This window comes from Candoia aspera, chromosome 1 (assembly GCF_035149785.1).
Source record: "Candoia aspera isolate rCanAsp1 chromosome 1, rCanAsp1.hap2, whole genome shotgun sequence".
Lineage (NCBI taxonomy): Eukaryota > Metazoa > Chordata > Lepidosauria > Squamata > Boidae > Candoia > Candoia aspera.
The window spans coordinates 62519020-62631357 of NC_086153.1; the positions used below are offsets into that span (position 1 = coordinate 62519020).

Here is a 112338-nt window from a genome sequence, read left to right on the forward strand (position 1 = left end):
CCGCCGACCTTTTATTAGAAATGTTCTGCAGTGCCCAGAGTGGGGAATGAAGTCTAAAATGGGGGCTTGCATGTTCTAAGAGCTCAAAAGGAGACGGAAGAGACTTCATTTCGCTCTTCAGTCACAACCTCTGACTTGAAAACCTGGCCCCAAGCACTTCCAAGCATGTCCGGGATCGCTGGAGAAAGCACTCTGTGCGCGTTCAGAGGCGTTCTCTTTTTCTTGCCTTTGGATTCCATGCAGACTTTCTCTGCGGAACGTCCGACTTGCTCGGCAACCACTTCCGATGGCGCGCTCCCTCCAGGAGGAGCTGCCCAAACGGCTTTGGTTGGCATGTCCCAGGGAAGCTGGGACGGACTATTTTCGGAGATCCTTCCCACGCTAGCGCAGGGAGACGGTGCCAGCGGGTGAAGAAGCTTTTTCCAGTAGTTTCTGCGCGAAGCCTCCCGCCTTGCTGGGTTTCGACGGCCGGTTCCCTTTCACTGCCCGCCCTTTTTCCCGCCCTTCCAATGAGAACCTGAAACTCGTGCTATTGTCCACCAGGAGGCGCTCTAACTTCATCTGTCTTCCTCCTTTTTTAAAAGTCAAGTTAGCTGCCTCCTGAATTGATGCTCCGGCGCATGCATCTGCTAGGGAGTCTCCCCTTTGCGTTGCTCCGTCCAGCTCGAACTGCAGAAGCCAGAGGGGCGTCAAGCGCCGGCAGGGCAAGAAGTGCCCCTACATCTCCGGGAGAGAGAAGGGCGTCTCATTTCTCCGCCTCCCCAGTCTTAGTGGTAGCTGTGAGGTTTAATGGGGCACTGTCCGTCTGCCCCCTCTTCAACCTGTGGACCCAGCAGGACAGCTGGATGTCAACCTGAGCCATAAAATAGAGAGGCAAAAGCAAGGAAGAATAACCCTACTTCTTGCTCCTGTCTCTTAAGCAGGGAATTGCACTGAGCTTGGAGCAGCTTACTAGGCAGGCTCTAGTAGTAGGCTGGCTCAGCAGGCCCCGAAGTGCGATGGAAAAGCGAGGCAGGAAATAACAGCACCCTGGCCTTTTCCTCTGCAACAGTGTTTCTCAACCTTAGCAACTTTAAGATGTGGGGACTTCAACTCCCAGATGTGTGAACTTCAACTCCCAGAATTCCCCAGCCAGCCATGCTGGCTAGGGAATTCTGGGAGTTGAAGTCCCCACACCTTAAGGTTACGAAGGTTGAGAAACACTGCTCTGTAAAAAGCAGAGGGTTGCTCTGCCTGCCCTGAGATGCTACCTGTCCTGGAAGTGAAAATATAGTGCCAGTGAAGTTCTGTTTCTAAGTGGTTGGCAACAGTTGTATGCCTATTGCTTAAGTATCCAGAATTATCCACACTGCATGCCTCAGTGTGGCCAGATGCCAAAAGGAATAGGGCTCTTTACTGCAATTTAACAATAGCAGGAAAAGCAACTTCAATAGGTAAATCAAGCTAGTCTGGTTGTGCTGCTGGGTTAAAAATTAAAGCTGGGTGAAATCTGGTCTCCTGCAGGCAAAGGCAGGAACATCTCACTGCTGACATTCTGGTGTTGAAGCAGTGGAAATAATTCCATTATAAAGGCAGTGGGAAAAGATACTCAGGACTAGAAGACAACAGATAGTAAAAGCTTTTGCGGGCATGCCTTTGTCTCCTCCTTCAGTAACTGCCTTCCATGGCTATCTTGTGTTGGTGCGGGGCCCCTTCAGGTGAAGCCTTTCCATGTTTTGCTTTGCAAGTCATGCCTTGGGCCTCACAGGGCCCCTAAAACCTGGTATTTCGGAAACTGGTTCCTACATGGGCATGGCATCAGAGTGACACTGAATAATTCCAAGAATTTCAGCTAGCATGAGCAGGTAACGTAGCAGCTTTCAGCTGCTTGTCCCATAAATGCAGTAAAGTTGTGGCATTTTGCCTACTCTGACACCATTTTGTTTACTCCATGAGATAATGCTGAGTGCTACAGCCACTTGGAACAGTTATGGTGGGGGTACAGCAAACCTATAAGCCCAGTAACGCTCTGTCCAAAATAGCCCAGCTGGCCAGTTGGTGGCTGGAGTGCCAGGAACTTCATCCCAATACTCCAAATTACAAATACTTTAGTTGGATAAACTAATAGGAAGCACTCAGGGTTAAACCAAACTCACTTAAGTTCACTATCACATAATAATGGGACTTTATGCATAAAAGGGTCAACATATCTACAACCAATTTTTTTTCACATGGATTTTGCATATTCAGGTACTGGAACTAAGTATGGAATAAAGAATCCCAGTATTTTCCAGGGTAGAATAACTCAAGAGCTGAGGTCTGCAATGTGTTGATCGAAGTAACCAAGTTTTAAGAAATGCACAGTAATGATTTGGAAATTGTGGAAAATTAAATCTGCCTTTCCAGAAGGCCATTATACTTTACAAAGGGAACATCACAAACAGCATCTCTGTAAGAAGTCACTTAATGGCTTGAAAGAATGTCAATAAATTTAAATAGAAATTTAAATTTAAAACATAAATCAGCCTTGGGTTAAAGTAATCTTAATTCCTCTCTTTATATCAAGATGCCCACTTCCAAATTAGGCCACTCTCTAAAAACTTGCATTAAAAAAAAGAAAAGAAAAAAATCATGGGGCTCCAGCTAGCTCGCTAATTTTCACAGGTATCACTCTGTCATTGCAGAGGTGGTGCCATATACAGGAAAAGCAGTAATGCTTGTGGCCAATAAAATCACCAAAGGAACAGTCATTATTTGAATACCTTTCATAAATTCCCCGAGATTATTTCCTCTGTAAGGCAAAAAAGTCTGCAAGGTGCAATGGCTTCCTAAATATTCCATTAACTGCTTTGAAGAAAGATGTGCGATTGTGTGCCAGCACTGAAGTAGAAAAGGCCTGTGATTAAGCTATCCTAACAATTGATGTAGTTCTATATTTTTAGTGTCATGTTTAAAAAAGGTGACTGTAAGCCTAACAGATATTCTGGCATTTTATTTGAAATCTCCAAATTTCTGCCTAGTGTAAACACTTCAGAACCAGTAATGATACTGCTGTCTTAATTCAAGAACAATTGGCGACTGAACAACAAATAAAGGTGGTGTATTATACTTCTTACTATTTGGGGCTTGTCAAACCATTTTAATGCTTTACGGCAGGCCTAATTTGCTTTGGATTTTATATATTTCATATATTGGCCAGGTACTGGCCAATCAACCAGACATCGTGGTAGTAGACAAGGATCAGAAGACAGCAGTGGTGATAGATGTAGCGGTGCCAAGTGACAGCAACATCAGGAAGAAGGAGTATGAGAAGCTGGAGAAGTACCGGGAGTACCTGAAGGAGGAACTAGAGGATGTGGAAAGTGAAGGCCAAAGTGGTCCCAGCGGTGGTAGGGGCACTTGGGGCTGTGACCCCCAAGCTGGGAGAGTGGCTCCAACAGATCCCAGGAAGAACATCAGAGCTCTGTCCAGAGGAGTGCAGTGCTAGGAACAGCCAAGATACTGCGCAGAACCCTCAAACTCTCAGACCTCTGGTAGAGGACCCGGGGTTGAGGATGACACACACCACTCGTAGGGGTGAGAAGGGAATTTTTAAAAATTATATATAACCAGTAGATGGCGCTTCAGGTCCACTTCTGCCTTCAGGGGGGAAAAAGTCAATACTGTATTAAGCATATGCAACTGATTATTTGTTTGTTTATATTTTTATTTTTATCCTGCCTTTATTATTTTTATAAATAACTCAAGGCAGTGAACATACCTAATACTCCTTAGGGTGTACATACCTAATACTTTTAGGGTGTTGAAAATGATCTGAGTGAAGAATTACTTTCTTTTAATATGATTGATCTTTGCTGTATTCCCATATGAAGTGGACCTTTATAATTAACAATATTAAATACTTTAAATACAAAGTAACTTTACAGCTTCAAACAATACAAAAAAAATTTACCCTTTATTTGTCACAACCTTTCTTAAAAAAAAAATTGCCATTTTTAAACAGAGTTCAAATACACAAATCCTGAGTTTCGTAAATTCATCAAGAAACACAGAAAACTGCCTGAAGATTGCAGGGGCTCTGAACAACCAGGTTTGGGAATGATCCATTCATCATTTGCATTATGCCGAAGATTTCATGAGCTCATTTATCAATGCTCCTAGAGCCAGATCATGCAAAACCTTGGAAAAGAAACATGGAGGGCCTTTAGAAGAGGGGGCATATACAGTCTGTATATAATACTCTTCAATTCGCAAAGTAACCAGTAATTCATGGCCCCAACTGGATGCCTTTGTTGTCCAGACTACTTATGTTGTGGGAATAGCCAAGGCCCACTTTCTATCACCTGTCTGCAAGTAATAGTTGTTGAGGTTCTGGCCTAATTCTGATGTCCACAAACCATGGATCTTGGAGGCTTGAACATGCAGCTGAAGAGAAGGACTGCTTTTCCATGGAGGGCATGTCATCTGATGAAGAACATTCTTGGGTGCAGCAGCTCTTTCAATGACTTGCCTTTGGAGGGTAGAGCAGACACTAATGAAGTGTGAAAACCCCAACAAATTCATAGGAGCAACTGGAAGGCTGGGAGGTTGGACTGGGAAGAATTCTCTTTTGCTAGACAGTGTGAAGCAGAACACATCAAATGAATGTAAGTTGTTCATAGCTGGTGCTGGTAAAGGGGTTTGTGTGTGACGGGGGGGATGTTATACCCAAGGAGAAGCTGGCCATTTGGATAGTAAGAGAAGCCCTGCTCCAAGCCAAGAGGTATTAAGGCAGCAAGGTCTCAGGAAGCAGGCAAGAAATCCTCCATGGTGCTATGAGTCTACTGCTCCTCTGCCCATAGATCCTACGGGGTATCTTCTTTAGATTGCATATTTGAGGGGAAAGGATAAGATGGCACCCAAAGCCAGACCCAAGGAGAGAAAGAAGGCCATGATGGCTCCAGCAGTTTCCGCCTCATGAGTTAGCACCATCCTAGAAGGAAAAACAAAAAACTTATCAGCTCAGTGCAGCATTCAGCCATCCAAGTATCAGTTGCTTTCCCTTCTTTAAAATTCATTCATCTCAAGCAATACTTACTTGGGTCCAAAGCACATGCAGAGGCTGGCCAAGTAACCATTGGAGATGGAGAATAACAACATGAAGACCAGGTACCAGGCATCATGAGCAAAGATGACCGGCAGGTTATGACGGGGCTGCACGTTACACAGCATGAAGAGGGGAATGAAAATCAGACGGATAATCACCATGAAGGGTAGCAGGCAACTCTCCTTTCCAGGCTGTGGGAGGTGAAGAACAATAATATATTATATCAACATTAGTAATTGCTGTGATAAAAAAGGGGACTGGAAAATTATAAACAGAACCCAAAATTTGTCCATATTGCTCAAAAGTCTTCTCTGCCCCAGTGTAATAAATAAATAAATAAATACTGGCAACATATATTAACAATTCACTGCTGTAGATTAAGTGTAGATTTCCCCTTCCAGTGTTACGTATTAATAATTTTGGCCCACTTCTATGCTCAAATAATCCACAATTCTTATTGTCTTGTTATGAGGTACAGCCAAAATTTTATCTTTAACACATAATGATAAAACCAGAGCCATACTAATGCTAACCAAGAATATGGCAATAATAGGACATATTTATATTCCAACTCCTGAATTGCACCTTCAAGAGCAAGACAACTGTAAGCAACTCTTTATACATTTTATGTGAAATATCCAGTATACACAAAATACTTTTTCTCCTCTATTAGCCTCTTTAAAGATCATAGGAGATTATTTTCACAAGATATAAAGCAACTCTCCACTAGCTAATCGGGACAGAACATTCAAGCTTGATATTCAGAGGATGCATAACTAACTACTTCCTATAAAAACAGATTCCCTTGGCAGGGAATTTTCACTGTACAAATTAAAATTACCTGTTGGGAAAGATTTATCACTTGGCATTTATTTTAGCTTCTGTTAGTGATGGGAATAAAAGACTTCAGAATTCAGTTGCTCTATATACTCAACTTAAGCATTATTACCCGATCCATTATTACTTGATCCAAATCCTTGCAAGTATTGGAATCACTTTGAACCCTGCATCTAATGCCACAAGAAGTATATGGAAAACACTGGGTTGCATATGTAATTTTAACACCTTTACCCATGAAAAGCTTACAGTATGAGAGGAGCACAGCTTAAAAATGGCAGATAAATGTTTTGTAAGTAAATTGGGCTTCTTGTAATATTACTTTGGAGCAATGCAATTCTGAGGAAACCATTTCTAGGTATTTTTCATAGCTGAAAAACCAGTTTGGTTTATCTCAGAGTGCTGGTTGGCAGTTCACTCAAGTCAGGCATTTGTTATTTAACGTGTTTTGTCTAAATGAAGGTTCAAGTGGTTGCAAAAATGAATTAGGGCTCTTAGGCCATAAAAGCCCTTGAGTAGTTGGATAATGCATTAATCTGGTTTTCACACCAACTGGAGGTTGTGTTTTTAATTTTGGAATTGTTCACTGGCAAGAAGAACTTCACATACTTCTTTGTCACAGCAATCTTAACTTTAGGAAATAACCAGGAGAGCGGAACCTAATATTATAAAATTGGGCATTTTTTTCACTAACTTCCATGCACCCAATATTTATTTATTTTGATCTCAATCCTTTTATATTTCTGGCTTGGGAATAACTTTTCTATCTGGAGCAGGGTGGGTCTATGTTTGCCTGTTTGTAGACAGGTAAGTGCAAATGGAGTTTTCTCAGGCAACAGCAGAATTGGAAATGAAGCATCCTGTGGATTACAGATGGTTGGTGGAGGCAACTTTTTTGAATGCTTCTCCAGATTTTATTCTGCAACTACATGCAAATCAAAATTGTGCATCAAGGAGAGAGGCTGTAGCTCAGTATGTTCCCTGTTATTTTGGTTTCTATTTACATGGAGTTCTTCCAAGTAGGTGGGCATTCAAATGAGTTCTAACACTGGAGATCAAGGTGCTGCAATCATTCTACCACCTCCTCCCTTTCCCAACTCACTGTGCTACATGCCTCAGCCAGAACTCAACCTTGTTACATGGAGGGCTTTTGATTAAAAAACCACAACAGTAAGTGCTTGAAAGTGGTGAGAGCTGCCGTTCCTTGATCAGAAAGGAAAAACAAGATAAATGGCCCATACAGTTTTGCTTGCTTCTCTAGGTATCAGGAACTAACAGTAAAGAAAAAATAACAGTGAAAATATGAGGGTTTTTTTCTGAAGAGAAACATGAAAGGACACATCTATTTATGTGATGTCATTTAAAATTTTTATTATTTTATTAACTAGATTTATAAGGCTGCCCAACAAACAATGGGACTCTGGGCAGTGTACAGCACATTGAGGGAAGAATTTTTTAAAAAAAATTCCTTCTCCTAAATTTTATCATTTTATTACTCTTTGTGAGAAATAATCTGACAGTTCTCTTTGCAAATACCTACTGTCTCCCTCTCTTTCTCAACTGTGTGCGTGAGTGTGTGATAGGTAATGTCTGAACAGTTTTTGCAAATACTAATATTTATTGTATTTAGTTTATTGATTTGTTTCTGCTGGCTTTATGTTTCAGGAACTACTTTTAGTACAGTATCTAATTCAAATTACACATCAGAAAACTGTGTTCCTCACACATTCTTGGGTTCTGGATGGCTACAGACCTGGGTCTGCCAGCCAAAATACCACTGGCCATACCCTATAATCATAGAAACCTGGTAGAAAGAGCTGTCCTGGCTGCTTTGTAGAGCTTAGACCAGGGAGCTGGATGTTGTGGCTTTCTCGACTTCTTCACTCATGAATATACTTCCTTCAAATCTACTTCCTCCACACCCACACTCCTCTATATTTGAGCAAAAACTACCAATTGAAAGGACAGCTGTTCCTCTGTCCTGGGTCACTGACAGAGAAAAAACACTGAGCAATCATTCCACAAACCCAGCAATGAACCAATAGGAAGGGGGGAAAAAATCCTAAAGAAAACAACTGTAAAACTCACCCAAACAAACAAGATACTCCAAAAAAACTTGTTCTTTCCTCAACTTTTGCGAGGGGACAGTGCAACCCTAGATCATTTCTCACTTAGCCCTTCAGAGGACTTGCTAGTCAGCCTTCTTGTTCCTATCTAGGTCACATTTCAGCTCATTCAGCCTGCCAAAGAATGTATTTCTAGCATGGCTAGCAGTTTAAATCTAAGCATTATCCCAGTTTAGCTGTTCAGAGATTTCTCTTCGGGATATGTCAGAACTGGAGCCCTTTCTGGATTCAGATCCCATGCTTTATCAGTAAGCTGTTGGGGAAGGTCACAGCTTACTGATAAAGCATGGGATCTGAATTCAGAAAGCTCCTGATTTACCTGAAATCTTGGAAACTTAACGGCTGGTCAAAGTAGATGTTACAACTGCTACGAGCCTCTAATAGCATAAAGCTATAATCTAACAGTCTTTGGGATAGCAGGGTTATAGAAGAGTGGAGTTGACCCCGTGGGACTAGGTGGTCTGACTCAGGTTAAAGGTAACTTCTTGTCAACAAAGCATTTATGCCAACCTCATCATTTCACACAAGATCGTAAGTAAACTTTATCTGATTTATTTTAACTAATCGAGTAGCTACCTCAGCCACACATATTTGCCCTCTAAACTGTGGAAATGTTTTGCCCTCTCCTGTAACATACTGTTTGGCTCTCTTACGATGGTCATCTATTAGGTCTAATGACATCTTTCTGCGGGGTGCAAACCTAATTATGTCACATTGACTTATATATGTTTATCTGAAGAATAATGACTTAAATTAGCTAGTTTGGAATAGGAATAAAGTAATTCTTATCATATCCTAACCTCCCCCCCCAAAAAGAAAAAAAAGTAGGCTCTGTTACAAAAATCAGAGTGGCATGGCCAAACATATTTCAGGCTGTTAGCTCCAATTTAACTCAGTATTTGTCACTGACTGGGCAATAAGACTCCTGAGAACAGAGACTTTCTGAGGTTTTACCTGATTAAAAATAAAAATAGCCCTATTCCTTCTTGGAGCTGGATAACCAGGGACTCACTTAGATGTTAACAAGTGGGTAAAATGCCCTATCTCTCCTTCGTCTCCCATGTGTGACAAACAAAACAAGCCTTTTTGCCAAATGAGAAGGCAGCAGGAAGAAGGGCGAGACCGCAGAAAGGAAGGATCTGTGTGGCTCACCAGCCTCAAACCTCCCACCCATCACCTCTGTGGAGTCAAACTTTCCACAGAACTCTTTGGCAAACATACTTTATGCAAGCCCATCCTTCTCTATGGGATAAGCCTGAAAGGCTGGGCAGGAGGGAGAGCAGCCAAGACAACTGATCCCAACACGAAGGGAGAAAGTGAAACTGCGTTTGGTTTCCTGCTGAAGTGTACTGACTTAAACAAGTTGCCCTATTGTTGTACACTGACAACTGCTTAAACAGTCTTATTAATATTATGCTGAAGTCATTAGCCTGAAAGCTAAGGGCTGACATACTGTTTCAAATGCTGAGCTGTGGGACCTTGTTTCCTGAAATGCATTTCTCTCAGCCCCCAGGAGCAAGGTTTTTGGCTTCTTTATACTCATCCAAGACCTTGGGTTGCTCTGTAACATTCCTTTTTCAGCCCCTCATCTGTATAGTATCCCTATGCTGCTAGACAAGCTGCTAACTGTGAGGTAGTGAGCGTGGGATTATTGACTGGAGGTGCCTTCACCCAAGTCAAATAGATGAGAGGAAAAAACAGCACATATTATTTGGGTCAAGCAAAATAAGTGATCCTTGCCTTTTTCCTTCTTCCACTGTTACTCATGTCTCTAGTTAATTAGACTACCAGACTTAATTTTCTCCTTTAATCATTTGTCTCCATTGCCTGCTTGAAGTATTTTCCTTCTCCCTCATTCCTTCTTATGACTCCTTTTTATGATTCCCAGAAATTTGTCTGCTTAAGACTTCTCTCTGCAGCTAAGATGACTTTCTGTGGCATCTTTACAGTAGAAAATCACACCCTTGGTAAAAAGGTAAAGGTTTCCCTTGACGTAAAGTCCAGTCGAATCCGACTCTAGGGGGCGGTGCTCATCTCCGTTTCTAAGCCTTGGAGCCGGCGTTGTCATACCCTTGGTATTCTTTCATTATTTGGATTTTCTTTCCATTTGCTAGTAAGCAACTTTAGGGTCTGTCTCATGCCTCTTCTTACTTCTTTCCTTTTTGCTGCTGTGAGTACAGTTTGAGAATATAATGGCCACTAGCATCTGTTATTCGGAGGTACGCTCAGAATATTCTACCATCTTTCTTCATGGAGCTTCTATGCAGCTCACCTGGCAATAAGCCACTGACAGATCTGTCTTCTTTTCTTTGTGCCTCATATTTGTGCTTCATATTTGCCTCATATCTGCAGTAAGCAACATGAAGCAACTTAAGCCAGGCTCATCTGAAATGGCTTCAACAGGGCCGCTGTCCTTAATAGAACCACTTTTCCTATTTTACCATATAGAGTTGTGACATCAACTGCCTCAGTTGGTGGAAAAATACTGAACAAATGTACCATCCCTCCTCAGATCCCTCCACATTTTTCCTCAGAATTCTGTTTCAAAAGAACATGTTTTTTTTTTCTTGATCTTGGCTCAGAAGACATGTCTGAACTTTAGGAAGGGTGGATTAGCTGAGTACTGCAAATGCCTGGCTTCCCTATACTCACCCAAACACAGACAGCTGTGAGGCTCCTTCCTGCCCAGTCAAAGATGTTAAACACCAGGAAACAAGCAACTGGGATGAAATAGGCAACTGAAGAAAGAGTAATAAAGAAGTGTGGTCAGTCCCAGGACTGGATCTCTGCCTGCTACAATGGGGCAATATTGAGATGACTTTAGCTAGGCTCAGGCAAACAGTATACTGTAGCTCACTCTCTTCCATCTTCCTCAAACAAGTAATATAATGATACAGAAAGGAATGAGTATTCTATAGCCAATATAGGGACTTTTATCAAGTCATTACTGTAGCACTTGTGAATAATATGAGGACAGACATGGGATTAAAAGAGCACCTTACATGTTAGTCTGGGTAGTCTAAGAATTCCTTTAAAATGTTCCCTTTTGGTTTGATCTGTTCTGGAAAGTCAAGCTGCAAAGCCTGCTCGGTCTTCAAAAGGATGTGTGATCCCATAACTTCTCAACATGGATTTTTTTCTAACAGACTTGTACCAATCCTGAATTCTTCTTCAATCCTACTCTGTATTATCATTACTTCTCTAGCCCATCCAACACCATCATAGCTATTTCTTACTGACTCTACTCACAATGCCCAATTAATATAGTGATTATGATGTTTTAATTCTTTATTAAATCCTTACAAGTACCAACCAGTATATTGTAAAACGTGTGGAGCTGGACAGTATAAAAATGCTTGTAACTTGATTAAATTAATAAATAAAATGCCTATAAAGTCTGTTGTGGGATAATAAATGACATAACTGTACATGAGTGTGGGCAGAGCAACCCTCCCCCGCAAACCAGGAAAACAAACAAATTGTGTCTAAATTAGATGTGGAAAATTAAATAGGAAGAGTCTATTTAGTTTTCAAACCTGTCTCCCTACTCTAGTTTCTGTATTTTCCTAACAACTTTGTGCCACAGCCTACCTTTCTCTTCCATGTCCTCCCACTTTCCAGACTAAACTTGCCCATACTTCATCATCATAGTGAGGCTCCTTCAAAAGCAGATGGCAAATAAAGTTACAGGCTAAGCAGACTGCCAGGAGACACTCTGTAAATTGATCTAGGCTTTCCAGAGGAAGTCTGAGTTACAAGAGAAACCATTTGTGAACTCTTTGCACATCTCTGTAATCTTGCAGTACTGTGACTTACAATGTGGTCTGAACTTTATATAGCTTCTATTAACAGATTCTAAGACTCTAGTTAAATTAAGAAAAAGTGGTATGCATAGACCACCTGGATGAGCCAGCAGGCTACTGGAACAATATTCTGTGAACAGATGAGATGGAAAGTGAAACTTTCATTATTTAGAAACATGTTATTTGGAGAAAACAAAACCCAACAAAAGAACTTCATCTCAACTGTGAAGGAAGGCAATGGGAATATCATGATTTGGGGCTACTATGCAGCCTCAGTCAGGACCTAGATGTATCACAATGATAGATAACAACAATGGATTCTGGATTATACAGGAAATATCAGAATACCTGTCCATGAGTTGAAGCTTAAATGAATGTGGGTCATGCAGCACAACATTAATCTTAAACACACAAATAAATCTATAGCAGAATGGCTGAAGCAGAAGAAATTTCATGTTTTGGAATGTATGAGTCAAAATCCTGACATTAACATAACTGAATTGTTGTGATACGAAATGTGAGAAGTTCAACCCAAAATGTCAATGAACTGAAGCAGTTTCATAAATGAACGGTTTTGCTTGTTCTTTGTTTAACCAATTTTTTATTAGTGGGACTTGGAGATCAGATTACACTGTCATACTACTGCAGGATTACAAATAGTTCTAAAGGTTCACAAACCTTGTCTCATCACTGTAGATCTTAATCACTTCCAAGAGCCAAGTTTAGCTTACCCCAAAGTGTATTTTCTCCAATAGTTGGCTTTACTGCAACAGTGATAGCTGGGAAGACTCCAATTGTAACAGTAAAAACTAAGCAGACAGAAATAGCCATAACCCATATCTAGGAGAAAGAACATATAAGCAAAGGCAAATACAACCACAGAATTCCAGGTAACATTTTTTGAAAAAACAAATACAGAACAGAATACTAGGGTGTGAAAAAGATCCATGCCCCAATCAAGTACCTTTTTGAAGATGCTGAGGACTGAAGATTTGTGGCTGGAGGAATGGAGATCTCCATTCAAAGAGTGGTTTCGTTCAACACCATTAACTTCATCTATGGACCGATGAAAAAGATAATTTTGACAAAATGAACTTTTAATACATATATTTTGCAGAAACTAGGACTGAACATTTATTATTGAGCCAGTATTGTCTTTATTTTTCACTAACCCCATTCCAGTCCTGGACCCAATTTAAAATGCTGATTTTAAGTTATAAAGCTTCATGATTCAGGGCCACAGTATCTGAAAAAGTGCCTCTTCCCCTATATGCCTACCCATGACTTAGGTGTCAGTGAGGTCTGTGCTCCAAGTGCTTTCACATACTGAACTGCAAGTAACTATGTCTGAATTGTCCTCAGTCATAAAATGTTGTTTCCAGAGAAGTTGGCCTGGAATCTGTTTGGTGAAAGGCCAAGATATTTTTTGCTTTCTTAAATGCTTCCAATTGCTATTTTAAAGTGGTTTTATCTGCATGAAGCCATTTTAGTCACTGCTGCCTGTTATATTTTAGTCTTTGCTGTTTCTTATGTGAGTATGATACTTGTACAAAAAAAATGTCTTGGATGGTTGACAGCAGAAATCAGAATGAAATGTTTGGTTCAGCGGAGAGCATGAGGGGAACTTAATGAGAATAGACAGATCGTAAAACCCATTACTGCATTTCAATAAATTATTTTTCTAAAAATGTGTTATTGAGAGATTGCCTAAATAAATAGTTCATTTTTTTTAACCACTGGCCTTCTAGTCTGGTTGTATTCAAAGGTCAGTACATCTCCTCTCACACATGACCTTTGAAGGGCAACAGCATGGGCTAGAAGAGAAAAATCCTACTATTCTTTATTGCTCACTAGGTCCTGGCAGCTGGTTATTCTGAAGAGCACTAGATGAAGGTATTACTGGTGGCACATCTTATAAGAAATCTTATGCTAGGTCATCAACATATGTGGATTTCACTGGATTTTATTTTATCTTGCTAACTTTAGAAAAAACTATAGGACAATTAATACATTGAATAAAGGGAATAAATGTATAATAAATTCAATGTATAAGGGAATAAAAATAGGCTACAGCTTTTGATTGCTTTGAGGTTCTGATGAGGACCCCACATGCATTAAACCAGAGATTTGGTACCTATGACCTTTGATTTATTGCTGATCTGCATCCCTTACCATTAGTCACAATATTACTTGTAATTCAGGAATACCTGACACGCCACTGCTTCTCCACCCTGTATTAATGAACATGAATACACTTCCCTTCTTTCCATACTCTCTTCTCTGGCTTTTACCTTTCTTAATGAGATCAACTTTTGTTTCCATCTCAGCCTGAGTCACAGAAGTTTGATACTCTCTCTTATTCTTCATGGAATAAAAGCAGAAGAAATCCTGTGGAAATAGTAAGATACTGAGCAGGTGGTATAAAAGGAAGATGAAACAGCAACCAAAAAACAGGTTGTGGCTGGACAGTGGGAACTCTTCTGAAACAAGCTGAACTATCTTCTGACTTATCCATACCTATCAGTGAGGACTGAATGAAGAGCCCAGCTACCTTTGCCAAAGGGTGCTTGCATGGCAGGAGACTTCCCAACTTGCCCACAACTTCAGCATATTCAGGTCTACTTTCAGGAAAAACGATCTTACCAGATGAGGCAACATGATATAGGAGCCAATAGCTATCATGATCACAACACAGGCTGTGATGAAGTAACCAAAGGCGCTTTCTTCTAGTTTGGAACCACCTGAAAAAGATTTAAAGAGGAGTGGCAGCCCTTTCCTTGGTGATGGGTGGCTTCTGAACAAACCTCTTGCTCTCTGAAATATCAGAGGCTGCCTGTAAGTGACATACAGTTGTACATCAGAGACAATTTACAGCCTGCCTTGGAAGCCTTATGGGTTGAAAGGTGTGGCGTAAACCAAAATAATCAATATGTAATACTCACTGGCAATAGCACAGATCATGGCTACAGCTGCGAATGTCCCTGCGAGGCCCTGCCCACTCATAATAGGTGCTGTGTAACTGGCAGGCAGGAGCCCTGCCAATCCAAAGAGGCTGCCTTGGAGAATGGCTCCAAAGGCTGTCCGAAAAAAAGACAGAAAAACATTTAAAAGGTAATGGGAAACAGATCTGATCCAGAGAAAGGAAGTACTATAACTGAACCCAATGCGGAAGGGCAGGAGATTGTCTGGATGTAGCTTATATCACCATAGCTAGCACACCACATTCAGCATTGATGGGAAACAATGCTTCTATCTGCTCTTGCACATTCTCCTACTGGCAAAAATTGAATCTGCAAGAATTATATTCTTCCCACTTCAACAGAATGCTCAATGCTAAAAATGTCTAGTTTCTCAGAACATTGGTAAAGGTGAAGTATTGCACATCAGAGACAGAATGTGTTTACCTATGTGTATACATGTATCTGTGAGCCTGAAAAAGGTGTGGCTGCTTTAATAATTCATATACATATGCGTGTGTGTACACATACATAAACACACAACAGAACTTCACTTACAATTGATTAGGACTATCTTGACCATGGTAATGATGAAAAAAGGCAAAGGCTCCATTGGGACCTTGACTAGGACAGCTGTAACCATGAAGACCAAGAAGATGGCAGCCAAACTAGATATGATCCGTACTTGCTGAGGAATCCTAACAAATGGGGAAAGATAGAGAAAAAAACTCATTGGCTTTCTAAAATCATAATGAAATCTAATTAGTTCTATTGAGATAAAACTTCAACCAACAGATAACCTGTTTTTACATATGTAAGCACAATCTGAAATAGCTTTTCCCAACCTGGACATCCTCCAGATGTGTGATCTTCAATTCTCAGAATGCTCAGCAATGGTCATGTTTCAGGGAGTTAAAGTACACACATCTGGAAGCACTCATGTTGGGGAGCTAATCTAGACAGACCCATCTTGAATTTGTGAATGTAAATGAAGAGAATTTTTTAATGTATCTATGAATTTTCTGTTGCATTCTGTTTCGGTTATGATATAAGCAATTGCTTCCATTTATGTAAAACTAAAATAACTCTTAGAAAAATTGAACTAACTATCTACTTCAAAAACCTAAAGACAATACAGCAAAGTAAAACAATTTATTTTTGTATTTAGATACTGTACTCCTACAACTGTTCTGGGTCACATATATGGAAATAAATCAAATGCTTAGAGTAGCCTCATAAATCAGGACAGAAAGTAAAGTTCTTTTCTCACTGAGAAGATCAAAACTGACCTAGTCTGAATGTTGCCACTGTGCTGGGAATCAAAGGACTCAGAGGGAGATAGGTCTGGAATTTTCATTTTGGAAAATCTATAAAGATCATACCTCTGGTGGAGAAAGGAGTTAAGGCAGGTGAAGATGAGTAGAGCCAACATGGAACACAGTGTCATCGCATTATTAAATATGGACTGCAAGTACGAGTGATGAACTTCATTCTTCCCTGTGACATTCATTTTAACATGATTGTATGAGTCCTGCAAGTGGTTAGAAAGGGGTCAGAATTTGCAAATTATTATTATTATTATTATTATTTAGATGTATATGTCCACCCATCTCACAAAGAGACTCTAGGAGGATAACACAATATGAACATCAAAATTGTCATGGCCAGCTCAGACTCAGAAGATGAAGAAGAGTTACAGGAGGGTCATCAGCCTGAGGGGGCTCAGCTGGAAGAGTCACAGGCAGGGAAAGCAGCATTGCCTAGCAACTAGGAGAGGCAGTTATCGCTGACCTGAGAAGATGAAGAGGCGGAGCTAACACCTCCCCCCAATGCAAGGGCTCATCACAAAGAGAGGTGGGCTGAGCAAAGGTGCTCAGCAAGACTATTGGCCAGAAAGAACCCCCTCCCCACCAGACGAACAAATCCAGGTCACCCCGTCCCTATATAAGTGGAGCCGTGTGCCTCGCAGATCTATTGGCAACAACTCTCCATTTACCTCACAACTGTGTTCTTCAACTCCTTAGCCTGCCTTCTCAAGTACTGACCCTGGACCCTCATACCTGACATGGATATACCAATATGCCCTAATTGCTTGCACTGCTACATTCTGGACCAACTGCAGATTCTGGATGTTCTTCAAGGTTAGCTCAATGTAAAGTGCATTGCAGTATCCACTGGGAGGTGGTAAGTGACCATGTAGAGTGCCTCCTGATTCAGGAAATGGTGCAATTGGTACACAACATGAAGTTGTGCAAAAGCCCTCCTGGCCATGGCTGCCAGCAGCTTCTTGAACAGCATCCATGAGTCCAGGAAGACCCCCAGATTACACACAGTTCTGTCTGGGATAATGCAATCCCACCCAGAACTAAAGATGGAAAATACCAGATCCAGGGTGCCCTAAAAACCAAAGCTATTCAGTCTTGCTAGGGTTTAGCTGAAACCTCTTCTTCCCCATCCAGACCCCACAGCTTCCAGACATGAGACAGATTCTCTACAGCATTGTTTGGCTGACCAGGGCAGAGATGTACAACTAGATATCATCGGCATGATAATGGCATCTCACCCTATACCACTGAATGATCTCACCCAGTAGTTTCATGTAGATGTTAAATAAGACTGAGGAGTGCATTGAGCCCTGAGGAATTGCACAAAGGAAGAGGAATGGGCTCAACCCCCCCAATCAACACCAATTGAAACTGACCCCAGAGGAAGGACGAGAACCAGCTCAAGATCATGCCCCCATCTCCCAACCCCAGAGCCAATCCAGGATACCATTATTGATGGCATCAAAAGTTGATGAAAGAGCAAGGAGATCAAAGATGTTATCTCCATTTTGCTCCTTCCCAGGTCATCCACAAACATGATCAATGCTGTTTTGGTTTCACACCCATACCTGAAACCTGACTGAAAGGATGCCAGATAATCCATTTCCTGTAGAGCTTTCTGAAGCTTCAGCATGACTACTGTGGAAAATATGTGCAAGCTAAAGAAAGATGCTTGTACCTCTCTGATGAGCAAAAGGGACTACAGCATTTAGAAAAGAAGACCAATTTAGGTCCTTGACTTTTACTCTAGACTTCAATGGAATCTTTCCCAAGTATTCTGGAATCTTTCCCAAGAATCTTGTGGCACACCTTTTTCCTAGTTAAAAATTAAAAGCACCTACTTACTTACTTACTTATTTATAAATTTATTCACCGCCCATCTCCACCTCATGGGGGACTCTGGGCGGTTTACAATAATTTTTTTTCTGTTATGTTCAAAACAGTTTTATGTCTATTTATTGACTTATACCTCCCTTTCATCAGCCTCATAGAAAGAAGCAAGCACCTTTTTCTGAGTGTCATGTTCATCGTTCCAATGGTTTGCATACATCGTAACGTTTTGCATGTCATGTTTCTGATCCGTGTCTATCACCTGCGGGGGGGGAATTCCAGCCCTGCCAGGCTGTTATCTTTGCGTTACCCTGAAGGAATGTGCGTTTGGGTTATGACATGTTTTCAAGGTTACTTTCCCAGGCAGATGTGTGACGCTTGCCGATGCTGGGAGGGGGTGGTTGAGATGTTGGGGTGGGGGCGGGATCGGTTTGGAGGCGAGGGTTTTTAGTTTGTATTTGGCGCGCTTTTGCTTATTCTCAGCTTTCTTCGTATTTGCATACTATCCTTTCAATAAATCAGTTTTATTCACTAAACTCTGGTGAGACTGACTTCGTTGGGATAAGGCAATCATTACATAAAGCTGAGAATCATCAAAGAAATCTATCCCGCTAGCCCCTAGCCAGGTTACCTGTGACAGGGAGCGCTAGCGATGTCTCTACTACGAGAAGCCAAGTGGATTGAAGAGGAACCGGACACCATGGCGGTGTGGGTGGCCCGGAGTGCCTGTGCGGAGAGGGCGGCCCGCCGAGAATAGCTGGGGCTACAACCCGGCGAGCAGGTGGTAACGTCGGAAACGGCGGGCACGTCAGGGGCCGAATATAGAACGGGGGACGAGGACGAGGACTCCGCTGTAGGGAACGCCCAAGAGGTCCGGAAACCAGGACCTCCGTTGTCACCTACAGTGGTAGTGGTAACCGGTGCGGCTGAAGAATTGGTCACCCCCGCGCGAATGAAGGCTTTGGAGGAGAAGTTGGAGTCTTTGGCGGTAATGCTAAGGGAAAACCGTGGGAAGTCGGGGTCGGCTGAGGGAAGACGAAAGGGCGCTAGGGATCAGAGCGCTAACCACCCCCATCTCCGCGGAGAAGAGGTCGGACTCGGTTCCGACAGTCAGCGACAGGGAGGAGGACCCTAGACGTGACTGAACAGCCGAATGGCTGGAGGCGGCGAGACCCCCCCCCCTTTCCTGTGAAGTTTGACGGCGATCCTACGAAGCTGTCTTTCTTCATTACCAATGCTAATAGCTACATGGAGGACTGGGAGCAGAGCTTCCGCTCCAAGAGGGGAAAAATCAATGCCATTGCAAATAGGCTGAAGGGGAGGGTGGTGGATTGGTACGTCCAGTGGTGTCAAGCAGAGGCCCCAGAGCTAGAGGACTTCGAGGAGTTCCTGTGGGTGCTAAAACAACACTTTGAGGACCCTCTGGCACAAGAAAGGGCGAAACGGGCTCTGAAGAATCTGGCCCAAGGGTCACTTTCAGTGGCAGACTACGCGTTAGAATTCAAAGCACTGGCCGGAAAAGTTGAGGATTGGTCCCAGTCCAACCTAGTAGAGCTGTTTAAAGATGGGCTGGAAACTGATGTCCTTCGGTGGGCTCTGGGGCGTGATGACCCAAAGACTTTGTATGGGTGGATTCAACTAGCGGGCAGCGCTGAAAACGCCCTGGAAACCTTTGCACATCGTAAGGCGGTGAAGCAAGGCAAAACCATCAAAAGCGCCCGCGCTCCGATCTCTTCGGGTCTACCCAGCCAGCGTGCGTGGGAAGAGGAGAGGGAGCGTCGCTTTGCTAAAGGGCAATGTCTGCGCTGCGGGAAGGAAGGCCACCGGGCGGTGGCGTGCCCAAAAAGACAAGGCGAGGATCGCCCAGCTAAACCGGCCGGGAAATCGCCATCCCTACCAAGGAAGATGAAAGCCGCCCTGGCTGAGGCGGAACCTGACGGCAGCCCCTTCTTTGGAGAGGAGAGGGGACAGGTGGGAAACGCCAGCCACCTGCTTTGAAGGGCGCCGTGGGGCAGGTGGAAGAAGAAGATGGGCGCGACCATGTTTCGGTGAGTGGGGATTTCCCGACCCTGACCATTAGAGTGAAGTTGGGGTCCAGCACCCGAACCATAGAACTGTGGGCCATGATTGATTCGGGGTGTTCACGGTCCTTAATGCACCCCGACGTGGTTACTGCGTTGGGGTTACCCACGTTCCCTTTAAAACGGCCGATGATCTTTACCCAGTTGGATGGGACAATGGCAGGGGGGAAACCAGTTACCCACTCTACCGGGATGGTTGCTTTGCAAATGGGCAGCCATTGGGAAAAATTACCGTTTATTGTGGCACCGGTAGGGGGACCTTTGGTCATCTTGGGGATGCCCTGGTTTGTACGGCAAAATCCCTCCATTAACTGGGTGCATCGAACGGTGACGTTCGCAGATGGATTTTATAAAGCCCCTGCGAAAGACCAACTAGACGACAACGAGGTGGGACGGGCAGCAACCACTTCTCTGCAAGTCCTCGAGCCGCTGGAAGGGCCGCCAGAGCATTACCAGGACTTTGCAGATGTGTTTGGCGAAAAAGAGGTGGACCGGCTGCCGCCTCATCGCAAAACTGACTGTGCCATAGAATTTGTTCCTAATGTAAAATTGCCTAGTCCAAAAATTTATTCTATGACCCAGAAGGAGCTGGCAACACTACGAGAGTTCATTGACAAAAATCTAGCTAAGGGTTTCATTGAACCGGCCAGCTCTCCAGTGGGCACACCTGTACTGTTTCGACCAAAGAAGGATGGCACTTTGAGACTGTGTACAGATTTCCGTGGGCTCAATGCAGTATCGATATTAAATAAATATCCTTTGCCCCTGATAAAGGACATGCTAACACATCTGGCAAAGGGGAAAATATTATCTAAACTGGACTTGAGGGAGGCATATTTCCGTATTTGCATACGGGACGGGGATGAATGGAAAACTGCGTTTAATTGTCCTTTGGGTGCTTTTCAATATAAAGTACTACCATTTGGGCTGGCGGGGGCGCCAGGGGTTTTTATGCAACTTATCAATGAGGTCTTGCATGACCACCTATTTAAAGGGGTATTGGTATATTTAGATGATGTTTTAACATATACTGAAACGATGGAGGAACATGTATATCTAGTCAGACAAGTTCTGAGCAAACTGAGAAAGGCAGAATTGTATGCTAAACTATCAAAATGTGCATTTCATAAGTCGCAAATTGATTACCTGGGCTATAGGATTTCCGATAAGGGAATTGAAATGGATCCCGCTAAAATTGAAGCCATTTTGGCATGGGAGCCACCACGCACGCGTAAGCAGCTCCAAAGTCTCCTTGGATTCGCGAATTTTTATCGGCCCTTCATCCAGGGGTTCGCGGAAATTGCGCTACCCCTCACTGAGTTACTCAAAACTAAAGGTTTGGGGGACACACGGAGGGTGAGAAATCCAGGAGCACTGCTGAAATGGACACCCGCATGCCAGAGGGCTTTTCAGACCCTTAAACAGCTATTTACGTCCGAACCCATTCTGCAGCATCCTGATCCTGACAAACCATTTGTGGTACAGGTGGACGCTTCTGATTTCTCAATTGGAGCTCTGTTAATGCAAAGGGACAACCTCGAACAGTTAAAGCCATGTGCTTACCTCTCCCGTAAATTTTCAGAGATGGAAAGGAGATGGCACGTTTGGGAGAAAGAGGCTTTTGCTGTCAAAGCTGCTTTGGAAAGCTGGCGTCACTTATTGGAGGGGGCTACCCACCCATTCAAAGTTTGGACTGATCATAAAAACCTGGAGGCACTGACAGCCTCTCGTAAACTGAGCCCAAAACAAATTAGGTGGGCTCAATTCTTTAGTCGTTTTGACTTTAAACTGAAATTTATACCTGGAAAAACCAACTTCCTGGCTGATGCACTTTCGCGCCAGCCTCAGGATGCCAGTACGGTGCCAGATCTAGTAGGAACTCTCTGGACAGAGCCCCAAATGAGTCTGGCAGCTGTGACTCACAGCCAAACCCGAGCGCAACGTTCAGACGCTTCAGTTTCACCTCGGTTGCCTGTTCCCTCAGACTTGCAACAACAGTTTCTTTCCGAGGTGAAAACTGACACTTGGTTGCAAGCAAACCTCAACGAAGTTACTTTTAAACAAGCTTTTGCATGGAAGCATGATCGTCTCTATGTACCTGAGACGTTGCACAAAACCATTCTGTCCCGATCCCATGATGACAGAATGGCTGGACATTTTGGGTTTGGAAAGACCCTTCATCTGGTTAGATGCCAATTCTGGTGGCCAACGCTCCGGCGCGACATCAAAGAATATGTCAATTCCTGCCCAGTATGTGCTGCTTCTAAACGAAAAGTGGGAAAGCCTCAGGGCTTGTTACAACCAGTGGCTAATCCTTCCCGCCCGTGGGAAGAGATCTCTATGGACTTCATTGTTGATTTACCTCCTAGCCAGAGGAAAACTGTCATTTGGGTGGTGAAAGATTTTTTCTCTAAACAAGCCCATTTCATCCCATGTACCTCCATCCCATCTGCACAACAGTTGGCCCGCCTCTTCATTGTACACGTGTACAAAATTCACGGATGCCCCGCCCGCCTGGTGACGGACAGAGGTACACAATTCACGTCCACGTTTTGACGGGAATTTATGAAATTACTGGGTACTAACCAAGCATTGTCCACTGCGTCGCATCCGGAGACTGACGGAAATACGGAGGCAGTCAATTCTACCCTTGAACAATATCTGCGTGTTGTCAATTATCAGCAAGATGATTGGGTCGACCTCCTACCATTTGCAGAAGTTGCCTACAACAATGCTGTTCATCAAAGCACTGGCCAGGTGCCATTCCATACCGTTTTTGGCCGTGACTTTGTCCCGATCCCAGAACTGCCTCAGCCAGCCTCCCCCCCATCTTCACCTGCTGATTGGGCTACACGTCTGGCAGCTGCCTGGCCAACAATACAACGGGCGCTTGCTGATGCTCAAGCCACTTACAAACGACATGCAGATTCCAAGCGATCCACCTCGCCACTTTTCCAAGTGGGGGATAAGGTGTATCTTTCCACCAAATTTATCAAGTCTACGCAACCGTCAAAAAAGTTGGCACCTAAGTTTATTGGTCCTTTTCCTATTATTGCTCAAATTAATCCTGTTACTTTTAAACTAGATTTGCCTGCCAATCTTAAACGTTTACACCCTGTCTTTCATTGCAGCCTGCTTAAGCCTTTCCACGAATCAGCCCGCTGGCATCCACAACCTCCATCCCCTGCACCTATCATGATTGATGGTCAACAACACTTTGAAGTCCGAGAAATCCTGGATTCCCGACGATGTCGTTCTGTCTTACAGTACCTGGTTCGCTGGAAACATTTCCCTCATCCTGAGTGGGTTGCTGCCCATGATGTTCACTCCCCTATTCTAGTTACCCATTTCCATGCTGCTTATCCCGCTAAGCCTGCTCTGTGAGGTCATTTCTTTGCTTTAAGGGGACGGTATGTCATGTTCATCGTTCCAATGGTTTGCATACATCGTAACGTTTCGCATGTCATGTTTCTGATCCGTGTCTATCACCTGCGGGGGGGAATTCCAGCCCTGCCAGGCTGTTATCTTTGCGTTACCCTGAAGGAATGTGCGTTTGGGTTATGACATGTTTTCAAGGTTACTTTCCCAGGCAGATGTGTGATGCTTGCCGATGCTGGGAGGGGGTGGTTGCGATGTTGGGGTGGGGGCGGGATCAGTTTGGAGGCGAGGGTTTTTAGTTTGTATTTGGCGCGCTTTTGCTTATTCTCAGCTTTCTTCGTATTTGCATACTATCCTTTCAATAAATTAGTTTTATTCACTAAACTCTGGTGAGACTGACTTCGTTGGGATAAGGCAATCATTACACTGAGACTATAGCACTGCACCTCAGCACCTTCTTTTTCTGTAGCTGGGCAGTGGTAAAATGTCTGTAAGACTTCCGTTTCTTGAATGCACTGCAGTACAGTAGCACCAGAAAATTCCAGAACAATTTTACTCCCAGCCTCAGGAAGAGGTCACTGATCATATATGGGCAAAAAAAAAAAAAAAAAAGAATCAAAGTTCCCTTATTAAATAGTTATATAATGCTGGATACATACATGATATTGCTTCACTTTTGAAAGCCTAGTCCCACTTGCAACATACCAAAGATCAGTTTGGAATCACTGATCTACTTCAATTACCTGCCCTAATGGAGGGATTCAGGTTCAAACCCATCTGTTCTCACAACTCACAAACAACCCCCTTGAATTCACCTAGTTGATTAGTGACAGCACATATGTGGGAGAAAGTACCTCTTTTCCTGTGGCATTCACATCAGCATGGGAATCAATGAATGATACATTGATGTGAGAATCCTGCAGACGGTTGGTAAAGTACTACAGAAAACGAACAAAGAATTGGTCAGACAACATGAAGCAAACCAATTCTGATATCAAGCAGTTTTCTCTATTTCCTAAGTAGCTCACACAGTAGAACTCTGCCTTTCCCATGCAAGTATAAAATAGCCACATTTCTTCAGTGCTTTCAATCTTTCAGAAACTAGAATATGGGCCATAAATGATCAGGATGCTGAACTGCAACAGAGTGCAAGTTAGCTGCACTGAACTCCCATTAAAATGAAAAGGACTACTGTGTTTTGAACAAAGGTCAGTCTAAGGCTCTGCATCTTTTAATTTCATCTTAATGGAATCATACAATCTGGGAATCAGTGGTATGGGCAATTCCTTGATTTAGTATCTGGTACAAATTATGCCTTCAGCAAAGGATTGTTTCCTTCAGCAAAGGATCATTACCTTGTGGTGCTTGAGTACCTCAATGATGCCATGAGCTAAACCGTGAAGGGCCACCCAAGACGGGAAGGTCATGACAGAGAGGTCAGACTAAATGCGATCCCTGGGGAAGGTAATGGCAACCCACCCCAGTATTCTTGCCGTGAAAACTCAGTGGATCAGTACAACCAGAGATATGTCGGTATACCATTGGAAGGTGAGACCCCCAGGTCAGAAGATGGTCAAAATGCTATTGGAGAGGAACAGAGGATGAGTTCAACTAGCCCCAGACGTGATGACGCAGCTAGCTCAAAGCCGAAAGGGCAGCTAGCGGCCGATGGTGCTGGTGGTGAACGGCGAATCCGATGTTCTAAGGATCAACACACCATTGGAACCCGGAATGTAAGATCTATGAGCCAGGGCAAATTGGATGTGGTTATTAGTGAGATGTCAAGATTAAAGATAGACATTTTGGGCGTCAGTGAACTGAAATGGACTGGAATGGGCTACTTCACATCAAATGACCACCAGATCTACTACTGTGGACAAGAGGACCACAGAAGAAATGGAGTAACCTTCATAAGTAATAGTAAAGTGGCTAAAGCAGTGCTTGGATACAATCCAAAAAACGATAGAATGATCTCAATTCGAATTCAAGGCAAGCCATCTAACATCACAGTGATCCAAATATATGCCCCAACCACAGATGCTGAAGAAGCTGAAGTAGAGCAGTTCTATGAGGATCTGCAGCACCTACTGGACAACACACCTAAAAGAGATGTTATTTTCATCACAGGAGACTGGAATGCTAAAGTGGGCAGTCAAATGACCCCTGGAATTACAGGTAAGCATGGCCTGGGAGAACAAAACGAAGCAGGACATAGGCTGATAGAATTTTGCCAAGACAACTCACTCTGCATAACAAACACTCTCTTCCAACAACCCAAGAGGCGGCTTTATGGATGGACTTCACCAGATGGACAACACCAAAATCAGGTTGACTACATCCTTTGCAGCCAAAGGTGGCAGACATCTATATAGTCGGTAAAAACAAGACCTGGAGCTGACTGTAGTTCAGATCACGAACTTCTTCTTGCACAATTTAGGATCAGACTAAAGAGATTAGGGAAGACCCACAGATCAGCTAGATATGAGCTCACTAATATTCCTAAGGAATATGCAGTGGAGGTGAAGAATAGATTTAAGGGACTGGATTTAGTAGATAGGGTCTCGGAAGACCTCTTCCAGAAAATTAGAAACATCGGAGGTAAATTCCAGGCCAAAATGGATATGATCAAAAACAAAGACAGCAAGGACCTAACAGAAGAAGAAGAGATCAAGAAAAGGTGGCAAGAATAGACAGAAGACCTGTATAGGAAGGATAACAATATCAGGGATAGCTTTGACGGTGTGGTCAGTGAGCTAGAGCCAGACATTCTGAAGAGTGAGGTTGAATGGGCCTTAAGAAGCATTGCTAATAATGAGGCGGCAGGAGACGACGGCATCCCAGCTGAACTGTTCAAAATCTTGCAAGATGATGCTGTCAAGGTAATGCATGCTATATGCCAGCAAATTTGGAAAACACAAGAATGGCCATCAGATTGGAAAAAATCAACTTATATCCCCATACCAAAAAAGGGAAACACTAAAGAATGTTCAAACTATTGAACAGTGGCACTCATTTCACATGCCAGTAAGGTAATGCTCAAGATCGTGCAAGGTAGACTTCAGTAATTCATGGAGCGAGAATTGCCAGATGTACAAGCTGGCTTTAGAAAAGGCAGAGGAACTCGGGACCAAATTGCCAATATCCGCTGGATAATGGAAAAAGCCAGGGAGTTTCAGAAAAACATCTATTTCTGTTTTATTGACTATTCTAAAGCCTTTGACTGTGTGGACCAGAACAAATTGTGGCAAGTTCTTAGTGGTATGGGGATACCAAGTCATCTTGTCTGCCTCCTGAAAAATCTGTATAACGACCAAGTAGCAACAGTAAGAACAGACCATGGAACAACGGACTGGTTTAAGATTGGGAAAGGAGTACGGCAGGGCTGTATCCTCTCACCCTACCTATTCAACTTGTACGCAGAACACATCATGCGGCATGCTGGGCTTGAGGAATCCAAGGCTGGAGTTAAAATCGCTGGAAGAAACATTAACAATCTCAGATATGCAGATGATACCACTTTGATGGCTGAAAGCGAAGAGGAACTGAGGAGCCTTATGATGAAGGTGAAAAAATAAAGTGCAAAAGCTGGCTTGCAGCTTAACCTCAAAAAAACCAAGATTATGGCAACCAGCTTGATTGATAACTGGCAAATAGAGGGAGAAAATGTAGAAGCAGTGAAAGACTTTGTATTCCTAGGTGCGAAGATTACTGCAGATGCTGACTGCAGTCAGGAAATCATTAAGATGCTTAATCCTTGGGAGAAGAGCAATGACAAATCTCGATAAAATAGTTAAGAGCAGAGACATCACAGTAACAACAAAGGTCCACATAGTTAAAGCAATGGTGTTCCCCGTAGTAACATATGGCTGCGAGAGCTGGACCATAAGGAAGGCTGAGAGAAGGAAGATCGATGCTTTTGAACTGTGGTGTTGGAGGAAAATTCTGAGAGTGCCTTGGACTGCAAGAAGATCAAACTAGTCCATCCTCCAGGAAATAAATCCAGACTGCTCACTTGAGGGAATGATATTAAAGGCAAAACTGAAATACTTTGGCCACATAATGAGAAGACAGGACACCCTGGAGAAGATGCTGATGCTAGGGAGAGTGGAGGGCAAAAGGAAGAGTGGCCGACCAAGGGCGAGGTGGATGGATGATATTCTAGAGGTGACGGACTCGTCCCTGGCAGAGCTGGGGGTGTTGACGACCAACAGGAAGCTCTGGCGTGGGCTGGTCCATGAAGTCACGAAGAGTCGGAAGCGACTAAACAAATAAACAACAAACAAATTATGCACATACACTCTTAACTTACCTCTGTAGCTGTCATGAAGAAATTCCATGGCAAGAGTGTCCCAAGACCAAGTATGAAAAAGATGAGCCAAACAGCCTTATATCTGTAAGAAACAGGGATGCTTAATGAACACTAAACATGATGCAGTGGGATGATCCATGTCTGTCTCCAGTAGAAGAGAATACATATAGCTCAGGGTTGAACTTCAGAGTTCTTGGTGCTCTCTGAGCTTGGTTCGTTGCTTGAACATGTTTCATTACCCAACTAGGTAACATCATCATCACTCACACTGATGATGTTATCTAACTGGGTAAGGAAATGTCTGCAAGCCAACAACCAAGCTTAGGGAGCACCAAGAACTCTACAATGTCTGTCTGTCTGTCTATAACGTTTACAAATATCCTTACATAATACATATCCCTGAGTAGTGTAAAATACAGGTTAAAAATAAAGGCATAACAAAGACAAAAGTAGTCTTAAAATACCATTTAAGCTATTAAACAAACAGCCTCAACTAAAAATATTTCACAATAATAATCACATAAGAAAACTACAAATGCTTAAAAGGGTTATGCAAGTTCACAAAAGCCTCAGATAATAACCATGTTTGGCTTTGTGCCTATAAGAAAGGAGAAACGATGCCATGTGCTTCTTCAGGAAAGTTCTAGTACAGAGTGCCAAGGTAAAAAAACTTCTCCCTGATTATCAAATATTTGCAAAATTTGCAGTAACTCCAAGATTTAGGTGTCTGGTTCTATCCAATGCTAGAAAAAAAATGTTCTAAAGGATGGCCCATAGCAGATGCCAAAAGTGAGCCTTGTCAGGACAACAGGGCACCAACAGATGCCCAAGACTGCAATTTAGTGACATCGTATTTAGCAAACAGTATGTACTGCATTTAGATGAAATATGTGCAGGTTTCCATTTGATCACAAGCAGAAAGAGCACCTCTGTGGCCTCACTGTAGAACTACTGTACCTGTCTTGGGGAGCACTGCCTGTCATATTGGCACTTCAGGCAAACTTGTAGAATTGTCTTATGGCACTGTTGGTCACCTGAAAAGGAAACAAAAGGGAAAATAGGAGAAAAAATAGTTAATTTAGGATGAAAAATAGGATAGTTCGTAGAGCCAAGAAACAAGATTAAGAAATAATCAGAACTGAAGCTATCTACAGAAGTTATGAATATAATTTGTGTGTTTAAAGAAAGAAAAAAAGCTCAGGGTTCCCCAGCTTAGTTGGGCCAGTAATACCCTAGATATTCTCTGCTCCTTCCTTTTTTTCCCCTTAGGTAGGTTGGCACACTTATAAACAAAGCTCAGGGCTATAGACATTTACCATTTTATTTCTAAGAAAGTTTCTGAGATCTAGGTCAGACTCTGAGGCCTTTTTGGAAAGAGAGGCTATGCTTGAAACTGATGCTTTGTATTAGATAACAAAGTTACAAAAAGTAATAATAAAATAAAATAAAATGAATCAGGTGGGTTCAAACCCTGACAAGTTCCAAGAGAGATCTAATATTTACGATCACAGACAAAGGCTTTAATATACTGACTGTTCATGTGTTAAGGAATTCTTTGGAAATACCTGCAATAATAAATAAAGATAAAGTAATTTAAGCACTGTAATTTTAGAAAATACATGCTTCCTTGCGCATATACTGACAATGCTTTCAGAAAAATTTACTATGGACCTAATTTTTGCTTAAACCTTCAGTGGCTAACACGTTGCTTACAATATATTTTCATTTATGCCATGAGATGGAGAAAAAACTTTCCATTTTAAGAAAATGAAGACTAATCTAAGTTTACCCTAAGTCAGTATAATTGCTCTGTTTCAATACCTGATTTAAATGTTCAGGAACTATCTGATTTTGGTACTGAGGAGGGTTTGCTGGTTTTATTAACTAGTTCAAAAGGCCTTAGTACTGCAACTCCAAATAGTTCTAGGCTATTCACATGGAAAAACATGGTATCAAAAGCAATTCTCCTTAGGATCTGGGACTTTGTAACATGGAACAACAAATATTGCCACAGCATCCAAGAAAAGGGAACATGTCAAAACGTACTGTGCAGAAAAATATCTATGCTATACTGCTTGTGTAACCAGGTTGGGGACCCATCATCCTGGGGACAATTTATCTATGTGGTTGCTAAGAGTCAACACCAACATGATGGCACATAATCAATCCTGCTTATATACTGGCTGGATGTAAACATAGTGCACTGAAGGAAGCAAATGTTAAATGTTCTTGGCAGTACACAGGTGACCATGCTTTAGGTCGCTGAGCTTAAGTCTTACGGAGAGGATCACCCATGAGACGGAAACAGAACAATATATTTGTCTTCCATGTTTCAGAATAGAGGTTAGATGCTGGAGAGTTACCTGGGGGCCTACCATCAGAGCAGTGTCTGAAATATCGTATCTGGTTAGTGGCTTGCAGTAAGGAAATAGCAGATTTCCCATTTCCCTGATAGGACTGAAAGTTCAGCACTATAAAAGACGCTGGGTCTGGCATTAGATGGGAATAGAAAATGCTAGTTAGTGTCAAGAACATATGAAACATTAGCAGGGTTACATGACTGTTTTGAGAAGCCTGTGTTGATTAAAAACCATTACTTTTGCTCTTTCTTCCTATTAGAAAGGACAGAAGCTACATTTCCTGATTAGAGTTCCTTTCCAGCAAAGCTTTCTAGAACAAAAAACAAAAGGAAGACATTAAAAATGCAGAAAAAAACACTGGTAGTACATTTCTAATCAGCAGCCACGCCAGATTTTCCAATCCTGAATCTATACATTTGATTGTTCCTACCCAGATGTAGTACTTCATACTCTTTTTCACTGAACATCATCTTCCTAAATCCGGAACTACTGAAGTAACTTTTAATTGTGGCTTTGTCCTCTAAGATGTTAGCCAATCCTCTTAAATTTGGTGTCACCTAGAAATTTTAAAAAACATCCCTTTCATTCCATCCTCCAGTCTAGATCATTTATAAAATGTTGAATAACACAGAGCCAAGGATGGAGCTCTGGAGGACTACACTAAATAATGCAGAATTATTTATGAGCAATCTTGGGAAGTACTTATTCAACTAGTTGCAGACCCATTCTACTGCAGTACCTTTTGGTCCACATTTATCCATGTTGTCCACAAGGATATTGTGGGAGACTATATCAAGATACATTACATCCACATTTCCTTGGTGGACCAAATTTTAGTCACACTGTCATTAAAAAAAATAGGCTAGTCTTGTATGATTTATTTTTGATAATCCCGTGCTGGCTCCTGATAACAGTAGCATTATTTTCTAAGAATTTGGAAACACATTGTTTGACAATCTGTTCTAGTGCTAGAATGGAAGCAAGCAAAAAAGTGGGACAGTTATTTAGGTCTGAAGGTGCAAGAATAAAGGGAGATAAAAGAGAGGCTAATCAAGAACAGATGGGTAAGAAACGTTTAATAGTTAAGAATATCTTTCCAATAAATCTTACCCAAATCTTGTTTTTCCTCTACAGTATTCTGACAATATCTCATCTTACACAACTTTTTTGGAATGGATTTTTAAAAGTGGCAAAAACAACCAGGAAATCCATTGTCACCAGTTTCCACAGGCATTCTTCCCTAACAGTGCTGGGTTCTGGGTACGTGCCCATAACAACCTGTCACTTTATATGATGGATAGTTTTAAATCTTTATTGTCTATTATGTAACTAAACTCTGCTTTAAACATTTGCTGGCACATTCCTGAATCAAATCATTATCTCATCTATTTCAGCAGAACTATGGCAGTTCCTGCGAAAACTGCTTCCAAGAATTACTGCCAACTATTATCTGTAAAGGAGAGTAGTTTTTATGCAAAAGCACCCTCAAAAACAGCTAACGTGCACCACATGGAATCCTTTTGTAAATGGAAGCTGACCCTTAGCTCTGGCATTCTGTCCCCTCCCTTATACATTTCAATGTGTTCCATGTTACAGCTCTCATCCCATACCCTTTTCCAAACATTGCTTCTTCCTCTATAGGTCATTTCAAAGAAGAAAAAATTAACCCACACCATGACCTATCCATTTGTGAATGTAACATCACTACAAAGGTGAATAATGCTTCTCCATTCTCTAACACTAACCCCACATCCATCAGAGAAATAGATCTCAAAAGCACGCAGGCCCAAAACAAACAGACGTCTTCCACAATGAAGCATGAGGGGATTCAAGCTAAGCAGTTTGGAAACAGAGAATTATAGAAATCTATGCTTTTCTATGCTTTTTCATGATCATGACAGGTAATGTGATCAACCCACTCAATCTAAGAACTCTTGCTTAGTACAGGGAGTGCTAATACATGTTTGTCTGGGAGATCAGTGAGGAACTTTCAGGAGAATCCTAAATTAATTTCCCCTCTAGGTGAAGGGTTTGTAGCTTGACTAAGGTGAAAGGCCAAGAAGGGAACAAGAAATGAAAGGCTTTTACTGGCATGCCCTAAGCAGCACAAGTGAAGATGAACAGGCAGGACTCTGCAGTTGTGACCTGCAATGCTTCTAGCATGTTCATCTTCCTGCCTGAAAACCATCTGGGAAATATTTGCAGCAAATGCAAGCTCATAACAGTCTTGAGAAAAAGAAAGGCATCTTTCAAAAAGGCATGAAGTTGTAGTGATAGGAGATTTCAATTGCCATAATATTTACGGGAAAAAATACTGCCAAGCATGGTCCTTCCAGGAAATGTCTGGTTTGTCCTACTGAAAACTTTCACGTCCAAAGCATGGGAGAAGGCACAAGAGGATCTGCTGTCCTTGACTTGATACTAGTTGATACTTAATAACGATTTCAGGCAGTATTACTACATACCACCAGGCGATCAGTTTTAATTACCTTTCTAAAATCAAGTATGAACTCTGCTAATAGAGTACTAAGTTCTAAGCAGGTAACAAAAATAAACACATCATGGAAGACTCATCAAAAACAAGATGGCATGCTATTCTCCACCTTAAAATTTTACATGAAAATGCTGAACATGGGGAGAAACAGAATAATGTCTACAAAGAAAATATTTTTGATATTTTACTGGAAAAAAAAAAAAGAAATTGACATCCAATACCATTGGGGATTTGGAGAAAGTTCCCTTATTATGCAACACCAATAATAAACACCCAGTGTGAGAACAGAAGTTGCTAGGTATAGTACAAACTTTATTTTGGTCATTGACCAATAAAATACATAAAACAGTGTTATCCCCTAGTATCAGTAACTGCTAACAACCATTTGTAGGCAAAGCTTACACAAAAGTAGAATTTTGCCACTTTCAGAGAGATACAGTACATTTATCTTTGCTGGATTGAGAAGCTGAAGAGCATTAGCAACTTCTCAATCCAACGAAGATAAATGTATCTCTCTGAAAGTCTTTGGACTTTGTATCTCTCTGAAAAGTCTTTGGACTTCAGCCTTTGGACTGAAGAGAGCCAAAGTTTGGGTGAAGATGGGGAACTACAGTTTGATGTAGTGGTTATGGTGCTGGTCTAGAAACCAGGAGACTGTGAGTTCTAGGCCTCCCTTAGACATGAAAGCTGGCTGGGTGACTTTGGGCCAATCGCTCTCTCTCAGCCCAACCCATCTCACAAGGTTGTTGCTGTGGGGAAAATAGGAGGCAGGAGGACTAGGTATGTTCTCTGCCTTGAGACAGACAGACAGACAGATAGATTAAAATAATAATAATAATAATAAATCTTGATTACTAAGATTACTTTTTACTCAGAAGATGGAACTGCCAATCACAAGACCAGACATGATATTCACTCCAGATATCCATTAGGTATATTTTAGCCTGGCAAAATTTATTAAAAATATTTATAGAATGTCCATGTACAGAAGAAGAGATGATTTTTGTATTCTGAATTTAAGATCCTACGGAAAAGATTAGTTTAAAATAATTTATGATGGTAATTAAAAATGATAGGGCACAATCCTTTTTACATATCCCATATTTGAGATAAGAATGCTAAACAATATCTACCTTATCTCACTTCTTAACCTTCTGTAAAATCACTCACTTTTATGAATCAGATAAATATTAAATATATCAATAATGGGAATCCAATTAGTTGTTTGGATTAAAAATCCTAAACCAAGAGATAAACCATAACTCAAACAAAACAAGTTATATATGGGCTGAATCCAAATATATCAATTTAAGCATTCAGTGCAATTCCATAATTTGTCTTAGTCTGAAACATCTACAGAACAGTTTGAATACATGAAATGCAAACTGTTTTGTATAACTACTTATTACTTATCATTACTTATCAACAGAGCCACATTATCCAAACACAATCATAGAGTGAAGTCTCATATAATTTACCTGGGATTAAGTTCCACTGAAAACAATTAGGACTTTCTTTCCTCAGACATGAGTAAGATTGTGTTATGACAAACTTTGTGCCATTATAGAACAGTTTAACCCTTGATAAACATTTATCTACTCCTAACACATTGCAAACCCCAACCAACTACATTAGACAAGCATTGCAATCAGCAGTTACATATTAAGGGGACTGTTTTTTCTTTGCTCTTTTGTACTTACGCTTTCTGCTTCACATTCATTTTAATAGTTTCCTGAGATAAGAAGATACCAGCATTTTGTCTGAAATTCAGAAGATGTCAAAAGATCTTTGAGCTTGTAGCCTTTCCTGTCTCTTTCTCCCTTCCTTCCTTTGCCTGTTCTTAAGCTGATAAATTCCCTGCTCCAGAGGTCAAGCATAGTTGCCTCCATTGATATCCCTCTACAGTTTCTTGGGAAAAAAACCACAATAGAAGTAAGGAAAAGTTGTACGGGAAGAATTTTCTAACAGCTTTGTTATAATTTATAGGCAAACAATTGCTTTGATTTGACAATCAGGGTTTTTCTTCAGTTAAGGTAAATTAATGTATTATATCTATTAGGTCCAGACATTCCCATGTGATTTGCTGATATTCAAAGAGTCACAACCTCACCACTGTATCAAAGAATATTTGCTTCATGAAGAACCTAACCGTGTACCCATCCAGCTCAAAGTTAGCCTTTGGTATCTATTGTCAGAGATGACTGAAATCCACACTAACCATCTGTAGTGTCACTGTACATAACACAGTCTATCTTTAAGATCATCGCAAATTTCCAGCTGGCATAGTAAATAGCTACGGTGCTACAGGTAATTGCTTTGTTGTCCAATGCATATGATGGGGAACTGTTTGGCTAAAGCTCAAACTGTATTAATCTCTCTCTTTTTCTTGATATCCTCCATATGCAGCTATCACCTTTTCAAATGTGAAGAATGGAGCAACCAATGAGAACAGCCTCTGAATGAAATGGGTGTGAAAGGAGGGTGCTGTTTTGTTACATCTTGATTCTGCATTACAACTGACACATGGACTTGGAGGGGAGTTGTCTGAAGCAAGACTCAAATGAGTCTTGCCTCCACATAATCGTCCAGAAAAATGGATTGAATGGTCATCCATTTACCACTGCAGAAAAAGTGATTAAAAGTATAGTGTTTTCGTTAGCCATGGAAATTGGCCCCATTACTGAAGTTTTCACTGCAAACTTTTTATAGTCAGCAAGGCTTAGATACTAGTAAAAGGAATTGGTGAAAGAGCAAATCAGAAACTCAGAACAGTTGTACTTAATGGTTCAGATTTAAGTATATTTAAAAGAAAAATATATACTGTACAGCAACATGAAATTTAGATTAATCAACTAATGCTCAGAGGGGAAGAGATTTGTTATATGAACTGCAGGCGCCACACTGAAAATACCACAGTGTTGCACCAAATGCCATGCTGGCTCATTTATCATTATACGTTATTCTTTGGAGGGCAAAGCTGGGTCAATTTACACAGGCTCATTACCTCCGCACCTACACATAAACATTCAGAATAGGCCTTCAGGCATCTCCATTCTTTTCCTTACAATGGTATAAACTTAAGAGCCACTGGACATTATATCCACGTTGACATCCAAGTCAACACCCAATTTTTCAGGAAGCAGCATGGAAAGCATAAGCCTAGTTCAGACTCTATTCCACAATCTCCAAAAGGTCTGTCACAGCAAATACCAGCTGGAGCCAGATTTTCCTTAGAAACCATCGCCAATATCCAAAAGACTAATTGGTTGGTTGTACCCTTCTCCCAGACCTGTAGTTCTGTATGCATTCATTCATCAGAGAAACAATTCTACCCAGGACAATTTTACACAAGATAATTCAGTGGCTGAAATTAATTACACCAGTAATTAGATCTTACTACCCAAGCAAATACTGAGGCCTTTCTTCTTTTTTTTTCACTTTGTCTGGCTTTTTCCCATCTAGAGTAATCCCATTTCTAGTTCTGCTTCTTTCAGGCCATAGGGAAATGGGCCAAATCATACCTTCAACTTTCAGAGGGAGGGCGGCAGGATTAGGCATAAATACTGGTAGGAACAACTCCACCCCTCTAACCTTAGCCCCCCCAATCTTAAAGTAACATTGAAATAAAACCTATGCAGAGCTCAGGGGAGCTTGTCAGCTCTGCCCAGCCTTCAGGTTTCATTTGGTAAGGGCTCCTGAGGAGGGCCTTTGAGGAATCAAGAGATTTGGTATATAAGCTGAACCACCTGCTTTTGACAGTTTCCACGGGATGGATAACTAACAAGACCCCCTTTGAGACGAAGGCACAACCTGGAAAAGCAGACAATGATAATTCTAGGTGTCCTGTAATACTTCCTCTGCTGAGTTGCCAAAAAGAAGCATGACAGAGAACAACTTAATGCAACTTGCTCAAAACTACCTAGTGCAGATCAGAAGTCCCCTTAATCACCCTGTAAAATCAGATTCAGTTAAGATCTGAAATGGAAGGATGTACATTCCTATATGTAGCAATTCTAAACCATGCTGGTACACCTGAATATATAGTCCTCCCCCAACATGGTACCCTCCACTCATTGGGACTACAAACTTTTCTTTATAGAAACAAAGAATAATAGATTTGGAAGGGACCTTTGAGGGGTTTTTTTCTTTTAATCGTATGGCATAGCAGTTTGGTGTTCATGCTGCTTTTTTTCTTGCTGGGAAATCCTTGTGAGGTCCAGCAGCCAGATGTGTAGACTATTTAGCCGTGACAAGTCACATTGCCCGGGGTGCACCACGAGGCGGCTAGTCTACATTGCACCGAGTTGGGCTAAGAGCGTGACTGGCCCAAGGTCACCCAGCCGGCTTTCATGCCTAAGGCGGGACTAGAACTCACAGACTCCTGGTTTCTAGCCCAGAACCTTAACCACTAGACCAAACTGGGTCATCTTTGAGGTCACCTAGTCCAACTCCCTGCTCAGTGCAGGGTCCGCTAGAACATCTCTCACAGAAGACTACCCAGTCTCTGAAGACCTCTACTGAGGAACTCATCACATCGTGTGGCAGCCTGCTCCACTGGCTCACAGCTCATACTGTCAGGTCATTCCTCCTGATGGTACTTCCTTGCAGTTTTAAGGCACTGATTCTGGTCTTGCCTCTGGGGCAATAGAGATTAAATCCATCCTTTCGTCTGTGTATCCCTTTGTCTGATATCTGAAGACTGCTATCATATTTCTCCCTAGACTGCTTTTCTGTAGAGGTGGGGTCATGTAAGATGGAGGTTATAAAAATAAAAGTTCAATCATTTTGGAGACTATCCAAAAGCTGGAGTAAGCTAAGAGGGTTTTTCTGGAACTATTAGCTCTATCTGGGGATTCACTTTTTATGCAGAAACATGAGGGCTTGAAAAGTGAAGATGAGCATGATAGGGTGATCTTTACATTATCACTTTCCATGAGCTGAAAAAATAACTTACATAGCAGAACTTTCTTTTTACCTATGTATTTTCTCTTTTCGAAGAAATCCTGATTTTCCAGAAGAACAACGGATGGGTGAAACTAGTATGCCGATCCTTGTTCTCACCCATGATGTGTTGATGTATGAAGAGTGAAATTCCTGAATGGAGCTAATTAATCTTTCTTCTCTCTCAGGTCCCAGCATATTTAAAAAAAACATGCACAAAAACCAGAAGGAGACAGGAAAAGAACCTATAACTAAATAATACATGTGGCTGCCCTTGAAGAGCATTTGGAAGCTTCAACTGATGCAGAATGCAGCGGTGCGGATAGTAAATGGTGTCGGATACTCAACACATGTAACACCATTGTTATGTGAGCTGCATTGGTTGCCGGTGTGCTTCCGGGTGCAATTCAAGGTGCTGGTTGTCACCTTTAAAGCCGTTCATGGCTTGGGGCCAGGTTACCTAAGGGACCATCTCCCAGTTGTTTCTACCTGTCCAGTTCGATCTAGCAGGTTGGGTATGTTACATGTCCCGTCAGCCAGGGAGTGTCAGTTGGCGGGAACTAGAAGACGTGCCTTCTCTTCCGTAGCGCCTGCCCTCTGGAACATCCTCCCTCCAGAAATTAGGATGTCCCCGACCCTGTTGGCCTTTCGTAAGGCCGTGAAGACCTGGATTTGTGCCCGGGCCATCGAGCGTGTGGATGGTCCCACCTCTTGGCTGTATTAACATCCATACATTGCTTACTTGGCAGCCATGTATATTTATTTTGTATTTATTATATGTTTTAATTGTAATTGTTTTAACTGTTTTTATAGTTTTATTGTCGTAAGCCACACAGAGACACTTGCTGAGATGGGCGGCTATAGAAATCAAATAAACAAACAAACAAACAAATCTTTTGGCAAGCAACACATATGCTCTATCACTGAACTATTACCCACTCTGTATGAGCATATGGCCTTGCTCTTAAAACCTCTTAAGAATGATAGAACAGTAACTACAAGGAGCAACATTGTCTTATGACAGCCTTGTGGTTAGGAAATAAGTCTCTCCAGTGACTTTAATTCTCAGTCCTGCTCAATGAGTTTTCTGCAAAATCAAACAAACTCAAATCACCTTTTCTTATTGGCATTTGGTGGCTAGAAAGGAAAAAGTGGTTGGCAATGCTGGATTTTTACCTATTTATTTTCCCCCCTCATTACAAGTAAATACTTTTAGCATCCAGTATTATTATCATTATCATATCATTGATATTATTAAACTTTAATAAAATGAGAGTAATGTTTAATTTTTAAATTTTTAAAAATAGGAAAGCTGTTATTTTAAGTTGTTGTCCTCTGACTGATCCACATTTTTAAATTAACACCTGGAAGAGAACTTGTTAGCTCTTATTTACTCTCGCATGTTGTGAGATAATAAACTTCCTGCTCTAACCCCAATTAGATAATTATTTCCCTCTTTTGCCTTAACAGGCACCCAATACCTGTTAGACACTTAAATCCTCATGCTAATCCAACTTAATATCTAAACTTCCTTTGCTGATGCCTAAACTAAACAACTCTTGGGGGTGGGGATGAAGGGCTATAAAACTTGCCCAACGAAAGCACCCTCTTTGCCTCACTGCAATCCAGACTCACCATGGTGTACTAAGGGGCTGAATCTCTGATGCTGTAAGTATATGGACCATTTTAATAAATATTTACTGATTGTAAGCATCCTGGTGTCTTTCCTAGTGTTCACCTTTTTTGATATCTGACCCACAATTGCACCAGTGGGCAACGATTGTGTAAAAGAGATTCACTGTCAAGATGATGTTATAGACCTAAGCAATTTGGAAATTAACACTGACTTGGTTAGAATGTCAGGTTTATCTACAAGCAGGGTTATTCTGTGTTTGACAATGAAAACTTGATAGGAGCTGGAAGTAGAATCTGAGTTCAGATCACATCCTTCTTGTAAACCTATGAAAGTAAATTAATTCTCCCCTCACCTAGGTTCTACCTACTGAAACCTATTACAATGCTCTATGAATTATAAAGGGTACAGAGTAACTCACTGGTTGCCCATCCATAACAGTAACCTGCTAGCCTGTGGCTAAATAAGGTCTGAGAAGCTACTCTTCCTAGTCCACCAAGCTTCTTCTCCAGGCTCTGCCTTCCTTCCCAGTCCCCACAAGTTTCCCTTATTCTAGCACTAGGAGAAGTTTCATCTGTGTTTCATCTAGCATCTGCTGGCTGGGGAATTCTGGGAGTTGAAGTCCACATGTCTTAAAGTTGCCAAGGTTGAAAAACATTGGTCTGTCTTATATCTCCGGCATCTCTTTCCCTTCCTGGTTCTCAGAGAGGCAAGCTCTCTACCATGCCAGCCTGATAAAAACTCTTTCCTGCATATCCAGAACTCTCTCAGGGAAAAGCAGTCCTTCTGGGCATAAGTGCACTTTTTTCTCCAGGTGCCTAAACTTTCCAGAAGAATTTACAAATTATAATTGCACCCCTAAATATACAAAACCTAGAAGTAAATTCCACTTGAGGACCAAGTTTAAAATGTTATAGAAATGACAAACAAAAATAGTCAAGCTCCACCTAATTCCATTCGCCAAACTGCCTTTCCCCTTGGCCTGTATTACTCCAATTCTTGCCAAAATATTCATATTTCTGCAAAATATATTTTGCAGGAAAAAAAGTGCAAAGTTCATTCTGAAAAGTTTAATCACTTTTGTACATGGATATAATTCAAAGGAACTCCTGAAATTCCAGCATACAGAATACCCTTTTTCTGGCTGCAGAGAGCCTGGCAGCCCCTTCATTTCTTCCTGAGATATAAATTCATACAGAGACTTGCTGTGTTTTATGCCAGACTGCCATTTTGTTTAAAGGCAAACATATATTTTGTGGAGGCATGTAAAACATAACAAGCTAGAAAGTGGATCCCAACAGATATAATGGTAAGTAATATGCCATTCTCCAAATTGCTGAAAATGAACCTTGTTGTCATATGTTGAAAGATTTTATTTTCATTTCCTCATGAATCTACCTTTAAAAAATGACTACTCATACTATTCTTGGGAGATAATAAATAGAACAGGGAGCTTGCTAGGAAAAAGCAGTAACAAATCAAACTATTTTATTTATATAGAGTGCCCTACATTATCCAGCTGTCATCCAGCATCAGGCTGCAGCAGAGATAAAAATGAAAAGCAGGCCAGCCTCTGGACTGTGCAGAAGATGATTCCATTATATTTTCTCCACAAGATTCACCAGCATCCATTCCAACAGACTGCAGCCAAGAGGAGGCAGCAAGCAGGGCTACAACTAGGGACAAATCGTCATTTGAGCTCTTACTTTGTATTATTTCCATTCCAGCTCATCATGATAAGATGACTAACAAATTTGGCTGCAAGGTAACCATCAGAACAGTACTGCCAAAATAAATTACAGCCATCTCCAAGTATGTGAAAATACCCCGACTCTAGGGATCAGGACTGAAAGAGGAGAAAAGGGCATGAATTTCTCTTGTCTTGTCAAACATTCTCTTGTTCTTTAAACAAGAAATAAGACTGTTTGCACTAGAGAACTCCTTGCATCCATGGAGGCTCTCAGGAAAGACTCCCCAGTACTCCCCTGATTTTCCTCTACAAGAGAAAAAATACAAAGAAGCAGAGAAACAATTTGAAAACAGTTACTGGAGTAGAATATGTGATATAGAGAAGAAGCTCCATAATTCCCCTGGAACTATTTTGACAGTTTAATAGGACCATTTATTTTGGTTTCAATATAAAGCCTTTTTGGTGACATCTACCTCGTCTCTGGATAACTTTAAAAAGAACCCCAAAACTTGTTTATCTTAGCTGTTTCCTCACAGTGGTTTTATGTTTAGTTACATCTGATCTTTTTACATGTTCCATTATATTGGCTATTTTTGTTTGGACTGTTGTTTTTTTATTGCTATGGGTGGGCTTCACTTGGAATGAACAGAATACAGATTTTGTAAATAATGAACAAACAAACATTTCCTTTCATTTTAAGCTTGGCCTCATTCTTTGGACTTACTTTCATTGTAAAATATGGTATGACAGCAACATTCCCACATTCCCAAAGTTGGTCACTAGCTTGTTAATCAAAGTTGTAAAGCTGAGCCAAGGCAGGCTTGAGGCATACTACTGGCTTTATTAAAGAATTAAAATAAACAAATTAAAGTATATCTTTGTTCCCTAGATTGAACGAAAGCTCCTATTAGGAAGGCACACATTGCTAATTTACTCCTAGTTCACAGGGCCTCTTCTATGCAATGAGCAATATGCTTTTGCACAATCCTCCTCCTTGTTCCAGGCCTGGGCTTGGCCAACACGGAAAGGTTGATGTGCAGTTGTGTTATCCCCAGGAGGCCCCAATTCCTGTCTTTCATACAGCTGTCTATGCTGATTGGATACTAAATTGCACAGAAACACTTATTACTTCACATTTGATTACTGAATACTTGGCATGGTCCAAAAACACAGAAGTCATGCTGTTCCTAATAGCAGATCATCTTTATCTGATGAGCAAACAGAGCAGTGGAGAGCCACTTTGGTGTAGTAGTTAAGGTAATGGGCTAGAAACTGGGAGATGGAGAGTTCTAGTCCTGCCTTAGGCATGAGGCCAGCTGGGTGACCTTGGAACAGTCCTGCTCTCTCAGCCCTGGGAGGAAGGCAAGGGCAAACCACTCCTGAAAAACTTTGCCAAGAAAACTGCAGGGACTAGGCAGTCGCCAGGAGTCAAGACTCACTTGAAGGCACCAAAAAAAAAAAAAAAAGCAGCATTACACAACAGTCAAATATAGTTAGGATATTTGTCAAGGTACTGTTTTGTCAAAGGCATCTTCAGCCAGTTTACCCTAACTGCTCTCCCCCCACAACACTGTCACAATTGCTTGTTCGCACAGTTCCCACCCATTCCCAATTCACCTCAGACTGTTGCTCTCTGTATATTCAATTTCCCCCCAAGGTATTTTTAAGATGACTTTTGCAAAGATTAAAATTTCCTAATCTATTCCGTTTTAAGTGCTCTACAGTAGTGATATAGCACCTTTATAATCCGTATCAGTGGGAATAGTTTTTAGAACCACAGTTACAGTGCAACTGTAGTAGCTCATGGCAAGTGCTCATACTAAACACACAATAAAGCACCTGTGATTTTTCCTACTCCATCTACTTCTCTGACCATTAGAACAGCAAGCAGTGTTTTGTGTCACCAGAGTATCTCATAAACATATTGTACTACATTCATTATTAGCACCCACTTTGACTCCCTTCTGGAAACAGCTCTTCCAGCGGGTGTTTGGGCCATGATACTATCTTAGTTGAGTTTATAGATTGGTTTTGATAATACAATTTCTACTCTGTGCTAATTTAATTGGCCTGTGGATGTTTCAGTTGTGTATTTTATCTTTGTGAACTGCCAAGAATCCCTTGGGATTGTGACAGTTTACAAATATATAAATGAAATTGTGTGTCCACTAAGCAACCCATACATTTAGAAACGAATGGCACAGTGGTGGCCCCCAATGTAGATGCTGTCTTTTCTACCATAGTGTGTACTTCATTGTATTGTTTAGTCAAAAGAAAAAACTGCTTATATGAAAGATTCAAACACCCTAGCACCTTTCTAAATGTACACTATTTCTGAATTTTTCTTGTATGAAAGTGAGAAACTCTGAGGGCATTTAAGAGCTTTCCTCAATGCTGTAGCTCTAGTTCTTAGACTCTGTAAGGCCCTAGGCTGGGGCTGGCTGCTGCATAGGACTGCACTCTAAATTACTAAAGTGAGCCATTTCTTAATACATTTCAGTTTGGAAATTATGGACTGATGAATGGTCTCATATTCAGCAAAACAATGAGCAAAGAAAGAACACCACTTGCTCTGGACGAAATTAGAGAAAATCATAATGAGAGGAAAGCATTTTTTAATTTTTTTATTTAGTCCTACATAGACATTGGTGCTGGAGCTTGAGCACCTCAATGATGCCATGAGCTAAACCGTGAAGGGCCACCCAAGACAGGAAGGTCATGACAGAGAGGTCAGACTAAATGCGATCCCTGGGGAAGGTAATGGCAACCCACCCCAGTATTCTTGCCGTGAAAACTCAATGGATCAGTACAACCAGAGATATGTCGGTATACCATCGGAAGATGAGACCCCCAGGTCGGAAGATGGTCAAAATGCTACTGGGGAGGAACAGAGGATGAGTTCAACTAGCCCCAGACGTGATGACGCAGCTAGCTCAAAGCCGAAAGGACGGCTAGCGGCCGACGGTGCTGGTGGTGAACGGCGAATCCGATGTTCTAAGGATAAACATGCCATTGGAACCTGGAATGTAAGATCTATGAGCCAGGGCAAATTGGATGTGGTTATTGGTGAGATGTCAAGATTAAAGATAGACATTTTGGGCGTCAGTGAACTGAAATGGACTGGAATGGGCCACTTCACATCAAATGACCACCAGATCTACTACTGTGGACAAGAGGACCACAGAAGAAATGGAGTAGCCTTCATAATTAATAGTAAAGTGGCTAAAGCAGTGCTCGGATGCAATCCAAAAAACGATAGAATGATCTCAATTTGAATTCAGGGCAAGCCATCTAACATCACAGTGATCCAAATATACGCCCGAACCACAGATGCTGAAGAAGCTGAAGTAGAGCAGTTCTATGAGGATCTGCAGCACCTACTGGACAACATGCCTAAAAGAGATGTTCTTTCCATCACAGGAGACTGGAATGCTAAGGTGGGCAGTCAAATGACCCCTGGAATTACAGGTAAGCATGGCGTGGGAGAACAAAACGAAGCAGGAAATAGGCTGATAGAATTTTGCCAAGACAACTCACTCCGCATCACAAACACTCTCTTCCAACAACCTAAGAGGCGGCTTTATGGATGGACTTCACCAGATGGACAACACCGAAATCAGACTGACTACATCCTTTGCAGCCAAAGGTGGCAGACATCTATACAGTCGGTAAAAACAAGACCTGGAGCTGACTGTAGTTCCGATCACGAACTTCTTCTTGCACAATTTAGGATCAGACTAAAGAGATTAGGGAAGACCCACAGATCAGCTAGATATGAGCTCACTAATATTCCTAAGGAATATGCAGTGGAGGTGAAGAATAGATTTAAGGGACTGGACTTAGTAGATAGGACCCCGGAAGAACTCTGGACAGAAGTTTGCAACATTGTTCAGGAGGTGGCAACAAAATACATCCAAAAGAAAGAGAAAACCAAGAAGGCAAAATGGCTGTCTGCTGAGACACTAGAAGTAGCCCAAGAAAGAAGGAAAGCAAAAGGCAACAGTGATAGGGGGAGATATGCCCAATTAAATGCAAAATTCCAGAGGTTAGCCAGAAGAGATAAGGAATTATTTTTAAACAAGCAATGTGCGGAAGTGGAAGAAGACAATAGAATAGGAAGGACAAGAGACCTCTTCCAGAAAATTAGAAACAGCGGAGGTAAATTCCAGGCCAAAATGGGTATGATCAAAAACAAAGATGGCAAGGACCTAACAGAAGAAGAAGAGATCAAGAAAAGGTGGCAAGAACATACAGAAGACCTGTATAGGAAGGATAACAATATCGGGGATAGCTTTGACGGTGTGGTCAGCGAGCTAGAGCCAGACATCCTGAAGAGTGAGGTTGAATGGGCCTTAAGAAACATTGCTAATTACAAGGCAGCAGGAGACGACGGCATCCCAGCTGAACTGTTCAAAAGCTTGCAAGATGATGCTGTCAAGGTAATGCTTGCTATATGCCAGCAAATTTGGAAAACACAAGAATGGCCATCAGATTGGAAAAAATCAACTTATATCCCCATACCAAAAAAGGGAAACACTAAAGAATGTTCAAACTATCGAACAGTGGCACTCATTTCATATGCCGGTAAGGTAATGCTCAAGATCGTGCAAGGTAGACTTCAGCAATTCATGGAGCGAGAATTGCCAGATGTACAAGCTGGCTTTAGAAAAGGCAGAGGAACTCGGGACCAAATTGCCAATATCCGCTGGATAATGGAAAAAGCCAGGGAGTTTCAGAAAAACATCTATTTCTGATTTATTGACTATTCTAAAGCCTTTGACTATGTGGACCAGAACAAATTGTGGCAAGTTCTTAGTGGTATGGGGATACCAAGTCATCTTGTCTGCCTCCTGAAAAATCTGTATAACGACCAAGTAACAACAGTAAGAACAGACCACGGAACAACAGACTGGTTTAAGATTGGGAAAGGAGTATGGCAGGGCTGTATCCTCTCACCCTACCTATTCAACTTGTACGCAGAACACATCATGCGACATGCTGGGCTTGAGGAATCCAAGGCTGGAGTTAAAATCGCTGGAAGAAACATTAACAATCTCAGATATGCAGATGATACCACTTTGATGGCTGAAAGCGAAGAGGAACTGAGGAGCCTTATGATGAAGGTGAAAGAAGAAAGTGCAAAAGCTGGCTTGCAGCTTAACCTCAAAAAAACCAAGATTATGGCAACCAGCTTGATTGATAACTGGCAAATAGAGGGAGAAAATGTAGAAGCAGTGAAAGACTTCGTATTTCTAGGTGCGAAGATCACTGCAGATGCTGACTGCAGTCAGGAAATCAGAAGACGCTTAACCCTTGGGAGAAGAGCAATGACAAATCTCGATAAAATAGTTAAGAGCAGAGACATCACACTGACAACAAAGGTCCACATAGTTAAAGCAATGGTGTTCCCCGTAGTAACATATGGCTGCGAGAGCTGGACCATAAGGAAGGCTGAGAGAAGGAAGATCGATGCTTTGGAACTGTGGTGTTGGAGGAAAATTCTGAGAGTGCCTTGGACTGCAAGAAGATCAAACCAGTCCATCCTCCAGGAAATAAAGCCAGACTGCTCACTTGAGGGAATGATATTAAAGGCAAAACGGAAAGACTTTGGCCACATAATGAGAAGACAGGACACCCTGGAGAAGATGCTGATGCTAGGGAGAGTGGAAGGCAAAAGGAAGAGTGGCCGACCAAGGGCGAGGTGGATGGATGATATTCTAGAGGTGACGGACTCGTCCCTGGGGGAGCTGGGGGTGTTGACGACCGACAGGAAGCTCTGGCGTGGGCTGGTCCATGAAGTCATGAAGAGTCGGAAGCGACTAAACAAATAAACAACAAAACATAGACATTAAAAAACAACAACACTACAGAATCATTAAAAGGACCTCAGAAGTCATCTAGTCTACCATCCTGCTCAGTGTGGGATCTGCTAAACCATTTCAGACAGAAAGCTATCTAGCCTCTATCTGAAGACCTCCAGTCAAAGGGAACACAGGTTTCATGATGCAACCTATTCCACTAGTTGAACAATTTTCACCATCAGGAAATTTCTTCTAATATTTTTCTTGTTAATTGTTGTATTCCTATCCACATGCCCATAAACATACTGTTTAATAATCTGTTCAAAGACCTTGTCCAGTGTATAATTCCCCTGTCCTCCTCCCTCCTTGTTGAAGGTAAGGACAATATTTTCTCCTCCAGTCTTCTGGGATCTTGCCATTCCTCCAGTTCTCAAAGACTAGTTGGTGGTTCTACTATTGCCTCTGCTAATTTCCCTAGGATAAGATTAATCTGGCCCTGAACACTGCAGCCCACAATACTTGTATTACAGTGAAGGGCCAGGATGCCCGAGTGCCATGCAGACCCAAAGGCAGGGCCATGAGAAGCATTTCAGGAAAGGGTGGCAGCCTGGCAGCTCACCTTAGTTCAACCCAGTGGGTCTCCCAGAAACCATGCAGCCTTGTTTTGCAGGCAGTACAGGTGGCACGCCAAGGTTTCTCATGCTGAACAGCACTCCCATCCAGAAACTATTGACTAATTTTTCACTCAGAACCATGTGACTGGCTGGAGTGGTGCGGAGATGCAGCAGAGAGGCTTATTGGGTGCTAATGTGAAGGAATGATAGTGACCAAACAGCTATGTGTCACACATGAACTGCACAGAAACAATCCTTTAGAAAACTCCATAATTCTGTTTTCTCCTATACTCACTTCCAGCCAAACTGATTTGGTAGATTTTCAATACAATAAAATAATCAACGCTGCTTGTCTGACAATGGTACTTTCAAAATAGTATTGCCTGCCTCATGTCCATGGCAGCTTCCAAATGTAGATTTTACTGTGCAGCTGTCCTGTCTCATCACAGGGTGATAAAATATCCAAATATCACCTTCCATTTGTAATCTTCCATGTTTTCTTATCACTTCCTCCATCCTTTTTTTTTAACAAAAGGAACAAGAATAACTATACTGTACAATGTCCTCGCTGGAAGTACACTAAACCATTTGTATGACACCATCTGTAATGGTTGCCTATCCCAAACACTCAGACTCACAAGAGGTTGCTAAATGAAATCTGATTTATTAAGGAAACTAAGGCAAATACAGAGAAAGCTGAGAATGACAGAAAGCGCGCCAAATACAAACTAAAAACCCTCGGCTGCAAACGTAATCCCTCCCCCCACCAGCCAGAGCCATCACCCCCCTCCCAGGGGCTAGTAACCGTCTTCCACCCAGCCTGGGAAAGCAACCTTGAATACATGAGATAACCCAAATACATTCCAAGCCAGCAGCCAACAGATAAGAACTCCCTGAACAGGAATCGTCCTCCCTCCAGAGATCAAACACGTATCAGGCTAATGACATGCGAAACGTTACGATGTACCAAGCACATTGAAACGGTGAACATGACACCATCCTAGTTTCTATTTGTTCCTCTTATATTTTTATATGAAAAGCACAGTTCTCTCCCTAGCAAGTGATTACATTAACTGTAATACAACTAGCAGAGTACAAGTAATGAAATATGGTATTTCAGGTGGAACCAGCCAGTTCTTAAGCTTTGATCCATATCTTTATGGCTACATTAACCACTGCCATCCATGCTAAAATGCCAGACATCTGTGCTATATAATTTCCTGCATTTTGCCATGGCTTTTCTTCTTCCTCAGCTATTATCTTAACTCTTGTAAAACTCTCACAATAGCAAACAGAATGATGCAAGGACATTTATGCAAAATCACACATGCACACTCTAGAAGCCTGCAAGTTTGCATAACACTCCATTTGATTAAATTCAAATCAGTACTGTGGCATATGGATAACCACTATTCTTTCATTCCATCACTGAAATTAATTCAGTCCAACCAAATAGCTGACCGATAACACAATCTGGGATGCACCACAGAACAAAAATAATTCTGAACCCCTAACGCTGGCAAACTTGGTACTAAGAAGCTTAAAGGTCTGCTTTGGTATGGAAAAAAAGACACCCCTCCATCTTCATAAAGGTCCAGGTTTTCACTCAGTTATTATTTATGCCTAGTTGTTCCCTTCCAAATTTATGAGGCATCTGGTCTTCTCCATTCAGCGTAAGGCCCACTTCAAAACCTTGCAGCTGTTTCTAATTCAGGTCTAATGTAGTTGAAACCAAAATCCAGGACAAAATGTCCTATGTGCTAAAAATATTTTTTTCCAAAGAAAAAAGAAATCCAAGCTGAGAGTGGCAGGCATAACTGTTGTGGTCATGATTGATCTCACAAAGAAGACTGCCACTTCATTTGGTACACAATTATTACTGGAGGAACATCAGATTTATGGCTTTGTTTCAGCTTCATGAGACAGCAAGGACTAAAAGTTGGGTCCATTTCAGGCCAAGCTTCCAGCCATCCGTTCACACATTAAACCAATATTCAAACTGTAAAAAGAGGTAGGATTAATGCAAAAGCAAATATTAGCTTGCATAGCATCATGAATTCTGATGCCAAACCCAGACAGAAATAGGAGTTATCAAGGGGAAAGAAAGGACAAAAGAGGAGCAAGCATGCACATGGATGCAGAAGAGCTGTCAAACATCTGACAATCACCCCTACAGGCTACCAATAATATCATTAATCAGTAAAAGCGGAGAGGGAAATGATAGAGCATAAAGAAAACCTCCACTATCACTGGAAATTGAAACTAACTGTTTAAGAAATATTTTCTTACCCTTCTCAGAGCTGTAGAGTCTCAGGTCTTCTAATGTACCTTCCAGCTATAATTCAATTCATTCCCTCAAAAGACATTGCTGTCTTTACACATAGCACTAGGTCATGACTTGTTAATCACAATGGCTAAACCATAAATGACTGGGCTACCCAATCAGCAGCGTTCAACAGCAGAGGCAAAGTGAGACCTCCATGGAAGACTAAGTTCCAAAATAGTATAGCCATGACTGGTTCCACAGCCCACCCTACAGCTTTAAAGCAGAACTACCTGGCTTTCAATCCTCACCTATGTGTACCACCACATATATTTCTCCAAACTAAGTTGATGTGTTTGCTGAGGTATATATGTTCCTAAGAAAGATACAAGAATAATGACTGCTGACTGGATCACGACAACAGTAGCAGACCAAGCAGAACTCAGGACTACATATACATTCCTTTTTTTAGTGTTTTGTCTCACCAGGTTGCACTGTGCTTGCCTAGTTCACACAGCAATGTCATTAGTGCATATGATGTGATGAGGGGTTGGTTCCTCAACCTGATGCTGGTTTGGGTCTCAGAGACACTGACTGGTTGAAGGTCAGGCTTTGTGCCTAAGGGAGGACTTGAATCTGGATCTCCCTGCTTTTAATCCAGTGCCTTAACCAGTAACACGCACTGGCTCTCAGGACTACCATATACGAAATGCAAAAATCTATTAAATGGCAGGAAAGGACCACTAAATGGCAGGAAATGCAGGTTTATATATCTTTTGGCTGCGACAGAGATACTACAATTTTTTTTGCAGCCCATATATGGTGGCTCTAACACAGCTTTAAATTTGGAGTAATCAGGCAATAATGAAGCAAACTGATAAAAAAAAGAAAGATGCGTGGAAGAGGTGGGGCAATGTGATACACCTACACACTGCCTTATGGAACCTCAGCAGCTTTGGACTATGGCATAGACAGAGAAGACAGAATGCTTGAAGGACGGTGAATTAGCTGGAGGCCCTTTAGGGGTGCAGGGTTACCATTTAAGCATGGACGCAATAGGAAGGAATGGGACAGCTGCTTCATCTCAATTTAAGCTATGTGCACATTCATGCATAAAAGTCTATTAAAAGCTGTTGAATTTGCCATTCTCTTTCACAAATGATATAAAGTGCATGCATAGGGTGCATGTTGAAGGAGAGCCCACAATAGCCAGACTCTAATGCATTCTCTTCTATACCACCAGAACCATGTTGGCAGTTATTCAATTTGCAGACTTTGATGGGTGCCAACTGGCTGCAAATCAAGCTCCAAGGATCAATCCAGCTTCCCCAACTTATAAAAGGCAGAATCTTATGATAGGACTTTAGCCTGACCTCATTTTGTTGAAGGGGATTTTGCCAAATTACAAGCTTATTCCTCTTGGGACTAGACCACTTACCTTGGATGAAGCAACCCTCCTTTTTAGTTGTTGCTTTTGGAACTAGACTTGTGCCTGCCCTGGACTATGTTTATTTAGCACCAATTATCCCTGGATTGAGAAGCACCTTGCCCTGGACACCTAAGCTGACTGCTTGCATCCTGGCCCCTAGTGGGCTCTGACATTCACCTTCGGTATCAACCACCTTCAGTATCAACCTAAGGGAATGATACAACAAACAGAAGCTGGGTGACCATAAGTAGTGGCTAAGTATACTGCAATTTGTGGTTTTCTCCACCAGCAGAAATGGCAATTCTCAGAACAACTGGTGCAAAGATTTTCCAAGAAAGACTGTGAACTACCGCCCTGTGCATTATGCAAGTTGTACACCCGGTTCTTGCCCAGATTTCACATCATCTAAATAACCCAAGTCAAAAATACTGGGAGAGCATGGAATAGAAGATATATAGGGTGGAGTAGGGCTAATTCAGACAGCAGTACAAAAGTAGATGTAAATATCCTTGACTTGGCTACCAGACTCCTCCTGATTTTTGACTACCATAGACTAACATGGCTCTCCTCCTACAATGTTAATAATTAAAGTTCTGTTACTTTTACTAATGCAAACCTCTCCTGAATGACCTACCTAAACTGAAATTCAAACTGGAAATTCTATTACAGATATAAGCAGTGGCCCATTATGGAATATGAACTCATGGGGGAGACATCTACTATCTACAAGTCACACTATTAGAATGGGAGTTGTCATTTATGAGGATTTAAAAGTAGTTCCCTTCCTACTACTGTATTGTATCTTTTTTTTTTAAACAAAATGCTTAACATGTTTTGCTGAGATTTTATGTTGTACAAGTTACTTTGAAGACCATCTGATCAAGAAATAAGGTACCAGTGAAATGAAAAGTATGGCTTAATAGTGAATCATGGTGTCTCTAAGGAGTGTCACATAGCAGGGCTGGGAAAGAGGCTTGCTAGATTTCTAAAAAAACAAAAAACAACTCTTGATGGTGATGGAAATCTGAAATATAAATAAATAAATAAATAATTTTCCGGCCAGATAAAAGGAATCTATTAGATAACTTTAAATGTTTGTTTTTGGCCTACCTGCTCATTCTAACCAGTCCTCTTCACTAACACCTCTGCATGTTACCTCCCTTCACTGAGAAAAGTTTATAACCATCTCTTCAGAAAATTACCTCTAGCTTCATGAAAGGCTTGCAGCCCCATTCTTCTTCCTAGAGTTTGAATTCAGCGTTGAGCACGGTGCATCAGTGGCACCCATAACTTCACCAGCTGTTTATAGGCATGGGATAAATTTTGAACAGCATCCAAATAGGCACACTAAGGCTCTTCTACATCTCCCATGTACAGCGAAATTACTCTCAATATCCCATAAACATTTTGCCTATAAATCTTAGTTAACTCGATAGTGCAGATAGCAATAATTCTGCATTAATATAATATTTCCTGAAAACTCTCATTTTTAAGCAAATGGTTCTCACATTGCATTACATGTAAAATGTACAGTGCTTACTAAAGAAAACAGTGTTGGCTTTTCCTTCCAAATAAATGTGCTTACATTGTGGTACAATTAAATAAACTTTATCCTTATTTGTATACTTTCCACTGTTTATTTTGAGTGCATTATTTACATATACAGCTATAAATCTGAGACTGTTTTGAAACACCATGTTCACTACTCAGTTTAGGCAGTAAGGCTTAGCACCAACTTTTGGGACTCAAGACGTTATTCTTGAATTGAAAGCATGATTGGGGAGCAGGGGATTCCAGTTTCTAGATCTGGACAGGCTGAAAGTGTTCTCAGGAATAATAAATATTTGGAGTTTTGAATCAGAATTCATAAACTATTAATACATTTATTAGAAGAGAAAATAACTGCAGCGTACTTCAAGACAGACATGAACACAATAGTACCTTCTCATTTATGATCCCAGCAGCTAATGGCAGGACAAACATACTGCCTCTGATGCTGGAGATTACATAGAGTCATCATACCTAGAAGCCATTAAAAACGGTGATCTCTGTTCACTAATCTAACAAGAGACATTTGTTTTTACAGATTGTCTCAGTACAGCCAAAACCAGTTATATTTTTGTTGAACATTGGTGGAATCTCTGCAGCATGGCTGAGAAAAAAAAAAGAGTAAGAAGGAGGTGGCAGTAATTAGCTACACGTAACAAGGCAGAAAAATATCGCTCTTACCAGATTCTGTGCCAAATAACTAAGGTGCGGTTGGTATGAACGTGCCAAGAAGCAGGGAAACCTAATTGTTGAATCGGGTGTATTTAATCTGATGAACAAACAGCTAGGCTGGTCCATGCAATTCTTAAAAGCTGGGAAACTTGAGAGACCAAGTCGAAAGTTAAGGATTACTGCTATGCTGCTGAAATGATTCTAGTCCACCTGAACTCCATCAAGCTGCATACTGAAATCCTTAAGGCTGTTTTTTCCTTCACTGCCTTAGTGAATGTAAATTCAGTTTAGCTGTTCCTTACTACTGGCATAGATTTCAGGAAGGGTATTACTAAAGCTCAACTGCAATGCAAACTTCAAGTGATTTAACTGTCATGGTTCTCTTCTGGAGGTATTGTAGTTCTGCAAGAGGCACATGGCACAACTCTCATAATCTGCAATCCCAGAGGAGATCACTTGCAAGATCCCAAGAGAACTAAACTGTTTAGGGCATTCCCTATAATAAGAAATTCAAGCAAATGAAAAAGAGGCAATGAGAGGAAACCTGGCAGATTAGCCCTCCTTACATGATCAAGGAAGGCCTGAATGTGCACAATAGTCCTGAAAACTGGGGGAAGGGGGATGAGAATAAAATATATATTTTTTGGCCAGCTAGAACTCTGAATACAAATTTCCTTTTAAGTGAGATTACACTGCAAAATTTTGCTGCAGGTCCCTATTGTCCCCTCCAAGTATCTAAGGCAGTGTTTCTCAACTTCAGCAACTAAGATGTCTGAACTTCAACGCCCAGAATTTCCCAGCCAGCATGCTGGGTGGGGAATTCTGGGAGCTGAAGCCCACACAACTTGAAGTTGCTGAGGTTGAGAAACACGGATCTAAGGAATGTAATAATATAAAGACAAGAACAGACAAGAACAATATAGAATTACCTCACCAAACTGCTTAATGAGGACTGAAAATGTCAAATTTGGGGTGCAGATTTCATTTGTTTTAAAGTGATTAATAGCAATTCTCAAATGAATAATCTTCACTTGTAACTTTTCTAAAGGTATACACAATGCTACATCCAAGAATCTCTTCAATGTTGTAGTTCTTGAAGGAATAGATGAAAACAGCACAATAACAAAAGTTGAACTAATTTACACTGAAACTGCAGACAAATCTTAAATGGGTATTTACTGGTAATACGCCACCAAAAGAATAGCTCCAACAACCAGCAAAAAATCGCTAAGAAATCTATGGCATTGAAGTTCCTAATAATGCAAAGGTTCTCAAAATTTTCAGTTCACAGCACCTTCAGTATCTCAGTATTGTTTTTCTTTTAGGCCAAAATAAATTCCTAACAGCTCCATTTAAGAAGTTAGGTCTGAATTTAAAATAACCCACAGTGCTCCTGTGAGTTGTCTGTGGCGCCTGGCGCACAGTTTGGGAACCATAGTTATAATTGAATCCTTCCTGTCTCACTTGAAGTAATAGGGCTTCCGTTCAAATAGATTCTACATAAAGCAATCCTTTTAAAGAGGCTTTCAAGTAGATATCAACATGGGAGAAAGCCAACACTGGCTAATCTTCCAGCAATTCCCCTCCAGGAATATATACCCAATACCCACGTTCTTAGAAGACTGTGGTCACTCTTGCATTTGCCATTATCTCTGGCTGCACTTTATGAAGACCACAAGTGGTGATCAAACAGAAGACCCCCAAGCCTAGTCTTGTTTCCATTGTCAACAGAGAAAGAACCGAACCCCTGCTCTCCCTAGATAAGCACGCTGAAACTGCAGACTTGCTAAATCCAGAGTGTCCTGGCATTTTCTGCATGAGCTGAAGTGGCCTGGCTCCTTGCCCCAACAATCTTTATTTAAAAGCAGTTCCACCATTATCCTAACATGATCTTGCCAAAGCAATATAGACCACACATTCCATGCTGAGAAAGAATCCAGTTCGGCCAACTTCTATAGCTACCTCCTAAAACAACACGCTGACCTCCAGCATATGCCAGTCTTCTCCAACTTGACAGTACCTAAAATGTCTTGGTGCTGAGAACTCCAGAACTCCCAATTAGTGCAGATCAGCACTGGCTGGGAATTCTGAGTTGCAGTTCCAACAAACCTAGATGGCATCTTGTTTAGAAAGCCTACTCTATACAGTATTTTCTTTTGTTTCTGTGTTAGATTGAAAGTGCAGTCAGTATCACAAACAACTGGAAAACATTCCCAGGAAATGAAAAGCAAGTGGTAATAAGCTTCCACAGAAAAAGTTCATGTAACGACAAAGGAAGGTGGCTATCCAGTTGGAAACCACATTACTTAATTCTAGGCTGATACAAGACAAAGGAATGTTTGCTACTTCCTATGCCATCTGTTTTCAGAATCAGCATTGGAAAGCAATCAGCTTAGCCCAGTGTTGGAAAGAACTGCCCTGAAAAATAATGGCAAGTATGTGTTAAATAGAAGCATATTTATTTATTTAATATATTCTTGCCCTTGGAGGCATTTTCCAGTTTTAAAAAATTCTTTATTTCTTGCAAACCTTCCTTAAAAGGACAATAAAAATACCAGCCAGCATAATATTGTTTAAAGATAGCTAAGCTATATAGCTAAGATACCTTTTAATGCTAACAGGACTACTACTTGTAAAAATTTAGGGCAACAAGGATCCCTTGACCCCACTGCTTAATTGATTTCATATGCAAGATTCACAGAATATTCAAAACCGGCCAATTGAACAGAATCTGCCTTTTCAAAATGTGCGAACAAAAAGTGCCTACCAGGGACCCCCACCTACCGGGAAATCTGGGAGAAGCAAGTGGGCATTTTCTGTGGGGGCTCATCTCCTGTGAAACAGCTCATCTCAGAGATAAGATGAACCCCTTGTAATGATTGCCTATCCTAACAGACTCAGACTCAGAAGCAGGAGCTTAAGAATATCTGGTTTATTAAAGAATAGTACGCAAATACAGAGAAAGCTGAGAATGAGCAAAAGAGCGCCAAATACAAACTAAAAACCCTCGGTACAAACGTAATCCCTCCCCTCGCCCAACCGTTTCAAATTCCCCAAGCCTAGGTGCTGGTAACGAGTTCTGCTGATGTCCTGGGAAGAAAACCTTGAACACAGTAGATAACCCAAACACATTCCATTCCCCTGAACACAGATAACAAACCCAGCAGGAGTTCACAGCCCCCTCCTAGACAGAACATGCATCAGCAACTTAGTTTGACATGCGAAACGTTATGATGTACAACGCACATTGAAACGGTGAACATGACACCCCTTCCATGGCAAGTTTCCAAAAGTTTGTGAAGTTCTATGTTTTTTAGAGTCTTCTGGGACTGACTGAAGATGGATCACTAGTTATTCCCTGGTTAAGATGTATTGTTTCAATGTATTAAATTGTTACTGTGTTATTTTGGTTGTTAATACTGACTGTGCTATTACTTTTGTTAAGAGTCAACCAGACTGAAGTGGCATGAAAGTTGCTTTGTTGTTTATTCGTTTAGTTGCTTCCGACTCTTCATGACTTCATGGACCAGCCCACGCCAGAGCTTCCTGTTGGTCGTCAACACCCCCAGCTCCCCCAGGGACGAGTCCATCACCTCTAGAATATCATCCATCCACCTTGCCCTTGGTCGGCCCCTCTTCCTTTTGCCTTCCACTCTCCCTAGCATCAGCACCTTCTCCAGGCTGTCCTGTCTTCTCATTATGTGGCCAAAGTATTTCAGTTTTGCCTTTAATACCATTCCCTCAAGTGAGCAGTCTGGCTTTATTTCCTGGAGGATGGACTGGTTTGATCTTCTTGCAGTCCAAGGCACTCTCAGAACACCACAGTTCCAAAGCATCTATCTTCCTTCTTTCAGCCTTCTTTATGGTCCAGCTCTCGCAGCCATATGTTACTACGGGGAACACCATTGCTTTAACTATGCGGACCTTTGTTGTCAGTGTGATGTCTCTGCTCTTAACTATTTTATCGAGATTTGTCATTGCTCTTCTCCCAAGGATTAAGCGTCTTCTGATTTCCTGACTGCAGTCAGCATCTGCAGTAATCTTTGCACCTAGAAAGACAAAGTCTTTCACTGCTTCTACATTTTCTCCCTCTATTTGCCAGTTATCAATCAAGCTGGTTGCCATAATCTTGGTTTTTTTGAGGTTTAGCTGCAAGCCAGCTTTTGCACTTTCTTCTTTCACTTTCATCATAAGGCTCCTCAGTTCCTCTTCACTTTCAGCCATCAAAGTGGTATCATCTGCATATCTGAGATTGTTAATGTTTCTTCCAGCGATTTTAACTCCAGCCTTGGATTCCTCAAGCCCAGCATGTTGCATGATGTGTTCTGCGTACAAGTTGAATAGATAGGGTGAGAGTATACAGCCCTGCCATACTCCTTTCCCAATCTTAAACCAGTCTGTTGTTCCGTGGTCTGTTCTTACTGTTGCTACAGTATAATAAATAGTAACTAACTAAGAAGGGCCTCCAGGGTTGAGCAAAGATTAGTTCAGATGTGATGGCTTTCCCATTTATGAAATCCAATAATACAGACCAGACCTCCCTTCAATAAATCTGAAAGGCAAAGCTTGTCGAAACAAGCATATTTTGAAGGTAACTCAAACTACAACCATTTTTTGAAGGTAACTCCTCCCTGAAACTTCAGTGAAATATAGATTCTAGCTATAATCTTAAAGGCTAATGAGGAATGATTAATAGAACTTTTGCAACACAAAGTCCCTTTTATAGCACACGGCAGGATGGGAAATCATAATCATATTGATGGAGGAAAGCCTTCCCCATCCTGCCTCTTTCCAGATGTGCTGAGATCTGCCTTTGTTGAACAGTCATCCCAGATGTGTAGTCCAAGTGACAAGTTTACCTGTCTCAGTGTTTGCGTCTCAAGAGCACCAGCTTAGATAAGGCTGGAATAGAAGAATAATTGTTGGAGTTCCATCCACATTTCTAGCAGCTGGAAGGATTTTTTTCCTGCTCCCATTTTATAACACGTGGATGTATCTAATAGCTTTCAATTTGGAGCCTGTATAAATCACATTTTCCTGCTTCTATGCTTCCACAAATGAGATGAGTTTCTCTATAGGAGTTTGGACCATCACTCCAATTACATTTCAAGTAAGCAGGTGACCTTGGGATTGTGCAGGCTAATCCAGCTCCCTATTTATTTCATGACCATGTCCATTCAGAGCTTGTCCACATGAAGAAGCTAAAGGTTTGGCTATGCTCACTCTTGTGTGAAGGGGTGGGGTTAGTCTGTACACACCTTCACGTGTGTTATTAACTGTGTGGATAGAACATGAACCCACTCAAATAAGCATGGTTTGAAAGAGGTCAAGCTAGCTTCTTCATGAAACCATCTCTATAACTTCTGGGACATCAATGCATCTAATTTGTGATGTGTGTGAATACAATTTTGCAAATATTACAAAGTTTTCATTTCTGACTAGATGAATTAGGTTTGTGTACAATATCAAAACAGTGCAAAACAAATATTTACCCAACATTTCAAAAGCATTAGCACAGGATAAGCTAATGTACCTTTTCTCTGTTGAGAGTCACATTACCTTGTAACAGCTTGTTGGAGGGAAAAGGCAATTGTCAGTGGTGCACAGGGAGAGAATCAAATACAACTGTGTCACATTTTTCTGTCATTTTTTTCATGCACTCTTGCTGGGGACAAGGCAGACTGCATCTGCTAAAGATCTAAACCAATTGCTCTGCAGAGACAACATGAAGCCTCAGGTACAAGCTCTGGGGCAAACCCAATGTTACTTTCCATATAATAACTTGAAAGTAGCAACCACACACTGGTTCCTGGGATTTACTGGTGTGATGGTTGCCTTATTCCGAAAGAAACACAGACTCACTAGTCAGGGCTAAGGATTTTTGGTTTATTAGGAATAGAATGCATACACGGAAAAAGACGGGAATGAGCACATGGCGTGCGAGGTAGCTGATAAATACCCGTGGTGCGGACCTGATCCTACCCCACCCCCCAGTGTCCCAAAGTCTTGCCCGTCGGTGATCCCGGAGTCTCGATGGGCGATCAGGGGCGATTCCGGAGTCTTGATGGGCGATCAAGGGGGATTAGCGCTGATTACCTCTGTCCTCTTCCTGTGTCCAGAGCAGGTGTGTCCCCCGTGGTAATGCAGTGATGTCAGGGAGATAGGATGATGGTTTCTCGGGTCAGGGCAAAGGAGTGGCTCCTTTGTCCTTGTATTGTCTTTCAGTGCTTAAGTGATTAGCACGGATTCTTTCCTTCCCCTTCCCCTTCGCCGGAAAGGCATGTTCCCCGTTGTGATGTATGTATACATCGCAACGGGGAACATGACATACTGCCTCCCCCCAAAAAACTTCAAGGCGCCGGTTTGAAAGGATATGCTGCATGGAAGCGTGTGACTAGCCGTTGCGCTGAGACATCCCGGGCATGCACCCACTCAGGGTGGGGGAAATGTCTCCAGCGGACCAGGTACTGAAGGGTGCCCCGTAGCCTTCGGGAATCTAGGACCTCCTTTATTTCAAAGTGCTGCTGCCCATCGATCATGATGGGAGGAGGCGGGGGGGGGTCTCGTTATGCCACTTTGAGGAGGTAACCGGTTTCAGTAAGGCACAATGGAACACCGGGTGTATGCGTTTCAAGTTGTGTGGCAATTCTAACTTAAGAGTTACCGGGTTGATTATTTCCACTATTGGAAAAGGGCCAATGAACTTGGGGGCTAACTTCTTTGAGGGCTGCAGCGACTTAATGAACTTAGTGGAGAGGTAGATCTTATCTCCCACTTTGAAGTCTGGCTGCACAGCCCTGTGGTTGTCTGCATAACGCTTGTAGGTTGCTTGGGCTTCGGAGAGAGCCAGCTGAATGATTGGCCAAACGTTGGCTAGCTGAGCCGCCCAGTCATCTGGGGAACAAGGCGGGGTAGCTGGCTGTGGCAACTCCGGGATCGGGACGAAGTCTTGTCCACAGACTACCCGGAAGGGGGTGTAGCCCATGCTCTGGTGCACTGCATTGTTATATGCCACCTCAGCAAAGGGGAGTAAGTCTACCCAATTATCTTGCTGGTAGCTTATGAAGGAGTGCAAAAATTGCTCCAGGGTGGAGTTAAGGATTTCCGTAGAGCCGTCCATGTGGGGGTGCCAAGCAGTGGACAATGCCTGCTTGGTGCCAATCAACTTCAAAAATGCTTTCCAGAATTGTGAAGTAAATTGTGTACCCCTGTCTGTGACCAAGCGGGAGGGGGTACCATGTAATTTGTAAATGTGATTTAAAAAGAGGCGTGCCAGCTGTTGAGCGGAGGGAATGGAGGTGCATGGAATAAAATGGGCTTGTTTCGAAAAGTAGTCTTTAACCACCCAGATGACCGTTTTCCGCTGGCTGGGTGGCAAGTCTATGATGAAATCCATCGAGATTTCCTCCCAACATGACAACTGGTTTCTGTCACTTTCTCAGCATCATAGGGATTTATAATTATTGCAGAGAGAGAAATTACAAGTCTGTCCAGGACTCTTGGTCCTCTGGCATATAATGAACTTAGAAGGAACCTTTAAGATGTGTTTTAAGATGGTTAATCAACTATCATATGATAAAGTTAGGAGGAAGCTCATCAGTAATTACGCGGAAATATTTGTTCCAGGTGTATTATAACTCACTGTTTTATTAATCATTTTGTTCTTTATCTACCCACCAACCTTCTGTGCTTGTCATTCCCAAGTCTGGCTGGTGTATGTTTGGTGCACTGGCAGAAGAATTCCTACAGGGAAAGTAGAAGGTGATGGTGGTTCATCAGTGGCAGCAAATAATAATAAAATAAAATAAAATAAAAAATATAAAGGAGGCTTAATATGAAAAACAAGGTTCTTGTCCATTAAGGACTATAAAAGCAGGCAGCTTTTTAAAAAAATAAATAAACAGGGAAAAATCTACACGTACCCATTGCAATTATATATGCAACATGTGAAGTAACTACATTTTCTCCCAGCTTGGTTCCTTACATAAACATGCACTGGGCAGCTAGACTGGGAAACAGGAAACATTACCCAAGGGAAAATCTAAATAAGACTCCCATTTGGCCATAAAGCTCACAAAATGACCTTAGCTCAAACACTTTTTCTCACCCTAGCCTACCTTGAAGAATTGTTATGAAAAGTAATAAACCACAATATATTACATTGCCCAGAACACCCTGTAAGGACAAGTACGTCTGATAAATAAATGTAGTTTTCCATGTATCCTTTCTCTCACATGCATGAGTTTTAGGAGAAAAGAGACACTTAAATAATTCAAAATTATAAGATAAAACATGGTCTCCTTCCCCAACTTGGTGCCTTCCGATATTCTGGGAGTAGTTGGGGAAAGCAGTACTGATGTATTTCTTCATTTGTACACCTCCCTTTCTTCAATAACCATAGAAGAGAAATACCTTAAAAGTTCCAATTTTTAATAACACATCACCACCACATATAGTTAAAAATTCCCTGAAAATTGTTTCCAATGAAAAGGGACTTGCTGCTGAGTTAAATCTAGCATTCCTTACCCTGGGACACAGCTTTTTTTATACTTGGAGAAGGCGCAAAATTCAATACCCACCACACGTTTTCAGTTTAAAAAGTCTCTTAGAGAGCTGGGAAGGATTTAGAGTTTATGTTTGTGCTGTCCAGAGCCAGTTTGGTGTAGTGGTTAAGCCACTGGCCTAGAAACCGGGAGACGGTGAGTTCTAGTCCTGCCTTAGGCACAAAGTCAGCTGGGTGACCCTGGGTCAGTCCCTCTGTCTCAGCCCTAGGAAGGAGGCAATGGCAAACCACTTCTGAAAAACCTTGCCAAGAAAACTGCAGGGATGTGTCCAGGCAATCGCCAAGAATCGGACATGATTGAACAGATGATTAAAAAAGAAAAATTGCTGCTCATCAAAATACACACCACAGTCCTGGAGGAAGCAACAGTTTGGCAGGGTTGTATGTGCATTGATAGACTGAAGTAAGTTGTATTTAAAATTATACAGGATTATTACTGACAATTAGATTTAATCAATTTGTTAACAGTGTAAGATCTGCCAATATTTCCACATATATCCAATAACAAAACGTTACTCTGTTTCACCTAAAAGATGCAATTTACTTTTTTCTATTTTTCTGCTACTTTTTAACTTTTATTTACTGCTAAGAGTTCTGGGTTGGAATTCTGGGGGCTGTAGCTTTAACAGATTTTGAAGAAACCAAGCTGAACAAAGTGCATTGAAGTAGGGGTTTTCAAACGTTTTCATGCTGCAGAACACATTCATTAAAAAAATAAATTCCCAGAATCTCTGATCAAGAGGCAAAGCTTTAGTGACAGAAAGTTGGCTGCATTCAAGAGAATGTGTCTCCTGCCATTAGTCTCTCACCGAACCCCATCAAATTCTTGCAGAACCCTAGGATTCCATGGAACAGCTAGAAAAACCCTGTATCAGAGGCTTTTTATTCATAAATCTAATCCATGTGCCCCTATACCTCACACATAGGAATCCCCATTAAGTATGTAAAGCCACTAATTTATTTCTGCACAGCTCTCTGTGGGCTTCTAAATCAAGTCATCTAAGTTTGCTATTAAATAGAACAAGTGAAAGAATTTTTAACAAAATGCAGTAAGAGAATATTCCTGCTTGGATTTCAGGCACTTAGCTGTGCCCTTTCCCAGAATGCTCTACTGTACCCCGTTCCTTTTCAGTACCCCATCTGCTTTTCAGCATGAATCATGTGATTTTGCACTGCTCCATGGAGATTAAGTTTATTATTAGGATTTTAATGTTATTGTCCCTGCATAGTGCCCTGCCTTAGCTTGGACTACAGGTTGCTCTGGTTCCACCCCAAATTGTATTACAACTAGCAGTAGTTCCTCAGATTTCCCTTTCAGAAAGGAATATTTTCCCTAGCATACCTGGAAATGCCAGCAACTGAATGTGAGACATCTTGCATACAGAACAAGCATCCTATCATTGAGCTCTTGTCCTTCCCCCATTGCTTTTCCGTGGAGCCCATTCACACATTCTGCTACTGTCTGTCATCAAAGGCCAAGAAATCAATGTGCACCATGTGTGAACCAGGTTCAGAAGAGTACGAACTAGGCTTTTCTATCACGAAAAACGTGATCTGCAGATTTACAGATACTGCCCGGTATCTTCCCGCCCCAACTACCATTAATTTATTAATTACGCTTCCTACACCAGATTCATTGAGAGACTGTTCAACGACATAGTTCCCAGAACATGAGTCGTGGCTGGCCGGGGGGAGGATCAGAAGGATTGGCCTGCAAAGCATCCTTCCACCGCATCTGAATCACCTTTTCCCTGGAAGAAACTGCAAACACACGAACTGTCTCTTCCCACGCGCAAGCCGCCTCCTTCCCGCCCAGCGCTCCGCTTTCGAATCCCGCCAAATTCAACGTGAAAGTTGAATCCAGTGCTCTTCGGCAGATAGAAGGCGGCAACGGGGTTTTCCTCAGCGATTTAGTGTAGTTGTTTATTCGTTTAGTCGCTTCCATAAATTGTTTAGCTGCGAAAGGAGACGGAGGCGAGCCTCGCGGGGGAGGGACCGCTTATTTCGCGCGCTCGGAGCGAGCCAGGCGGGAAGCCGATCGCCGCCCCCTCCCGGGCGAAAAGCCCATGCGGCGACAGGTGCCTACTGTCCGTGAGCGCCCATTCTGGTCTCCCTCCACCGAGCCCGACGGCATCGCTCCGTTTCTCGAAAGGAAAGCGTTTCGCCGGTGGGGGGGGGGGTCTCGGCGCTGGGGGTCTTTTCTGTTCCCTGAACACACCGGCAAAGGAAAGCGGCAGGGAGCGGTACGAACAGCATGACTTACCGGCCACTCCGATCCCGTCGCGCTGCTCTTTCTCAGCCAGCGGCCGCTTCGTGTCTCTCCCATATAAGGGGCTGGCTCACTCGAGGCAATCCCGCCCCACAGCGGGACCTCCCACTTGCCCGCCCCGCCAGGGACACCATGGCTCTCCCGTGCCTGCTGGTGCTTTGGGACGAGCACGAGGCGAGACAGGGAAGAATCTATTTGGGACAGGAGGTTCTGCACACGCTCACGAGTTCAGCTACACCAGGGCTATGCCATTTTAAAGGACTCGGCCCCAAATTAAAGGATGCGTTTCTACCGCGGAAAGCTACTGTATGTTGTAGGAGCCCCTTTTCCCGGGGTGCCTTCGCTCGTCCATAATCTCACGTGGGTGATTCTGAGCGGGTCACGCTACGAGCCAAAAGCAGTTGGCAAGATTGCTATCGAGGATCAGGCAAAATGCTCTGGGTGCGTTTCCCCCACCTCACAGGCTGAACTACGAATTAGCCAAACGTATTTTAGCCTAGTGCAGGACTTCTCAAACTTTGCCATCATAAATGATAAATCAGTTTGTGCAACCCTCCCATGACTGTGGTTATGGTTGGGCAAAAAGTGAATATACCACTACATTTTCATAATTAAATATACACACACATAAATAAAGCAAACAAATGAAAGTTGCTAATATGCATAGATATCTCCTGTAATGCCACAATGCAAAGCTCAGCCTTTTGTACTTGCACCCACCCTTGGACAGAAGTCGGTAAGTCAAGGGGTTTCCATTTTAACACCACAATGCATGACTCAACACTTTTTTATGTTTGCAACATAATGACAGATTTTAATAGATACCTTCAAATACATGGTAGTATATATAAGCAATTATGAAAGTTAATTTCAAACTAATTTTATAGAACATGATCACTTAAAAAATACAGTACTGTCAGTGGTTCATAAAAAAAGGAAGGCAGTAGAACCTGATCTATAAGCTTAGCAATACTCCATGCTCAGCCACAATGCTTAAGGGAAAATTTAAAAAATATTTTACAACCCCCCCTAAATCCCCAGAGGATCACAACCCACAGTTTCAGAACCTCTAGTCCAGTGTGTTACGTAGACCCAGGCCTGTATGACTAGTTTACGATTCATTGTATGTTATAAATCAAGAAAATTGGTTTGAGTAAACCATGGTCTTTATCAGTTCTTTCCCCCCCTCCCCAAAACTGAGTTCTGAGAACTTGAAGGGTTTCCATGAGAGACTAATGGCAAGTAAAAACTTCACTCAAATTCAGCCAATTTTCTATCACTAGAGCTCTTACTCTTGGATGGGGGTTCTGGGAAGTGTTTTTTTTTTTAAACAACAGGGTCTGCAGCCTGAAAAAGTTTGATAGCCCCTGGTCTAGATGACTTGCAGAGCAGTTTGAATCCACGTGACGGGGTGAGCTCCCGTTGCTAGTCCCAGCTCCTGCCAACCTAGCAGTTCGAAAACATGCAAATGTGAGTAGATTAATAGGTACCGCTTTGGCGGGCAGGTAACGGCGTTCCGTTTAGTCATGCAGGCCACATGACCACAAAAGCGTCTACGGACGAACGCCGGCTCTTCGGTTTTGAAACGGAGATGAGCACTGCCCCCTAGAGTCGGACACGACTAGACTTAACGTCAAAGGAAACCTTTACCTTTACCTACCAGTATCTTTAGAGCAGCTGAAAGACCAGATGCTGTCTGATTTTTGCCTCACTGATTCTCTGGGCTAGCTCCAAGCTAGGGCTCTATGAGACAGCCCCACACCCTGACTCTTAGGAATTCTTAGGGCTCAGCCCTGCAGCTAATGAAGGGTGCAAAGTGTTATGTCCTCACTACCATGAAGAAGCTGGGTTTTCAGGAAAATCTTTAAAAGTGGGATAGAAAAGTTAATCACTTCTCTGAAAAGCAAGGCCCAGCCAGGTGGTGATAAATTAACAAATCTACAGCACTGACTTCTTGCCTGATGTCTGTAATTAATTAATATGGGATGCCTAATTTGTCACAGATCTACACTACAGGTATGCAGTTCTAACAGTATCTGGCAAATCCACAACAGTAGGACAAGATACCAGGAGAAATGAAACTAATCAAAAAGTTCTTTTCACTCTATGTTCTTTGGGAGTGTTCCAGGTGAAGAGGAATATAGAAAAAAAAGCTAAGCAGAACCAGGAGTATAGTTAGGTAATTTTAGACTCAGGTGTGCATTTGTGTATTTGTGTTGTTATACTTACTGTATATAACTTTACTTTTTTTTCAAAATGAATGAAATTAGGTCTGCTGTCTTTGAGGAACCCAGCTGCTCATTCATTCCTTATCCTGGAGGCCATGAGTTTCTACCCCAACATCTTATCCTGATGGCATCACTTAACAGTGTTTCTACTGGATCTTCTAGATGATACACCACAGGAGTTAGTCTTAAAGCAGAAACCATGCTATGGAGCAAAGAAGTGTCAGATCAAGTTATTACAAGTCACAGAAGAAATAACTTCTGAACAACATCAGTGTTAAGGATTATCTGACACAATGAATGCAGTTATTAGTACTAGAAAATATGTTAAGGAGCTACAAAGTCCTCCTTTGGTATTAGCTGTGGGAACAGCTCTTTAGATTCCAGGTTACATCAGTCAGCCATAGTCTCTACTCACATTTGCCCTAAACATTTATTTATAAAAGATTACAATTGCCCTAATTTTTGATACATATAAAACTGTTAATATTTTGAGGATTAATGTTATTGCCTCATTTGCAAAATCCACAAAGGTTTCCAATTAAAGGAATTAACTGATTAAGAATCAAAGCCCTGACATTCATTACTGCCAAATTAATCAGTGATAAAAGTAGCTCTCCATACCTTATAAAAATGACATATGTACAGTGGATTCCTCCCTCACCATAAACATTTAATTCATGCTAGGAATGAAAAAAAGAGCTTCATTGAACAATCTGACCAAGTCAGCACATCGCTTGTTGTGGGAAAACCTGATACTAGAACGTGGGACTAAGGAACTTTCTTGAAAAACAGCAGTGAAGGTCTTCTGGGAAATAAAAATGAAAATCCAAAGCATCAGCACTAGGATCGGCCACAACTGTGATTCTAAATAAAACAGCAAAGAGCAATTCCTATTAGCCATTATGGATTCCAAACAGGGTGGGATTAGGAAAGAGGTGCAATATGCTTGTTAAACTTTCTCTGCAAATGGTGGTCTCTAGCAATGTCCAAAATTACAAATGAAGCTAGTAAACACGGATTACGTTAAACTGATGAAAATCTCTGGACTTCACCCACTTTTCTCATTCCAGCATTTGCTGCTGATTCAAATGGGGAAACATTTGTGAGAAACTTAGTTCTCCCCCACAGCATTTCCCTGATCTAAGTATCTCCTCTCTGTTTTGCAAATGGAATACTACTACTCTTAACCAACAAATGTAAGGCTTGTATTTCAAGGCTTGTGAAATGACCTGCTTTCATTCCAGAGTCCAGCAGCAGCTGTTGGAGTCTTTCTTCAAATGCCTCTGATACCTTAAACTTAGCCACAGAGGGCCATAGGATCATTCCGAAATATAGGAAAAGAGTACAAATCTTCTGATCATTAGTGGTCCAACAATCAGGAAGAAAGACAATTAAAAAGAAAAAAAATAGCCAAGCTAAATGTTCTGGCACAAAAGGCTGCTTGCGGTAGAATCAGAACACCCACCAGCTAATCATCATCCTGACAAGCTTGAGATACAGAGTGGGATACAAAAAAACAGAGGGATGAGAGAGTCAGATGCCAAGAGATTTGTGCTTCTAGAAAAGAAAAGAGTGCCATCCAGATGTGCTTTACTCCCATGCTAAAAAGAAGGTTATCATCCAATACATCAGAAGGATATCAAGTTAGGGAAGGTTATGGTGAAGGTGAAGAATGGGAAGGATATTTTCTACTCTACTGGTTTTAGGATAGGGCTGTTAGCTGCCTGGAGCCTTTTGGAATTAGGGAGCAGGCAAATAAAGTAATTAAATAAACTGTGTGACCTCAGGGTGACCCAGCATCTCTTTGGTGACTATCAGCCACAACATTCGGCATTTTTAGCATTTTGAAGAGCTTTAAATGAGAAATGGGCATCTTCAGCCTTGCTGATGCTTAAGACCCCCATTATTCCCCTTAAAACTCCTGAACCTCCAACTTAAATTGGCCCTGACCCCCCTGCTTTTGGAATGCAGCCCTTCACATGTCACATCAAAACTAGTGTCATGGATGCTGCACACCACTGAGCTGCGCTATTACATGCAACTCTTTACAGGTCAAAGCCCACATTTGGAGTTGTACTCCAGAGTGTAGATGGGCCAGGGGACAATTAAACTTGGATTCCATTCAAATGAAACATCCATTAAATGACGTACAATTAATATTATTCCTACAGTATGTCATCATTATCTCTTCATTCCCATTAAAAATTACAGTTCAGTAACAACTTTATGAAGGGCTTTGGGGCTCAATTCAGGGCTTACGGGGAATCCTCACGGCCTTGGAGCATCAGGGTCCATACCCCTGCTTTAACCTTTGTATCACAGTGGACAGTATACATTTCTGGATGGAGGCTACAGTGTGTTGTGTGGGATTGTAATTCAAGATAAAGACAATTATTAGGTTGCATATACTGTATAGCACCTTCATGAGAATAGAACCAATAATTAGCCAATCACTGAATGTGCATCTCTGCTAACTCTGGCCTCAATTACTAAGCTCCGTCACTGTATCTTTTAATATGAACAGTTTCATGACCCCTCCAGACGTCTTGATGGAAGAAGAGGATGTAGAGAGTATAGAGGATGGTCTTGACAGAAGGAGGGAAGATCCATTACTAAGGCAAAGAAAAGATAAATGTGGCTTACGCCCATATGAAGATTTACAAAACCGCCAAAAGAAGCACCTCCCTAATTTACATAAAGATAAAAAAAGGAGAAGCACATTCAGACTTGCAAGATTCTGTTATTACAGTCATTCTAATTAAAGTAGTTTTAGGCCTACACAGCATCTGTTTCTTGATCTGGTTTACCTTGTGGGGTTGACAGAGACGATAACATCAGATGACGATAACACAGACATTGCAGGTATTCCCTTGCTCCTAAAAACTAGACTTTTAGCATGGAATCAGGATTGGAGCCGGTCCCCTCCAGCTCTTGATGCCCTGAAACTCAAATCTCTGACCCATGAAAGTATTGCTGCTGCTTGGCAGAGGACCAATGAACAGAATGAGATGGAGTGCAAGACTTATTTCTTGACTGTTTGGGAATACTGGGGGAAATGTCTCTGATAACCTGGCTTGATATCTAGACCTCTGACTTAGTTATCAGTCAGATGACCTTCACTTATGCCTAGACCATGCCTAGTTGCTACTAATTCATTAAAACCTTGGACTAGCCCAGACTACTCTTTTGCTACTAGCCTCCTCTCTAGGTGTCTCATGTCATTGCTAGATTACACTACCTCTTGGATACCTTAGCTAGTATAATGATGATAAAACCATCACTTAATATTTGATTTGGCAGGAGGTAGGATTTAAGAGACAGAATTTATATATACTGTCTTATTGCTGTTTGGTGAAAGTGAGCCAGAAGAAGAGGGTTATCTTGAGTCTATGCATAAAGCAATTCTAGCACTTTTATTTTAAGAAGTCTCTTCTGAGCCAAGTCATTCAGAGAAGAAAAAGACTGTTAATGAAAGCCTAAAGAAGCAACTCCATTAACATCTTCTGGATGACTTGTTCTATAAAAATAAAGAGATCCAGCAGTGTCAGTATAAAAGTACCAGTAACCATCTGGTGCCTCACTGGAGCATATGCAGGTACTCTCTGTAGGGCAGGTTTTACAAACTTTCCACAATGACTAAGCCAAGGTCAAACCACATTTCCTGGGGGAGAGCCCTGCAAGCATAGAGTCCCACAATCAATAATCAGGAGGAGTCTGGTCACACATTTTCAGAATAATACATTTTATTAAAAGGCGTAAGTTTTCCTGAGCTATAACTCTTAATAAAATTTGTTAATCTGAAAGGTGCCACCAGACTCCTCCTGGTAACACTAACTACATCTCTCCCCCTAATGTCTACAGTCGAGAAGGTTCCCTTGCTGCTTGCCACTTTCCTATGTCAGAGGGTGATAATTTCTAGAAAAGGGGCCTCTGCAAATCAACTCAGTACTGGATGCAGGTGGCTTTGCATGGGAATAGGCAGCTCTTAGATACTCCAAACCATATGTCAGGAGTAAAGAGAAAGCTGAAGACGAAGACTTATCTTTGCTTGACAGAAGGAGGGAAACCAGGAGAACAAAGGCTGAGGTGTGTGGTGCCAACACAACCTGTTCCAAAGGAGGAAAAAAGCACTCCAGAGGTGGAATGGCAGGTTTTTTCTGCATGTGGGCCCCAGGAGTTAAGCTTGGTGGTACAGTGATAAGAACAGGAAGCCCTGATTGCTTCCTATAGCTTTATACTGTACCTAAGGAGGCTTTTAGTGGTGCCAGCACAAAGCAACAAGGAACAATTTGGGGAAGGGAAACTACAAGGGGAAAGGATCAGAAAATTGATGAGAGGAAGGCAGAGGAAGACTGACTTCTCGCAAATTACAGAGTCCTAGATCTTGGGAGGTGTCTTTTCTTTTTTCTAAATCATAATATGTAAACTGGGATCCTGAAGATGTAGATACAGTATACTTCCCTGCAAATACCTCCCCCCCATGTTCTTCAATGCAGAGGTGTGTGCAATGTGTTAAAAGAAACAAAAGGCCTTTTTGTGAAATTTCAGGGCTGCCTCTAACTTTAATGGGCCCTTTAATGGTTTGTGTCATGTTACTGTTTGCTAATGTGTTGATGGTGGTGGTGGTTTTTTTATCCTCAGAGACCTTAGCTGGCTAATCAGTGAGCTCATCTTAATGACATTAGGAAGTAGGCAAGGAGGATTTGTTTGTTTTGCAGTTCTCATCTGTGGACAAGCTGAGACCATTTCTGAGCTGAAACACAGCTTTTTTGTCTCCTTATCTGGCCTTGTAAGTCTTTGCTTAATTGACTGTCCCAAACAAAATAAAATATACCAGGAAATAAACGTAAAATGCTTGTCTTTAAGACCATCAAGATGAGTTCTTCGGTAAATATTTAAACATACCTCCACTTAGTTGCAGATTCACCCGAGGAATCCACAGCGTCCTAAGAATGGAAGCTCTCCATCAGATACAGAAGAAACAGGAGGCAAATAGTGGCCAGGTTTACCATAATGGTATTACCATAATGTGTGTGTTTGTAGTTATTGCAGTACATAAATTCAGTTAAATATTACTAATGGAACAATATGAAATGAAACAACAGAGACTGTCAATAGCTGTGTGGAGTTTCAGGGAAAAGGTCTTTTCTAGCCTTAATCGAAGAGACTGGGGACTGACCACATGCAAAGCAATGCTCTACCACAGAACTACATCTCCATTCTCATCCATTTTAAGGGCCCAGAAGCAAAAAGAGATTTAGTTGCCATGGTTCAATCAAGAGAGGTTTGGGTGTGAGTGAGTGATAGCAGCTGTTAAGGAAAGAGACAGAGGCATACATCTGGTTACAGAATTACTAGTTTAAAAGATCAGTGTCAGCTTGCTTCTCCCAAGCTTAGTCTTTATACTTTCCAGTGATCCATATTCTAAAACTCAATAGATGACTAGCAAAGAAGTGCTATCTTAAGTGTGTTAGTACCTCCTAATTGGTGAGATATGGATAGCAGTAGTCTCTAGATGAGAGATCCAAGCTTGCATAGAAGAATGTGAGTATATTTGGGATAAATTAAATAAAATGCAAGTCCCTGAGGTGGTAGTAAGACAGTTAATAAAACCATACAAGTTATTGAAGCAAATACCAAAGCAACATGCTCTCTAAAAAATCGAACTATATTCCTGAACAACAGCCAATTAGGCCTGGGAGAATTAATGCTCAACTCTTAGAGAAATCAACCATTGAAAAAAGCAAGGCAGAAAGAGACAATTAGACAGCAATTCTAAGCATACTTTCCTGGTGGTAAAATTCATTTAAAAATCTCAAGGCTTGATTCCAATCAGATAAGATTAATTCAATATACACAGTCATACCAAATCCAATCTAGAATCAGTGCTTGCAATCAACAGGCAAATACTTCATAATAGTAATTTTGCTTCATTAGGTAAACTTGCCCCCACTGGCCACCTCATTAATCATAAGGGGGGAGGTCCAAATTAGAGCCACAGGTTTTTCCTTCCTGACTGCCCTAATAAAGGTATTATCCTAAAACCAATTTTGAATTATACTTAACCCTAATTTTATATTTTAGAGTTCAGTTCAATACATCCACATTGCTGAAGATGACAGTACTGCACTAATATAGGCTAACTGGAAAGACGAGGTTGGTATTAGAAACAAATGCTGCTGCATAGAAATTTTGAGTTCCTGTAGTAACACCTATATTATTCTGTGACTGTAATAAGTTCCCAGGTAATTATTTGTTTTATGCTGCTGGTGTGATGAATAGATGAACAGTCCACAACCCAGTTACAAGCTGGTGAGCCAACTTTGAAGATGCATGTGCAAATACAATGAAGAAAGCTTAAAAATGAAATTATATATTGAGGATAATGAGATCTTCCCAAATTAAATATTGGGTGCTGTTATAATAATGCAATACAGTACATGGAATGACTGCCCTCTGCTGGAGAAACATGAGTCTTGGAAGGCATCTCATTCTACCCTCCTGAATGATAAATGGTAGACCAGATGTAATCAGCCAAGCCCTAAGTGACACAGGTACAGCAGTCCATGAGATTTCAAATTCACCATCCTCCAAAGGGGCCATTATGCCCAATGAATAATGATGGCATGCAAATATATGCCCACCATTTGACCATTTGCTGCGACCCAGCCTGAGGTGGTGATATTTTCCGCCTAGCAACGTGGCTGTCTGTGGAAGCCATCGGGCACTCACAGCCAGTCTGGGAGAACTATTAATTGTCCTGTCTTGTGACTATCAGGAATTAATAGCATTGCCCTTCTGCCTCAATAAGCAGAAACAAACTGGCACTGTCTGTAGCTCTGGCTTTGACCCAGCTTTGGGGAGATTCTCACTGTGCCCATTCCACACAATTGCACCGCATGATTCTCTACCTGAGCTGTGCTGTAGTGTGTGCAAGTGTGTACAGAACAAACATAAATAACCCAAGCTGGATTTCACAACAGCTCCTTGCTGGTGATATTATTATTAGGAAGCCAATAGCTTTAAGGGTCCAAAATTCTAAATACCAAGACCTGAACAGCTTTGGTTCTCCTAACCTCTTCACTTAGGACAAGAGTCAGCCTGAGTGCAAAGAAGTGGCTTATTTTGCTATTTTCTTAGGAGGGTAAAGTGGTTCTCATGTTGAGCTACCAGCTTCCGGTTCCAAATCTGTACTTATTGTGTACAGTTGCTTGGATCTAAGCCACAGTTTTTAATAAGATAATTAAGCGTGGAAAACCACCAAGCTGGCTCTAACATTAGGCAGAATGAGGCAGCTGCCAAATGCAAGGAATACTATAAGCTGGAGAGAGACAGCCAGGGGTTAAAAACAGAGCTGCAAGGGCCCCTTATCAGTGGTTTTGTTGGGTACAGCCTCCTCTCAAGCTCAGTTCTCACAAGCAAGGGGGCTGGGTGGGTTTCCATTGATTTTGTATATTTATTTTGTGCACACACACCAGTTGTCAATTCTAATGGAGGCAAGAGTTGTTACACATCTAACTGTAGCAAACAGTTAAACTGCTTCTGTGCATGCCATTCACCAAACAAAATTAATGCAGGAAAATAAGGAAATTTTGGGGTTGAAACATTAATATAAGAAAATGACCCCAACTACCCCAGCACCCCCTTTGGTCTTTTTCCTCTACTACAACTCAATGGCTGTGTTTGCTCAACACACTCAACCTGATTCCTGAATTCACCGTGTCAAATGTGCACAATATGTTGGCCTATCAACTAAACATATGGGTTTGATGTATAACACAAAAGAACGTAACCTGAATAAAAACTATCCACACTTCCCATGCTGTGCAAATGCAGCTGCAAAGTGTTTCGCTGATGTTGTTAAGCATTTATCTTAGAAAACAATCACCAATATGTTCTCTCACACACATATTTCTTTCTCAGCTCCTCTCCCTCATTTCCTCATCAACCTACACTCTGCATTTTCTTTCATCTTAATGACTCCACCCACTGCCCCACATCACTGGCAAATGGTTATTGAGTAACAGCCTCCTTGCCACTGAAATTATCTCCCAATATGATGCAGAACATCCAAGAGGATTCAACACCTGTTGCATCAAAAGAGCTCATTGTATAAGAGCACCAGTTTGACACACACTGTAAAGAACGTTCGTGTATTACTTCTATGCTAAGATCCTGTTCCAACTGGTTGTTGTTAAATATTCCAGGAACCAATCTGATCCCATAATGCTTCTATCCATGACGTGCATTGATATCCATGTAAAGCTAGAACAAGATTGCGTAACACTACTGATCAAATGCATGCTGTGGGGAATTCAAACATCCATTGTTTATGGCCCTTTCCCATAGTTTTATAGAAACATAACATCTATTAAAAGGGGATGGACAAGTACCTGCAATGTTTGTCCTCTCCTCTGATTCTAAAGCCTAATATGGAGTCAACAGTAGTTTTCCCAACCCATTACAGCCAAGAAAACACACTGCATGACTAATGAAAGGCTTTTATGTTGTTGCCACCAAACTCATTGGGTATACATAAAAACAGAGGAAAAGGAGTCATAGTGAAGAGTTCACAGATGCCATGCAACAGGATAGTACACCCTGTGGAAGAGAGGGAAGCAGCCAGGGTGGGTGGGTGGGTGGGTGGGTGGGGGAGAGAAGATATATTTTGCAATTCAGTAATAGAATGGGAGTGTTAAAATGGTGTTATCCATTGCACTGATGGAATTGAATTCCAAAGCTAGCAAGATTACAACTATCAAACACAACACATTAATGTCATTGAGAAAGGCAAAACAGGTGCAAATTGTAAAGCAAGACCCCTGATTTGGTCACACTATTTTTCCAATTCTGTTTTTCCCTCTCTCAAAGGGATTCCTGACAAGAAGCTTGTAACCCTTGGCCTAGTAAAAGAAACAACAAAGCAACTTATACAAGCTATACTCTAGGTCCTTCCTTTATTAGGAGATAGTGAAAGGACGACCTCAAATGCACCATCTTAGTAGACAAGGTAATTGGATACTTAAGGACCTCCCACGATCATAATTTACATTGCAACAGATCAATATTTAGCAGTTATTTCCAATCTGATGCTTTTCAGATAATTTTGAAACTCTAATCTTACATTTTGGGACTAGATTGGGAAAGACCGCTTTAAGGCATAAGCCAGTGATGATTTATGATAAGCAACGCAACATGGCAACCTTCTCTAGCCTGTGCTGCATTGTGAAACAAATGACTTGATTCTTATTGCTTGGGTAAAATCAGGGCCAATTTGAAAATGTTGCCCTGTTGCTGTGTCCCCTTTTGCAAAAGCATCTCTGACCCAAAAGCACCTGGCTTGGATGGTGGTATGACCAGTTCCCATTGTTAGTGCTGGATGATTCCACAGCCTGGTATAAGGAAGGATCCAGATTTCCTGCCTGACTTGTATAGTTCCTGTAAGTATAGAAATGCAAAAGATTGGACTAGCACCTACTTGGCAGCAATGTACCTTGTCTGCTGTATGGCTTTACTTAGGGATCAAGTGCAACTGGAGTTGGGGCCATTTTCATTTGAAATCTGGTAGAAGGGGAAGGGTTAAGCCTCCTCTGTGGTCTTGATTTAGATTAGGCTGAACATGGTTGCCACACACAACCCTTGGTGAAAAGGAGACCGACACATCCTCATCACATTCTGTGGTCTAGACCTGATTAGCTCTTTCAGGGGCTAGTTACAAACTGGTGCCCAACATAGCAATGATGGGAGAAAACATTCCAACAAACCAGAAATTCCACTCGGTTTTACTGTATCCTGTTAAAGGACATTCTGATATAAAGACACTTTTACAATACACAGTATTTCCAAAAGGGGAAGGGCTCTGAAGAGTAACTCAATTTCTCATGCTCATGCTACCAAAAAAAAAAAACCTGGACTCAGCACAGGGCAATTCAGTGATGCTGAACTGAACTACTTCCCATTACTTCATACAGCCAAGTCAGAAGTTCAAAATATTTGGGGGCAGAAATCTTGTGTACTGCTGATGTCTCTAGGGTAAAATCTTAAAAGCATTCAGGGTATGTTTACTGCTTAGATCTTAGAAGCTAATGCAGAACAGACAAAGTTCACATAGATTAACTGGGCAGAACTCTGATAGGGAAGGAATGACAAGGGCATGGGCAGCAGGGCTGACTACTCCCCTAAAAAAAAAATGGCCATCTGATTATCAGAAGTCACCTGGCAATCTGATCATTGGAAAACTCAGCCACATCACCTTTCCTTTGACTGGTTTGCCAGGCAGGTAGATATTCCTGCATTTTATTTATCAAATTCCATCACTGCCCATATCCCCCAAAAGAGGGACTCCTCCATCACCCAAATTAACTGCAGCGAAGAAACAAGCACGTTCTCCAATTTCCCCTTGGCAGCGGTCTACCCTGTTCTATCTTGTGTAAGAAAACAAAGCCAACAGCTCTTTCCTGAAGTGGTGCCATAGAGACTCTACGTTCTAAACAGGATGTTTTGCAATATGAATCTTAGCCCAAAGTTGGGCGCCAGGGATTTATCCCCCATTTTCCCAAAGATAAAGGTCTGTGCTCGCCGTGTTACTGAAAGAATGAAAACATACACAGATTAAACTGGGATCTTTGTTGTTGTTGATTGGGGAAATGATGTTTAATCAATGTGTAGAGCATCTTGGAAAAATGGTTGAAAGAAAGTTTCTCTCTTCATCTTGGTTGCAATCCTTATCTCAGTCCAGTAAGTTTTCATAATGCTAGACGACAGAAGGCAATCCTTGACAAATATCATCATCAGCATAATGCTAGATGACAGAAGGCAATCCTTGACAAATATCATCATCAGCATAATGCTAGATGACAGAAGGCAATCCTTGACAAATATCATCGTCATCATCTTCAGGATAGGACTTTCAGTGTTCAGGATCTTTTATATATGCATGATTAAGGTTTAATCCTTAGGACAGTACTTATTAAAGTACCTACTATTCACAACTCTACTGATGGAGGAGTACAGGTTTAGAGTGAATGGTTGCGTAAGGCCACCCAGTGCATTCATGGGAGGGTAAGAGCAAGATGAAAATCAGAAACCATGTTCCACAGCCCAGTCTCTTCAGGTCTCAGTACTGAACACTTGCATCAATAACCCTCCCTCCTTGCACTACTCAGGCTGAAGTCCAGACTGGAGCATCACATGCCTGTGCAAAATCACTTGCCGATAATGGGATCAAGAAGTAGCATAATGCAGATCCCATTCTGATAACAATCAGCTCGGATCCTATTTAGCATTCTACTTCTTGATAAAAATTCTTTCTGGAAGATTAAATTTGCCTGCCCTAAATGACAGACCATGAGAAAATTTACAGACAAGCGGTTCATCCTTTAGGTTTACTATTGCATAGTTCTACTGCCACAGTGAGTGTCCTTTGGATTTTATATCTCAGGCACCCAAATGACTTTTGTTTCTGTGACTTCTTTAATTGGTGTTAACACCTTGGCACCAATCATCCTCCTGCCCATGGGCCACTACCTTCTATATGCTGATTTGGGGCCACCCGATTCACACTCACCAAGGACAGCTCACTGGCCTTCTAGCGCAGGGTTTCTCAACCAGGGTTCTGTGAGAGGTCACTGGGGTTCCCTGGGAGATCACAATTTACTTTAAAAATTATTTCAAATTTGGGCAACTTCACATTAAAGAGGTAAGTTTCATTCTTTCTTATTAGTTTAAGAACATCATTAATGCATATATACAGGCCTACACATGAAATAAATATACTAATTTTGTAACTTCTGGCCTATATTTGAGCCTGAATGTGCAGGGGTTCCCCAAGGCATAAAAATATTTCCAGGGTTCTTCCAGGGTCAAAAGGTTGAGAAAGGCTGTTCTAGAGGAAACAAGAATACTGTTGATTCTTCACAATTTGGCTGGATGACCGCTGGCTACAATTTTATTGCTTTTATTTGACCGTTTTCCACCAAAGCTAGCAGCAGGTGTATAACTGCAACAACAAAATCTTGACAGCATTGTGAAAAATAATAATTCAGATGTGGCCCTATAATGCAATCATATTTACACAGAAAAGCATGACAAGGGACACTGGATGGCCCATTAGCCCATTTAAAAAGGAGAGAAAGCCTTTGGCTAAAACATCAGATGAAATCAGGTGTTCAAGAATCTTTCATTATGCTGGCATTTGCTGCCAATTAAAAATAAGATATAATGAATACAACATCTGTAAATAGTTATTAGAGAGATATCATGAAATTCCTTTACCTCACTTACGCACTGTTTGTCCTCAAATCTATGCATTTTGGAATGAAGTCTGTTATAGATAAATGTGTCACTTATGACCCCAAGCTTATTCTGCTTAATATATTTAATTGCTACCATACAAGAATATCTTTGGAGAAGAGTTAATCACAATAAAACAATGGTTGTAATCTTAATTGCACCTCCCTGGGAATAAGTCCTTCTGAATTTAATGCACTTTACTTCTAAATGAGTATGCACTGGATCATGTTTGAATGGCCCCTTTAAGAAATTGCTTAGCACTGTCCTCTCCAAACAGATTCCCTCCAGAGGGGCTGGAGGACAAACTGCAAACATGCATTATCTTATTTTTTGACCTGATGTTTGGGGATGCCGTTGGGCATCCCTAGAGTTGTTCTGGTCCAATGTGGACTGGTGATATTGTAACAAGGTACAAGGAAGATGACTCTGCAGTTGGAAACCCAACAGGAACATGCAGAACCTGACAGAGAGATCTGCTGAGCCAGCTAGCTGGTGGAAAGGTCTGCAATTTTTGGAGAAAAAGACCAGAGGGCAGCAAGGACAGCTTGACGAAGGTGGTGGAATCCAAAAAGCCCAGAAAAGAGTTATTTTTCCCTCTTCCTGTTCTCCTCCCAAGATAGAAGCAAGCCCAGAAAGAAGCTTCATGAGGCAGGGAGGAAAACAGATAAGGAACTGTAGAAAGCTCCATTTGAAACTGCCTGTATAGAATTGTATGGTTTGTTAAGCTAAGGCTGCTGTATACAGTATCACCATAAATAGAAAAGAAATGCCTATGGGCATCTGGAAAATTCTTGTCCCTTTTCTCACCCTCAGCAGGTAAGCACAGTTTTGTACAGTACATTACATTCACTGACCTTTGGGAACAAGTCAGTGGAATGAGGACTGTTACTATACATGCAGGAAAGGAATCAGATTAGGAAGGAGATTCCAAGAAACAGATAGCCTAGACAGAAATGACGAGCAAGGAGCTTTGTGATTGCCTCAGTTTTTAGGGGAAAAAAGTAGATGTAATGATGTGGCTTTTCCTCTTGCCAATGCTATGAAAGCAGAGCTCTGTCATTCAAGGCCTCGGGATATAACCCTCAGAATCCTCCAAAGGTTGTGACTGAACTGCATTTTTAACGTTAAACAGGTAATTATTAAATACATGACCAGAGAGTAATCATATAAACTACACTTAATTAATTACACTTAATACACAATTTAGGAGCCAGTTTGGTGTAGTGGTAAAGGCATCAGGCTAGAAACTGGGAGACGGTGAGTTCTAGTCCTGACTTAGGCACAAAGCCAGCTGGGTGACCTTGGGCCGGTCGCTCTCTCTCAGCCCTAGGAAGGAGACGATTGCAAACCACTTCCAAAAAACTTTGCCAAGAAAACTGCAGGGACTTGTCCAGGCAGTCTCCGAGAATTGGACATGATTGAATGGATTAAAAAAAAATTAAATGCAAAAATCAATTACATGAGATGAACTTTAGATTTTATCTTGATTCCACCCACAATTTCTTGAGTATACTCCCCAAAGTGCCACTGAAAGTCCCAGAGCAAGCCTCACTCAACCTTCAAAATGTGCTCACCTGGCCCTAAACCACACCTGATCTGCCATCGCCCTTCCCCACTGGGAGAAGAGCAGCTATCTAAAAAATAATCTCAAGACTCACACATGCATTAAAAAGAATGACATCATTTGCTCTGGATACGCTTTTCTGCTTTGGATGTAATTATTAGTTTCTCAATTACTAAATGTGCTGTGCTGTTACACTTATAGAAACCACTGGCTTTTCTCAACTTTTGAACCAGTATGCATAGTCATGCCTTGTTTCCCTGGAATCTACCAGGAGCAGTAACAGCTGTTAAGTCTTCCAGAGGTATTAGACTGTTAATAGATCTAAGTTATGCCCACATCAGAGACTAGAGAGGGAATTTATAACCAGGGACTTTCTGACCTTAAGATTTATGGAAATAAAACGAAACAGGATACTCTTCAACTGGAACAATCACTAGACCTCTGATACGGAGAACAGAACACTATTACTATATAGACCAAATAAGGGGAGAGAAAGGAAATATGCCTTAACCTAGCGAGGATCAAGAAATCACATGAGGCTCATGAGGGATTAGATTAAGTGTTTTATAGAATTAAGTATCTGCAATAGCTTGATGAACTCAGCAAGAATGGGAAACTCTTAGCCTGGAGCATTCCTTCTCTAGTCTGCCTTCCAGATGTCTGGAATTGTAATTCCCAAAGGCCGAACAGGGCTGGAATTTTGGGAGCTGAAGTTCTAACACATCTGCTAGATGTCCAGTTAGGAAATGACATAGACCATTCAGGCACACTATCCATTCTTGCTGCTTCTGCTTATAGCACATCAAGCATGCACATCAATTACTATACTCAGGGTTAAGCCTGGTACGCATAGAGCCCAGCATAAAATGCCAGAAGTCAAATTATAGTATGACAATATTGCATTCACCTTTAGCACAATGTGAGAAAGTCACACTCACACAAATATAGAAACTTCTAGTGAGATTTGAGGGCAGGGCCAATCTGAGTGTGGTACAGTTATGCCTGCAGTGTCATGGGGCCTCAGAGTGGCTCAGCCACAACTTCAGAAGAAACAATACAAAGCTAGTTTGCAGCATCCTTTGGAGATGGGAGGTCCTCCTGTTGCTCCAAGGGGAAATTTTGCTGTTCTCCCCACATAGTGACAACACTATTACTATACAGGCAAAATAAAGGGAGAGAAAGGAAATATGCCTTAACATAGTGAGGATCTATGTTTTTTTTCTCCTTCCCAGGAAAGGAAAGGGACTATTCCACTGGCCAGTTGGAGGAAATATGGGCTAGCAACTTGGAAGGGACAGAGCTCCTTGATGAGACCTACACATTCAGTGCTACAAAGAGGGTAAGAGAGGCAAGGGTAGTGACCGTGCAGAAGAGACCACATATGGCAATCCATTTGGCCCCTACACTTTCCATGCCATCTCTACAGGACATATGGGTAGTCCTCATTTAGTGACTACAATTGGGACCAGCAACTCAGTTGTTAGGAGCAGTTGTTAAGCAAAACCACGACTATGCATATGATCTTACTTCAGTTTTACTTTACTTTACAGACCTGTGAAGGTCATAAATATGAGGATTGGTTATAAAGTTACTTTTTCATCACAACTGTGAATGGTTACTAAATGAGGCAGTCGCTAAACAAGGACTACCTGTAAAGCAGAAAAGGTACAGGGGGGAATATTAGAAGATCTAGACTTACTCCTGATCAAGTTTCTATCTTTTGGCAAGTTGCTATGGGAGGAAACTGGTCAATGTATTTCCCAAACAAGCTTACTGACTATATAAACAGCTTGATTGAAAACTTTAAGCCTGAACCTTTTATGGAAAAAAGGAGAACCAGAGCTGTTCCAGAAAACATGACTGAAGCAAATTTAGCATACTGTTATCGCAAAGCTTTGCTATACGTATATGATACCAATTCATTGTTTTGTCTTCTAATTTGTGCTATTTTACTTTTCATTTCTATTTTTCTAAAAATGCCATCCTTCAAATATGTTTTTAGTGCAGAGGCTGCACTTGTGAGAAATTATGTGGTAGCCAAGTTTGCAGGGGGCATGATAATGATGCATTGGTCATTACAGGGGCAGGGATGAAATTTTCTTTTTTCATGGGGGGGTGGCGGCTTGTTTTTTTAAAATGAAATAAGGAAGCTTAATGCAGATGATTTATATCTTATACCATCTTATATCATCTTATATCTTATCAAAAGGAACCAGAACACCAGAAAGCCTTTATCTAATTGTTTGCCACTGGATTTCATGGGTGTACTCTTGGTGGGGGAACTTCCAGAGATGTAAAAAAAAAGATGAGCTCTCAACATACTACTCTGGGTCTAAGACATGTGCTTTCCAGAAAGCAGAATAAATATCACATTTTGATTAGTCTGTTCCATAACAATAGAGCTTTGCAGCCTAGCACATATAACCAGGCCATTCTGGTTCCCACCAGACCTTAACACAATGGAAGGTTTCTCAGCAGGAATTTCTTTTCCATAAAATGAGGAGGACAGAATATCGTCTGATGAGGTTAGACTAGTGTTTTCAAACTTGGCAACCTTAAGATGTGTGGATTCCAACTGCCAGAATTCCCCAGCCATCATGGGGAAGAAGAAGTCTTTCATCTCTTTGCTCACGATGTTAATCTCTTGAGATATTAGGCAGGGGCACATGATAATTGCTATTTGAAATTATTGTGCAGGAATTATCTACCCAAACCCATCTTAAGCTCTAAAGGTATCTGCTCAGAGAAGGATTCCTTGATCATTTCAAGTAGCCATTGAGAAGCAGACAAAGCTAATTTATTTATTTGTTAGATGTATATCTCATCTTTCATTCAGGAGCTTGAGGTGGCATATGTTCTCTGTTTTTCCCCACAAGAACCACCCTATGATATATGTTGGGCTGAGAGACAGGACTGGCTCAAAGTCACCCAGTGAGCTTCCATGACTAAGGATGGACTTGAACCAGAGTCTCCCCAGTCTAACCACTACACCACACTGGCTCTGGGTAATGCAAAGTAAAGGAGAGTAACATGTCTGAAAATGACAGTCGCAGAAGCACAGTTGTGCTCCGAGTATCAACAATTCAGGCTGCCTTTGATGCAAGCTCAAATCCTGATAATTTACATGGCTACATTCATAGAGTTTACTTAGATGATACAGCAGTGACTTGCTGTTGGTTTCTTGTGGAGTGTTTAACTTCTCAGGGTAGCCTACAGCATTAGTCTCTTAGCCATGGACTCGTAAATCCTGACCTTATTTAGCTTTCTAAATCAGCCAAGGTTGGCCAGATGCAGAGGAACACGGCAGGAACTTAAGAGCTAACGTACTTGGGTAGCAATTCTAAGATCTATGGTATCAAACAGGAAAGAACTCTGGGGATAAACAAGCAAAACAGCAAAGTAATAAGAGAGATCTTTGCTTTTGCTTTTCCAAGAGGTTTTTTATTTATTTCATAATACTTGTAGCTCACCCCATTCCTAATGGACTCTGTCAAGAAAGGCAAAAGCTGAAGGAAAACACAACAAAAACCAAGTGGCAGAGAAGGCACAGGGAAGAGTATCAACACTTGACTCCTTTCTGAGGAAACTGAGCTAGCCCTAATACAGGGCTTTAGTTTTATCAGTCACTTTCATGATTTCCTGTGGCTTGCCAAGACAAGATACCACAAAAAAAGGAGACACTGAATAATTGATGGGAAATAGAATAGAACTGAAGAGAAATCACAGGGCGGCACAGAACAAGAGTATTTAATCCAGACAGTTGCAAATCCTACCCACAATTGCTCAGACAGCATTGGGATTGCTCTGGCCTCATCTGCTGCAGCGTCTGACCGCACTCACTGCCAGATTTCCCCTATGTGGCCTCAACTGAAAAAAGGCTCCCCACCCAGAGAGCATCTAGCCGCAAATCACCTTATCCTAAAACACATTAACCGTCTGGGCAAAAAAAGGTAAGAGCTTATGGTCATTCTGTGTTCAAGATCAGGCTCCCAAGAGTAGATCAATTAAAACTGTGAGCTCTTGGCACAAAGCATATCTCAATACTAAGCTCAACACAAATCATCCCATCCCCTAGATTGGGGGAAAGCCTATATGGAGGTAGTACAACTGACCACGTTACAGGGCTGTTAAAAGCCAAATATCCTCATTACGGCCTCACATTTGAAAAAAAAAACAGCAGAAGAATCTAACAGAAGTTAGAAGAAAGAGAGCAAGGATGGAAATATAAATTCATAAGTAAACCCAATTGTTCCCCTGCACATTCTTGTTCAACCAAGAGCCCTGGAATTATTCTGTCACCCTGAGCCCGCGGGAAAAACACTAGGAAAAAAAAAAGTAGAGGAAGAGCTCACAGAGAGTTTATTGCTAGGAATTTTGCCAACATGCAGAAAATACTCACTCCATTATGGTCAGAAGTTTATGAGACAGTCACAGGTAAAGTTTTAGGATGCTTTATCCTTACAAAGTGGCATCGATAAGAACAGTTGGCTTTTTTTCTTCAGAAATGAATAAACCCAGCTTCTCCACAAGTGTCAGTAATAAACCAAAGTGGCACTCTAAATGAATGGCTCGCTGAAGCAATCTAGCAATGGTTTCTTTATTTATTTTTTTACTACAGGTTGGAGAAGGGCTATTGAAGAATGCATGCAGAGGGGAACAGTTGACATCAGTATTCGATTATTACATTCACAGCACCTCGACTACAGGTAAAACCAGGGTATGTTGGGACATAACCTGTCGCTCATCAAGTCTTGGTTCCAACCTGGTTTTCCTCCCTGTAACTTTGCTTTCCTCCACAGAACCACAGAGCTGAATGGGACCATTTTAGCCAGGGAGTCCCCACTTGCTGCAGAAATCCAATTGACGCATGTCCAATGGATGGTTCTCTGGCCTCCACTGGAATACATCCAGTAAAAGGGAACGTACCCTAACAGTAAGGACTGTGTTAGTTTGTTTTTTAACACTGAATCAAAATTTGTCTTTCTGTAACGTGAAACCATAATTTCATGTCCTGACTTTGGAACAGTGGAAAATAGATCTTGATCTTCTGCCAGGTGACATCCTTTCAGGTATTTGGAGAGGGGTATCGCATAACTCCTTAATCTTCTTAAGGCTGAACATTCCCAATTCCCTCACTCTTTCTTCAGAGGACTTACTCTCCTTTGATCTTGTTACGCTTTGTCTGAATCCTTCTTAAAAAGTGGTCCCACAAATGGACCCAGTACTTAAGGTGGGACTGTTATATCCTATGATTTGGAAACTATATTTCTGTCGATACAGGCTACGGTAAAACTTTTTGTCTTTCGTATTTTTGGAAGCCACATTGTACTGCTGACACATACTCAGTTTGCAGTCAGCTACTATTCCAAGACCTTTTTCACAAGCATTATTACCAAAGCAGGTGTCCCCCATCCTATACAACTGAATTCTGATTTATTTTGGGCCTCAACTCCCACACAGGTTTATCATATAGTAAGTCTGTTACTCTGTATGGCACCACCAAACTCATGGTTGGCGTGACCATCCATCACCGCTCCACCAAAAAAGCACAACAGCAAGAACAATCAACTCTGTATGAAAAGGCTGCAGTCCTGCTGCTTTGGCTTTTTGTTCTATGGAAACCTGCTTTATAGTTGATTACTTTTATAGCAGATTTTTTGGTACATCACTCTGGACTCTTTTAGGAGCAAAAACAGTATAAAATAAAATTTGAAGAATATTAGTAACAACAAATAGCACAACAGAGGCTACCAAATATCCACTCGTGTTTCTATTTTCTGCCATTTTATTGTGAACTGCCCAGGGTCCCCCATGGGGGGGAGATAGGTAAAGATAAAGGTTTCCCTTGACATTAAGTCCAGCCGTGTCCGACTCTAGGGGGCGGTGCTCATCTCCGTTTCAAAGCCGAAGAGCTGGCGTTTGTCCAAAGACACTTCCGTGGTCATGTGGCCGGCATGACTAAACGGAACGCCGTTACCTGCCCACCGAAGCGGTACCTATTAATCATATTGGCATCTGGCTTAAAACACTAAATCCATACATCTGTATATTCATTATATCTAACTTGATAACAAAATATTGTTCTGCTGATTATGCTTAGCATACAAAAAGTTCAGAAATTATTCATGTTATCTCTAATAGTTTTCATCAAGAAAAGAGAAGAGAGGCATTTGTTGTATAATTGAGAATTCTGGCTGCTTTAAGCTTCCCAAGTAAAACCAGACACAATATCACAAGAGAGTGCTATGATTATTGCCTCCTTCACTTCCCCCCAACCACACAGTGGTCATAAATTGTGCCTCACTCCTTAGGGAAGGTCTCCTAACGAAGTCCAAAATAAAATGGAAACTAAGGAGTTCTAGAACATTTCAAAAGCAGCCTCCAGCATCTTCCCAAATAGAGCTGAACAAAGATCTCTCCTTTATGCACCTCCCAAACCGCTAGCATTCCATAGCAAATGCAAGGAAGATGAGGCTGAGAAAATGTCAAGGACTGTCCCAAGGTCATCCAGAAAACCAGCATCTGTGCTTCCTCGCAGTCAGTGGCATCCAGGAGGTGATAGTGGCAAATCCTTTTTTTGTTTAAGTGTGTAAGATTTTTTTTAAGCAAAAGCAGCATGAAGGTAAAGAGCATGCCTTTCGAGGTAAGATAGGTGAAGAGACCTAAAGTGCATCCTGCCACATTCACACTTTCCAAAATATATACATGTTTGCATCACAAGCAATCTTCCAGCTTCTCCCAATCCCTGCTTCCCTGCCCTGATTGGACAAATGCAGCCTGCTCTCACCTCTAGTTGCATATTTACCACCACTGACCTTCCAATCCAAACTGTTTTGAGGGGGGGGGCGCTATTCTGGAAGCAGTGAAAGGAAACGATCCCTTGCTGTGTGCTTCACAAGACTGTGACCTTGAGAAACTGGAGACCTGTAGACATCTGGTCTGGGTAGTAAACACCAAGGGCAACACAAACAAGGGTCCCTGTCCCCAGTGCACCTGATATTCAAACACTTTCTAATCTTGTTTTGACTCAGCAAAAAGGTTCATTCAAACTACGTGGAGGAGAAAACACAGCTAGACTTACATGCAAATGTCCACTCTTTAGTCAACATTAAAAAGTGTAGTCAGGCTGGTTTATCAACAATTCCTTTGGACCTTACTCCACAGATGGTTACTGACTCCCTATCAGAAACATGCCAAGCCTAACGCTGTATTTCTCCCATCTGCTGGTATTCTGCATTGTCCAGAGCAGTGTGTCAATAGGTCACTGAGAGTTGGGCAGCCTGCAAGTTGAAATAATCCTCCTCCTCAACTGGTATTCAGGTGCTCTATACAAGTTTTTGAGTGGCAGCACAGAATACCTTCTAAAGCCAAGCACGGGAGTGGGCATTTCATGATATTCTCTTGCTAAGGGTCAAGAACAAATCAGTACTCCTAGCCGCCTTTCCAACTAGGTTTCCTCTCAATCTATTACATTCTAACTTCCATCATCCTCACTCCGCCTGGACGTTATTATTACCATGAACTACAAGACCCTATAAGACATCACTCCTGGGATTTGTGCATTAACAAGTAATAATGATCAAAGCACGCGAGCGCGCCCGCACAAACACACACCTTTCTCACCGCCGAAATGGCTGGAAAATCCAAGCTGACTGCAAGGCTGCACTCACATTATCTGCTAACCCCTAAGCCCAGGTTACATCAAACAAATACACCATATTATGGATTATCTTGTTACTCCAATATATTAACAGACCATGGCTGAATCCCCCAAAATGCAATGGACCCAGACGAACCAACTGTGCAAGCGCAGCGAGAGGGTACCAACTGCACACTCCTTATTAAGCAACTCTTTGCCTCCGGGGCTCAGCCGAAGCACGTGCAGCCCACTTGGGCCTGACTCTCGCGGTAGATGACTTTCCTGAGGAACAACGAGTGCCAAATGCAAATGCTGCCAAGTGCAAATGCTACCAGGAAGGCAATGCTCCGGGACTAAGCTCCACCTTGAAAGCACCGATTTCGGGCCAATGAGAGCCACCGCCGGTCAGCGAAAACGTCGCCGCCTCCCCCCGCCGCCGCCCCTACGATCAGAACGGAATCGAGCTCATCTGGGGGAGGCGGAAGGATCCTCGTAGCAGCGATATTCCTGCCTCTCCGCTCCCTCCACCCAAAGAAGGAAACACGAGAGTCAGAGCCGCCCCATCTGAGCCAGGAAGCAGGGTTCTGGGCTTCCTTACATGTGGCTGCAAGTCTTCTTCCCTCGGTTGCCCACCGGCGTTTCCTGAGCTCAAAACTCGCCGCCCGCTTTCATTCCACCGCTCTCTTCCAGGTCCCCGGCTGCCTGCTAGGGATCTGTAGCGGCTGAGGGATCCCCAGGTCCTAGTGCTCTCAGGAGACCAGCACTCTGCCTCCCAGCGCGCTGGTTGGCGTCTCCCTTGCGCTGCCTGAAACTTCCTTAGAGGCAGGACTCAGCGCTGGGACATTGACTTGATAGTGGGAGAGTTCTTGAGCACGTACAGATCGCTTTTCCATCCAGCCCTCCCTCTCTTCTGGGCTTCCTGTGCATTTGGGGCCGGGAGTGAGCAGTCTAAGGGCCTGCGCATATTTTAGACTATAGTTCCCACAGTTGATCGCCGTTTATAACTGCCCTTAAAAAAAAAGAGGTTTATTCTGGCAAAAATCAGTAGCTTAATCTTTAGAGTGGTAGAAGATTGATAGGCTGGGTTTGCCTCACGTGCTTAACCAGGTCAGTTAAAAACTTAGTTGCTGAGTTTGCTCCATTTGTAAAGCTTGGTTAGCATTAACCCTGTTCATTATTTCAGTTTTAGCACTTGGCTTGTGTGAACCTAGACTCTTTGGTTATTGTATGGTTTGTCATCTGGGCACCTGAATTAAATCTGCAGACATAGTCTGTGTAATGTAGCAGAAACAAACAGAAGCCTTGTTGGAGCTTAAAAAATTAACATTGTGCCATGAGCTTTCTAATAAATTAGCTAATAAATGCAGGTTTTTTTCTGTAACAAGTATCTTGTGCTCTGTATAGATATTTAAGTCCCATCAGTATTTTGGAAATTGATCCCAAGGAGAATGAAGGCATGCTCTGGATCTAGCAACACCTGATACAATCTTTGTGGCAAATGCTAGGTGAAATACTAAACCGTCCTTAAAGAAATGGTTCCCCTTGGTAGATTGCATACTTTCCCTGCAGAAAATTGTGTTGCTGAATCCTTGCTCCATCTTGTTAAATACTGTAAAGAAAAGGGCCAACAATGGCTCTGATCCAAGTCTTTGGATGAGCGTGGTTTAAAAATTGGAGAAACATCAATAACCTGCACTCTGCTGATGAGGCTACTTTGATAGCTGAAAATTCAAATGATCTGCAAATCTAGTAATGAAAGTCAAGGAGCACAGGGAAAAATGGGACTAATGACAAGTTAAGCAACAGACAAATGTAGATATTTAATTGGTGGATAGCATCTGCCTTTTAGGATTGACTATCAACAGTGAAGGTAACAGTTGTCAAGAAATATGCCGCAGATTAACACATGACAGAGTAGCAATGAAAGGCCTTGGAAAAGATACTCAGATCCTGTGATGTTTTATACATACAGAGATCAGAATTGTGCAGGAAAAGGTTCTCCCTGTGCCATTCCATCTAACCAAAAGTTGGTGTTTGAAGAAGCAGGATAGTATTTTTTGAACGTTGGTGTTGGAGAAGACCCCTGAGAATACCATGGATAGCCAAGAAAACAAACAAACATATCATTGAACAAATCAACCCAGAGTTCTCACTTAAGATACAAATGACCAGTCTCAAATTATATTTTGGACATGTTAAAGACTTAGTTCTCTTGAGAGGTTTATAATGCTGGGAAATATAGAAGGACAGATAAAAAAGGAATGACCAGTAGCAGGGTGGATGGGCTCAGTTACAATGGCGATGGGCGCATGGTTGGAAAACCTGAAGGGCCAGGTCAGGGAAAGATCTTTCTGGAGAAGTTCTGTCTACACCAGTGTTTCTCAGCCTTGGCAGCTTATAGATAGGTGGACTTCAACTCCCATAATTCCCCAGCCAGCATGCTGGCTGGGGAATTCTTGGAGTTGAAGTCCACACATCTTCAAGCTGCCAAGGCTGAGAAACACTGATCTATACTATGTTCTGAGGCAGCTTCTGGCTCAGCCTAAGCCAATAAACTAGAGAAAAGCTAGCAGCAAACTATATCAAAAGAGGTCAACTTCCCTTCTTTTTAGTTTCTGTATGGGTAAAAATGCTTGCTTAGGGGCATTGCCCTCTCTTCTCCCTTTTTAGGAACAAAGAATAACACTTTACATTTTGAATATGCTTCCTGCTCAAAAGGGACTTGGTTCTGGAGGTAAGAGCTTGGTTCTTCTTCCTGTTTTGCCCACCAAAAGGTTTTTACCCACCAGTGAGTTTCACACACCAATAAATTACATCCACTTATTTCGGCTGTCTCACATTTTTCCTGCCAAATGGACTAGGGTTATGGATTGATGGCTGTGAATGCATGTACCCATGCCATAAACACAATAAGGATATTGTATTATGCAATTATGTCCCTAGTGGGCAAACCTTTTTGGACATGAGGTTTTAACACTAGTGGCAGGCAAAAAAGGAACCTGGGTCAAGAGCTGTTGAATGTCCAAGGTACCAGGCCTGGCCAGATAGATGCCTTCTATTTTGGAAGATTTTCTCCATAATTTCTGCTAAGTGGAGACAGGCAATGGGGAAAGAAAGGCATTTTGCATATTTTTCTTGATTACATTAAATATTCCAGCACACAGAGATGATATTGAAGGATGCCAGAGCTGAATTCTTGCACAAACTGTCATGTTCATCGTTCAGATGGTCTGGATACATCATAACGTTTCACATGTCGGTTTCCTGATCCGTGTCTGTCATTGGCTGGGGGAGGAATTTCAGCCGTGCTGGGCTGTACTCTCCTTCATGTTACTGAGGAATGTGTGTTTGGGTTATGGCATGTGTTCAAGGTTACTTTCCCAGGCCGATCTGTGCGGTTACCAACACCTGGGAGGGGGTGGTTGCTATGGTGGGGCGAGGGGCGGGATCGGGTTTGAAGTGAGGGTTTTTAGTTTGTATTTGGCGTGCTTTTGGTCATTCTCAGCTTTCTTTGTATTTGCACACTATTCTTTCAATAAATCAGTTTTCATTAAGAACCTGCTTGTGAGGCTGAGTATGTCAGAATAAGGCAACCATTACACAAACTCACTTTGGCAAAGAAGTCAGGGTTACCTAGGATAATGTGTGATCCCACATCAAACAACTTTACAGGCTTGCTATTTGGTTTTGACTGCTCTATTTGGCAGCAGCTCTCTGGATTCTCTGGAGAAAAAAGTGGTCCTACGTGTCACCTGAATCTTCCTGGTGCTTGGTTGTTGAATCTGGAGGTGCCAAGAACTGGACCCGAGACCTTTCTCTATACATACTGTGGTGAGATAAAGTTTGCTTACTCTTTAGAAGTTCACAAACTTTTATCTCACCACTATAATTCTTGGGTATTGAGACCCACGTTGTGATCTGAACTTTATCTAAGTCCAGGTAATAAAGAGATTCTGGCTAAATAAACAACATGCAATGCAGTGTATTGTGCCATGTCTTCACTGAGCCTTTCCTGGAAGAAGTACATGAAGCTTTACATTTGTAACAGGTGGCAAATCCTTTAGCAACACTGACTTCAAATGTTTTCTGTACCTTTTATCAATCCTGGACATCAGCTTGGAGGTCTTCGGTCCATTCATCTTTACTGAACTGCTTCAGTGCATTAATACAACAAAAAGTTCTTCTGCTTCAGCCAGTCTCACGTAAATGTACTTTAGAATCATTGTCATGCTACATGACCCACATTCATTTAAGTTTCAGATCACTGACAGAACCCTGACATTCTTCCATACAGTTTAGTATGGAAGTTTAGAGTTTGCTGGTTCAAAGCAGAATTTATTGTTCCCTAAATGATAGCAAACTGTCTCAGTCTTGAGGATGCTCCCACTGCCGTGATTCAAAATTGGAATGAGGTTGTTTGGTTAGACTACAGTTTTATTTTCTCCAAAGAGAACAGTCCTCATTAAAGCCAGAAACTTCCACTTTAGTCCAGAGAACATCATTCTGCTGGATATCCAGGTGGTCTTTGGAAAACCTAAGAGAAGCAACAATGTGCTTTGTGGAAGACTGTGGTTGCCTCCTTGGTATCCTCCACACATGCCACTCTTGTTCAGTATATTTCTTATAGTGGATTCATAAATACATCAGACAACGCAAGCATGGTTTGCAGATCCTTTGCTGTTACTCTGGGCTTCTTTGATCCCTCCCAAAGTGTTGTGAAAAGCAGAATCTAAAGATGGCAACAACCTTTTTTTTAATAAGGGAGGGCCCCTCAAAATCACATGTGATGGTCATCTCATTGATTGTAAATACCTGATTCAACTTAAGAGAGCCAATTCTTCTACAGCTTCACATACTTTTTCCAGCAAGTAAATGCTGGCAACAAACAGGGTGTTCAATAAAGACATGATACAGTATATTGTCGGTTGCTGTTCATTTACCCAAAATCTCTTTAGCTATTAACAGGACTTAGATAAAGCACTGATTTTCCAGTTCTGATTACTAAAGATTTGTGTCTGTGTGTGCCAGTTTTGATTCCTGGCAATTGCCTGGATGAGTCCCTGCAGTTTTCTTGGCAAGATTTTTCGGAAGTGGTTTGCCATTGCGTCCTTCCCAGGGCTGAGAGAATGTGACTGGCCCAAGGTCACCAGGCTGGCTTTGTGCCTAAGGTAGGACTAGAACTCATGGTCTCCTGGGTTCTAGCCTGGTGCCTTAACCACTACACCAAAGTGGGTCTTCTACAGAATGATGGAGAGTTTAGAGAGTTCCCAAATGTTCTCTCGTGGCTATATATACATGTTCTGTCATTGATCCGTAACAACTCCTCACATGGGGGAAAAAAACCTCCTTGCAGTGCCTCTGTTTCCAAAATCAACCACTATGGTGGCAACTTTGGTGTTTGTGTGAGAGCCTAATTTTTTTTCTAAGTGGGCCTTATTTAAAGTATTGTGTAGCAAATAATTTTTTAGGCAGAACAAGGTAAACTTTGATTCTCAATGTTATTCTGCTGGTTTAACTGGTTCTTCTAGGATTCTAATGTTCAGAAGAAAACACATGTCTGCTTCATGTACAAAGTCTTCAGTCCTACAGCTAAAGAGAAAGAAATACCAAAACCATGGTTTAGGACCCAGCGGAGCTGCCTGAGTCAAATCCTTGGTCCACTGAGCCAGAATTGTCAATGCTGAAGTTGCTTGAAGATTTCAAACAGGTGTTTTCCAGTCTCAGTCTGGAACTGAACGCCGGGAACTGAATGAGGAATGTTTTCCAGACAAAGCATGCACTTTATCACTGAGCTACAATAGCCCCCAGAGGTTCTAGCATGAACTCTGTACTTCAAGTCAGAAAAGCCAACAGAGACACACACACAAAAAAGAGAAACCATCTTTCACAAAAACAGCTGTACGATGAATCCCGCAGTTCAGCTCTGCTACCTTCTTATGCCTGGCTGCAGTTTCCTAGAATCTGAAGTTTTGTTTCTAGCAGGCATACTTTTGCTAAAGATGCTAGAATTGAATTGAAGACTTTATACATGAAGCAGACATGTGTTTTCTTCTGCACTTCAGAATCCTGGAAGAACCAGTTGAACCAGCAGAATAACTTTAAGAATCAACCTCATGCTCCATGTAAATATGTATCTGCAATATTTTTTCAAAGATGTAACAGCTAATTCCTCTGGAATTTGCCATGAGGACATTTATAGCTACAGCATAACAGTATTTTTTTTCTGTTTGAAATGCTGAACTCATAAATCTACATTTGAATTTTTCCTCATGCCCCAGAAGCTTGGAGGTGATTTGGAGGAGGGAAATTACGAGCAAAAGAAAGCGTAAAGGAATGATTTCTCTTCGGCTGCTTTCACTTGCCTTCTCCTAAGCAGCTTTTGAAACCTAAAGCCTAAGCCGTAACATTTGGCTGATAAATCGATGGCTGTATTCACACATAACATTCAAACATAAATGTGATTTATTTCATTCCAGTTTAGGATGCTTGTATAAAAAGCCATCCAGAGAGCGCGTCATCTACTGCTATATCTGCCTATAGAATCCAGTTTGGCTCTTGGTATCTCAGAAGAAGAATGAGCCAGTTTTAGAAGCAGACCCAACAGAAGAGAGTATCTGAAGCTCGGGGTTGAACTGTGGAGTCCTTGGTGCTCTCTGAGCTTGGCTGTTTACTTGCAGATGTTTCATTACCCAACTAGGTACCATCATCAGTGCGAGTGAGTGTGGGGTTTGCTCCCTGTTTATATCCAGTAGCTTGCCCTGCCAGTGTTGGTTGGGGGTGTGGTTTTCTCCTTGGTAGTTCCTTGATTGGGGTGTGGTTTTCTACTTGCTTGATTGCTTGTCTGGTGTTAATCCCTGCTGATTTGGGTGTGGGCTGCTGGAGAGGATGTGTTCTGGTCTTTTTGTTTCTTCCTTAGCTTTTTTATTGTCTCTTTTGAATGGTGTGTAAATGTGTTTTATCTCTGTGTGTCTACTGATGGCTGATGTGTCTGAGTGCCAAGCTTCCAGGAATTCCCTAGCATTTTTGGATTTGGCTTGGTCTAGGATACTCAGTTTCCCAGTTGAAACTGTAGTTAAATCTGTCCATGCGTTGCGAGAATAAGGTGTTTTCATTGTGTCTCCTGACTGCTAGTTGGTGTTCATGGATGTGCTCTGCTGGTCTTCTGCCTGTCTGTCCTACACAGTGGCTGTTACAGTCCTTACACTGCATGTTGTAGATAACTCTTGTTTTTTCTTCTTGTGCTACTGATCTTTCGTTTTGCTTAAGATGTTTTGGAGGGTTTTGGTTGGTGTGCTACAGTGATCCCATGTGTTTGCAATAGTCTGTTGGTTGTTTCTGAGATGTTTTTTGATGCATGGCAGTGTTATCCTTTTCATAGCTTGTGTTGGATGTGCTGTAGTAGGTTGAGTGGTCAAGCACTTTTTGATAAAGTTGTGTGGTTATCCATTTTGTTGGAAGATGCTGTATAGGCGGTCTGGTTCCTTTTTCTGGTGTTCTGGGTTGCTGCAGTGCATTTGTGCTCATCTGAATAATGTTCTTATACATACAACTCTCTTGTGGGAAGTTGGGTTGTTACACTGGTAATGGAGTACTTGGTTAGCATGGGTTGTTTTTTTTGATAGACTTGTGTTTCTAATTTGCCACCATTTCCTCTGCTGATGAGGATATCCAGGAAGGGTAGTGTATTGATTTCTTCTTCCCTTGTGAATTTTATTCCTTTGAAGATATTGTTGATTGTTTCATGTGTCTTCTCTAGTTGTTCCTTTTTTATTATGATGCGGGTGTTGTGTACGTACTGGATCCATACGTTTGGTTGTATGTGTGGGAATGCTATAGTTTGTAGCACTGTTTATATATGAAATACTGTATATATATGAATATAGATTATATATGGTTGTATGTGTGGGAATGTTATAGTTTGTAGCACCATTTATATACAGAAGCAAACCATATATAAATGGCAAGGGAAGCAATGGGCTATATATAGCAAAAGTCCAGACTGCACCAGAATTTTTTTCCCAGCCATCCTAGTACTGCTATCCTGCTAAATTCATGGTTTTGTACACTCAAGGACCTGTACCACTTCTGTACTGCCTCTTTTCAGGCAAAAGAGCAGCTTGTAGACAGGAATTGACTGGCTGAGCAACCTTTATTTAATACTAGGAAGAATTCAAATACCCTTTCTGCAAAAAGGCCAAATTAAAATCCCTTGCCTGTTCAGAGGCCAGCCTTCCAGAGGTGAGCTGCATCCAGTCCTTCAGGAATCCAATTTCCACAGCCAGTTTCACTATAAATACAGTACCACTTCCAACAACCATTTCATGGCCTTTTCATCTTGGGAGAGCAGCTGAAGAGGATGTCACTCCCAGCATAAGTAAATAAGGCTGACATGGTGGCTCAGCACTTGATCTGAGCCTGTCTCATATTTGATCTTCACACATTGCTCTATCTGCTTTAACTCACCCATCTTACCAATTTCCTTTGTCATGCTTGTTTCACTGTTCTAAAAAAAATGGACTGATTGGCAGGATTCATTCATCAGTTGGTTTAACCATAGGTTTACTAAATAAATTACAATGGTTGAGTTCACCCAACAGTCATAACCTAACGATTTAGTGCATGGTGTGACCCAGTTCAGTATGTAACTTTCAAGATACAGAAAGGATAGTTACTGCTAGCATAAAACCTGCTTCAGGATATTATAGTGTTCAGCTTTTCCCAATGTGTTGATTACAGTACAGTTCCCTTCAGCCCAGGGCAATAACAGATGATGATGGTAAGAGGAGAGTTGTACAGCGGTTCAGCATTATTAAACTTGTATTTGATGGCCTGAGTGGTTTGCCTACATTGTAGGTTTTAAAAGTACCTGTGGAGTCCACGACAATGAACTGCTAATTCCTGGGCCTCTGTAATGCCCATGGAGGGGTGGGGGAGAGGGTTTACGACTGCCAAGCAAATTGTATACCAGGAGAACTGAAGCAGCTGAGTCTTGGCAGTGAGGGTTGTGGTCTCTGCCAGTATTTAGTTTTGTATATGCAAATTACACCATAGGCAGATATTGTAATTCTGGGATTTTTGTCCTGTGTGAAGTGTGAACAGGAAGAGCCCTCAGGACACCTCCTCAAGATTCAAGTTTCTCTTTCTGACTGTTCTCATTTCAACAATATGGATGTTTACTCTTTTGTTCTTTTCACCGAAGGCAAAAGGAAGCAGCAGGAGTGCAAGAGTTAGATTACACCTTATTCAGAAGTGATTATGGTTGTGTTTATTTTGGTTGTGACCAGATAAAATCCACAAGTGAAAAGTGTGGCTTAACTAACAGCTGTGCAGGTGGCTGATAACCAAACACAATTAACTGTCCTTGTGGAACAGAAATCTATTTGGGTTCCTAATTTCTTGTTTTTTAATTCCTGTAACATACTTGTTGGATTAGGCCACTTTAGCATTCTGATTGCACCAGAGCTTCATAATTGAAATATGGATAACTCTATGGATATTTGGGGCCATTTTTTTTTGTTGGTTCCTGGTACTCATTTTTCATTTGAAAACGTTGTAATGTGTTTGAGTTCAATTGTGTAGAAACGGAGCATACAAATAAATGATGGTGCTAATGAATTGTGCAGAAGAAAGGTGCGAGGGAGACTTAGAGAAATGGAATCTATCATGCCCAGTTCAAGTCCATATTGTCTGGCGTACAATGTTGGGGAGGCAGATACACATGTTTAGATCATGGGATGCAATAAGCAGACTTTCTCCTTGAATCAGCGTTTTCTCTGCCCACAGAAATAGGCTACAAGATGCAGCAACAATTCTCTCTTCTTCTTCCTGAGAGACAAGTACTGGGTATACAGGGGAGGGGTAAGATGATCCTCATTGACAATTGGGGCTGGCTTAACATGAATATGTTTAACATGTAGCTCTGCCTCTACAGTACTTGTGTCTCAGGAAAAAGAAGAGAGACTCTAAGTAAATATGGGACTTAAGGTTTAACAATGCCATGTAACATTGGAGTGGCTATAATTTCTGATTATCAGGAACCAGAATTTGGAACCAGCAGTTCCATGTTTGCAGTCACATTTTGCCTCATAAACCTTTCAAATTGGAATTTCATGTATGGGTAGATTATACCTATGGTTTCCTCTAGAAACCCAGTTGTCTGGATTTGCATGACCCATTGGCCCAATTTGCAGGACATGCTTTAATAGTCTGTTCTGCACACTTCTTAACCAAGCCAACTAATTTCAGAAATTAACCTAGAGGGATTAGTTTAGCCTGAAATAGCTGGGGCACTTTGGAGCTTAACTAACTCAATTGTATCATCCGAAGGTTATCTCCTGCATCTGAGACCCAGATATCCTAAACCAGTCCCTCAAACATGAAGTGGGGGTTCTCCAGGCACTCCTTCTTGCTGATCATTTTCCCCCTCTCTGCAGTAAGGGGGTGGTATGGGATATATTAAGTTTGCTGTTATTTTAATGATGAATTCTCCCCAGCCAGGCTTCTCCATCAGAAAAAAAAAACCTAAGTGAGAGGCATTTCCTTAGAAGAATCAATAAGTATGAAAAAGTTTAAGTCCTCACTGAGTCCCATTTCCAAATGAAAATCCCTGCAGTTATCCTAGCAAATTTACATTTTGGAACCACCAGATACTGAGCTATTAGCTGCCCTTGGATTTTAGCAAGGGCTATATTTCAAAGTGCCTGTTTTGCTCCCCAGATGGACTACAAAGTACATCTGGGAATCGGCCCCTAACTTTCCTGGAAAGCCAATACCAGAGTTTCTGCTCTTTTAATTGGAGTGCAGCATGTGTCTTAAATGCAGTAGCAGCCTGGCAGTTAAAGCATAACTCAGTTAACTCTAATGCGTTTTGAATGAAAGCACACAGACTAACTGGTGTTTTAATATGGTGTTAATATTTCTCCAGGAGATGCAACTGGCTATTAATCCAGCCTTAAATGTTGCTGAAGGAAGGAAAACTAAATGCAAGGAGCTTCTTGGCGTCAGAGGAGCTACTCCACACTGAAGAGTGAAAGGTAAAAGGTTCTCTTCAATACCTGAAAAAAAATCTTCCAGGGGTTTTCACCAGCCTCAAAATAACTGTAGTTCACATATATGCTGATTCTAAATTGGTATTGTAGTGTTTTGTTTTTTTCTTAAAAGAATAATTCAGGCTTCCATTGTATTGTTTGGGCCTCATCCAATGTTGTCAACTGACCAGAAGAAATCCTGCTGTGACCTGTTTTGGAGTGTCTGTGTTTACAGCAGCTTAATTTATAAAGACAAACAATAAAAACAGAAAAGGGAAAATGAAGCTTCTCTCTGCACGAAGCACGTAATTATTACTTGCTAATGTCTGCAGACTTGTTAAAGGCACAAAAGTAGCAGTCAAATGAAAAAGCTGGGCTACCCTCAGCCTGGATAAATTCCATGGCTTGGATAATTGGACCTAAGGAAGGACTTTGCTTTTTGATCCCATCATGAATTATGCACAGATCTGTTAGAAGGAATTGAAGGAACATAATTTCTTCCTCCATCCCCAGGCTGAATACAAATATAGTATTAATGTGTCTAGCAATGTATTACCTGATTCCTCTGTGTCAAACAAAGACACTTTCTCTGCCACTGCAGAGAAAGACCCCATAATAATTGGAATTACATACTATACTGCCTCAATATGAATGAAGGGTCCTTGTGGTTTTGCTGGCCTGCCCTTCCATCCCATCAGCTGATTTCTTTTGGGGTGAATAGAGAGCTGAGTATTTCACTGAGCAAAGCCTATGCCTACCCCACCCCCACCCCGCCATTTCTGCCTCTCGGAAGAGACCTAATTACAAGGGTTGGTGCAGAGTAGCAGAACCTCCTGGAGCAGTCAGAGCCCTCAACCCATCCAGCAAAGGATGATTCACTGACAGCATTCAGAACCACACTCCCCATTTCTTGAAAACTCAATCTTTCTTCCCAAAGAATTTCCTGAAGACAGATTTGTTCTTCTGGCAAGGTGAAGCACCTTGGTTTTGCTCACCCACCATTTCTCGGGCTCCACTGGGAGTGGCTATGAAGGAGTGGCAGCGGGGCCGTGGGGGAGTAGTTGGAGCCTGCTCACCAATGTACAAAGTAACAGAGTAGTTGCTGCCAATCCCCAAGGTTTCTTTGGACTTTGATAAAGGTGTGATCTTCTGATATGTAGCTGAAAGAGAGAGAGAGAGAGTGGGTTTTTGTTCATTATTTTTTTTATAGTATCAATGGAATGGCCTGGCAACTCCAATTTTAGCCCCTGTGCCTCATCTCCAGGCCATGGTTTATGAAAGTTACCAATATTTGCTGCTTTATTGCAAAACACCCAGTAGCTACAAAGCACAGGGCACTTCCATACAGCACTGTTTCAACTCCCCAAACCTTCTAAAGCATTTTGAAGTTAGACACGTGATCCCTCCTTTACTAACCTTGGTAGGTGAAGTAGAGGCTGGACCGATCAGTGTTCCCTCCCAACTGACTGGGAGGAGGGTGCAAAAATCACCTGTCAGTGCCCCACCCATTAAAGTCAGGCATCTCTTCCAACAGGTGTAGAGCTGGTGTGTGTGTGTGGGAGAACATGTAATGGCTTGCTTGAGCACAGAGGCTGGGAGGCAGGGTGAAGCAAGGCTTGTGTGCAAACCACTTATATAATCAAAGAAAATCAAGCTAGGTAGTTTTATTTTCAGAGGTAGCGAAACTGATTAGAAAGATTGGCTTTGCTAATAAGGTTGTCTGTGAAATCCACTAGGAAGTGCTTATTCAGGTGGCAGGAGGTGAGCCAGATAAGATTTCCTGTGAATGAGAAAACAGCCTGTCCCCAAGCCTTGTGGAGCTCTATGGTCACAGGTCACAAAATGGAAGTGCACTGCAGCCACGTTGGAAGAAAATTGTCTTGGCTGCCCCAGAAGGATGACATTGAGGGAAGCAGCAATGTTGGATCAGAGCAAATGCCCAAAGAGCAGAGTGAAGAGAGACAGGGTGATGCATTATTATGGCACCAACTCCTTCTCTCATCACAGCAAGGACTGGGTCCGCTAAGGATGGAGTGAGGAAGCTTAAAGAGAGAGGGGAGGCTGGTTGGGTTTTCAGGAGCAATCAAAAGCCTTCCCTAGCCTGGAGCTCTCAGCATGTTTGAGGACTATTATTCCCAGAATTCCCAGCCATCACAGACTGTAGCAAGTCAGGAAAGGTCAGAAAATATGGTACACTTCCTTCTTCTGTTGACATCTGGACTATTTCTAGTGCCCAAATTCAGCCTTGGGATTAGTGAAGGAGGCACGAATAACTTGCCTCTGAGGAACTTCAGAGGGCCTTTGGTCTCCAGTCTGTACCTGCTGACACCTCCTTTACACTTAGGACAATTACTTATTGGTGAGCATTTTGCTCTTCCATTATCATTAATCAGCTTTCACAAAACCACCTTTTCAGAACTGCCTCTCACAGCTGCTTCTCAAAGACATTTGTCAAGGTACAAGTGTGCATATGCTACTCAAGAACAGTTACAGTTCCTTTTATCAGAGGCAAATACATATCTTGGGAGTTAAATGACTGAGTATATCATTCTGAAATGACATTTAAATACATTTTAACAAAGTTAAGGTAAGATCTGGACTTACTGGTAAATCTCTAGGGATCTGCGGTTGGGTTGACAAAGATTTCTGACTTCTAACATACTTTTTCTGACTAAAAAAACTAAATACCATTTACTTTTGGTTCTCCACTCACAACCAATTCTTGGAGCTAGAATTCTTTAATTCTGAAAATATGTTTTTCATGCTAGATGGAATGTGTAGATCTAGTAAAAACCAAAATGTTCCCCTTGTATACCCAAAGTCTTCTCCTCCCTGTTTAATGCACATTAAAGTGAGCAGTGTATTTCAATCCCAAAGCATGCTCCTGACACCTAGTGGGGACTTTAAGCAATAAACTTGTCACTTGAAAATAACCTTGACTTCTAACTGAAATGATGTAGTCTGAAAATAGCATATGATGTCATGTTAGCACTGAAGGCACATTTTAATGGCAGACCTCTGAGCTGTATTTGAACAGAAGGACATGGATCTAATAGTAGAGAAACTGTACAAACAGCGAGAAAGCCAGGAGGCAGATTAATAGTCTTGTTCCCTAGCTAGCAACACTTGTTTCTTTGACAGTATCTACGGACGGACTCACTCTAGCAAACTCTGGGTGCTGTACGTGAGCTAATCAGTAACTACACCTAATATCTCTGTGTTTTCTTTATAGATATGCACATCATACCTGAGGTGAAAGAATATGACCGCCTTTTGCTTGTCACCAGTCCACAGTCGTCATCTTGACAGAACTGAGGATCTTGCAACCTTACTGACTCCAAAGGGGAACCACGCTTCAGATTCTGTTCTGTAGTGTAAATAGGTGCAGGTCTGAGACCATTTCCTAAAAGGAGAGACACATTGCATTAAGGCTGTTATTCCTAAATATTTCAATCTTGTATCCCAGAGTGCTATTGTAGCCTTTAAAGCCCTATCACTGATGAAGCTGATGACCTGCTCATCGGACCAAAGTCAGCATATTAGCTTTGGCGCTGATTATGTAACCTTTGCTGTGATAGGGACCAAGAAATAGAGTTTAGAACATGTATTTGTTCTAAGACATAGATCTTTCATGTGTGTGTGTGGGGGGATGTAAGGATGCTCTTATATGGTGCTTTGATTGACGAGATGCCAGGAACATTTTACTAATTACAGGTAGTCCTCGACTTACGACAATTGGAACTGGAACTTCCATTGCTAAGTGATGCAGTCATTAAGTGAGTCATGCCCAATTTTACAACCTTTTTGCTTTGGTCATTAAGTGAATCACCATGGTTGTTAAGCGAATCCAGCTTCCCCCGTTGACTCTGCTTGTTGGAAGCCCCCCGGAAGGTCACAAATGGCAATCACGTGATGCCAGGATGCTGCAACAGTCATAAATACATGCTGGTTGCCAAGCACCCAAATTTTGATCATGTGACTGCAGGGACACTGCAACAGCTGTAAGTGTGAGGAGTGGTCACAAGTCACTTTTTTCAGCATCATAATTTTGAACGGTCATTAAACAAATGGTCGTAAGTCAAGGACTACCTGATTATTTAAAGAACTTCTATTGCTGGGTAGTATAGCAGTACTATACTAAAGGTAAAGGTAATGTCTTTCAAGTCAAGATCAACTTCTGATGACTTTATAGATACAGTTTTCTGGCAGCAACAGAGAAATAGTTGATCACTACTTTCTTCAATGATGTTTTTTGGGGATTCCCAGTCAAGCCTTTACTTTATATTCTCCCATCCAGTTATTCACTAGACCCAACCTTGCTTAGCTTCTAAGCCTAGGTCCCCCATCTGCTGATAACTACAATAATAAGTTACTCAAGCCAAGTCCAAACTGTTCAGGAAAATGCTCTTGAAAATCTACAACCAACTCCATACTCACCTGTTTGTGACACTGTTGTATCTTGTGCCTCACTACGAGTTTTATAAGGCAACTGCAGCTTTACACTTGACTTGGGCAGAAACCTGATTTCTTGACTCTTGGTTGGAAGCTTTTTCTGAAAGCCTTGGAAGTGGGCAACTCCTTGGCCAGGAATTGCACTAAAAAGAAGGGGTGGAAATAGAAAAGTGGATTCAAATCCAGACTTGCACAGCACCATGCTGCATATCTCAGGCAATGTTTATTTGCAGATTGCCTTTCCCACAAGGCAAATAGAAGCTGCCTTATTCATAGCACTGGTTTAGGATATCTCAAGCAATTTCATTTGGTCCAGGAGTGGTTTCTACGTGGCTGAGAGAAAGCCAGCACACTGCATGTTAATGAGATGTGGGCATCAGGGATGCCTCTAATAATGCAGAGGCTAGAGAGTCACACAGGAAGGAAAAAGCAAGGGAACTGCAGTAATCATCTTAACTCAACTTGATTGAAATGTATTTCCAAATTAAACTGCTCTGAATCTAGTCTCTCCAGATGTGTTAGACTGCAGTCCCCATCAGCTCCAGCTAGCATGGCCATAATTTTACATTTAGGAATTCCAGAGCCTGGATTTTCTTTATACTGAATTTTTTTTAAAGCATTAAAATATTTATAGGAATATCAGCTCAAAAACTTTCAGCATTCTCTGCAAATCTGCATTGCAGCCAAGTGCTTGAACTTCTTACCTAACCCCAGAGGTGATCCCTTGAGCAGGCTGGGAGGCTGATGGGAAGAAATCCACTTCAGGTAAACCTTGGAGCATATGAAAGCAGCCATTTCAGACATGACTTTTTAAAATCATTCAAGTAGTTTAAGAAGTGGCCTCATACCCAAGCAAACCTATGACAAAGTTCCACTTCATACACTTCAGAGCAAAAAAGAAAAGCAAGAAACAACAGAGTGCTATAGCCTCTCTGATGAACATATTGGAATGATACATGAATCTTAAAGCACTTTCATTCCCCTTTACTTTGGTAGTTTAGCTCAAACATGAAACGTGCAAAGTAGCCCATATACAAGTCACTTTTATTACACTGTTACGCACAAGGAACTGAGACTAGGAGATCATTTTGTTCTAGCTTCAGTCTCCCACAAACAAATCCCAATATTTAAGTGAATCTTCTCTAAGACATTAAGATTAACCCATGTTATGATCCCAGATTAGACTCAGGTTCAGTGAAGTACATGGCGGGAGAAGATAAAAGTTGCTGGAAGATGACCAACCCTTTCTCCCTTAGGTCTAACTATTATACTGTCTGCTATAGTTCAGTCTTACCTGAGTTCTGCTGTAATTTGGTAACCCATTCTTTCATGAGTGGCTCAGTTGGAGCTCTGAGAAGGTACTTGGAGCCATCATTCAACCTAGATGTGCGTGTGAGAAAAAGTATTATGGTGTCATCCCTTCAAGATAGGTCAGACTAGGACTCCATTGTCATGTAGGTCAGCACTACTTTTATTGTAAAGCTATAGTAACAGAATCTTGCAAATTGGAATGCACTTCTCTCTCTCGTTCTCCCTCCATCTTTGTGAGAACTAGGGAGGGTCTTGTCTGAGATGTTTACTCAGGATACTTTCCTGCCTCAGACTCAGTCCTCTTTTATCCAATCATTGTCTTGGTGGTGACTCTTCCTCCTGTCTCTCCAGGCCATTCCCTCTGCCCTCTACATATGGTGTCCTAAAGAGTACTGTTACAGTTCTGAAGACTGGTCCAGACAACTCCAAGAATATTTTCCAGTTCTGTAATTCCTGACCCTAAGATACCTGTGAGTAGAACTGTTAGCTACATTCCAGTGATGCATTTCAGTGGGAATTAGGATGTAAGTAATAGGTAGAAATAATTTATCTACCAGATGGGGATGACTGAAAGTTGTACATGAAGCAGGAACCACTTTGTGCTGGAATTCTGAAAAGGAGTTGATTGGCACCATGGACTGTCTGATGGGGAGCAGAGATACGACAAACCGCCTGTGCCTTTCTCCAGAAACTGAACACAGTGAATGTGTTCCAGTTTCTCGCTATATAAAGGACGGCATCTGTTCCAAATGCCCAGCCATCTGGGAACTAGAATGAAATTCTCCAAATTCTAACACTGCCTATGCCTGAAAGCACCACATGCATCCAGCTGTCTCATACAGGAGTGAAAAACTGATGCTACTCACTGTAATGTAAAACAATTGCTCTTTTTGATGTATTCCGTTTCCAGGGTGCAAATAGCTCCAGAGAGGTTCAGCGGCAAGGCCATCACAGAACCCTGCCGTGCAAAGAAGGCAAACATAAAATCCCCACACTTGAAGAGTGTTACTTCCAACTTAGCCACTATGGAACAGTACTTTCAGGTGAGCAAGTACTCCTTCGCTTGGAATAGGGGAACCATTCCCAAGGGTTAGCTGTTGTTATCGAAGAAGTAAACTAGTACAGATTAAGTCAAGACAAAGCTTGAGGATGGGACCATCACAAAACGGCAAACTGAAGAAAGGAAAGATCCAGGATTCTGGCTCTGCATTTCTGTTGACTCAGACCCGATGTAAAGGGCAAGGATCTCTTTGCAATAGTGTTCGTTCTTCTTGCTTGATGGATCAATGCTATTATTCTAGCCAGCCTATGCAGGCAGCTTTTATTCTATGGGAGTTTTGTGGGTTTTAATAATTGCCATTTATAACTAGGCTCAGTTTTGATGCAGCTATGGGTAGTTTGTATTCTGTTACCGCTTAATGATTGCATTATGGTACACGTCATTTTAAGTTTCATTTTGGCAAAAATGCAGCTGATTTCTAAAACTAAGTAAGCAAAATTAGTGTTTTCAAGTAGATATACTTAATGACCTTGTTCATGTAGAAGTCATTGGATGAAGGTTTATGTAGGATACAAAAATGGTGGAGAAACAAATTCAAGCAGAATTAAAATGGAGAAGAAGAACACTATTAAATGTTTGGCAGAGACTTTTTTATATTATACCTATTCCATTTCTCATGGAGAGAATCTGTCTATGTGGTTGCTAGGAGTAGAAAATGACTTGATGGCACATAAGCAAGCAAGCAAGCAAGCATTCCACTTTGTGTTTTTTCCTCTCTCTGGCTATTTCACTGGCCATTACCTTGAGGGTGTCTTTCTTGTCCTGGTAGAAACACAAAGTTTGCCTCATCAGAACTGTATGAAAAGTGTTCCAGGAGCGACTATTTGCCTGAAAAAACAGAACAGAAGTCCAAGGTCAGATCTAAAACAGATGAAGATTGGTCTGAACATTAAGTAGCACACGTATGAAGCCCCTTTTGTCCATACTTGCTTCTAGAACAAACTCTTTCCTAATACACGGGTCAACAAAAACAACTAATGTCCAAGAGCTCCTTCAGGGGATGAAGAGCTACATATTGGCACCAAGCAAGTAAAGAATGGATGATTCCCTGGTGATCATTTCCTCTTCCATGGCTGGTTTGAATCCAACTGTAGCTTGCAACCTTATTTTAGCTGACAAATTATGGTTTAATACTTGTCCAGCAAACTCAGATCAAGTCCTAGTTTAGTTTATATTTGAATCATCTCACTGAAAAATATTTTGAGCTGCATCAGTATGTATTGTTAGTTACTGACAACATATTACTACAACACTAGATGAGACTGTTTCAGTGGGGCAAATTATTGACAGTCAGTAGTTGTGTGGGTCTGTGGACAAGTATCGTAAGGAGTAAAAGGAAATTACCATCTTTTCCCCTTTCCTATATAAATACCTTTCTGCCCCCTGCCTGCAACAGATTCTTTCTTTCCAGAGGTCCTTCCATCATCTGAAGTTCCAATTTACTTGGAAAAATCTAGAAAACAACATATGACAATAAACAAAACAATCTCCTAAAAACATAAAAAGCAATCTCCTGCAATGGAACTCACAGCATTTTTATATCACTTTCCCCCAAATTTAGCAAAAGGGTGGGGGAATGTTTCTTCTAGCCAAACAGTGCTACAACACTAACTTTAGTTTAGTTCTTCTCAAGTAAGTACATTCCAGGTGTGCTTGTCTACAACACCTCTCATCCTCCAGCCAACATGGAATTGGCCATAATGATTGGTGTTGATGAGTATCATACTCAAACACGCCTGGAGGGTTCTATATTGATAGCAATCTACTTTAAAAAGTATGAGTTTTGCATTAGTTAGAAGATAAATCTAACAATTCTTTTGGGGACATTTGAAAAAGAACCAGAACAATTTAAAATTTTAGATAAACAAAGTTTCTAATACAGTTTTTCCTATCCCTACCCCTTGAAAGCCAATCATCCTAACCTTGCTAACACTTTTGCCTTCTTCTTGGAATTTCTGCTGATCCACTGAATATGTTGTTTGGAGTGATGACTCTCCGGGTGAAGCTGCTGCCTTTTTATTTAGCTCCTGGCAAGAAGATGAATCTGCTTTGCTGCACTGATTTGGTTGGTTTTTCCTCTTGTCAACCCCAAGACTGGCCCTTCTTTCTCCTTCTGAATTCTGTAGCATTTCAGCAGAAGTGGGAAGCTTGAACCTGGCTATCAACCAATTATCTGCAGATGTCAGGAGAAGTTTTCCACCTGAGCTACCTGGACTTCGTTCTTTATCCAACTTTCTCCCTGGTTCACCATGGACCTCTGGCCCTCTTTTAGGCTTCTCCATTTTATTCCATATGGCCTGCAGCTCTTCTTCCTCCTCTTCAAACATCTCATGAGCAGGGTGACAAACTTCTGCTGCCATGCCTTGCAACTTCATTCCTTTGGTTATATCTCCCCATGGGGTCATGTTAAAAGGGCAGAGCTCTGAGTTACTCAGGGTATTTTCCTCATAGTCCAATTCACAATCAAGCTTAGAAGGTTTGGTGGGGGATTTATGTCCCAAGTGCAGGAATGAAGGAGTGTGTCTTGTAAGGCTTTCTTCAGAGCACTGGGTGTTTTCTTTTTCTGGTATCTCATTCACTAAAAGATCTTTAACTCTGGTTAGGTGGGAAACTAAATCAGGGTTGCTTGTGGATTCAGAAGAGGAGGGTTTCAACCTCAAAGCATCTTGAACTTTGGCTCTGTTATCATCTAGATCTTTTACTTGTTTCTCCTTGGAGCTACCAGGTCTACCCGGTGCAGAAGCTAGTTTATCCCACTCCAAACCTAACTGCTCATGCAGTACGCTGATATGAGACAGCTTGTTCTGCTTGAAATCCAGAAAATCATCACTGGAATTGTTTTGACTTGTAGGAGGCAGCCTGACCTCTCCACTAGAGGCAACAAAGTAAGTTTTCTGCCTGCCATAGCTTGGGTTGATGTTCACTTCTTCAAACCAAGTGTCCTTCTTAGTCTTGGGGAGCTTATGAGAAACATCCTCTACTCTTATGGGCTTTGGGTGCATTGCTTGCTGCCCTAAGGTTTCCTTTTGCCGACTGATACTGGTCTCATGTGACTTTGCCTCGTCTGTATTCCTTTGGGCCACTTGATTCACCTGGTTTGCTCCCTTCCTTTCTGCTATCCCTTCCCTTGCTACCTTGATGGTATCATGGACATTTCTCAGAGCACTGAGATCCTTGGGAAGCTCCAGGCTCAAAACAGATCCTAGGGAAAGATGCTGACATGTGTTCAACGTTTCTATGGGTGAGTGGGGACTATGGAGACTTTCGTTTTGCTTCAGGAATATGCACTTTCCAGATGTTTCTCTAGCTAAATCACATTCAGCATCAATAGTCCATTCTAGTGGATTCTTCACATAATCCATCAGGTCTCTTTGTGGTAGGGACAATGCCTGCAGGACTTGTACCCTCCTGCTGCATCTAGGTGGCCAAGTGTTCCTCATGCTAGGCCTCTGTTCTTGCAGATAATTTGCTTTTGTTCCTATAATCCCTTGCAAAGTGAGCAGCTGGATATCTTCTGCCCTTGCTTTGGCTTTTCCCTTTAGGCTCTTTGAGGAGCAGCTGGAACTAATCTTGGGCAAGGTGTGAGAGGCTGCTTTGCCCCATTCTACCCTGGAAAATGGGAAAGAAGGAACTCTGGGAGGCAATTGCTTGACAGATTGTGATATGAAGGCTGAGTTTCTGCAGCTTGTCTCTTGATTTCTACTTCCATCTTTCTCCTTTACACATAGATAGGTGCTCACCTGTGGGAGGAGGCATAGTAAAGAACATCTCTGAACTGCATGAAGCTGCTGGAGTCTAAGCCATCTATTTAGGATAGCACAGCAGCAAACTTGCATTCATACAACTTTATTTATAGGCATGCACTGGCACATGCTTCCTTCTGCCAAATGTTTACTCACTCTTCACTGAAAGACCCATTCATGCAACCTCAAAAAGTGGACAATGCACATCAGGCTTATTAATGTTCTCACCAACTGAAACTTTAGCTACTCTAGTTTACTCCATTTTATTATTCCTGGCTTTGCAGGAAGACAGGCATTGCTAATCTGAACCTGAATGTAGAGGAGCTGCTACTAAATGAATCTCAAAGCATTTCAGTATAGGTAATGTATTATACTCCCCACTTTTAGTTCATTTCAGCATTCAAACAATCAACAGAATGTAAAAAAAGGGTAAGTTATAGTGATTAGCTGAAAAAGGCACTGGCCATTTTCTAGAAACAGAGTAATTTCTCCTATCCATAGCATAGATCAAAATTCAGTAAGCTGCAAGACTCATTTCTTGATTTTTTTTCTTTGCAAATCCAGTGGGATCTAAATAACTGTGTTAGGTAAGGCTGTTCCTCATCCCAGTATATCTTCTGTGAGTAAGTCTGCATAGGTAACACTAGTCCAGCATCTTCAATAGTTGTATAGAACAGGAAATCTTTATAAATGTAGGGTCTAACAGAAGAAACTGTGTAGACTTCAGTTCTGTCCTTTAGTCAACTATTAAAGATGCAGGATGTGGAGGAGAATGGATACAGCATGTAGAGAGAGCTTGGATAAAATGCAAACTATTTAAAGTCCTTTGGGAGCAGTTTTAGTAGGACATCTCAGGAGTTGAGATGGAAACTATAATGCAACTCTAATTTATTAATACACTGTACCTTGGAAAAAGTGTCTGCCTGGTTCCTAAAACTGGTGTGATAATTGCAAATCAATTTAGGAGTTACATATGAAGAGTAGCAATGAGTTAGGTAGTCAAGGACCTTGCAACATGCAGCCATTTGCTCCAACATGCATCCCTGGTCATCCCTCTCCACTCCCTCATTCCTACCTCACAGCAATTTTACCTCTTTTGCATGCTGATGGGATAGCCTTTTCTTTCTCTGTAAACTACCCAAAGTATTTCCTAAAAGTCCCTGGCAACGTTTCCAAAATGTTTTACAGGCTGAGGATTTAATTTCAGAGAGCTGGATTTTAGGAAAGAAACAAAAATGGAAAGTGAAGGAGTAGTAAGGATGACCTACAACAGCCAGGAGAGAAAGTCAGTTGGTGCCACATAAAAAGATTGTGCTAGAAGGACGCATGGCAGCTGTTTATATAAGAAGCAGAAAACAAGAACGAGCTTCCTTGATCCATAGTGCATGTTAACATCCTATTGCTCAGTTGGGAACTTCCAAATTTTCCACTAGTGTTAGGTGCTCCCCTACTTGACATTCTTAGTTTGGAATTTCCTCACATCAGAAATTCTTGCCTCCCATTGCTCTAGAGCAGTGTTTCTCAAACTCAGCAACTTTAAGATGTGTGGATTTCAACTCCCAGAATTCCCCAGCCAGCATGGGAGTTGAAGTCCACACATCTTAAAGTAGCCGAGGTTGAGAAACGCTGCTCTAGAGGCAAGCTTATTTATTGCATTTGGCAACTAAGCACATCTATCTATCTGGCCATGCCTTACCTTGTGCAAAGTCTCTTGTCCTACCGATGGTGATGGTGCAGTCTGGCTTCCTGCAGTCTTTTTCTCCCCTTCCTTCCCAATGCTCAAGATCAAGCTCACTGTGCCACCCAAACTGCCAGGGGCTGCTGGTGGCACAAGTAGCACTGGGTTCTCTGAGGGTTCTAGAACCAGTGTTCCCTTAGGGGCATCCACCTCAAAGGGCAAACCATTTCCTGATTCTTCCAAGCTCTGTTTGTACCCTGGAAGAACATTGAATGTAAACGCAGTGGAGACTGGTTCATTCTGTGGCTCACGGTGCTGTCCTGCTGAACATTTCTCCAACACCTCAGAATTCAGGATACCATCTGCTTCAGCCACATCAGCTCTAGAATCAACTTCAGTCTAGGAAATAAGAAAACACAGTAAATAAGCTGTGGTGGTAATTTGCTTCTTTTCTTCTTTCAGCTTGTAATGTATTGTTATTTCTTCTGAACTGGGATCTCCTTCATTCTTGGCTGTACAGATTTCTGTGGGTTATATTACTATTAAGTGGGCATAAGATCATGGCCTATACAAAAAATTAGCTAAGTCAGTAGCTACTCAGCCTAGCACAAATAATCCTCGCATTAACAATAGTGTTGTTTTATGTACCTGAGCCTCAGGCTTATTTATTTTCCTTCCTCAAAGACAACATGCATGAATATATACAGTCAACAGCAACTCAGAATCCAAATTTTCATCTTGTGAACTGGACATAATACTGTGCTCAAACATAACAAACAGCCTTCAGGACTGAAGCAAAGAGGAGAGTTTTTATTGAAAACTGCACTGACCCACACTTCCCTTCAACAGTTCTGATACCACATGCAAAAATACACTTTAGCAGATCTAAGTAGGAAAACTCCAAAACTGGAGAAAGGAAGCAAATAGATACAGGGCATGATTGTTGCTATTCTTGTTCTTATCACTGAAAAGGGATCAGATTAAGAAAGGGAAGGATGAGAGCCAAGATGATGGGTATTGAAAAATCTTAATGTGGTGATCGATATATTTCCATATTAGGTAAAGTAAGGGCTTCTTCAGTGATGTTTTCACAACTCCCAATCTAACCCCCAGTTCTGAACCCTCCACAGTCACTTTTCAAGGTTGGTCCAGATAGCTTCCTTCCTCAAAGAAGAACTGTCATCTCCTTCCAAGTCTTAGTAAGTGTAGGCAAGCAAAGGGCCCTGGAGAAAAGGCAAGGGTTCCACTACCCTTCCAGTTTCTCAAAGACTTTAAGAGGCCAGAATAAATTAAGTTGCAAGGGGAAGAAGGTATGAGACAGACTCCAGGTGATTAGTTCCTCCACTTTCTCTACAGC

At 41.7% G+C, this 112338-nt stretch overlaps 2 protein-coding genes across 3 annotated transcripts; both read right to left on the bottom strand.

Annotated features, from left to right (window-relative positions):
* Positions 1-3793: 3793 nt before the first annotated feature.
* On the bottom strand, positions 3794-87895 carry SLC29A1 (solute carrier family 29 member 1 (Augustine blood group)). 2 transcript variants are annotated; one of them, XM_063305064.1, is made up of 14 exons: positions 87868-87895; positions 28669-28745; positions 27712-27793; positions 24257-24340; positions 16171-16319; positions 15347-15486; positions 14774-14908; positions 14475-14572; positions 14123-14219; positions 12796-12887; positions 12563-12671; positions 10681-10766; positions 5057-5256; positions 3794-4951 (listed from the first exon to the last, which is right to left on the bottom strand). In XM_063305064.1, the coding sequence occupies exons 2-14, from the start codon at positions 28692-28694 to the stop codon at positions 4840-4842; spliced, it is 1410 nt and encodes a 469-aa protein (XP_063161134.1). In that variant the 5' UTR covers positions 28695-28745; positions 87868-87895; the 3' UTR covers positions 3794-4839. The 2 variants fall into 2 exon arrangements, with proteins under 2 accessions (XP_063161134.1, XP_063161124.1); XM_063305054.1 differs by lacking the exon at positions 87868-87895 and adding an exon at positions 34044-34111.
* A 10709-nt stretch (positions 87896-98604) lies between these two features.
* Positions 98605-111399, bottom strand: LOC134498791 (uncharacterized). Its single transcript, XM_063305077.1, has 10 exons — positions 111000-111399; positions 107483-109300; positions 106933-107013; positions 106302-106388; positions 105367-105458; positions 104484-104569; positions 103894-103960; positions 103175-103332; positions 101985-102140; positions 98605-99897 (listed from the first exon to the last, which is right to left on the bottom strand). Exons 2-10 carry the CDS (start codon positions 108998-109000, stop codon positions 99656-99658), a joined length of 2487 nt encoding a protein of 828 aa, XP_063161147.1. The 5' UTR covers positions 109001-109300; positions 111000-111399; the 3' UTR covers positions 98605-99655.
* Positions 111400-112338: the final 939 nt, after the last annotated feature.

Bases quoted from the DNA above. Each gene is read 5' to 3' on its own strand.
- SLC29A1 (XM_063305064.1), bottom strand. From the start codon at position 28,694: ATGACAGGCAGTGCTCCCCAAGACAG. The intron at 12,888-14,122 runs GTAAAAGCCAGA...ATCGGTCCATAG, and splicing joins AGTTGATCTCATTAAGAAAG to ATGAAGTTAATGGTGTTGAA. The intron at 5,257-10,680 runs GTGAGTATAGGG...CACCTCCCACAG, and splicing joins TCACAGCTGTCTGTGTTTGG to CCTGGAAAGGAGAGTTGCCT.
- LOC134498791 (XM_063305077.1), bottom strand. From the start codon at position 109,000: ATGAGGAACACTTGGCCACCTAGATGCAGCAGGAGGGTACAAGTCCTG. The intron at 102,141-103,174 runs GTGAGTATGGAG...CTCTCCTTTTAG, and splicing joins TACAACAGTGTCACAAACAG to GAAATGGTCTCAGACCTGCA. The intron at 99,898-101,984 runs GTATGATGTGCA...TCTCTCTTTCAG, and splicing joins GTCATATTCTTTCACCTCAG to CTACATATCAGAAGATCACA.